The sequence below is a fragment of the Chionomys nivalis genome, chromosome 18, assembly GCF_950005125.1.
Source record: "Chionomys nivalis chromosome 18, mChiNiv1.1, whole genome shotgun sequence".
In the NCBI taxonomy this organism is placed as follows: Eukaryota; Metazoa; Chordata; class Mammalia; order Rodentia; family Cricetidae; genus Chionomys; species Chionomys nivalis.
Genome location: NC_080103.1, coordinates 10,610,957 through 10,752,582, shown reverse-complemented (window position 1 = coordinate 10,752,582; position 141,626 = coordinate 10,610,957). Strand labels below are relative to the sequence as shown.

The following is a 141,626-nucleotide window of genomic DNA, read 5'->3' as shown; positions in this document are numbered from 1 at the left end:
CATCATTCAGGAATCTCTGTCCCCTGCCCAGGACTCACTGCGCTTTCCCCAGAGCCGTTTATTTCTTGATGTGTGACTCAGAGACTGAAGGCCATCTTCCCTGTGCCTCTCTCTGCTCTCCCTGTGCTCTCCATCCTGTCTCCCAAGCAGCCTGTTCAGTCGTGTCAGCATGGCTGTGGGTGAACCACACAGACACTGAACGAATGCCTCAAGGGCAGTTGGCGTTGCCACAACACAGGTGACATCACAGAATTCCAGGCTCTCCAGGATACAGTAGAATGTCCAGGTGGGGGACTGCTGACGTCATATGATACAGCTATTAACCCCTGCTAATTACTTCTCCCAAAAGTGACCTGAAGCTAAGGTGCCATTTCCAAGAGCCTCTCTGGGCCACAGGGGAAGGCGTTAGGCACATCTTCTTCCTAAAGCCAGAAATCTAGCCCTCTGCTTCTCACGTTTTATGTGAGAAGTTGAAAGCTCACTACCCAATCACTGCCCAGGGGTGTTTTTTTCCCTTCTTAAGATCCACACTCAAGTAACGTGAGAAACAAAGGATGCTTAGAAATGAGGTCAGGACAAAGGGAGGAGAACAGATGAGATCTCTGAGAAGACGCATAGGAAGTGATGAAAATTTCACTCAAAGTGTCACTAAAACTCAAGTTATGAAGTTGTTAATGAAGATGTGAGGAGCTCTTGACAGGTCTACCTGGAACCACTGAGCCCAGGTGAGCTTTCAGGTATTGAAAGCAAACAGTCGTGGACAGGGTATGATGACCCCAACCTTGAATCAATAGACTGAGGAAAGAGTAGTGGCAACCAGAGGTCAGTGTGCACCATCTAGAGGAGCCATTAGTGATGGAGACACAAGTGCGTGCACATACACACCCACACACACACCCACAAACACATAAATAGGAAAACCGGCACACAATCACACAATTCCGGTGCAGATCATGATGTAGATCACTGCTATGCTGTGTCAACCAGCAAACAAAAGCCAAATTCCTTGGTCTGCAACCACCTGTTCCAATTCCCATGCTCTTCAATAGGTGGCGCTGCTATCTTTGTGAGAGCTTGAGAACAACAGGCAAAAGAAGAGACTTAGAGTTGTTACACAACACAGGTGTTTTATTTTTATTTTTTTTTTTTAAAGATTTATTTATTATGTGTACAACATTCCTTCCATGTGTGCCTGAATGCCAGAAGGGGGCGCTGGGTCTCATTATAGATGGCTGTGAGCCACCATGTGGTTGCTGGAAATTGAACTCAGGACCTCTGGAAGAGCAGTCAGTGCTCTTAACCACTGAGCCATTTCTCCAGCCCAACACAGGTGTTTTATAGCCATCACCACCTTTCTATGTATCCTGACAGTCCCTGTAAAGAGAAGCCAGTCCATGGTCAGCCTGGAATGCATGATCTCCAGATATGACCTCTGCCACTCTAAGCAACATTGGCACCTGCAGGTACCACTGCATGGACCTTGCTCCTCCCAGACCCTGCATCAATCTCCACAGTGTCCCTATCTGATACGAGTGGCTGTCCAGCTCCTCCCACTTTAGTGGAGTCTCGGGATCTGACCCTGTCTCTTTGGCTCCTCTCATGTCCACTCTGGATGCTCTGTTACCAAACTAGCCCCAGCTGGCCTGTGCCTCACATTCTCCTCACATTGGTCCGACCACATTGTTCCTCGTATTCCTGGCTCCTTCCAGCTGTGTCTGGTTCTTGCAGCGTCCATGCCTTTTCACCTCCACACCTCAAACACACATCGCTACATATGGAATTGTGTGTCAGTCCAGGCCTCAGATATTTCTGAGAAGTTTTCCTGACACTGGAGGACCCAAAGCAATGCCGAGGGCCTGGCTTCATCCATGCCAGTAGTGTTCCATGTGAGAACTTGCAGCCAAAAATGGTGCTGAGCAAATCAGTCCTGTCCAGGCTGCCTAATAACTGTGTGACTGTGGGAACGCGCCTTTGCATGGCACCTCAGGTGGTTAGTGTCATTCACCTCCCTCGTGACCACATTCTCATGGTAGTGACCCAATACCAGACCCTGGGATGCTGGAGAGGAGTTCATTGATTGGAAAGAAGATGTGTGAGACACAAGCCTGTCATTCCTGTGTTGGGGGTAACAGCATAGGAAGATCAGCAGTTCCAGACCAACCTGGACTACAGAAACTCTGGTTCAAAGAAGATAGGCAGACCAGGATGGGAGCTCAATTGATGAGGGGGCTTCCCTAGGAGATATTAAACCCCAAGTTCTATTTCAGCACCATGTAAACATGCCTTGATATCCAGGAAGAAAGGGAGATCAGAGCTTGCAGCTTATCCTTATCTGCAGGGTGAGATGGAGGCCAGCCTGTGCTACATGGGAGCTGTTGGAAGAGAGAAAACTGGATTTTCAGGGCACAGGCAGGGAGACCCCAGGCAGAGAGATCTGCCTTGAGAGATGGAGAGATGGGTGACAGGGTTGGTGGCAGATGATAATTAGGGTGGCCTTGCACAATCTTGGAGGGGTGCTGTCTCCAGGGTACCTTATCCCCCAGATGGCCAGAGTGGTCTCAGGAAGGAAGAACCAAGTGATCTGAGCCCTGTCGTGGGGTTAGGGGAGGCTCCACAGGGACCTTCTCTGCATGTTCAATTGGGAGAGACAGAAGGCCAGAGAGAACTTCAGGACTTGTTGGCAGTATCTCAGAACCACTGCATGGAGAACTCACCGTGTGTCTTCTTGGGCACCAGTTATGGATGTTGGGTGGTCGTAAGTGGCTACAATCCAGATGGACTGAAGGAGCAAGGATCGAATTTTCTGGTTCTGGAGGTCCAAAGTTTCAAATCCTCGACACCACCTTCTTCAGATTCTTCAGAAGAAGGTTCTTTCCTGTCTCTTCGAGAACCTGGGACTTCGATGACATGGCTCAGGTCCCATGGGGACAGGGAGGACACACGAAGGGAGGGCAGGACATAGAAAACAAGCTTCCCACTTACTGTGTTATTACTAAGACAAATACCAGATAGCAACATTCACCTGCATCATGCTGACACGACCAAAGCCAGGGTTAGGGGTCTTGGTCAAAGATGGTGCTTACTATGCCCTGGGGCTTACGGTGATTGACAGTGAAGGCGATTTTCTGAGTCCACCTGAGACAGCATAATTGACAGAGAAGTTTCCAAGCTGCAAACTGTACCAATAGTGTTTGAGTTCCTCCATGTCAGCGGGACTCTAACTCGGGAGACCTGAGTCTGTGTCAAGACATTTGCTAGGGTGCTGGCAGAACTGGTTGTCAACCTGTAGAAAAATGAAAATAGATCCATATCTATCACCATGTACAAAACTCAAGTCCAAATGGATTAAAGACCTCAATATCAGTTGAACATACTGAAGCTGATAGAAGAGAAAGTAGGAAGTACCCTACAACACATGGGCACAGGAGACCCCTTCCTACATATAACCCCAGCAGCACAGACATTAAAGGCAACATTGAATAAATGGGACCTCCTGAAACTGAGAAGCTTCTGTAAAGCAAAGGGCACTGTCACTAAGACAAAAAGGCAATCCACTGACTGGGAGAAGATCTTCACCAACCCCGCAACAGACAAAGGTCTGATCTCCAAAATATATAAAGAACTCAAGAAACTAGACGTTAAAATGCTAATTAACCCAATTAAAAAATGGGGCACTGAACTGAACAGAGAATTCTCAACAGAAGAAGGTCAAATGGCCAAAAGACACTTAAGGTCATGCTCAACCTCCTTAACGATCAGGGAAATGCAAATCAAAACAACTTTGAGATACCATCTTACACCTGTCAGAACGGCTAAAATCAAAAACACCAAATATAGCCTTTGCTGGAGAGGATGTGGAGTAAGGGGTACCCTCATCCATTGCTGGTGGGAATGCAAACTTGTGCAACCACTATGGAAAGCAGTGTGGCGGTTTCTCAGGATATTTGGGATCAACCTACCCCAGGACCCAGCAATACCACGCTTGAGAATATACTCAAGAGATGCCCTATCATACAACAAAAGTATATGTTCAACTATGTTCATAGCAGCATTGTTTGTAATAGCCAGAACCTGGAAACAACCTAGATGCCCTTCAATTGGAAGAATGGATGAAGAAAGTATGGAATATGTACATATTAGAGTACTACTCAGCAGTAAAAAACAATGACTTCTTGAATTTTGCATACAAATGGACGGAAATAGAAAACACTATCCTGAGTGAGGTAAGCCAGACCCAAAAAGAGGGACATGGGATGTACTCACTCATAATAGGTTTCTAGCCATAAATAAAGGACATTGAGACTACAATTCGTGATCCTAGAGAAGCTAAATAAGAAGGTGAACCCAAAGAAAAACATATAGTTATCCTCCTGGATATTAACCTTCATCAGGCGATGAAAGGAGACAGAGACAGAGACCCACATTGGAGCACCGGACTGAAATCCCAAGGCCCAAATGAGGAGCAGTAGGAGAGAGAGCACGAGCAAGGAACTCAGGACCGCGAGGGGTACACCCACACACTGAGGCAATGGGGATGCTCTATCGGGAACTCACCAAGGCCAGCTGGACTGGGTCTGAAAAAGCATGGGATAAAACCGGACTCGCTGAACATCACGGACAATGAGGGCTGCTGAGAAGTCAAGAACAACGGCACTGGGTTTTTTTTTTTTTTTTTAAATATTTATTTATTATGTATACAATATTCTGTGTATATGCCTACAGGCCAGAAGAGGGCACCAGACTCCATTACAGATGGTTGTGAGCCACCATGTGGTTGCTGGGAATTGAACTCAGGACCTTTGGAAGAGCAGGCAATGCTCTTAACCTCTGAGCCATCTCTCCAGCCCCGGCACTGGGTTTTGATCCTACTGCACGTACTGGCTTTGTGGGAGCCTAGGCAGTTTGGATGCTCACCTTACTAGACATGGAAGGAGGTGGGAGATCCTTGGACTTCCCACAAGGCAGGGAACCCTGACTGCTCTTCGACCGGCTGAGGGAGGGGGAATTGGTAGGGGAGGGGGGCAAATGGGAGTTGGTGGCGGAGAGGAGGAAGAAATCTTTAATAAATAAAATAAAAGACATTAGCTAGGTGTAGGTTTATGGTGGCAAAAAGCAGCACACCAGACAGGAAGGACAATGATTGCTTTGACTGGGATTTGAACAGAAGTTGTTGCGGCCACAATGCAGAGTACTAACCACTATACAATCACAACGAGCCATGTGCCTGATGTTGGGTGCTCACCAGAGTCTCTGTCAAATTCTGTCCTGTTCAGACTGGGAGGCTTCCTTCTGACTGGCCTGTCCTGCAGAAGTGATTTCTCCAACGGCTATGCATTGTGAGCTGCACCGAGTAAATGCATCTGAGCCTTGGATAGGTGGTGAGGGCAGTCACTGAGAAGTCCGTGGTCGATGCCACTCTTGAAGGTGCAGTATTTTCCCCAAGCACGTGATAGCCCTCGACGGCTCTTCTCTCCATGGTGGCTGGGGTGCCTGGGGACGAGGTGAACTGCTCTGGGTTCTTTCTGGAGAGCTGGGGAGCAAACCAGTCGACCTGCACCTTCCGCAGATGCTACTCACCTGCAGAGGCCAAAACAGTCACTGCAGTCCCTGGACTCCTTACAAACACGACAGCGGCTGACCGTTTATTGGATTTATTTTGGTCTTTCCACACCAAGTGGTTTTTGAAATAACTTGGTTCTATGGTTTTTTATTATGAATTACATTTTGGTCATTCAGCTGTATGGATATCTTCAGCCAATGGTGTAAAGTTTACCTGTTTTGTTAAATTCTGGTTCATTCTTGTGCTTTTGTGACTTGTCCATAATTTTCCTTTATTAAGAAAAGATTCCCACTCTCCCCTTCTCCTAATAAACCAGATATCAGGTGGAGGTTGTCCACAGGGGGCCCCTCTCTTCCCACACTGAATAAAAATTGGTTTTGTTATTTGCCCTGCTGTCTGTGCTATCTGGAAAGAGTAAGGGTTTCTTACCCCAAAAGAGGATCCATAACTAACTAGACCACATTATGGCCATGTTAAAGGCCTCCCATCTCCCCAGAGCTATAGGAATTATTCACTGCCGGTCTCATCAGACTCCATCATCTCTAAGGGAAATAACCGAGCTGACCAAGCTGCCAGGGCAGCAGCCTTCCATGTGGCTGTGGAAGAGAACAGAGAAATCCATACATCGAGAGCCTTGTAAAATGCCGTGGTGGAGACATGCTGTAGGCAGGTTCTAGGGAAGCTGGAGTCCTCTGCTGTAGGGCCGCCCTCTTGCTGCCTGACATCTCTGACTTCCTATTGGCCGGAGATAGGGGTCTGCCGGTACACAAACCAGCGACAAGGCTGTTAGTGCAGGGAGGTCAGCAGCCCTTGGCTATTTGTGGGTTAGAGAAAATTCAAGATGATTTGTCTCTGGTCCTGCAACACTCCACCCAGCTCTCAGCAAGAAAGAAAATCCATCAGGCCAAAGGGACAAATGGGATGGGTGTGATGGCTCCCTTGGGCGCCGGTTGGGGGCGCGGTATATGCAAATGAGGGTCGCGCAGGGATGCTGCATTTGCAGCCTTTGTGGAAAGGCTAGGGATTTCCAGTGCAGCATGGAAGGGAGCGGTGATCTGCGGGTGGCAGCGGAGCGCAGGAATCAGGTGTGCGACCAGGGACGTCCTGAAGTCTGCGCGGCCAAGTGACCATGTATTCAGAGCACAGGGCCGGTGGGGCTGAGTCATGGCAATGGAAAGTAAAGCACACTCACCCAGCTAAGTGAGCGCTGTCAACACGTCTTAGGTTTATTCAGGCGAGGGTGACCGAATTGCACTAGTGTTGTGCTGGCCCCTGTGATTTCCCCAAATTCGGGAAACTTGATTGCATAATTTTTATTAATTTGCGACTGCATTTGTGGTCTCGGCTTCTGCCATTTTCACATATTTGGTTCCCTTCGTTCCTTTCTTTTTCTTTCTTATATGTTTCTTTTTCTGTCTTCCTTTTAAAAAAAAAGTCTATATTTTTGCCCATCCTTGTCAAGAAAACAAAAACATCGGCCATAGAATTGGCATCTTTAGGAAATTATGTCCTGGGTTAGTGAGAACATCCCTTCAGGTCTGGAGTTTTTGTCTTAAAGTTCAGGAGCACTTGTAGGAAACTATGTCCCAAATTTTGGTTTGAGACTCCAGAATTTCCTTAATTCGTTCCTGCACTTAACCTGCACCAGACCCGGGCTCTGGACCAGCACACCCCTAGCTGAAAGACAGAAGCCTCTGGTAGAAAGCCATTCTACTGATTCATTCAAAACAAAACAAAACACCCCTCGTCATTTTATTATCTTCCTAACATAAACTGGCTTCCAACTGCACCAGCTCAGTTCAAAGAAATCTCTAGGAAATGCCCTGGGGCATCCCTGGGCTCCACCTGCTCTGGTCTCCGCGGTTCACAGCTCCCATCCCACCACAGGCCACCCTCGCCCCCGTTGATCCCTCTCCACTCCGGGTCTAGTTCGACCATCTCCCTCCCGTCCGGACTCCCTGGGCACTGGAACCGCAGTCGCCGACTTTCCCACACGTGTCCCGCTGAGGTTCCAGCACACATCTGGAATGACCAAACTTCGCGCGTCCATTCTCGGGGTCTACAAAGGACTGGACCCTAAAGCGGACTTTGGCTCCTTCCCGGAGTCCGGATGGGCGCCGGGAACGCGCGTCTGCCAGCGTGGAGTCCACGGAGGCCACGAACCCCGGGTGACGGCCAGGTCTCAGCGTCCTTGAGTCTCCAGGTTAAAAACTTTCGTGGGAGCTGGGGAAGCTTCGGCGGGACACTCGGGACGCCGGGCCTGTTGACTTTGAGGCCTCCTGCTCTGGATGCTCCGTCATGGATCTGTGGGTATCCCAGGTGTGGCCGCCGCAGTGACGCCTGGATCACCAAGGCGACCCGACAGAGGTCTGTGCACCGTCTCTGTGGCGCAATCGGTTAGCGCGTTCGGCTGTTAACCGAAAGGTTGGTGGTTCAAGCCCACCTAGGGACGATGGCCTTTAGGCTTTTAACAAACAACTTTCCGTGTTTACAGCCACTTGTGTGCTGACTTGACAACTGGAGAGTGCACACTCCTACATTCTTCTCAGAATTTACAAAACCCATGCAGAACCTTAGCTCCTGTATTTAAGGCATTCATTACCTTGCCTGTCACATGCTGTCTGGCAGGGAAATCAGCAAAGTCAATTTGTATATTTTTTTGATGGAAAGAGGTGCGGTGGGGAGGGGGACACCTGTGTACAACCACCTTCTATTGTCGTTGGTTTACTTGGGGGATGGGTACTGTGAGAATCCTTTCTTAATAAAGGAAAATTATGAATAGCAAGTCACCAAAGCGCAGGAAACGGACCAGGTTTTAATAAAACGGGTAAACTTTACACCACTAAGTTGAACTGGAAAATACACTGTGCTGACTAGAATAAAACAGCATACTTTTCCAATTGTCCAAAAATATTTTTTTGGAAGAATATCAATGTCTGAGTCAGATATTCCTGGCCTTGGTTAGATACCAGGTGAATGTGAGCAACCTGTAAAACTCTATGTCTGCCCTCTAGTGGAGCCGACACAACACTGCAGGGAAGGCTCTGATTATCCCTACAGCCCAGAACCTGTATTTTATTATTAAAAAGTTTTATTTTTCTAAATAAATTGAACCTATTTATGTATCTTCACCAGCAGCTGGGGCGTGCCTGCCCTTTGTGTTTCTGGTGGAAATTACTTGGGCTCTGTGCTCTGAAACCAGCTTAGTAAATGAGCCCTTTAATAAGCAGCTCCTGAAGGGCTGCCCTGGCCAAGGATCCCTGAACCTTCAGTCTCTCAGGGACCACAGCTGGAGTAAAAAGCTTACAGTTAGGGACTTCCTTACAGAGTTTGTCATATGGAGCCTTGTCGAACAGGACTAGATTGCTGAGCTTGCCCTGAACTTTGCCTCTGGACCACTCCTTCCCTTTGGCCTTGCCACCAGACTTATTTACTGGGCCTGTGTCCTTTTTGGCCGACTCTCTGTCTTCTTTCTTCTCTTTGTCACCCCTGGGCGGTGTGACAGAGCTCGGAGAGTGGGAAGGACAGTGCGGCCTCCCTAAGATATCGGGAAAAACTCAGAGGTAGGCAAGAGAAATATATAGCTCACCAGACTTATTTTGTCATCCCACAAAGAAACAAAGAACACTTTTCATTTTGTTCTTCACACACACCCCGCTTTTTACCTGGTATTTCTCTAGAAAATTGGTATTGGAAGAATTCCAGCTCAAAGGCCCAGAAATTATATTCAACAAAATTATAGAAGAAAACTTTCCCAACCTAAAAAAGGAAATTCCTATGAAGGTACAAGAAGCTTACGAATACCAAATATACTGGATCAAAAAACAAAAAACAAAAAAAAATCCCCTCACAATAAAATATTCAAAACACAAAACATACAGAATAAAGAAAGAATATTAAGAGCTGCAAATGAAAAAGGTCAAGTAACATATAAAGGTAAACCTAGCAAAATTACACCTGACTTCTCTATGGAGAACTTGAAAGCCAGAAGGTCCTGGATAGATGTGCTGCAGACACTAAGAGACCATGGATGCAAGCCTAGAATACTATACCCAGCACAGCTTTCTTTAACCATCAATGGAGAAAACAATCTATTTCAGGACAAAAATAGATTTAAGCAATACGTATCCACAAACCCAACCTTACAGAAAGTACTAGAAGGTAAACCTCAACACAAGGAAGCCAACAATACCCACTATATGACAGACATCTGATAACCCTCCACCAAAACAACGCAAAGAAGGGAAACACACAAACACTACCACCAAAATGAAAAAAATAAATAAATAACTGGGGTTAACAACCACTGGTCATTAATATCACCTAATATCAATGGACTCTATTCACCTATAAAAAGGCACAGGTTAACAGAATGGATACAAAAACAGGATCCAACATTCTGCTGTTTACAAGAAACACATCTCAACCTCAAAGACAGACACTACCTCAGGGTAAAGGGCTGGGAAAAGGTTTTCCTATCAAACAGAACTAAGAAACAAGCGGGTGTGGCTATCCTAATATCTAACAAAATTGATTTCACACTAAAATCAATCAGAAGAGATGAAGAAGGACACTTTAAACTCATAAGAGGAACAATTCATCAAGATGAAGTTGCAATCCTGAATATCTATGCCCCTAATATAAAAGCACCCACATATGCAAAAGAACTAGAACTCAAATCACACATCAAACCCCACACACTAATAGTAGGAGATTTCAACACTCCTCTCTCACCAATGGACAGGTCAACCAGACAGAAACTTAACAGAGAAATAAGAGAACTAATAGATGTAATGAATCAAATGGACTTTAACAGACAACTATAGAACATTCCACCCAAACAGGAAATATACCTTCTTCTCAGCACCTTGTGGAACCTTCTCAAAAATTGATCACATACTTAGTAACAAAGCAAACATCCACAGATACAAAGAAATTGTAGTAACCACCTGTGTCTTATCGGATCACCATGGAGTAAAGTTAGAATTTAACAACAATACCACACCCAGAAAGCCTACAAACTTGTGAAAAGTGAACAGTCAACTACTGAACCACCAATGGGTCCAGGAAAAAATTAAGAAAGAAATTAAAGTTTTCTTTGAATTCAATGAAAAAAAAAAGGCACAACATACCCAAATCTCTGGGACAGTATGGAAGCAGTGCTAAGAAGGAAGTTCATAGCACTAGATGCCCATATAAAGAAAATGGAGAAGGCTCACATTAGAGACCTAACAGCACACCTGAAAGATCTAGAAAAAAAAAAGGCAGACTTACCCAAAAAGAGTAGAAGACTGGAAGTAATCAAACTGAGGGCTGAAATCAACTAAATAGAAACACAGAAAAGAATCCAAAGAATCAATGAAACAAAGAGCTGGTTTTTTTTTTTTTTGAGAAAATCAACAAAATAGACAAACCCTTATCCAAACTAGTCAAAAGGCAGAGAGAACATGCAAATTAACAAGATCAGAAACGCAAAGGGTGATATAACAACAGACACTGAGGAAATTCACAGAATTATTAGGTCTTACTACAAAAGCCTAAAAGCCAGAAAATTGGAAAATACGAAAGAAATGGATTTTTTTTCAATAAATATGATATACCAAAATTAAATCAAGATCTTGTGAATAATTTAAATAGCCCTGTAAGTCGCGAGGAAATAGAAGCTGTCATCAAAACCCTCACCCCCCCAAAAAGCCCAGGGCCAGATGGTTTTAGTGCAGAATTCTACCAGAACTTCCAAGAAGAGCTAATACCTATATTCCTTAATGTGTTCTACATAATAGAAACGGAGGAGCCATTGTCAAACTCTTCTTATGAAGCTACAGTTACCTTGATACCAAAACCACACACTCAAACAAGAAAGAGAATTACAGACCAATCAACTCATGAACATCAATGAAAAAATTCTCAATAAAATACTGGCAAACCGAATCCAAGAACACATCAAAAAATTATCCATTATGATCAAGTAGGCTTCATCCCAGAGATGCACGGCTGGTTCAACATACAGAAATCTATCAGTGTAATCCATTATATAAATAAATTGAAAGAAAAAAAAATATGATCATTTCATTACATGCCAAAAAAGCATTTGATACAATTCAACACCTTTTATGATAAAGGTCTTGAAGAGATTAGGGATACAAGGATCATATAAAATAATAATAAATATAATAAAACAATATACAGCAAGCCAACAGCTAACATCAAATTAATGGAGAGAAACTCTAGGGATTTCACTAAAATCAGGAACAAGACAATGCTGTCCACTCTCTCCATATCTGTTCAACATAGTGCTTGAAGTTCTAGCAATAGCAAGAAGACAACATAAGGGGATCAAGGGGATTGGAATTGGAAAGGAAAAAGTCAAACTTTCATTATTTGCAGATGATATGATAGTGTACATAAGTGACCCCAAAAACTCTACCAGAAAACTGCTACAGCTCATAAATGCCTTCAGTGATGTGACAGGATACAAGATCAACTCAAAAAAAAAAAAAAAACCAGTAGCCCTCCTATACACAAAGGATAAAGAAACGGAGAGGGAAATCAGAGAAACATGACCTTTCACGATAGCCACAAATAGCATGACGTATCTTTGGGTAACACTAACCAAAAAAATGAAAGATCTATTTGACAGGAACTTTAAGTCTTTGAAGAAAGAAATTGAAGAGGATACCAGAAAATGGAAAGATCTCCCATGCTCCTGGATTGGTAGGATCAAATAGTAAAAAAATGGCAATTCTACCAAAGGCAATCTATAGATTCAATGCAATCCCCATCACAATCCCAACAAAATTCTTCACAGACCTTGAGGTAACAATAACCAACTTTATATAGAAAAACAAAAAACCCAGGATAGCCAAAACAATGCTATAGAATAAAGGAACTTCCAGAGGCATTGCCATCCCTGACATCAAACTCTATTATAGAGCAACAGTAATGAAAACAGCTTGCTATTGGCATAACAAAACAGACAAATTGACCAATGGAATCAAATTGAATACCTGGTTATTAATCCACAAACCTATGAATATCTTATTTTTGACAAAGAAGCTAAAAATTATACAATGGAAAAAAAGAAAGCATCTTTAACAAATGGTGCTGGAATAAATGGATTTCAACTTGTAGAAGAATGAAAATAGATCCATACCTATCCCCATGCACAAAACTCAAGTCCAAATGGATTAAAGACCTAAATGTAAATCAGACCACACTGAACCTGACAGAAGAGAAAATGGGAATCGTCTACAATACGTGGGCACAGGACACCACTTCCTACATATAAGCCCAGTAGCACAGTCAATAAGCAACAATGAATAAATGGGACCTCCTAAAACTGAGAAGCTTCTATAAAGCAAAGGACACTGTCATTAAGACAAAAAGGCAACCTACGGAATGGGAGAAGATCTTCACCAACCCCATATCAGACAAAGGTCTGATCACCAAAATATATAAAGAACTCAAAAAACTAGACATTAAAATTCTAAATAACCCAATTACTGAACTGAATGGAGAATTCTCAACAGAAGAATTTCAAATGGCCAAAAGACTCTTCAGGACATATTCAACTTCCTTAACTATCAGGGAAATACAAATCAAAACAACTTACACCTGTCAGAATGGCTAAAATCAAAAACACCAATGATAGCCTATGCTGGAGAGGATGTGGAGTAAGGAGAACACTCATCCATTGCTGGTGGGAATGCAAACTTGTGCAACCACTTTGGAAATCAGTGTGGCAGATTTTCAGAATGTTGGGAGTCAACCTACCTCAGGATCCAGCAATACCACTCTTGGGAATATATACCCAAGAGATGCCCAATCATACTACAAAAGAATTTGTTCAACTATGTTTATAGCAGCATTAATTGTAATAGCCAGAACCTGGAAACAACCTAGATGCCCCTCAATGGAATAATGGATTCAGAAAGTGTGGCACATCTACACATTAGAATACTACTCAGTGGTTTAAAAAAATGATATCTTGAATTTTGCATGCAAATGGATGGAAATAGAAAACACTATCCTGAGTGAGAATACCCAGGCACAATAATATGAATATGGTATGTACTCACTCTTTAGTGGATTCTAGCCATAAACAAAGGACATAGAGCCTATAGTTCACGATCCCAGAAAAGCTAAGTAATAAGGTGAACCTCCAAAAAAAAAATATATATATATATAGATAGATCCTCCTTGAAATTGGAAGCAGACAAGATTGCCAGACAGAAGTTGGGAGCATGGGGATGTAGGTGGGTGGGGGGAAGGGAGAAAGGGGGAGAGAGAAGGGAGAAGGGGAGGATTGTGGAGAGCTTGGAGAAGGGGGAGGGTTGAGATGGAGGAAGGAAGGATATGTGAGCAGGGAAGGAGATATCTTAATTGAGGGAGCCATTTTGGGGTTGGCAAGAGGCTTGGTCTGGAGAGGTCCCCAGGAGTCCATGGGGATGACCCCAGCTAGGATCCTGGGCAGTGGAGAAGAGGGTGCCTGAACTGGCATTGTCTTATAGGCAGACTGATGACTATCTTAATATCACCATAGAACCTTCGTCCAGAGACCAATGGAGATAGAGACAGAGACCCACATCGGCGCACTGAACTGAGCTCCCAAGTTGAGGAGTGGAAGGAGGGAGAACATGAACAAGGAAGTCATGACCACGAGGAGTTGGTCCACCCACTGAGACAGTGAGCTAATGGGAGCTCAACATTTCCAGCTGGACTGGGACTGAACGAGCATGGGATCAAACTGGACCCTCTAAATGTGGCTGACAAATGGTCAGAATGAGAAGCCAATGATAATGGCACTGGGATTTGCCTCTCCTGCATGGACTGGCTTTTTGGGATCCTATTCTATTTGGATGCAGACCTTCCGAAGCCTGATGGAGGGAGAAGGGCCTTGGAATTCTCACAGGGCAGGGTGCCTTGCCCTGTCTTAAAACTAGAGGGATAGAGGGGAAGGGACTGAAAATTTTGATTGGTATTATTTATAAAGTAATAAAAAAAAAGTTGTTACTAGGAAATAGTGAAAACAAACAGAAAATAGGTATTGGCTTTTAGAAATTATTCCTTAGGAAATTAGGTACTGTGTTAATGAGAAAACTCTGAAAGATTTGAAATTTGGAATTTTCTTCCTGAAAGCCAGAGTACTTTTTGGCAACTGTCAAAATCTAGGTTGGTACTCCACTCCAGTCTTTCCCCCCTTGGTTCCTGCACTTAACATGCACCAGACCCCGACTAGGGAACAGCACATCCCTTCTCAAAGCGTGTTTTAAATTCAGTATTCACTAAATGAATTACCCCAATTGATACTTTTTAGACAGCAGTTCTTGTCCTCCTTTTCTTTCCTTCTTTCTCTCTCTCTCTCTCTCTCTTTTTTTTTTTTTTTTTTTTTTTTTTTTTTTTTTTTTTTGATTGAGGCTGGCTCACTTGCTGCCTGACTTCTCTGACTTCGTGTTGATAGAAGATAGGGGTTTGTCGCTACACAGGAAAACCAGCGACAAGGCTAAGGGGGTGAGCAGCCATCGACTATTTGGAAATTGGAGATAATTCAAGATGATTTGTCTCTGATCCTGCAACACTCCATCCAGCTCTCCTTAAGCAAGAAAGTTCACCAAGCAAAGGGGCAAAAAGGATGCCAGTGACGTCACCCCTTAGAGCTGGTTGGAGGCGTGGTCTATGTAGATGAGGGGCGCGCAGGGACTGTCGCATCACCACCATTTGAGGAAACACGCTGGATTTCCAGGGCGGCATGGAAGGATGCGCTGGTCCGCGGGGAGCATCGAGTCGAAGGAATGGGGTGCGCGTCCAAGAAGGTCCTTGAGTCTGTGCGGCGAAGTGACCGTGTGTTCAGAGTGCAGGGCCGGCAGAGCTGAGTCTGGGCTGTAGGACAGTACAGCATACTTACCTGGCAGGGGAGATACCATGATCACGTAGGTGGTTTTCCCAGGACGAGGCTCATCCATTGCACTTGGGGTGTGTTGACCCCTGCGATTTCCCCAAATGTGGGAAACTCGACTGCATAATTTTTGTTAGTGGGGGACTGCGTTCGCGCTCTCCCCTGGTATTTCCTTTTTAAAAGGTAGACAGCTTCTTTCTACTGCGTTGTTTTTTCCTCTCTTTCTCGCTATCTTAACTTCTATATCTGTGTTCAATCCTTCCAGGAAAACTTAAAGCCTCGGTATCATTTAAGATATGTTTTGGAGTTCTTTTTGAAGTCTGGAATTTTTGTCTTAAAAGTCCGGGAACAGGTCTCCACGGTGCATAGTCTCCAATCCGACCCCCATGCCACCCTCGCCCCTGTCCATCCTTCTCCACTCCATGTCATGTCAAGTTCTTCCATCTCCCTCTTGTCTGGACTCCCTAAGCACTGGCACCGCCTTGCCGTCTTTCTCACAATCGTCCAGACAAGGCTGCACACACCTGGGGTGACCACCCCCTCGCGCGTCCCTGCTCGGGTCTGCAAAAAACCTAACCCTAAAGCTCACTTGGGCTCTTTCGTGGAGTCCTGATGGGCTGGGAAGCCGACTCTGCCAGTGTGGAGTCCAGGGAGGCCCCGACCCCCGGGTGGCCTCGGGGTCCAAGCATCCTAGAGGCGCCTGCATCCCTATGTTCTAGTTTTTTGGGTGAGGGAGGGTACTCTGACCACTATTGAAAGAGAAAAGCAGACATCAACCAACCCAGGCATAAAACCGTTGACCTACAAAATGTCATGTCTACAAAATATGAAGAACAGAAAGGTGGCATAAATCTTTGGGAATAGCCAACCAGTGTCTGAATTGACTTAAGTCCCACTCTACAAGTAGGAACTCACACCAAACACTTGCTTGAGTAACTAAGAATCAGAGTAGATGATAGATAGATAGATAGATAGATAGATAGATAGATAGATAATAGAGAGATAGATAGATAGATAGATAGATAATAGAGAGATAGATAGATAGATAGATAATAGAGAGATAGAGAGAGAGAGAGATAGATAATAGAGAGATAGATAGATAGATAATAGAGAGATAGAGAGAGAGAGATAGATAATAGAGAGATAGAGAGAGAGAGAGAGAGAGAGATATAGATAGATAGATAGATAGATAGCCCAGTAGTAGCCCAAAGACGAAGTGTAAAACCTAAAAAAAAAAAAGTAGTATTTGCTTTTAACTTAGGTCTCTGGACTATCTGCTACTATCTACCTATATCTATCCAGACATTGAACTTCAATCTTAATGGAAACACCTTTACCATTTTTTTCCTGCACAATATGTAAAATTACACACATCACATCCATATATGTGGGCCTCGTGGTAGTTTGGTGCCTGTGGAGATCAGAAAAAGGAGGACCCCCAGGATCTGGAGTTAAATAGGTGTGAGCCTCCATGTGGGTGATGGGAATCGGACCTGGATCCTCTGCAAAGCAGTCAGTGCTCTTAACCAAAAACCTAACTCTTTACCTGTTTATTATGAAGGCTCTTTCCCCTCTGTGTAGCGCTGGCTGTCCTGTTGACTCACTATGTAGACCAGGCTGGCCTGGAACTTAGAGATCTGCCTGCCTCTGTCTCCTGAGTGAAAGATGTACATCCAGAGGACACTGAAGAATATAAATGTTTTTACGGCAGTGGAGGGCAACTCTAAAAATAGCTGAAAGTTTATTTGTGTATTTATCACAATTGAAATAATTGTGTGTGAGACAGGGCCTTGCTATGTTGCCCAGGCTAGTACCAATTTCCTGCCCCTGCAGCCATCACATTTTGTGTGCTGGGCTGACCTGCCCGCAGTCCCACAATCAGACTCATTTTCAAGGAGCACCTGGGGTGTATGGTGAAGCAAACATCACACAAGACAGACTTGACACTCATGGGGGCCATGAGAACCCCATTTCTTCTGCAGGGACTGAACACCCACTAAAAGGTAAAGTTTCAACTCAAGACCCTCAAGACTAAGTTCTTAGGGGCTGGAGAGATGACTCAGTGGCTAAGAGCATTGCCTGCTCTTCCAAAGGTCCTGAGTTCAATTTTCATCAACCACATGGTGGCTCACAACCATCTGTAAAGAGGTCGGGTGCCCTCTTCCGGCCTGCAGACATGCATACAGACAGAATATTGTATACATAATAAATAAATAAATAAATATTTTTTTTTAAAAAAAAAAAGACTAAGTTCTTAGCACACAAGAGACTTATTTACCCCAGAGGAACAGAGGGCAGAAAGTAAGAATGAGATATAGGAGATAGGGGATGAGGGGGAAGGGACGGGAACAAAGGAAGGGGACAGGGAGATTTTTCTGGAGACACAAAGACCTGATTCTTGATACAGACGAGACAGACTTGGCATATAGGGAAATGATGATTTATGAAGGTAAAATGGGAACCCCTATGTTAGGATGAGGTCTTTAATTTTAATTGGACAGATTGATTTGATGAGCCAACAGGGGCTTGGATGACTGGACTTCAATAATTGATTGCTGGACCTTGGTGGGTGGTCAGGCTCAGAAGGAGGAAAAGGTCATGTAAGGGAATAGACCTTTTGGGGTTTTCTCCAACACTGGGAATGGAAACCTCACACACACTGGACTAACACTCTACCTCTGAGCTATAGCCCCAGGACAGACCCTGCACTAGCGAGGCTGAGGCAAGGGGTGTAGAAGTTCAGACCAGCAGGGCTACTCATCAAGACCATGTCTCACATGAAGACATAATAAAGAACACACAAATTCAGAGGAAGGCAGAGATGGAGACTGGTGGGATGTGACCTGAGACTCAGGCATCCACGTCCCAGATCCTGGAAGAGGCAGGAAGGAGCCTCTACTTGGACCCTCTGAAGAAAACCGTCTCCAGGATTGGGACTTTAAGTTTCCAGAACCAGAAAATTCCATCCCTGCTGCTTTAAGTGATGTGGATTGTAGCCACTTACGACAACCCAGAACCCACTTCTAGGTGCCCAGGAAGGTACACGGTGTGTTCTACATGCAGTGGTTCTGGGATTCTACCAACAAGTCCTGAAGGTCACTGTGGCTTTCTGTCACATGGTGAGAAGGTCCCTGTGGAGCCTCCCCTAACCCCACAACAGGGCTCAGATCATTTCGTTCTTCCTTCCTGAGACCACTCTCACCATCTGGGGGGTTAGGTACCCTGGAGACAGCACCCCTCCAAGACCGTGCTGGGCCACCCTAATTGTCAACTGCCACAAATTCGGTCACCCATCTGTACATCTCTAAAGGCAGATCTCTCTGTCTGGGGTCTCCCTGCCTGTGCCCTGAAAATCCAGTTTTCTCTCTTCCAATAGCTCCCATGTAGCCCAGGCTGGCCTCCATCTCACCCTGCAGCTAAGGATAAGCTGCAAGCTCTGATCTCCCTTTCTTCCTGGATGTCAAGGCATGTTTACATGGTGCTGAAATGGAGCTTGGGGTTTAATGTTTCATAGGGAAGCCCTCCACCAACTGAGCTGCCATCCTGGTCTGCCTGTCTTCTTTGAACCAGAGTTTCTGTAGTCCAGGTTGGTCTGGAACTCCTGATCTTCCTATGCTGTTACCCCCAACACTGGAATGACAGGCTTGTGTCTCACACATCTTCCTTCCGATCAATGAACTCCTCTCCAGCATCCCAGGGTCTGGTATTGGGTCACTACCATGAGAATGTGGTCACGAAGGAGGTGACTGACACTAACCACCTGAGGAGCCATGCAAAGGTGCGTACCCACGGTCACACATTTATTAGGCAGTGTGTGATTATGTGCTGGTTTTCCTGTTTACGTGTGTGTGTGTGTGTGTGTGTGTGTGTGTGTGTGTGCTTGTGTCTCCATCATAACGACTCCTCTAGATGGTGCACACTGACCTCTGGGTGGACTATTTCCTCCTCAGTCTATTGATTCAAGGTTGGGGCCATCATACTCTTTCTATGACTGTTTGCTTTCAATATCTGAAGCTCACCTGGGCTCAGTGGTTCCAGGTAGACCTGCCAAGAGCTACTCACATCCTCACTACCAACCTCATAGCTTGAGTGACCTCTAGTGACATTCTGAGTGAAATTTTCATCACTTCCTATGCGTCTTCTCTTTGTTTTGAACCCTCCAATCTCTAAAAGTCTGAGGATCTGCACCAGTGCTTGTTCACTTCAGAGATCTCATCTGTTCTCCTCCCTTTATCCTGACCTCATTTCTAAGCATCCTTTGTTTCTCACGTTACTTGAGTATGGATCTTAAGGAGGGAAAAAACCATCCCTGGACAGTGGTTGGGAAGTGAGCTTTCAACTTCTCACATAAAACGAGAGAAGCAGAGGGCTAGAATTCTGGCTTTAGGAAGACAATGTGCTTAATGCCTTCCCCGGTGGCCCCAGAGAGGCTCTTTAAATGACACCTTAGTTTCAGGTCACTTTTGGGTGAAGTAGTTAGCAGGGGTTAATAGCTGTATCATATGACGTCAGCAGTCCCCCACCTGGACATTCTACTGTATCCTGGAGAGCCTGGAATTCTGTGATGTCACCTGTGTTGTGGCAATGCCAACTGCCCTTGAGGCATTCGTTCAGTGCCTGTGTGGTTCACCCACAGCCACGCTGACACGACTGAACAGGCTGCTTGGGAGACAGGATGGAGAGCGCAGGGAGAGCAGAGAGAGGCACAGGGAAGATGGGCTTCAGTCTCTGAGTCACACATCAAGAAATAAACGGCTCTGGGGAAAGCGCAGTGAGTCCTGGGCAGGGGACAGAGATTCCTGAAGGATGAAGGCTTCAGTTGATCCTTTCAGGAGTGGGACTCAGGAGGTGGGAGTTTCTGGGAAGCGATGGTTCTCTTCTGCTTTTCTGAGTTACTAAAGAGCACATCCAGAGTGGAGGATTTCTGATGGTGTGTGTTGGCAGAGAGCCAGGGATGGTCAAGGCTTCAACTGCTGTGCTGAGGGCCCTCTGCTTTCCCTTGGCCTCGGCGTGGGAAGCACAGAGGGACCACAGTGGTTCCCGTCCAGCCTTGCCCTTCACCGTCACTGGATTTCTTCTCCTTGTGTGTCACTAAAAAGAGGGAGAGTAACGTCCCCCAGACAAGCTCCCAAATAAATCGCACACAGAGGCTTCTTTCTTTTGAATGCCTGCCCTTAGCTTGGCGTGTTTCTTCTCAGCTCTTCATGACTTAAATTATCCCGACGACCTTTTGCCTCTGGGCTTTTATCTTTCTCTTCTGTAAATCTTACACTCACTCTTACTCCATGGCTGCTGAGTGAGTTGGTGAATGGTCACCTGAGTCCTCCTCTCTTGTTCTTGGGGTGCTCCTTATTCTCCTCTCGAAGTTCACATTCTCCGTCTACTCTCTGCCTGCTGGTGCCTCCTATCCCTGCTTCTGTCTCGCTATAGGCCGTCCATCTCTTTATTAGGACCATCAGGTGTTTTGATAGGCACAGTAACACAGCTTCACAAAGTTAAACAAATGCAGCATAAATAAAGTCCCACACCTGAAAAAGAATATTTCCCAACATTGATGGACATATCTAGCAACGGTGATTGGGAATGGAGACATGCGTCATGGGTCCCAACTTGAGGATAGTTGTTCTGCTCTTTGGGGTCTTCAGTGGGTTCCATGCATTCCCTCTTCCTCAGGCCTCTTTTAGAAACTCAACATGGTCTCTCATGGCCCTGTACCATCTCACTGTACAAATTCACTGATGTTTGTCTACCTACAGGGAGTACTGGAAAGGCACGGACCTCAGCCTCCCTCACTGAGTAGGAGCAGCAGATGAACAAGGTCGATGAACTGACCCTTCAGCTTCAGATGATGACCAATGAAAGGAATGAACTTCGTGCAGTCCTGGCCAGTTATACCAACAACAATGTGAACAACAGGTAGCCATTATGTCCAGATCTCTGGTGACTGTCTTGACCCTCCTGTGTCAACCCCAGCATTCCCCATGTCACTTGAGGCTGCACCTCCAAGGTGTCCTCCTGCCCAAAGTGCTTTTCCTGAGTGCATCTGAGAGGCAGAACTGAAGCCTGGGTAGGAGTGAGATGGGGATGCAGGCTGTTCTGCTTCCTCCCAATGAAAAGCAGAGCCTGTGGCCTGAGTCACATTCTATGGATGGGGCAGCAGTGTGTGAGCTCACAACACGCATTTCAAAGAGGCCTGGACAGGTGTTGGCTTGTGGGAGTTTCTGGGTGCTGAGTTCACTGGGAGTCTTTGTATTTGACTGGGGGATTTCTAGCTGGTTGCTCTGGAAGCTGGTCCTGGTACTATTGTTCTATCTCAGTGTGTGACTTGAAGGCCTTGATCTCATCCTGGCACCTCTCTGCCCTTGTTCGTTGTACTCTGAAATAATGCGACCTACCTGCATGTCTCTGGCATCCTACTTGTGTATGGGTTTATGTGTGTGAAGGGCTAATGGGCCCAAACTTTGCCAATATGGCAGTGGCAGATTTTACTCTTTTCACTTCCCTCTCCCTTGGTAAACATTAAATTGAATTCCTAAAATTTGTCCCCAAGGTTCATACCCTTATATGACCACTGATTCATTCCTGAAACCAAACACCAATACCCAGCATTTAAAATTCATTATTTGGCTATTCTGGCTTAGCTGTCCAATCAGCTCTCACCAACTCATCCTAGCACAGACTTCCCCTATTCTCCTTAAAAACCCACAGTTGAAAAAACACCCATTGCTTGTGCTCAGCTATTGCCTGATACAGAGGAAGCCCCCCCCCGAATTCCGTGATTGCTCTTATGAGTCAATAAATCTCCTTTGTGCTGTGGTGTCTGGGTGTGTTCTGGACTGTCTCTGAGGGGTTCCCTTACAGTGTGTGTGTGTCACCCAGACCCTGTGAGTCAGAGATTGGTAGCGGGGCTGAGGATTTGTTGTCTCAGAGTGTCAGGTGATATAAGTGCTGAGGCCCTGGAGTCCCACTTTGAGCATCCCTGCCCTCATTCTTTGTGCTCACCTTGGTGTCCGAATGGAATTCCCTGGGGAGTTTATAAAGTCATTGTGCTGTACGGTCTCCTCCATGGAAATCCTGATTATGAGTTCTGGGCATCCTTGTGACAATAGAACACAGAATATACATTTTTTTTCTGAAGACAAGAGAAATTTCATCAGAGTTTTCAGGTAGGCCCAGACACATACCACAGACTCCTGTGACATCTTAAAACAAGCTAGTTTGTTCCTCCAGGCCTACCTGTAGCCCTGTCTGTCACCCTCTTGACACTCTGCCTTTCTGGCCCTGGAGCAGCTTAGCAAGGCTAATAACATCAACAAGTCCTAGTACCAAGGACTCAGGATGTGACACCCAGTGGACTGGGAATATCCAAGACACAGCCTTAGTTCCTGGGTTCATGAGGGTCTGATGACTGTGTTCATGGGGTTCTTTGTTTCTCGGCCCATGCTCTACCACAGGCTGAATGCTGAGCTTGAGGAGCTGAATGTGGATCATCAGAAGGAGATGTCAGAGCTAGAGAATTTCCCCAAGGAAATTAATGAGGCCTCTTCCAAGTGCAAGGAGCTGACTGAGACAAACTCCTACAGGTGAGTGTCTGATTGGATGGGACCCGCACTGGGGAAGGACAGCTGCTGCACTTGTTTCTCTTTGAACGAAAGTGAGGGCTGTGCTTCTAGCTTGTTTACCCTGTACTTGTCCTCCCAGACTGATTTCTCCCAAGGGCAAGGAGTCTGAGAGCCCCTCCCAACGTTGTCCCGTGAGCTTCCAGAGCTTCATGATAGAAAACATGGTTTGCACCATGAATGGTGTCTGGGACTCAGACAGGGGCTTACAGAGCCTGTTGCTATGGGACACAGATGTGGAATGTATTCCTCTTGGGTCCTCTGTCCTCTCAGAACATGTTTGTTCTATACCTGATGATGTTCTCCCATTACCATGATCAGTGTAGGACCGGTGTGTGTTAGGGTGCAGAATCCTGTTCTCAGAGGTACATCACCTTGTGATACTGGCATGGCTAATGTGGGCTGCAGTCTGGGGCTGTCTGAGGACATGTGACCTTGCAAGGAAGGTGGTATTAGTAGGTATGAGTGGCAGATGGAGGTGGACTGGAGGTCATCATTGTTTGTGATGGTTAAGCACCCTCCACAGCCGGCTTCTAAGGGAAAGGACACAGATGAAGGAAAAAGTGGCCATGTTGAGAGAGGACAACAGAAAGCTGCAGCAGGAGCAGATCTTCCTGCAAGAGTCCTGTGAGGAGACAAAGAGGCTTTGTGAAGAGGCCCTTAAGAAGATCTGTGACCTCTTGACAAAGCAGCAGCAGGTAAGCTGAGGCAGCAGGATCAAACTGCCCACCTATCTAACCGCACACACACATATGTACACTGTCATGTAGCCGTCCACTCAGTTACCCAGCTGACCACCTCCATTCCATCTAAGAGTTCATTTCTGGGATCCTTCACAAGTCTTCCTGGAGAGTTCACCTCTTGGAAGACACAAGCTGACTGGAAAACAAACCATCCCGCTCTGGTAGAAGCTGCAGTTCTTTGAGGGAGATTGGTAAATCACATATCACACTCCTACATGTCAGTACGGTAGGAAAGGTTCTATGCTGGGAGTCACTTAGGGAGACTCACAGAACTTTGAGTGAGTTAGTGAGTGAGGACAAGGGCCTGTGGATCATTTGCTTGCTTGAACACAATATTTTTGTTCTGCTTAAGCTACCAGGCCAGAGCCCTTTGGATCTCCTGTCTCCTCACAGATAGAGCTTCCTATCTTTTTCTGTCTCGTCATATGCTAACTGGGTTGTTTGGTAAGGAAGAGAAAGGACTTAGTGTTTTCTATCAATTTTTACAGATTTTTACTACTTTGGAATTAATGAGTTTTGTAATAAAAAAAATTCAATCCCCAGAGCTTTTTTGAAAGTAAAAGGAGACTTTTTTTTTTCACCGAACTAAGGTAACCGCCCAGGAAATGTCTGGTTCGTCTCACTGGCCTCACAACACAGAACCTGCAGTCCGACTCTTTGCTGACATTGTGATGCTCACTCTGTCATGTGCATGGTTATGTCTTAGCACAGATCCCTCATAGCTGTGCAGAGTGCTGATTCCAGAACAACACTGTGCTGACCTCACTGGGCTCCCACTGACTGACATGGGGCTATTTTCTTATTATATGCCCTGTGTTATGGTCCAAAGTTGTTGGGTCATGACCATGGGTCAGTCTCCTTCTCTAGTGCTATCAAGGTCTTCTCTGGAGGAGCCTGGGTAAGGTTCCTTAGGAAACTGGAATGGGTCAGCTTAGAGCTATCGGGAGGCTTCATGTGCAGCCTCTTCCTTTGGGACTTGGTCATTTGTGGTCAAGTTCAGGTGTGCAGAGGTTTTCACACCTGAATGATCAGTAAGTCTTGAGATGAAGAACTTTCCTGGAAGGGGAAAGAAGTTCAGACGAGGGCAGAAACCTGACTGAGTCTAAGAGCACTGAGAGACAGCACTGAGGACCGCTGCCTCCCCCTGCAGCAGGAAAGTGCTGCAACACTCTAGTCTTCTCCTCTGCTTTTCTGGGTTCAGGAGGTGTGTGTGTGTGTTGTGTGTGTGTGTGTGCGTGTGTTGCGTTTTTTATGTGTCTTTGTGGGTTTCAGAATATGTGTTTGAGACAATATATGTATGTTCACTTATGGAATGATGGACAACTTTAAGGATGATGGAGACCAGTGTTAATAGAAAATACTGTTCCTGCTGTGGTTTAGCATTAATTTTCATCAGCCATAAAGCACACGGTGCTGCCAATCTTTTGGCATGTCCACACAGCCACCTAGAACAAAGGACCACAATACTGAACAAACTAAAAGATTTTCAGGTTTTTGTAGAGGCATAAATATTCATCTGCAAAGAAAACCTTTGCAGATAACCAAGGTAATGCAGGACATGGAGGTGAGAAAGAGGCTGCTGAGGCAAATCAAGGTGCCTGAGAGCAGGAAAGCCCGGTTGAGGATGTGTGTCCTTCTGTGCTCTGGGTGAAAGGTGACTGCCCACTAACGATTTCTGCATCCTGTTTTGTTCTCCTCATCAATGCCTATGGCCATTTTCCTTTCACATTTGTCCAATCTTGATTCAGTTAATTTGTCCCTGGATCTTGGCCTGCATTTTATCATTTAAGAGATGCTGAACTGCAGAGGTGTCTCCCCCAGCAGAAGTCCCATAAGCATGCTGAGCTGTGAGAACAGGCTGTCTACTGCAGCCCACTCAGGTTCCTCATCGTCTAAAGCACTCACTCACTGCATGTTGTGTCTGCAGCACTCAGAAGCTGCTCCCATTCCAAGCTTCTGTACACTGTTAAAGTTGGCCTGATGGGGGTTGGCAGAAATGAGGACCCTCAGTTACTGCTAGTGGTGTAAAATGGTGTAACCCTGTGAGAAACTATGTATAATTTTTCAGAACTTGGATTGCAGTCCCCAGATGACCCTGTGATCCCAGAAGGAGAAGTAAGGGTCTACAGAGAATCTAGGGGACACCCGGGTTATAAAGCATTCCTCAGAGCACCGCCAAACCAGAAAATATTCAAATGCCCTTCATTGATGAGTAAACATTCAATGAAGTCAAGCCCTTCATGGAATACTGTTAAGCATGAAGCAAGAATGCACTCATTAGGCCATGAGTCAGCCTTCTTCTCTTACTTAGACAAATTCCTGACAGAATCATCTTACTGGATGCAAAGATTTATTTGAATTCTTGTTTTAGAGATTTTCTGGTTTTCTTGAACTCCTTTGGCCGAAAATGAGGTAACCTGTGATTTAGAGTGTTCCTGTTGGAGGAAGCTGCTCTATTTGGAGCCATGGGGAAGACTAAGTGAGAGGAAGGGGCTGGTCCACCATCAGGCAGTGGTCCTGGACCACGGAACTAAGCCTTTAGTACAGACTGGAAAACTTGTTTGCAAGCTTAGATAACTGATCAAGGAACCCTGGCACCCACCATTTTGTGGCCTGGGTGCACAAGGCAAGCACTACGTTGACTGCTCTGCCCACTGTGTTCTTCTCCCAGGGACCAGGTGGGCATGTGGTGCATAGACACACAGGCAGGCAAAACACACACACATATAAAGTAGAAATAGAAAGAAAACTTATCAAAACAGAGACAAAGTACACAATCCTCACCACATCACCACATCCCTGTGCATGGGTTGGAATACGGGGGAAGAGGGTGTGGGCTAATGAAAGTTAACTCTCTTCTTTATAGGATCCCAGGTGATCTCTTCTTTCATTGCTGTTAGTTAGGAACTACACATGAGGATGCAATGCAGTGTGCTTGTATGTGAGCATCCATGCACATGATTGTGTGTTTGTGTGTGTTTGTGTACATGCATGCACACATGTGTACATGGGTGCAGACAACCTTGCCCTAAGAACACAATCTTCTGATGAATAGGAACATCAAAGATTGGAGAAACACCTTCGATTCCTAAGGAAGCAGAAGGAACTGGTTACCCAACTAAGGGACTTGGCAGGAAAGCTGCAGCATCACTTCACTGCGTCCCAGACGAGGTAGGAGCACGGACTGACAGAAGCAGTTGTAGGCTACTGGATCCTCTGTTTCGGGGTCTCGACCTGTTTGGGTTTTACTTTGTTTTGCAAGGCTTCCACCCATATCCAGGAAAAAAAAATACCTCAGAATATTGATTTGGCTAAAAACCAGGAACTTTTGTCCAGGAAACCATATGCTAGGTTATTAGTCTTCTGGGCATTGTGTCCCTTCTTCTCCTGTGAGAAGTGGGAGGTCAATTGTGAAGGACAGTGTGTCCTCTACCACTTTATTTTCCTTCAGGAACGTCACATTTAGAGATAAGTTTCTAATCTTCTTGCTAACTTGGATTCTGCACACTCCTGCTGATTGCAGGCTCTCTGCAGGGTTCATCAGTTTCCTGTGAGAAAATTTACTCTGGCCATAAACAGATTAGGAGTTGACAAATTAACCCCATGCAGGTTCTGGGCTGTAGGGATAATCAGAGCCTTCTCTGCAGTGTTGTGTAGCCTCCACTAGAGGGCAGTCATAGAGTTTTACAGGTTGCTCACATTAACCTGGTATCTAATTAAAGCCAGGAATATCTTTACTGAACTGTGACTCAGATATTGATATTTCTCCAAAATAATGTTTTTGGACTGTTGAAAAAATGCTGTTTTTTTTTCAAGTCCAGCACAGTGTATTTTGCAGTTCAACTAATAGCATTTTTTAAACATTGAGAAAAAATCCAGCCCAGGGTTGCTCTGACACTTTTCCCTTGGGGAAGCAGACAGTGAGCTCAGCTGAAAGGTGATGAAGAGTTGTCTGGCTGGTGAGAGCTCAGAAGTTGACATGGCAGGGCCCCACCAGGCCTCTGTCCCAGCTGCCTTCCTGCTCTAGGTCTGAACATCTCCAGCACGAACTGGAACAGACCACAGCCCAGGAGTAGAGCCTCCTGCAGATGGAGCTGCTGCAGCAGGAGCGCTATGTGCCAGGCAAGTGAGCCACCACGGAGCCCCATTCCCACCAACCAGGGGATTCACGGTGTGGGTTTCCTTCCTTGACTTTTCTTTACTAGGGGTGAAAAGACCCTGATTTTGTTCTTGCCTGTGCCCCAGAGAGACTGTTTATACTTCTTCTCTGATAGCACCTCGTAAGAGAACTGAGAAGCCTGAAGGAAACCAGAGACACCTTGAAGGCATGACATTCTACACTCCAGGATCCAGGCCTCCTCTGAAAAAGCCATGTCCCTTTCTGCAGTGAGCACAACATTGAGGCAAATATCAATCAATCATTAGAGGATCCAGCCACAATCTGATCCACCTCTGTTGGCTCACGGTTTCCAGAGAAAAGACTGCATCAGAAATAAGCTTGAGATTCAGAGGACACCCCACAAATACTCAGAAGCCAAACATCCATCACCAAGTGGCCCTAGTGTGGGCAAAACAACATGGAGGGAGATACTTGGGTGAGCAAGAGTCATTCTGTCAGCTACTGTCAAGGGCTTTGGCAGCTGACTTCATATGTGATGTGGAATCTGACAAGGAAGACCCTGTCACACTGCTATCCAGACAGACCACACCCAAAAGCCCAAGATTCTCTCTCTAGTGCAGGGCTGACGCTGACCCCTTATCACGCTCAAGTGTTGGTGATGAATATTCCCTACAGAGACTAATGTACTTCCTTGTGTCTCGTGTTTTTGATATTCTTTTTCTAAAGAATATTCCAAGGGAAAGTGGGAATTTTAATTTTGTTTGTTGGTTGTTTTGTTATGTTTTAGATTGTTTTGTTTTGGTTTGGTTTATATCTCGGGATATCTGTGCATTAGGTTTTTGGTTTTCTTCATTTTAGTGTAAGTTTTTGTTATATTTTGTTATTTCTTTTATTATTTTCATTGTTTTAGTAGTTTGCTAAGGCTATATACTGTCTGTAATGACCTCCGTTTTGAAGCACCCATAGAATACAATGAATGTTTTATGAATAAAAAGCAGTTTTCAACTTTTCACTCTTAAGACTCTTTTTAGTCAGATGAGCTGTGACACTCCTGTAAACCCACAACTCATAGGCATGCATCTGTATCAGCAATTTCCAGGCAATTTGGAATACACAATGATTTTCCCACCATGGTCTTACACAGGCAGATGGCACCTTGGATATGGATACAGAGGGCATGGCCTGCTCCTTGTATTCCCACTGGTCTACAGAAAATTAGAGCCGGGCGGTGGTGGCGCACGCCTTTAATCCCAGGACTCGGGAGGCAGAGGCAGGCGGATCTCTGTGAGTTCGAGGCCAGCCTGGTCTACAAAGGGAGTTCTAGGACAGGCTCCAAAGCTACAGAGAAACCCTGTCTCGAAAAACCAAAAAAAAAAAAAAAAAAAGAAAGAAAGAAAAGAAAATTAGACATATTGCATTCTTGAGGTCATATATTTCCCTACCATTAAAATGTGGTACACACACTGTACAACATGTTCATGACATCATCATGCAGAGCAAACTGAAGGGAAACACAACTAACTGTAGCCGGAAGCTTTTCTGTGTTCTGCCCGGTCCATGACTGCTTATAAAGTATACTCTGAGGCTTAATATTAATTACAATTATTGGGCCAATGACTCAGATTATTACTAGCTAGTTCTTACTTTAACCCATTTCTATTAATGTGTGTATTGCCACATGGCTATAATTTACCACTAATTCTCTGACATCCCACTCCTCTGGTGGCTACATGACATCTCCTGGACTCTGCCTTCCTTCTCTCTGTATCTCTGTTAGGATTTGCGTAGCTATATTCTGCCTGACCTTTGGCCAAATTAGCCTCTTTATTAACAAATGCTAGTAAAACATATTCACAACATACAAGGGGCATCCGACATCACACAACTACATTGTTCCTGGCCTCTCAGGAAATGAGAACATTCAACAAAGGAATGTACAAAAGAAATCAGGAAATGCAAAGCAATCTGCCTCTGGTTTTCTTGAAATGTGAGTGATCTGCAAAAATGATAACCGCCCAGTAGAAATAATGTCCTCCATGACATGGTGGGTCGTTTTGTGGTGCTTTTATTTCTACTTGTGGGTGTTTTGCCACCACATACATGCAACTCCCTTAGTGACCAGATGAGTGCACGGGATTCCACCTAGAAAGCACATTAAAGGGGTTTGTTTGCTGTCATGTGTGTCTTCTGAGACAGCCAAAAGAGCTCTTAATGCATGAGCCATCTCTCCAGTCCCTGCACTTGACTTTGTCCTCCCAGTCCTATGTGCTCTATTAGTGGATTGGATCAGCTCCAACCAAAGACAGAAGTTTCTTGAGACCTGTAGGGACAGGTCCATGAAGCAGGCATGCTAATTGTCTTAGGCTGCCACACCTCCATGCAGGGCTCACATGGGTTCCGAACCCAGCCCGAGCATCGCTGACTGTGTGATTGGAATGGATTTCTTCACCTCTTATCTAGGTTGACAATGCAGGTTAGGACTGTGTAATCCAATGCAGAATTTGAGAAGACTCTATTGTGGGTAGAGAGGTGGGGTAAGGAATCCCTCTTGATAGTCTAAGTAAGCAATATTATGAGGAGACTTATGACTAGCTGGAGTAAAAGGAGCCTGTATCAGGGGCCACATACCTCCTGTGGAGAGTGTTTCTGTGCAAGAATATAAAAAAGGAGATAGATAGATAGATAGATAGATAGATAGATAGATAGATAGATAGATAGATAGATAGATGATAGCCCAGTAGTAGGTACCCAGAGACATAGGGCAAAATATTTTTTTTTAATAAACCAGTAGTGTTTGGTTTTATACTAGGTCTCTGGGCTGTCTACTACTGGGCTATCTACTATCTATCTAACTATCTATCTGAAAGACCTCTGGAGCAGGGAGACTCTCAAGTCTTGGGATAACACGACCCACCAGGAACTCACGAGAGACCATCCTTGCTGCAATCACACGAGGTTTATTGACAGGACAGGAACCAGTGCACTGGAACCAAAACTCATTTCCCATGCAGAGGTAGAGGGTTTGACCCCGAGTAGCTGGGAGAAGGAGTATTTAAGGGAAGAAACCATCCAAAGGGGGTAGGGAGGGCATCAATGGAAAATTGTAAAAATACCAGTGATCGTTGAAAAATTCTGAAAATACCAGTGATAATCACAAGGGGGTAACTTCCTGTTTCTCAAGACTATAATCTAACTTTATCTTCACTGAAACGGTTAATATAGATTTTTGATTCTTCTCTCCCTGCCTAGATTTTTGGCTCTATTTTTTCTGCTAGAGGGGTCTGAATTTATCCAGGTCTTTCATATCTTTTTATTTCTCTATCATATATATATGTGTGTGTGTTTGTGTGTGTGTGTGTGTATAATATCTACGCTGGTTCTTGGCTACACAAGCAAGTGTTGTGTGTGGGCTCCTTCTAGTGGAGTGGCCTTAAGTCAACTCAGACACTGGTTTGCTATTCCCACAAGTTCTGTGCCACCATTGTCCTTCATATTTTGTAGGCAGGACATTTTGTAGGTCAATGGTTTTGTGACTGGGTTGGCTGGCGTCTGCTTTTCTTTTTCTATAGAAACTAGAAGGTAGGGATGCAGGCTTCCTGTATGACTCAGCTTGACTTCCCCATGTTCCATGTGTGGATGTTACCTCAGCAATGAAACCCGCTGGTAATTTCTGGAGAGCAGCCCTGTGTCTTAGCAGCAGCCTGGGTGGTTTGGAGATTTCCATGGGGCACCCATGGCCAACATCTGAATTGAATGCAGCCCAGTCCTACCCCTGGAATCCTTGCCTGGTGAAGGAGACGGCCAGCTGAGACTCCATTACTAGGAGCCATCACTAGTAATAAGGGGGGGAGGACACATAAAGGGAGGGCAGGGCGTATAAAACAAGCTTTCCCACTAATGTGTTATTACTAAGACAAATACCAGAGAGGAACATTCAGACCCTGCATCTTGCTGACACGACCAAAACCAGGGGTGGGGATGTTGCTCAAAGATGGTGCTTACTATGCCCTGGGCCTAGGGTGACTGACAGTGAAGGAGATTTTGTGGGTCCACCTGAGACAACGTGATTGACAGTGAAGACTCCAAGCTGCAAACTGTACTAATAGTGTTTGAGTTCCTCCATGTCCGCAGGACTTGAACTCGGGAGACTGGAGTCTGTGTCAAGACATTAGCTAGGCTTGGGTGCATGGGAGCAAGAAAGCAGCATCCCAGACGGGAAGGACGATAATTGTCGTGATTCAGATTCGAAACGAGGTTGCTGTGGCCACAACGCTGAGTACTAACCACTATACTGTCATGTCGAGCCACTTGCTGGACGGTAGGTGCTCAGCGTGAACCGGTTTCCGAGGCTTCCTTTGAACCTGTCTGTCCTGCAGAAGTGATTTCTCCAATACCGCTGCTTTGCGAGCAGCATGAAGTGCAGGCGTCCGTGTCTCGGTCGGGTGGTGAGGGCAGTCGTTGTGAAGTCGGTGGGCCGATGCCACTCTTGCAGGTGCGGTATTTCCCCCAAGCACCTGAGAGCCCCCCATCGCCCTCCTCTCCGCGATGGCTGAGCACCTGGGGGACGTGGGGTGCGAACTGCTCTGGGATCCTTCCTAAGAGCTGGGGAGCAAACCAGCGGTCCAGAGCCTTCCATAGAGGCTGCTCACCTGCAGAGGCCAAAACCGACACTACCAGTCCCTAGACTCCTTACCATACACGGCCGGGCCCGCCCGTTTCTGTGGTGTATTTTGGTGTTTCCACAACACATGGTTTTCCAAAGAAGTCGGTTCCAGGGTATTGTGATTAGGAATTACTTTGCGGTCGCCCTTGTCATATGCGTATCTTTAGCCGGTGGTGTAAAGTTTACCCGTTTTATTTAAATCTGATCCGTTTCCTGTGCCTTGGTGACTTGCTGTTCATAGTTTTCCTTTCTTAAGAATGATTCCCACTCTACCCATTCCCAAATAAACCAAAGACAGTAGGATTAGGTTGTACACAGATGTCCCCCTCCTCACTGCATCTCCCCCCATCAAAAAAAAAAATACAAATTGACTTTGCTGTTTTCCCTGCCAGACACCAGGCTATAAATAGATAACGTGTGACAGGCTATTTATTTAAGTACAGGATCTAGGGTTTTTCGTGGGCTTTGTAAATTTTTGAGAAGAATGTAGGAGTGTGCACTTTACAGTTGGCAAGTCAGCACACAAATGTCTGTAAGTATGGAAAGTTGTTTGTTAAAAGCCTAAAGGCTATCGTCCCTGGGTGGGCTTGAACCACCAACCTTTCGGTTAACAGCCGAACGCGCTAACCGATTGCGCCACAGAGACGGTGCACAAAGCTCTGTGCTTTCTCCTTGATGTTCCAGGTTTCACCGCAGGGGCCACACCTGGAATACCCACAGGTCCACGGCCGAGCATCCGGAGCGAGGCCTCAAAGTCAACAGGATGGGTGCCCCTAGTGCCCCGCGGACGCTTCCCGAGCCCGCGCGAACGTTATGAACCCGGAGATTCCGGAACGCTGGGACTCCTCCGCCACCCAGGGGTCGGGGCTTCCGGGGACTCCACGCTGGCGGACTCGCGGTCCGGGCGCCCATCAGTACCCAGCGAAGGAGCCCAAATGCCCTTTAGGGTCCGGTCCCTTGCAGACCCCGAGCACGGACGCGCGTGGGGCTGGTCACCCCAGGTGTGTGCTGGAACCTCAGTGGGACACGCGTGGGAAAGGCGGCGAGTGCGGTGCCAGTGCCCAGGGAGTCTGGACGGGAGGGAGATGGACGAACTTGACCCGGAGTGAAGAGAGAACGACGGGCACGAGGGTGGCCTGGGGGTGGCATTGGGGGCTGTGAACCGCGGGGACCAGAGGAAGCGAAGCCCGTTGGAGCCCCAGGGCATATCCGAGAGAAAGGTGCTTTTGAACAGATCTGATGAAGTTGAAAGCCAACTTATGTTAGGAAGATAATAAAATGACGAGGGGTGTTTTGTTTTGTTTTGAATGAATCAGAAGAAGGGCTTTCTACCAGCTGCTTCTGTCTTTCAGCTAGGGGTGTGCTGGTCCCGAGCCCGGGTCTGGTGCAGGTTAAGTGCAGGAACGAATTAAGGAGTCTAGAGTTCTCACTAAACCAGGACATAATTTTCTAAAGATGTCTTTTTTTTTTTTTTTTGACAAGGATGGGCAAAAATACAGGCATTAAAAAAAGAAAGACAGAAAAACAAACACATAAGAAAGAAAAAGAACGGATGGTAACAAATATGAGAAAATGGCATAAACCGAGACCACAAACGCAGTCGCAAATTAATAAAAATTATGCAGTCGAGTTTCCCGAATTTGGGGAAATCACAGGGGCCAGCACAGCACTAGGGCAATTCGGTCACCCTCGCCTGAATAAACCAAAGACGGGTTGAGGGTGCTCACTTAGCTGGGTGAGTGTGCATTACTTCCCGTGGCCATGATTCAACCCCACCGGCCCTGTGCTTGAATACACGGTTACTTGGCCGCGCAGACTCCAGGACGTCCCGGGACGCGCACCTACTGCCTGGGCCCCGCTGCTACCCGCGGATCCGCGCTCCCTTCCACGCCGCACAGAAACTTTCTCGCGTGGCAGCCCCTGCGCGACGTTCATTACATAGACCGCACCCCCAACCAACACCCAGGGATGACATCAGACCCATCCCATTCCCCCCTTTGGCTTGGTGAACTTTCTTCCTTGCTGAGAGCTGGAGGAGTGTTGCAGGACCAGAGACAAATCATCTTGTTAATGGCTGTTCACCGCCATGCACTAAACAAACAGCCTTGTCGCTGGTTTGTGTACCGGCAGACCCCTATCTTCTGCCAATAGGAAGTCCGAGAAGTCAGGCAGCAAGAGGGCCGGCCCTACAGCAGAGGTCTCCAGCTTCGCTGGAACCTGCCTACCTCATGTCTCCACCACTGCATTTTACAAGGCTCTTGATGTATGGATTTCTCTGTTCCTTCTACAGAAACACCATGAAACTGACACTATGTTGGGACATGGTATCCGGTGTAACCCGAGTCTGTGCTCCTGGTCCAGGGGATCCACTCTGCCCTCTCTCGGCCTCTTCAGGCTCCTGCATGTGTGTCGTGAACACATGTACAATCAGGCACAAACACATATACACAAAATAAATAAGTACTCTTTTCTGTGTTGTGTATGTGGGGGAGGGGCAGGTGTGTGAGAGCCATGACTCGCATGTGGAGGCCAGCGGACAGTTTGTGGCAGTCGGATCTCTTTCTGCCATGCCTGCTCCGCGGATCAAGCTCTTGGATGGTCAGGCCTGATGGCGAGTGTCCTTGCCCTTGCCTATAAGCCATCTCTCTGTCCCTTTAAAACCTCTCCCTTTCTGTCCTTCTCTGCCTCTCTGCATTCCCCCTCAAGCCCTCAAGGGTCTGTCTACATAGTGATGGCAATAAGGGCTTTGTGCCACTCTAATTTCCTGATTTACTTGCATCAGTGTGGAATGTAGGGGCTCCAGATATCACTGCTCCCCATACAATGTGAGGAAGGACTCAACTGATTCTTTTTATAAATTGAAGTGTCTTGCTTTGTGGATATTTGTTGTTAATCTCTTCCATAAAAAAATGCAAGCTCAGCCGGGCGGTGGTGGCGCATGCCTTTAATCCCAGCACTCGGGAGGCAGAAGCAGGCGGATCTCTGTGAGTTCGAGACCAGCCTGGTCTACAAGAGCTAGTTCCAGGACAGGCTCCAAGGCCACAGAGAAACCCTGTCTCGAAAAACCAAAAAAAAAAAAAAAAAAAAAAAAAAAACACGCAAGCTCTTTGCCAATAAATGAATAAATGTTCATTTGTTGCCCATAATTTGTCAATTTCATCATTATTAAAAGATACTACTATTTCTGTTGGATCTATTCCTGTTAATTGACAAAGTCTCAATTTTTATTTTAGAATCAATTCAGAAACCTTTTCTACATATGTCTTTCATATTTTGATTCTTTCTTATTTGTGAGGCTAAAATATCCATGCCAGAATATTTTCTCTCCACATAAGAATTCCGGTAGGAGAATGGGTAAAAGGTAGAATAACTAGGATACGATCGAATTCTGGATCCAAACCATCCACATGTGCATTTTGTAGTTCTTTTCTCTACAAGAGCCAATTCTCTGTCAATTTCAGCTGATAATTTTCTTGAACTGTTTAAGTCCTTGTCACTTTGTAAGGTTTGAAGTAAATTACTTAGGGAAATATATGACCTCAGGGATGCAATATGTCTAATTTTCTGTAGACTAGTGGGAATACAAGGAGCAGGCCATGCCGTCTGTATCCATATCCAAGGTGCCATCTGCCTGTGTAGACCATGGCGGGAAAATCATTGTGTATTCCAAATTGCCTGGAAATTGCTGATATTGATCCACACCTGTGAGTTGTGGGTTTACAGGAGTGTGACAGCTCACCTGACTAAAATGAGTCTTAAGAGTGAAAAGTTGAAAACTGTTTTTTATTCATAAAACATTCATTGTATTCTATAGGCGCTCCAAAACGGAGGTCATTACAGTGTAGAGCCTTAGCAAACTATTAAAACAATGGAAATAATAAAAGGAATAACAAAATATAACAAAAACTTACACTAAAATGAAGAAAACCAAAAAATTAATGCTTAGATATCCCGAGATATAAACCAAACCAAAACAAAACAATCTAAAACATAACAAAAACAACCAAACAAACAAAATTAAAATTCCCACTTTCCCTTGGAATATTCTTTAAGAAAAAGCAAATCAATAACATGAGATACGAGGAAGTACATTAGTCTCTGTAGGGAACATTCATCACCAACACTTGAGCGTGATAAGGGGTCAGCGTCAGCCCTGCACTAGAGAGAGAATCTTGGGCTTTTGGGTGTGGTCTGTCTGGATAGCAGTGTGACAAGGTCTTCCTTGTCAGATTCCACATCACATATGTAGTCAGCTGCCAAAGCCCTTGACAGTAGCTGACAGAATGACTCTAGTTCACCCAAGTATCTCCCTCCATGTTGTTTTGCCCACACTGGGGCCACTTGGTGATGGATGTTCGGCTTCTGAGTAATTTGTGGGGTGTCCTCTGAATCTCAAGCTTGTTTCTGATGCAGTCTTTTCTCTGGACATTGTGAACCAACAGAGGTGGATCAGATTGTGGCTGGATCCTCTAATGATTGATTGATATTTGCCTCAATGTTGTGCTCACTGCAGAAAGGGACATGGATTTTTCAGAGGAGGCCTGGATCCTGGAGTGTAGAATGTCATGCCTTCAAGGTGTCTCGGGTTTCCTTCAGGCTTCTCAGTTCTCTTACGAGGTGCTGTCAGAGAAGAAATAGCAACAGTCTCTCTGGGGCACAGGCAAGAAAGAAATCAGGGCCTATTCACGGATAGTAAAGAAAAGTCAAGGAAGAAAACCCACACCGTGAATCCCCTGGTTGGTGGGAATGGGGCTCCGTGGTGGCTCACTTGCCTGGCACATAGCGCTCCTGCTGCAGCAGCTCCATCTGCAGGAGGCTCTCCTCCTGGGCTGTGGTCTGTTCCAGTTCATGCTGGAGATGTTCAGACCTGGAGGAGGAAGGCAGCTGGGACAGAGGTCTGGTGGAGCCCTGCCATGTCAGTTTTTGACCCCCACCAGCTAGAAAATCTATTGCCTTTTAGCTGAGCTAATTGACTGCTTCCCTAAGGGAAAAAGTCGGAGTGACTCTGGGATAGATTTTATTTTCTACGTTTAAAAAATGCTATAAGTTGAACTGGAAAATACACTGTGCTGTACTTGAAAAAAACAGCATTTTTTTCAATAGCCCAAAAATTATTTTGGAGAAATATCAATATCTGAGTCACAGTTCAGTAAAGATATTCCTGGCCTGAATTAGACACCAGGTGAATGTGAGCAACCTGTAAAACTCTATGACTGCCCTCTAGTGGAGGCTACACAGCACTGCAGAGAAGGCTCTGATTATCCCTACAGCCCAGAACCTGCATGGGGTTAATTTGTCAACTCCTAATGTGTTTATGGCCAGAGTAAATCTTTTCACAGGAAACTGATGAACCCTGTAGAGAGCCTGCAATCAGCAGGAGTGTGCAGCATACAAGTTAGCAAGAAGAATAGAAACTTATCTCTAAATGTGACGTTCCTGAAGGAAAATAAACTGGCAGACGACACACTTTCCTTCACAATTGACCTCCCGCTTCTCACAAGAGAAGATGGGACTCAATCCCCAGAAGAATAATAACCAAGCATATGGTTTCCTGGACAAAACTTTCTGGTGATTAGCCAAATCATATTCTAATTTTTTACCAGGATGTGGATGTGAGCCTTGCCAAATAGACTAAAACCAAAACAGGTCAGAGACCATGAAACAGAGGATCCACTAGCCTACAACTGCTTCTGTCAGTCCGTGCTCCTACCTCGTCTGGGACTCCGTGAAGTGATGCTGCAGCTTTCCTGCCAAGTCCCTTTGCTGGGTAACCAGTTCCTTACGCTTCAGCAGGAATTGAAGGTGTTCCTCCAGTCTTTGATGTTCCTATTAATCAGAGGATTGTGTTCTTAGGTCAGGGATGTCTGCGCACACATACACATGTGTGCATGCATGTACACAAATACAAACAAATGCGCTTACACAATCCTTATCATCACAAGTACATGGATACACACATACAAGCACACTGCATTGCATCCTCATGTGTAGTTCCTAGCTAACACTAATGGAAGAAGAGATCACCTGGGATCCTATAAAGAAGAGAGTTAACTTTTATTAGCCCACACCCTCTCCCCCCGTATTCTAAACCAGGCACAGGGATGTGGTGATGTGGTGAGGATTCTGTGCTTTGCTTTATTTTGATGAGTTTACATTCTATTTCTACTTTATAAGTGTGGGGGTTTTGCCTGCCTGTGTGTCTATGCACCACATGCCTGCCTGGTCCCTGGGAGAACACAGTGGGCAGAGCAGTCAATGTAATGCTTGCCTTGTACACCCTGGCCACAAATGATGGGTGCCAGGCTTCCTTGATCAGTTATCTAAGCTAGCATAGCATGTTTTCGAGTCTGTACATTAATGACTTAGTTCCGTGGTCCAGGACCACTGCCTGATGGTGGACCAGCCCTTTCCTCTCACTCAGTGCTTCCCCGTGGCTCCAAAGACAGCAGCTTCCTCCAAGAGGAGTTCTCTAAACCACAGGTCACATCATTTTGGGCCCAATGAGTTCAAGAAATGAGTTCAGAAAACCAGAAAATCTCTCCAACCAGGATTCAAATAAATCTTTGCATCCAGTAAGATGACTATGTCAGGAATTTGTCTAAGTAACAGAAGAAGGCTGATGCATGGCCTAATGAGTGCATTATTGCTTCATGTTAAACAATATTCCATGAAGGACTTGACTTCATTGAATGTTTACTCATCAATGAAGTGCATTTGAATATTTGGTGCTCTGACAAATGCTTCTATAACCCGGGTGTCCCCTAGATTCTCTGGACTGCAATCCATGTTTCTGAAAAATTATACATAGCTCAGCATGGCTATGGGACTTAGGCTGTGGTGGGGGGGGCACCTCTGCAGTTCAGAATCTCTTAAATGATAAAATCCATGCTGAGCTGTGAGAACAGGCTGTCTAGTGAAGCCCACTTAGGCTCATCATCGTCTAAAGCACTCACTGCATGTTGTGTCTGCAGTGCTCAGAAGCTGCTCCCATTCCAAGCTTCTGTACACTGAGTTAAAGTTGGCCTGATGGGGGTTGGCAGAAATGAGGACCCTCAGTTACTACTAGTGATGTAAAACCGTGGAGCCCTGTGAGAAACTATGTATAATTTTTTGAGAAGACCATGACAGCACTAGAGAATGAGACTGACCCATGGTCATGACCCAACAACTTTGGATCACGACACTGGGCATATAATATGAAAATAGTCGGAAGGAGCCCAGTGAGGTCAGCACAGTGTTGTTCTGAAATCAGCACTCTGCACAACTATGAGGGGGATCTGTACTAAGACATAACCATGCGCATGACAGAGTGAGCATCACAATGTCAGCAAAGACATGGACTACAGGTTCTGTGTTGTGAGGCCAATGAGACAAACCAGACATTTCCTGGGAGGTTACCTTAGTTCAGTGAAAGGAAAGAAGTCTACTTTTTACTTTCAAAATAGCTCTGGGGATTAAATTTTTTATTATAAAACTCATTAATTCCAAAGTAGTAAAAATGTTTAAAAATTGAGAGAAAACACCTAGTCCTTTCTCTTTCTTACTAAACAAAGCAGTTAGCATAAGATGAGACAGAAAAAGATAAGAATCTCTACCTGTGAGGAGACAGGAGATCCAAAGAGCTCTGGCCTGGGTAGCTTAAGCAAAACAAAAATATTCTGTTCTAGCAAACAAATGATCCACAGGCCCTGGTCCTCACTCACTCACTCACTCACTCACTCAAAGCTCTGTGATTCTCCCTATGTGGCTCCCAACATAGAACCCTTCCTACCGTACTGACATGTAGGTGTGTGATATGTGATTTACTAATCTCCCTCAAAGACCTGCAGCTTCTACCAGAGCAGGAGGGTTTGTTTGCCAGTCATTTTGTGTCTTCCAAAAGGGGAACTCTCCAGAAAGACTTGTGAAGGATCCCGGAAATGAACTCTTAGATGGAATGGAGGTGGTCAGCTGGGTAACTGAGTGGACGGTTACATGACAGTGTACATGTGTGTGTGTGTGCGGTTAGATAGGTGGGCAACTTGCCCCTGCTGCCTCAGCTTACCTGCTGCTGCTTTGTCAAGAGGTCACAGATCTTCTCAAGGGCCTCCTCACACAGCCTCTTTGTCTCCTCACAGGACTCTTGCAGGAAGATCTGCTCCTGCTGCAGCTTTCTGTTGTCCTCTCTCAACATGGCCATTTTTTCCTTCATCTGTGTCCTTTCCCTCAGAAGCCGGCTGTGGAGGGTGCTTAACCATCACAAACAATGATGAGCTCCAGTCCACCTCCATCTGCCACTCATACCTACTAATATCACCTTCCCTGCAAGGTCCCATGTCCTCAGACAGCCCAGACTGCAGCCCACATTAGCCATGCCAGTATCACCCAGGTGATGTACCTCTGAGAACAGGATTCTGCACCCAAACACACACGGGTCCTACACTGATTATGGTATTGGGAGAACATCAACAGGTATAGAGCAAACATGGTCTGAGGGAGGACAGAGAACCCAAGAGGAATACATTCCACATCTGTGTCCATTAGCAACAGGCTCTGGAAGTCCCTCTCAGAGTCCCAAAGTCCATCCATGGTGCAAGCCATGTTTTCTATCTAGAAGCTCTGGAAGCTGACAGGGCAATGTTGGGATCAGACTCCTTGCATTGTGAGGACAAGTACAAGGTAAACAAGCAAGAAGCACAGCCCTCACTTTGGTTCAAAGAGAAATAAGTGCAGCAGATCTCCTTTCAATGTGTGGGGTCCCATCCAATCAGACACTCACCAGTAGGAGTTGGTCTCAGTCAGCTCCTTGCAATTGGAAGAAGCCTCACTAATTTCCTTGAGAAATTTCTCCAGCTCTGATATCTTCTGATGATCCATTTTCATTTCCTCAAGCTCAGAATTCAGCCTGTGGTAGAATATGGGCCCAGGAACACAGAAGCCCATGAAAACATGAATTAAGGCTGTGTCTCAGATTATGCTAATGCACTGGCTGTCACATCCTGTGTCCCAGGGACTAGGACCTGTTGATGTTATTAGACTTGCTGAGCTACCCCAGTGGCAGAAAGGCAGAGCATCACGAGGGAGACAGACAGAGCTACATGAGCTTCTTCAGTAGGCCTGGAGGAACGAACTAGCTCTTTTAAGATGTCCCAGAATTCTGTGCTATGTGTTTGGGCCTACCTGAAATCTGTGATGTCATGTCTTCTGTCTTCAGAATAAAAACGTTTATTCTGTGTTCCTGTTATCACAATGATGTCCTGAACTCATAATCAGGATTTCCATGGAGGAGACCGTACAGCACAATGACTTTATAAACTCCTCAGGGAATTCCATTCGGTCACCAAGGCGAGCACAAAGAATGAGGGCAGGGATGCTCAAAGTGGGACTCCAGGGCCTCAGCACTTATATCACCTGACACTCTGAGACAACAAATCCTCAGTCCTGCTACCAATCTCTGAGTCACAGGATCTGGATGACACACACACACATGAACACACACTATAAGGGAACCCCTCAGACAGTACAGAACACACCCAGACACCACAGCACAAAGCAGACAAGTGTATCAGGCAAGTGCTAAGTGGAAGCAATGGGTTTTATTGTTCACCGGTGGGTTTTACGGAGACAAGGGGAAGTCTGTGCTAGGATGAGTTGGTGAGAGCTGATTGGACAGCTAAGCCAGAATAGCCAAATAATGAATTTTAATTTCTGGACCTTGGTGTTTGGTTTCAGGAATGAGTCAAATAAGGGTATGAACCTTGGCGACAAATTTTAGGAATTCAATTTTATGTTTTACCAAGGGAAAGGGAAGTGAAAAGGGCAAAACCCACCACGGCAAAATTGGCAATGTCTGGGCCTGTTAGCTTTTCACTCACATAAACCCATACACAAGTAGGATGCCAGAGACATGTAGGTAGGTCGCACTATTTCAGAGTACAGGGAAGAAGGGCAGAGACGTGCAGGGTTGAGATCCAGGTCTTCAGGTCACACATTGAGAAAAACCAAGTGAGACCAGACGCTGCTCCAAAAGCAACCAGCAAGAAATCCTCCAGTAAAATACAAAGACTCCCGTGAATTCAGCACCCAAGATCTCCCACAAGCCAACACCTGTCAAGGCATCTTGGAAATGCGTGTTGTGAGTTCACACACTGCTGCCCCATCCATAGAATGTGACTCAGGACACAGGCTTTGCTTTTCATTGTGAGGAAGCAGAACAGCCTGCATCCCCATCTCACTCCTACCCAGGCTTCAGTTCTGCCTCTCAGATGCACTCAGGAAAAGCACTTTGGGCAGGAGGACACCTTGGAGGTGCAGCCTCAAGTGACATGAGGAATGCTGGGGTTGACACAGGAGGGTCAAGACAGTCACCAGAGATCTGGACATAATGACTACCTGTTGTTCACATCAGTGTTGGTATAATTGGCCAGGACTGCACGAAGTTCATTCCTTTCATTGGTCATCATCTGAAGCTGAAGGGTCAGTTCATCAACCTTGTTCATCTGCTGCTCCTGCTCAGTGAGGGAGGCTGAGGTCCGTGCCTTTCCAGTACTCCCTGTAGGTAGATAAACATCAGTGAACTTGTACAGTTAGATGGTATAGGGCCATGAGAGACCATGTTGAGTCCCCAGAAGAAGCCTGAGGAAGAAGGAATGCATGGAGCCCACTGAAGTCCCCAAAGAGCAGAACAGCTATCCTCAAGTTGGGCCCCTCACCATTGCTCGATATGTCCATCAATGCTGGAAAATAATATTTTCAGGTATATAACTTTTCTTTATGCTGCATTAGTTTAACTCTGTGAAGCTATGTTACTGTGCTTTTCTAAAATACCTGATGGTCCTAATAAGGAGATAAACAGCCAATAGCGAGACAGGAGCAGAAATAGGTGGGACTAGCAGGCAGAGAGTATAATTAGAAGGTGAACTCTGAGAGGAGAATAAGGATGAGCCCAAGAACAACAGGGGAGGACTCCAGAAGTCAGCCGCCAACTCACTCAGCAGCCATGGAGTAAGAGTGAAAGTTAGAGTTACAGAAGAGAAAGATAAAAGCCCAGAGGCAAAAGGTCGTCGGGATAATTTAAGTCATGAAGAGCTGAGAAGAAACACGCCAAGCTAAGGGCAGGCATTCAAAAGAAAGAAGAAGTCTCTGTGTGTGATTTATTGGGAGCTTGTCTGGAGGACGTTACTCTCTCTCTTTATAGTGACACACAAGAAGAAGAAATCCAGTGACGGTGAAGGGCAGGGCTGGACAGGAACCACTGTGGTCCCTCTGTGCAGAGGCAGAGGGAAAGCAGAGGGCCCTCAGCACAGCAGTTGAAGCCTTGACCATCCCTGGCTCTCTGCCAAACACACCATCAGAAATCCTTGACTCTGGGTCTGTTCTTTAGTAACTCAGAAAAGCAGAAGAGGACCATCGCTTCCCAGAAACTCCCACCTCCTGAGTCCCACTCCTGAAAGGATCAACTGAAGCCTTCATCCTTCAGGAATCTCTGTCCCCTGCCCAGGACTCACTGCGCTTTCCCCAGAGCCATTTATTTCTTGATGTGTGACTCAGAGACTGAAGCCCATCTTCCCTGTGCCTCTCTCTGCTCTCCCTGCGCTCTCCATCCTGTCTCCCAAGCAGCCTGTTCAGTCGTGTCAGCATGGCTGTGGGTGAACCACACAGGCACTGAACGAATGCCTCAAGGGCAGTTGGCATTGCCACAACACAGGTGACATCACAGAATTCCAGGCTCTCCAGGATACAGTAGAATGTCCAGGTGGGGGACTGCTGACGTCATATGATACAGCTATGAACCCCTGCTAACTACTTCACCCAAAAGTGACCTGAACCTAAGGTGCCATTTAAAGAGCCTCTCTGGGGCCACCGGGGAAGCCTTTATGCACATTGTCTTCCTAAATCCAGAAATCTAGCCCTCTGCTTCTCACGTTTTATGTGAGAAGTTGAAAGCTCACTTCCCAACCACTGCCCAGGGATGGGTTTTTTTCTCCTTAAGATCCACACTCAAGTAACGTGAGAAACAAACGATGCTTAGAAATGAGGTCAGGATAAAGGGAGTAGAACAGATGAGATCTCTGAAGTGAACAAGCACTGGTGCAGATCCTTAGACTTTTAGAGATTGGAGGGTTCAAACATAGACCAGACGCTATGAGGTTGGTAGTGAAGATGTGACTACCTCTTGGCAGGTCTACCTTGAACCACTGAGCCCAGGTGAGCCTTAAGATATTGAAAGCAAATAGTCATAGAAAGAGTATGATGGCCCCAACATTCAATCAATAGACTGAGGAGAGAGGAGTGTCGACCAGAGGTCAATGTGCACCATCTAGAGGAGTCGTTAGCTATGCGGACGCAAGCACACACACACACGTAAATAGGAAAACCGGCACATTAACACAAATATGTAAATAGAAAACCAGCACACAATCACACAGTTCCAGTACAGAACATGATGTAGATCACTGCTATGCTGTGTCAACCAGCAAAGAAAAGCCAAATTCCTTTTCTGGAGCCACGTGTTCCAGTTCCCATGCTCTTCCATAGGTGGCACTGCTAACTTTGGTACAAGATACATTAGGAGATCATGTGAAGGGCAGGCAAGGGGAGAGACTCAAGAGTTGTTGCACCATACAGGTGTTTTATAGCCATCACCACCTTTCTACGTATCCTGACAGTCCCTGTAAAGAGAAGCCAGTCCATGGTCAGCCTGGAATGCATGATCTCCAGATATGACCTCTGCCACTGTTGACACCTGCAGGTACCACTGCATGGGACCTTGCCCCTCCCAGACCCTCCATCAATCTCCACAGTGTCCCTATCTGATACTAGTGGCTGTCCAGCTCCTTCCCACTTTTGTGGAGTCTCAGGATCTGACCCTCTTTGGCTCCTCTTCTGTCCACTCTGGATGCTCTGTTACCAAACTAGCCCCAGCTGGCCTGTGGCTCACTTTCCCCTCACACTGGTCCAACCACAATGTTCCTCATATTCCTGGATCCTTCCTGCTGTGTCTGGTTCTTGCAGCTTCCATGCTTTTCCACTTCCACACCTCAAACGCACATCGTTACATATGGATTTGTGGGTCACTCCAGTCCTCAGATATTTCTGACAATCCTTCTTTGCTGTAGCAGATGGTTTTCCTGACACTGGAGGACCCAGAGCAATGCCGAGGGCCTGGCTTCATCCATGCCATTAGTGTTCCATGCAAGAATTTGCAGCCAAAAATGGTCTGAGTAAATCAGTCCTGTCCAGGCTGCCTAATAATTGTGTGACCGTGGGAATGCACCTTTGCATGGCACCTCAGGTGGTAGTGTCATTCACCTCCCTCGTGACCACATTCTCATGACAGTGACCCAATACCAGACCCTGGGATGCTGGAGAGGTGTTCATTGATCGGGAGAAAGATGTGTGAGACACAAGCCTGTCATCCAGTGTTGGGGGTAACAGCATAGGAAGATCAGGAGTTCCAGACCAACCTGGACTACAGAAACTCTGGTTCAAAGAAGACAGACAGACCAATGGGAGCTCAGGTGGTGGAGAGCTTCCCTAGGAGACATTAAACCCCAAGCTCCATTACAGCACCATGTAAACCTGCCTTGACATCCAGGAAGAAAGGGAGATCAGAGCTTTCAGCTTATCCTTAGCTGCAGGGTGAGATGGAGTCCAGCCTGGGCTACATGGGAGCTATTGGAAGAGAGAAAACTGGATTTTCAGGGCACAGGCAGGGAGACCCCAGGCAGAGAGATCTGCCTTGAGAGATGGAGAAATGGGTGACAGAGTTGGTGGCAGGTGATAATTATGGTGGCCCGGCACAGTCTTGGAGGGGTGCTGTCTCCAGGGTACCTTATCCCCCAGATGGCAAGAGTGGTCTCAGGAAGGAAGAACGAAATGATCTGAGCCCTATTGTGGAGTTAGGAGAGGCTCCACAAGGACCTTCTCACCATGTTCATCTGGGAGAGGCAGAAGGCCACAGTGACCTTCAGGACTTGTTAGTAGAATCCCAGAACCACTGCATATAGAACACACCATGTACCTTCCTGGGCACCTAGAAGTGGGTGGTGGGTTGTTGTAAGTAGCTACGATACACATCACTTAAAGCAACAGGGATGGAATTTTCTGGTTCTGGAAACTGAAAGTCCCAAATCCTGGAGACTGCTTTCTTCAGAGGGTCCAAGTGGAGGCTCCTTCCTGCCTCTTCCAGGATCTAGGACGTGGATGGTCTGAGTCTCAGGTCACATCCCACCAGTCTCCATCTCTGCCTTCCTCTGAATTTGTGTGTTCTTTATTATGTCTTCATGTGAGACATGGTCTTGATGAGTAGCCCTGCTGGTCTGAACTTCTAATCGCCTGCCTCAGCCTCGCTAGTGCAGGGTCAGTCCTGGGGCTATAGCTCAGAGGCAGAGTGTTAGTCCAGTGTGTGTGAGATACTGAGTTCTATTGCCCTCTGTGGTCTTTCCTCCTTCTGAGCCTGACCACCCACCAAGGTCCAGCAATCAAAGTCTTGAAGTCCAGTCATCCAAAGCCCCAGTTGACTCATCAAATCCACCTGCCCAATTAAAATTAAAGACCTCATCCTAACATAGGGGTTCCCATTTTACCTTCATAAATCATCATTTCCCTATATGCCAAGTCTGTCTCGTCTGTATCAAGAATCAGTTCTTTGTGTCTCCAGAAAAATATCCCTGTCCCCTTCCCTTGTTCCTGTTCCTTCTCCCTCATCCCCTATCTCCTATATCTCATTCTTACTTCCTGCCCTCTGTTCCTCTGGGGTAAATAAGTCTCTTGTGTGCTAAGAACTTGGTATTGGGGTGTCGTGATTTGAACCTTTACCTTTCAGTGGGTGTTCAGACCCTGTAGAAGAAATGGGGTTCTCATGGCCCCATTAGTGTCAAGTCTGTCTTGTGTGATGTTTGCTTCACCATACACCCCAGGTGCTCCTTGAGAATGAGTCTGATTGTAGGACTGGGGGCAGGTCAGCCCAGCACACAAAATGTGATGGCTGCAGGGGCAGGAAATTGGTACTAGCCTGGGCTACATAGCAAGACCCTGTCTCACACACAGTTATTTCAATTGTGATAAACACACAATTAAAATCAGCTATTTTTAGAGGCACCCTTCACTACTATAAAAACATTTATGTTCATCAGAGTCCTGGGGATATACATCTTTTACTCAGGAGACAGAGGCAGGCAAATCTCTAAGTTCTAGGCCAGCCTGGTCTGCATAGTGAGTTACGGGTTAGCCAGGGCTATACAGAGGGGGAAAAAAGCCTTCATATTAAACAGCTAAAGAGATAGGTTTTTGGTTAAGAGCACTGGCTGCTCTTGCAGAGGATCCAGATTCGATTCCCATCACCTACATGGAGGCTCACACCTCTCTAACTCCAGATCCTGGGGGTCCTCCTCCCTTTTCTGATCTCCTCAGGCACCAAACTACCATGAAGATTACATACATGCTATGTCATGTGTGTGTGTGTGTTCATATTGTGTCAGAAAAAAATAGTAAAGTTTCCATTAAGGCTGAAGACTTAAGTTCAATAACCAAACAGTACTGGTTCATTAAAAAAAAAAAGGTTTTACCCTAGGTGCCTGGACTATCTACTTCTGGGTTAACTACTACCTATCTATCATTTATCTATCTATCTATCTATCTATCTATCTATCTATATCTATCTATCTATCTATCTATCTATCTATCTATCTACTTTGGTTCTTGGCTACACAAGCAAGTGTTGGGTGTGGATTTTCTTGTGGAGTGGCCTTAAGTCAGTTCAGACACTGGTTTGCTATCCCGCAAGTTCTGTGCTACCATTGTTCTTCATATTTTGTAGGCAGGACAGTTTGTAGGTCAAGGGTTTTGTGACTGGGTTGGTTGATGTCTGCTTTTCTCTTTGAATAGCACTCAGAGTACCCTCCCTCACCCAAGAGACTAGAAGGTAGGGATGCAGGCTTCCTGTATGACCCAGATGACTTCCCCATGTTCCATGTGTGGATGTTACCTCAGCAATGGGTCCTGTTGCAATTTCTGGAGAGCAGCCCTGTGTCTTAGCAGCAACCTGGGTGGTTTGGAGATTTCCATGGGGCACCCTTTGCCAACAACTGAATTGAATGCAGCCCAGTCCTACCCCTGGAATCTTTGCCTGGTGAAGAAGACGGCCAGCTGAGACTCCATTACTAGGAGCCATCACTAGTAATGGGGGGAGGACACATAAAGGGGAGGGCAGGACATAGAAAACAAGATTTCCCACTTACGTGTTATTACTAAGACAAAATACCAGATAGAAACATTCAGACCCTGCATCATACTGACACGACCAAAACCAGGTGTAGGGGTGTTGTTGCTCATAGACGGTGCTTACTATGCCCTGGGCCTAGGGTGACTGACAGTGAAGGCGATTTTGTGAGTCCACCTGAGACAACGTGATTGACAGAGAAGAATGCAAGCTGCAAACTGTACTAATATTGTTTGAGTTCCTCCATGTCCGCGGGACCTGAACTTGGGAGGCTGGAGTCTATGTCAAGACATTAGCTAGGCATGGGGTGCAAGGGACAAGAAAGCAGCATGCCAGATGGGAAGGATGATAATTGCTGTGTCTCGGATTCGAACCGAGGTTGCTGCGGCCATAATGCAGAGTACTAACCACTATAGTATCGCAATGAGCCTCGTGCCTGATGGTGGGTGCTCACCAGAGTCTCAGTCAAGTTCAGATTGGCTCATGCCGGGTGGCTTCCTTTAGACCAGCCTGTCCTGCAGAAGTGATTTCTCCAACGCCTATGCACTGTGAGCAGTACCGAGTGCAAGCATCTGTGCTTTGGTTGGATGGATAGGGCAGTCACTAACTGAGAAGTCCATGGGTCGATGCCACTCTTGCAGGTGCAGTATTTCCCCCAAGCACATGGAAGCCCTCCATCGCTCTTCTCTCCATGGGGGCTGGGGTACCTGGGTAGGGCTCGCACTGCTCTGTGGTCCTTCTGAAGAACTGCGGAGCAAACCAGTGGCCCTGAGCCTTCCTTCCGTCGATGCTGCTTACCTGCATCTCTTGGATTTATTTTGGTATTCCCACACCAAATGGTTTTTTAAATAATTTGGTTCTAGGGTTTTGTGTTTACAAATTACATTTTGGTTGCCCTGTGATATGCATATCTTTAGCCAGTGGTGTAAAGTTTACCCGTTTTTTCCTGTGCTTTGGTGACTTGCTGTCCATAATCATTTTTTTTTATTATTAAGAAAGGAGTCCCATTCTCTCCATTCCCAAATAAACCAGACAGCAGGTGGAGGTTGTCCATAGGGGTCCCCTCTCTTCCCACACCAAATAAAAATTGGCTTTGTTATTTTCCCTGCATACTCTGCTATCTAGAAAGAGCAAGGGCTTCTTACAATAAAAGGAGGATCCATAAGTAACTAGGCTACATTATGGCCATGTTAAAGGCCTCCCATCTCCACAGAGCTATAGGAATTATTCACTGCCGGTCTCATCAGAATCTAGTCATCTCTAAGGGATCAGACTCCATCATCTCTAAGGGAAATAACCAAGCTGACCAAGCAGCCAAGGCAGCAGCCTTCCAGGCCCAGACTTACCTCAGTCACCTCAGGGGGTTCATACAGTATGGCCCACATTCTTACAGTCCCCAACTGACACATGGCCAATTCTGTCCAACCTACAATCAACTCTTCCTCCAAATAGGCAGACTCTGTCTCACTTTGTCAAGGCTCATCTCCAATCCACCTGGAAGACTTAGAGTTCTTAAAAACTATCACTGTGTCTTATAAAATCCGTCAAAGGTCAGATTCCAAGTCCAAGTATGGTAGCTTCCCTTTTCCCACCCTCCAGGTCAGGGGTTCCCTTCTAGGGACTGACTGGCAGCTTGATTCTACTCATATGCCCACAGTCAGATGGATTAAATATCTCTTGGTTTTGTTAGATACCATGTCTGAGTGGATTGAAGTGTTTCCTGCCACTAACAAGAGGGTCCAGACAGCTTTTGATGTTCTTCTCCAGGAAAATAGTCCCCAGTTTGGAATCCAAACCTCTCTTCAGTCAGATAATGGTCCAGAGTTTACCTCCCAGATATCTCAAACTTTATCTAAGGCTCTTAACATTCCCTGGCATTCTCATATTCCATACTGTAAGCCCATGTTTCTACATGGTATGGTGACCAGAATCCCAGACCACAGTCTGCAGCTGCAGCACAGGAGGTGGTCACCTCCCCAACAAAGGGTCAGGATGTGCTAATGTTGTTCTGCTCCTTCTTTGTAATGTGGAGGATGCCTGGGATAGAGATGCTAATTTGACCTATGTGACAGAGCTGGCATCAGTGCAGGAAGATAGGGAGACAAAATGGGCATAGAAAGGTGTGGTCAAAGGTGGGGACGAGACCAGAGACATTCGCCTGGTTACCTCGGAAACAGAATGCCAATGAATTTCCCCCTCAGTTTATGTTCTGGTATATAAGGCTCTTTGGAGAATAAATGCAGAGGAATTTTCAGGATGTGAACTCGGGATTTCATGAGGGATCCCTGAGAATCTCCCTCCCGATAAAGCCATGTGAGTTGTGCCTTTATTGCCATGCCTCTCCTCAGGTCCAGGAAAAATAATTTAGGCTCTGGGCTGGCACCAGACCCTGACATAATGGCGCCTGTATGTGAGACTGATTGGTGAACCCCAAAAAACATGGAAGAAGTGACCAGACGTACAGAGGAGACCGTGAGAAACCCACGAGAAAAAAATCGCACCACAGGTGCATATGTGAGTAATGTGCACTCAGAAATAAAGAATAGAATTTCAAGAAGTATAGAGAAGTGGGAAGTTTAAATCAGGAGTAAACATTTGTAAATAATAAGTTTCATGTATGGGATAAGGAAAGAGTATTCAGTTAGATATGTTGATAGTTAAAGGGAGTTAAAATGGAGCAGAAACAGAGGCAGAGAGATTTAGAGCCTGTAAGCATGCTAGCCGCAGAAATGCAACTTTTATCGCTAGCTAAACAGGTAGGAGAAGTAAAGGAACTATGGCATTTGGCCCAAGAATCGCCTAGGTTACTGCTGAGATTGAGGCGCCAGGCGCCGGCGGCACACAGTAGCCAGCTGAATCTAACCCACCTGCGGGAGTAAGTTTAGGGAACAAATTTTACCCCACACAGTCGGTAGCCCAGAGTCGTCTAATAGAACAATGGAGAGGGTTCAGGAATTCTCCTAATTTTACAATTACAAGTTAAAATAAAGAAAAATAGTTTAGGGTTGGAGAGATGGCTCAGAGGTTAAGAGGTCCTGAGTTCAATTCCCAGGGACCACATGTTGGCTCACAACCATCTGTGCTGAGATCTGGTGCCCTCCTCTGGCCTGCGGGCATACATCGAGGCAGAATGTTGTATATATAATAAATAAATAAATCTTTTTTAAAAAAAGTTTAAAATCGGTATGGCTATACGCACCAGAGCTTGTGATGGCATGCTGGCAGACGGAGGGAGCCTGTGTCCTGCCCCCTGCCATGTGGCCTGGCTTCATCAGGGAGCTGAAAGGCAGGTTTGAAAAAGTAGCCTCAGAGAGCTGCAGCTTCAGGACAATTAAAAATAAACAAGCAGGTTAAATATGCTTCTTTTTCCAGTTCACAATTTTGCTTCTTTGTCAAAAATCTGCTGTTTGTAGGCATGTGGATTCATATCCAAGGTGAATTGATACCAGTTCTTTTGATCCTCATATCTTTTCAATGTGTTTTCAGTACTGTGGCTCTGTAATGAAGTTTAAAACCATGGATTGTGATGCATTCAGAAGTTCCTTGATTTACAGGATTTATAAGATTGTTTAGGCTATCCTGAGTATTTTTTTCTTACAAAGTTGAAGATTGTTCTTTTGAGGTCTGGGAAGAATTTTGCTATAATTTTAATGGGCATTGCATTGAATCTGTAGATTTCAGTAAGATTGCCATTTTTGCTGTGTTGGTTCTACCTTTACAAGAGAATAGGAGATCTTTCTATTTTCTGATGTCTAAAATTTCTTCTTGAAAGATTTAAAGTTCTTATCGTGTAGAATTTTCTACTTGGTTGGTTAAAGCTACTCCAAGATATTTTATGGTATTTATGGCTATTGTAAAGGATGATGCCTCTCATTTATCATATTGTAGAAGAGGTGCATTTTGGGCAGTTTTCAAATTCTGTCTATGACAAAGTAATTTTGTTATGAACATAGTTTGGCACATGTCCTTATTGGTTGAGCATCTTTGTTGCATAGGTGCAAAACTGGTATTGCTGAGTTTTAAGGTAGATAGTTGCCTAATTTTCTGAAAAATCACCATACTAGTATCCAAAGTGGCTGTGCCAGTTTGCACTTCCACCAGCAATGGAGGAGTTTGTTTTTTTTTTTCCTTTACCGCACATTCTCTTAAGCATAAATTGTCAACAGTGTTTCTAATCTTGGCAATTCCTACAGGGATAAGATGGAATCTCAGAGTTTTGATTTGCATCTCTCTAATGGTTAAGGATGTTATACTTGAGCATTTTTAAGTGTCTTTCAGACATTTTAAGATTCATCTGTTGAGAATTTTTGGTTTAGGTCTGTATCATATATTTTTATTGGGGACTCTGGGGAACCCCCCCCCAACCTTCCATCTTGGGACCTTCCTCCCTCAATCACCAGGATCTCAAATTTTATCACCAGGAGAAAAAATTTTCTAAACATAATCTTCTGCATTGCTAGCATCTTGTCGGGTCCAAAGTGCCAGTCAGCCAGTTCCACAAAGACCAGAAAACCCTGAAGTAACCAGCTACACCAAGACGTGGTCAAGCATCCCAACTGTCTGACACCCACACATCAGCAGAAAGCAGTCTTGTTAGACGCGATGCCCCATTCCTGCCCATCTGTTACCTTTAACCTCCCAATTTTCATAATAAATATAAGGGTGAAATGTTATCATTTCTATCACCCATAGTTCTGCCAAAATGTCTAGCCACCCCAAGCACTGGCACTTCTGGGTTCCAGAGCCAGGCATGCGCCATCAAGTGTTGTGACAACGTACATAGCCATCCAGGGCCTCAAACACTGTGTGATCTTGATCTGCCCTGCAGAAGCTACAGCTATGTAAGCCAAGTCCCTATGCACACGTGCTAGGCAGTTTCAAAACTGGACTCGTCCACTCCATGTTTTCTTCTCAGCACCAGCTCTCCCCAGGCCTGTCTTTTCCTCTCTCTAATAAACATCCTTCCTGTCTACACATTCATGGCTGTAGGATGCTTCAGATGTCATGTCTGTGGTTTCCATGCCTCACATCTTGCTGCCCGACTTTTAACAACAGAGATGAAACAGGGCCAAGGAAAAGGATCTCAGGCCCAGAGCTGAGCCCAAGCAATGGCATTCACCTTGGGGAGCAACACATTCCCGGGCCATAAGGACCTACCAGCACCTACCCAAACCCTCAGAGAAACCCCAGACATTGTACGGCTGTGGTTTCAAGCCCACAACACGAAGAGAGAATGGCCCCTGTTGAGTTTATTGTTAGAGCTTGGAAACAGAGGTGATCTCTGTCCATTGCTAACTGTCCTGAGAGCGTCTGTTAGCTTGACAAGTTCAATTTTCTTTTATTTGGCTTCCTTAATGGTTAACAAATCTGCAGATGAAAAAATATGGTTGTCATTCTGTCTACTTGCCTTATTCCCCGGCAAAAATCACAGACAAGATCTAGACTATAAAGCAGACTGGTAGGAGCGCTGGCTTCACACGGTGTCCCAAATATTAAAGAACACTTGAGGCTGAAACGTGGAGTCTGAGGACTCAGTGGAAGAAATGTTTTTGTAGTATGTGTCGTCATTACTAGTGTGGGTGCGGCCGTTCCTGTTCGAGAGTTGACATCAACAACTTTTCAGATAAATACGTTCTCTTGTAGTGGGAGCGAAGCACATTTGTCTAGATGTTTTCTCATCACAAACATGGATGTGGTCCCTGTATTTATTATCACCAGTATTACTGTTGGAAGTCAGGCATGGTGCTACTCATCTCTTACCAGCATTTGTGGTGGCGAGGCAGGCGGATCTCTGTGAGTTCAAGGCCAGCCTGATCTACAAGAGCTAGTTCTAGGACAGGCTCGGAAGCTACAAAGAAATCCTGTCTCCGGGAGGAAAAAAGAATAAGAAAAAAAGGAAAAAAATGAGGGTATTACTGAAATTTTGTTTGGGGGGAAAAATTACTGATGCCAGGAAGTAGTCGTACAGGCCTTTAATCCCAGCACTCGGGAGGCAGAAGCAGGAGAATCTCTGAGTTCGAGGCCAGCCTGGTCTACAGAGAGTTTCAGGACAGCCGAGGCTACACAGAGAAACCCTGTCTTAAAACAATAAAACAAAAATTTTTTAAATTGACTGTTTAGACAAAAATAATAACAATAAATTGTGGGGTCTACAAACTTGGAAGAAGCAAACTTCACGGTAAGAACCGTGTAAGCGCCGGGAAGGAAGAGCAGTCCTTGAGCACAGGCTGTGGGAAAGTAAAAGGTGGTGCTGTAAACCTTAAAGCAAAATTTCAAAATTTATCACGGCCAATGAGTCAATAAAATAGCGAAAATGTCATGAGGGTAAACCCACACAGGGAGGAAGGAGAAGCAAACTAAAAGCAGGACCCGTCGCGAGAGGGGCGTGATGTTTGCAGGTACGTGGTGCGCATGAGCCTCAGCGTCTGCATCTCTTTGGAAACAGTAGAGATTTCTCACGACGCGGGAAGAAAAGCCGAGCTGTAGGTGGCCGATAGACTTAGAGCATAAATGTGCGTCCGAGAAAGCTAGCACACACATGCGGAGAAGTGACTGCGTGTTCAGAGCACAGGGTGGGTGGGGCTGAGTCGGGGCTGCGGAGGGGGAAAGCAGAAGAGACACCATGATCAGGTGCATGGGCTTTCCCAGGCTGAGGCTCACCCATTGCACTTGGGGTGTGCTGACCTCTGTGTTTTCGCTCCCAAGTGCGGGGAAACTGGACTGCATAATTTGTGGCAGTAGGGAACTGTGTTCGCGCTCTCCCCTGGTTTTTCTTGTAGTTAAAAAGAGGTGGTCTGATTTTGTTTACGAGAGGGGAGCCTGATGATTTAACTACAGCACTGCTCGACATGTGTTCTCTTGTGGATGCGCTTCTCTTTGCTTTCTTTTCCTTGTGGTCATCTTAATCCGAGATCCATCTAACGTTCTGTGTGGGTGTATGTTTGATGTGTACAAAAAGCGAAAGCAATCCTAACGTCCCCAAAAGACGGTAAAGATGTTTCTGGCACTGGCAAGTGCCTGCTTTTGTTTGTCTTTTCTGGTCTGCAACGCTTGAAATGAGAATGTAATAAAACAAACCAACAAAGGTTTTGTTTTTGAAGCTTTTGTGTATGAATATTTTGCCTACTTTGTACATGAACTACTTCTCAGTTGTAACACTGGTACCGTAGAGGTCGGAAGAGAATCCTTATGTTGGTGCATGGAGTCTAACCCAGGTTTGTTGAAAGAATGCTGAGTGAATCCTGGTGGGAACTGTAAGTTTTAACGAAGTGTGTAGTTGGCGTTACAATAGTCCCAGGGCTCTGTGGTTTGTGTCTTCTAACCTATTTTTTTTTCTAAGTCTACGTTTAGGATACTATTTAGTTGCTGTCCTCTACAAAACTGTCATCAGAAAGGATGGTTGCAGTGAGAGACATTCCAGCTCTGAGACTTCTATTTGGCTTCATGAACTGAAGTTCAGGGATGCTGAGAAAAACCAGGACAGGATCCACAGACATGAAAAGCCTTCCAAACTGTTCCGCTATTTCAGCTTTTGTTGTTGTTTGTTTGTTTGTTTGTTTGTTTTGGGGTGGTGGTGGGGAAATTGGTTTTTGTTTTTGTTTTTTGCCTTTTTAGGGACAGGGTTCCTAGAGATGAAAGGCTTTTTGTTGTGGTTTTTAAGACAAGGTCTCACTCTTCAGTTTTTCCTGGCCTGGAGCTCACTATGTAGGTAAGGATGATCTCGAACTCACAGAGATTCTCCTGTCTCCGCTGACTTTAAATTTCCTGAATGCTTTCCAGGACAGGCTCCAAAACCACAGAGAAACCCTGTCTCAAAAAAAACAAATTTCCTGAATGCTGAAACTAAAGGTGTGTGCCACCACATCCAGCTTCACAGTCCATTTTAACCCCAATAAACTTTCTGGCTGTCTTGCAGCCAGGCATTACCCTATAACTCAGTTACAATATAGAGCAGATAGGCAGAAGCCTCTGGGATAGTACTCTTCCCTGAGCAAAAATGTTTGCAAACCTTCTGTCTGCCCGTCCTATTCTCTTTTTCCTGCCCAGAATATCAGTGTGAAGTCATCTTTTGCTATGAGAATAAAAACCTCAGGCTAAGGTGTCTGAACGTAAACAGGAAGACTCTGTTTAATTACAGCTGTGGTAGCGATATTCGATATTCACAAATTTGTGCCGGTACTCATTGACAAATGAGAGTACTTACCTGTTTGAGCCACTGCTAGCTAGGTTCACTGTTAACATTTCCAAAATTAGTCTGAAAGGATAGAGTACTGGTCCATTCTCTGCTCGCACAGAAAAATTGCATGGGTGGCAGGCAGAAGAGGAGAAAAAGAACAAGCTGCATTGGCCGGGAATCGAACCCGGGTCTCCCGCGTGGGAGGCGAGAATTCTACCATTGAACCACCAATGCATCCTTAAGAAGGCTTTGTGACAGCACATTGAGAAAAGGTAAGAGAAACCACGTGTCTCAGTGAATTTTTACTGAAAACAGCTATGTAAACCGTTTCCTCATGACTTTTTGAATTTTCCAGTCCTGGCGAGGATCACATGTCCTCCTACATGCTAGACTGTGATAAATCTGGGCCAGATTTGCCACTCAAGGACTTTCGGGGCATGACTTTCAGCTCATTAGAAAGGAAATGCTAATTCCGGTTCCAAACTCGTGGCTCTGAAAAGCCTCCCTTTAAGTTTGCCAGTGCCCAAGCCATGCTCAGTTCAGATGTCGTGGAAACACACTGGACGTAGATCCTGGAGACAATTCTATACCACACCTTATCCGTGTGAACAGACGGAGGAACAGACGGAGGAACACCCTTCTCGGGCAGTCCTCACTCTCGGTCCACTGGATCGGACAGGAAGAGGGAGAGGTGTGAACGAAGCCAGCCGTCCCTCAGGTGGTGGTGCTGTTTTATTTGCTGGGCACACGGCATCCTAATGTACAACAGCTGCTCTTCTCGGACGCTACCAAAGTGGCCAGCGTGTGACAGAAGTAGTCAAGTGGTTGAGCACCATTTGTGTGGAAATACGTACCATTCTTAGTTCTTAAGCTGCTATTGATTCTTTGTGGATTTCACACCGTGCATCCTGATCCCACCCATTTCCCTATACCATTCTTAAAACTGCCCAGGAGATGGACAAAAGCAAAAGAAGAGCCCTTTGATGACTGTGTGGCTATTGCGTGGCTATTGTAAAGCTCAAAGTGGGGCTCCCTTAGAGAAGCCTGCACCTATGCCCTCTGGTATGTCTCGCCTTCTTTCCAGAGTGCCTCTTTCTTTCTTTTGACCTTGAGCTTAAAATCTTTATTTAAAACGTCCTTTAATAAACCTCAATTCGGAACTGGCAAGATGGCTCAGCAGGTAAGGTCTCTTGCTACAGGCCTGGTGACCTGAACTTGACCCTGAGATCCTCCAAGGTTTTCTGACCTTCACACCTGCAACAGAACTTGTGCCCCACCCTGAACCCCAGAACAATGGTACTTGTGCCCTACCCCGAGCACCAGAATAAATGTTTAAAAAAATTAAAGGAACCCCAATTGTACTTTATAGTGACTAGCTACACTGAAGTTCTTTTCTGCCGCAAAGCCAACGATCGGATTTTCACCTGATGGAGGTCCTTAGAGATAAAGGGACCCTGTAGAGTGCTGCGGGCTCCAGCATAGAACTGTGCCTGCCCTTGTCGCCACTGACAAGGACACAGTGAAGTCAGGCAGGATGCTGATCATATATCTAGGCGGTCCAAAGTCTGCTCACTGCCCAGTATTCTCCCCTGTGTTGACCATGGTCATGAAGAAACGCTGTATAGAAATTTATGGCTGGTGGATATGACCAGTGAGCAGTTTACCCAAGATAATTTTATCATGTAAAGGTTTTAAGAACCACTGCATAAACAGTGCCTGACTAGCTCAGTTAGTAAAGCGTGAGACTCTTAAATCTCAGGGTTGTGTGTTTGAGCCCTACACTGGCTGCATAGCAATATTTTGTGGGCTGGAGAGATGGTTCATTCTTCCAGAGGTCCTTCAGTCCCCAGCAACCACACGGTGACTCACAACCATCTCTTGTGGGATCTGATTCTCCCTTCAGGAGCACATGAAGATAGAGCACTCATATACACAATAATACATACATAAATACATAAATCTTAAAAAAAAAAAAAAAGAATACCTCACCAGTCAGCCATATTGTTGCACGCCTTTAATCCCAGCACTTGGGAGGCAGAGGCAGGTGATTCTCTGAGTTTGAGGCCAGCTTGGTCTACAGAGAGAGTTCCAGGACAGCCAAGGCTACACAGAGAAACCATGTGTGGAAAACAAAAAGCAACAACAAAAAAGATGACGGCCTTCTCTTCGGGATGTGCTCGAGGCCATGGGACTGAGCAGGGACACATCCCTGAAGATGTGCATTCACAAAGAATGCTTTGTAGTTTGAAGGAGGTTGTTCAAGACGACCTGATAAAGAAGGGCTTCTCCATCTGGCTGATCCAATGGGCATCTTTTCTCACAAGTCTTTAGTGGTTAATCTTCAGGCTGTAAATATGGCCCAAATATTTTATTACCAGGATCTGGGAGGGCATCAATATTATATATTTTAAAAAATTAAAATTGTATGTGTATGTGGTGTTTTATCTGCATGTGTGTCTGTGTACCATGTACATGTCTAGTACCCAGTGAGGTCACAAGGGGACGTCAGATATCCTGGGGTTGTTATTGAACCTGGGTCCTCTGACTCATTTCTCCAGTACCCCATTACCATATTTTAATAAAGATTTCTGTACCTGTCCTAAATTAATTATGTGTTGATCATTATTTGGGTTTGTTGGAGCTATTATGGTCAGAGGTTAGAAAGGGCCAACGGTTGCCGGGCAGTGGTGGTGGCAGGCCTTTATTACCAGCACTCGGGAGGCAGAGACAATCAGATCTCTGTGAGTTCGAGGCCAGCTACTACAGAGTGAGTTCTAGGACAGAGTCTGTCTCAAAAAACAAAACAAAAACGAAGGAAGGAAGGAAGGAAGGAAGGAAGGAAGGAAGGAAGGAAGGAAGGAAGGAAGGAAACAAGCCAACAGTAAAGCCTCTCACAGGGCTGAAGTATGAGGAGACCTTATGAATAATTCTAGTTCTTTGTGCAGAACAGCTTTTCCTAACTAGGATGTTGTGGAGGTGAGGATTTATCTCTGACATTTCTCTTCCTACATCCTTGCATTCCACAGTTAGGGACACCAATGTCAATAAGACCAAACTGTCACGAAAAGTCCTGATGTTTGGATTGTGTCTCTCCAGTGACAGCACCTGAACTTCTAAAAGGATCAAAGTCAGTTTTCTCTTAACATTATGGATTCTTTGGGGACTTGTCAAAAATTTCTATTTCCCTCAGAAACATTAAGCCCCTTTCCTCCTTAACCTACCCAACCAAATGCTTATGTTGTTGTTGTTTGAGATACATTTTATATACCACAAAACTCTTGTGGAGTGTGTACGGAAGTGCCATTTAATTTATTCATAGGCTACGACCTTCAAAGTTATCTGCTGCAAGAACGTGATCTGGACAGGAGCCATTCCCAGCCACCAGCCACTGTAATCTATTTTCTGTATGTATTTTTCTATCTGCATTTCTTTTGGGTAGTAAGTCTAGCTAGCTAAGCTCCTGTGTGTGCATTTCATATACGTGAGATTGTACATGTGACACTTTTTATGACAGATTTCTTTTTGGGGGGGGTTGTTTTGTTTTGTTTTTGTTTGTTTGTTTGTTTTGTTTTTCGAGACAGGGTTTCTCTGTGGTTTTGGAGCCTGTCCTGGAACTAGCTCTTGTAGACCAGGCTGGTCTCGAACTCACAGAGATCTGCCTGCCTCTGCCTCCTGAGTGCTGAGATTAAAGGCGTGCGCCACCACCGCCCGGCATGATAGATTTCTTTTACAAAGATTGATGCTATCAAGATTCCTAGTGGAAATGCCAGAGGCGTATAATCACTGCCTTGTGTTCCTATGACTGAATCATATTCCTTTGTATAAGTTTACCCTGATGCCTGTGCCCTCGTCTGCTGATGGGTAGGTGTGTGTGGCTCCTGGGACTGGCACTGTACATGCTTTAGTGTGGAAATCTAGCTTCAGCTCTCTTGGCTGTGTGTGCTTAGGAGTGGATTGCTGACCTCTGGGCCCAATGTCTAGGGGTCTCTCTTGGGAACTGCCAAGCTGACTCCAGCTGCAGCTGCACCGCATTGTCCACAGCAATGCATGTCTATCTTATCACCACCTCTACTTCTTTTCTCCTCCTTTTCTCCGTCCTCCCCTTTCTCCTCCACTTCTTCCTCTCCTCCCTTCTTCTTCATCTTTATATAGGGTCTCTTTATTCAGGAGACCTGAACTCACTCTAGAGAAGAGGACAGCGCTGAACTTCTGGTCTTCCTGCCTCCATCTCCCAAGTGTGGTGGCATTTCAATTGTATTTTAATAAATAAAGGCTGTCTGAAGATCTGAGAGTAAAACAGTTCCACTGGTCAGCCTTACAGACCAGGTTATGGTAACACACACCTTTAATCTCAGAAGCCACAATGACACGCACCTTTAATCCCAATAGCCACAAGGACACGCACCTTTAATCTCAGTGGTGCACGCCTTTAATCCCAGCCCTAGAGAGGAATAGAAAATGGAAGGAGACAGCTCTCAGACACACAGTCTCATTCTGAGATCCCGGGAGGCAGGGTCGCCATTTCAGACTGAGGTCGAGATAATAGCCAGTGGCTGGCTGTTTTACTTTTGGATCTTCAGGTTGAACCCCAATTTTTGACCCTGAGCTTTTACTAATCGTGCTTCACCCTAAGTGCTGGCATAGCAAGTGTACAGCACCTCACCGGCAGCTCTGTGGAAAACGGACACACGTTTCCTACATTCTAGGTAGGCAGGTAGGTCCCTTACCATCTGACCTACATCTTATCCTTCTTACCACTTACCATACGCTTTGATTGTTTAAAAAACTCAATACTCCTACTAGTTATAAAATAGTATCTGGTGTTCACTTTCAATGCCAAGTGGCTAATGATATTGAATATCTTTCAAAACATGAACTTGTTGGCCAGTTGTATACTTTCTGTATATCTGCAAAATGTTTTATCTCTTATAAATTGACTGTCTTTTAGTTGCTGAACTGTAATCAGTTTTAGTGATTTTTTTTTAAAAGAGAACTTTTTTTATATATATATATATTTATTTATTTATTCTGTCTGTGTGTGTCTGAAGGCCAGAAGAGGGCGCCAGACCTCTTTACAGATGGTTGTGAGCCACCATGTGGTTGCTGGGAATTGAACTCAGGACCTTTGGAAGAGCAGGCAATGCTCTTAACCACTGAGCCATCTCTCCAGCCCAGTTTTAGTGATTTTGAGGATATAAGGGTTTTTTTTTTTTGAGAATACAAGTTCTTTACCCAATGCATAAATTACAACTATATTCTCTCCTTACCAAGAGATCTTTTTCTTGAATTCACTTAAATATTTTATTTCTACATACAGCAGGGATGATATTTTGGATGCAGGGTTTGAGTGTGTCAAACCCAATGAATTCAGGTCACTCCAGAGACTCAGTGGGAAAGATACTCAACACCATTATTGATCCGGATCTGCCTAAAATGGGGTGTCATGAGGAGCCGGTGATGGCTCCACTGCTTTGTTTCAGTGGTAACTTCTGAAGAAAAAACAAACCCTGGGCCAAGAGAGGTGGCTGAGAGGATAAGGGCCCTTGCTGTTCTTTCAGACGACCTGAGTTGGGTTCCCAGTGCCCACATTGGGTGGCCACAGCTGCCTGTTAACTCCAGCTCCAGAGAATCTGATGTCCTTTTCTGGCCTCCATGGATGGCTGCACACATATATACCACCTGTGACGGCTCTATTCTTGGTTGTCAACCTGACTACATCTGGAACTAACTAAAACCCAAAATGACTGAGCACACCTGTAAGGGACTTTTTCTCAATTAAGCATTTGAAAGATCTTAGAGGTGGGAAGATAAACCTTTAATCCAGATTGGGAGGATTCACCTTGATTCTGGACCACACCTTCTGCTGGCAGTCCACTTAAGGACTGGAAAGAAGGAAGCTCTTTCTCTTTGCCTGAGTTGTCTTGCTTTCCCTGGCAAGTCCATTCCTCCACTGGCATTAGAGCCTCCTTCTCCAGTACTCCACTGTGTACTGAAGACCAGCTGTTGCCTTTAAACCCAGCACTAGGGAGGCAGGAGCAGGCGGATCTCTGTGAGTTCAAGGCCAGCCTGGTCTACAGAGCTAGTTCCAGGACAGACTCCAAAGCCACAGAGAAACCCTGTCTCAAAAAACCAAAAAAAAAAAAAAAAAAAAAAGCCAAAAAAAAAGCCAAAAAAAAAAAAAAAAAAGACCAGCTGTGACATCTAGCCTCATGAACTGAACAACTAACTACTGGATTTTTGGACCTTCCGTTTGTAGGTAGCCACTGTTGGATTAGCTGGGCCACAGCCTGTAAGCCATTCTACTGAATTCCATCATATATATAATTAATTAAAATTAATCATTCTTTAAAAAATAAGCAAGCAGCCGGACGGTGGTGGCGCACGCCTTTAATCCCAGCACTCGGGAGGCAGAGGCAGGCGGATCTCTGGGAGTTCGAGGCCAGCCTGGTCTACAAGAGCTAGTTCTGGGACTGGCACCAAAGCTACAGAGAAACCCTGTCTCGAAAAACCAAAAAAAAAAAAAATAAGCAAGCAAACAAAAACACCTGTGTGTTAGAACACGGTCCATGAATGAAGTTGCGTGAGAATTCTGAGTGCTTGTGGGGAAACTCAAGAAAACAGGACAAGAGTCTTGTGACCTCAGAACGCCAAAGCACAGGGTCCTTCTTGGCATGTGCTTTTGTGCGCTTCTCAGGTGTAGGAAATAGGAGTGGGTTCGCTTCAGATTACCCATTGCCATTCACTGTTATTATTCATCCCTGCACAGCATGTCCTTGTGACTGTATACAGTTGGAACTCATAAACGTTGCTCATATGACCTTGCTTGACCCACAGAGTATAAATTGTCTGATGCGCTAAATAAGATTGACTATTGCATCAAACTTTAGTGTGCCTCATTTACAGACTCCATTTTCCCAGATCCCACGGCTTCTAAAGCCGTCGCTGTGAAACCAAACAGGGGCCACATTGCTGTTAAGAAGCCACATTGTTATACATTGCTATTAAGTCCCCATACCTTACAAGTATAAGTTTCTGTTTCCTAAGCCTGACATATCCCGTAGATCATGGTTTTCAACCTGCATTGAACTTGTGACCTCGTGACCTAGATCCACCTCTTTGCCTGGTAAACTCCTCAACCTGTGATATATGACTGTGCCTTTGCCTTATGAAACTGTGTCTTCCCAGACACCTTGATGCCTGCCCTCCCGCACGATGGATTCTGGCTCTTACTTTTATTGCCTCATTTCTAACCACCAACAGCTGTTTTCTATCCCACTTCTCTACCCCACAGGCCCCCTTGTGCCCTGAGCCCCTCCCTCTTCTGTCCAGGTGCTAAAGGCCAAATTGTCTCACAGCTGTAGTCAATCAACCTTAACCCGTCGCCATAAAAGGGACCTCAAAAGCCAGTGAGGGGTCGCTCTCTGAAACCCCGACTTAGGGGGAGGCAGTCATCTGGCCGTCCCTTTAGCGCTTTGAAAAACAGCTTGCTTTAATTAGAATGCTGTGGAAATGGTTTTGGTTTTTTTTCCTGCAGATCCAGCATAACACCTGTGGAAGGCTGCTGGGTTCGACTGTAAAGCGGTTCCCGTAGGCTCAAGTGTCTGAATACTTGGTTCCCAGCTAGTAACACTGTCTTGGAAGGCTCTGTTTGACCTTTGGGAATGGGAGGCATTCAGGAACAAGTAGGTCACTAGAGATCAGCTTTGACACTAGATAGCCTGAGCCTACTTCCTCTCTGCATTCTGCTTCCTGATTTGTACTCAGTATAATGGGGCATCTCAGGCACCATTCTGCCCTCACCTTTATTACGAATTGTGTCCCCTTGTACTGTAAATCCAAGAGAACCCTTCCTCTCTTAATTTTCCTAATGTCAGGTGTTTGGTCAAAGCAACAAGGAAAATAACCAATTCGAGGAATAATAGAGAAGGTTGTCAGCATGCTAATTCTGCTTGTACGGTGAGAACATGCATCCCCACATCCAACACAAACAAAAGCAAGTCATAAAGAAAACAGAAGAGCACTGGGCATGGCTTACACCTTTAATCCTAGCATTTAGGAAGCAGATCTCCAAGAGTTCAAGGTCAGCCAGGACTAGGGCTATGTAGAGAGACCTTGTCCCCAAAAAAAAGGAGAAAAGAAAAAGGAAAAAGATGAGGAACAAATGTCTGGGACCATCAAATTTCCCCTTTCTGTTGGACAAGCTGTTTGCAGGAGCGAGGTGGGCTGCCTTCAGTCAGTCTTCTCTGGGCCTGTGCAAACCCCAAGGACTCAGTTATCATCAACTGGAAAGCAACCATGGAATATCAGGCAGGCCAAGGCCCAGGGAGCCATTTCCATCAGTGAAACAGAATCAGACATGTCCTGGTGTTAGCATTAGGAGACAGGACTTTCAGTTATTATGCATGAATTCCATAGGCCCAGATCTTCAAAAGGAGATTCAGAATGTGTAAAATCAACCAAGTGAGATAGCAGAGATTAAAAGTAAGATGTTAGAGAAGGCAGCTTCCTTAGAGGGATTAGTAGCAAGTTACACATCGCAGAACACCCGATCAGGGAAATATATCCTTGAGCAATTGAGAATGTCCAATCTGGGGCTGGAGATGGCTCAGGGGTTAAGGCCACTGACTGTTCTTCCAAAGGACCCACGTTCAATTCCCAGCACCCACACAGTCACCCGTAACTCTTACTCCAGTCTCGGGGTCTGGTGCCTTCTTCCGGCCTCCTAGGGCATCAGGCACACATGGGTTGTGCGTTTATATATGTTGGCAAAACCCTATACGTATATAAAAAAACTTAAAAATGTAAAAAGAAAATATTCAAACTGAGATTTAAGGACAAAAAAAGACTTGAGGAACTCAATCCAGGAGTCATTGTGCAGAATAAGCCCCAGACAGGCTGTAGTCAGCTCCAGGGAAAACAGTGTTGAACATGCACAGGAACAGAGAGGAAGCACATGTCAGATTTCTTTCTGCAATTCCCAAGACTCCATCTGACGGCATGTAAAAGAGGACACAGCAAGGAAAACCTATGCTATAACATAATCTTTTATGTTATAATCTTTTTGTACACTGCGAAGATGTGTCTTTGCCAAGGTGCCTTCTGATTGCTTTAATAAAGAGCTAGGCAGGAAGAAGTGGGGGGGGGGTGGGCAGAGAGAAGGAAAGAGAGATAGGAAGAGGTTAGGTGGGACTTCCAGCTAGAGAGAGAAAGAGGAGATGAACTTAGGCTCTGGAGAGACATCAGAGGACATGGAGAGGAAACAGGAGGTACAAGATGGACGAGAGGTAAGAAGTCACAGGGCAGTTGTAAGCTAATTTAAGTTCTAAGAGCTAGTGGGACAAGCCTGAGCTATAGGCTAAGCTCTCATAATGAATAAGACCATGTCATTATTTGGGAGCTGGCTAGCAGAACAGAAAAAGACATTAAAATAATATTTATCTTCTAAAAATTGATAAAAAAAAATTCAGGCATAGACCTGAAATCCCAACAATGGAAAAACTGAAGCAGGAAGATGGGGAGTTCAAGGCCATGTTCTACACATAGGGAACTGAGGCCAGCCTGGGCTACATATGGTGCTACTTTAAAAAATAAGTCATCTAAAGAAGGGCACTTCCGGAGATGCTGAAATATTTCACTGAGAGATGACGCACTGCTTAAGTTGGAAAGGGAAGAATGTCATTTAAACATGGTCCGTGGAAAACAAAAGGATGTCAGACAACACTATAGCAAGTACTAAAAGAGTTTTAGAAAATACACCTCCAAAGGAGAGAAAAAATTAATGAATGTTTTAAAAAGTAAAATATATAAACACTAAAATAGGGCAACTGGGCTCCCCCACCCCCAGAAAAACTAAGATCAGGCCGGGCGGTGGTGGTGCACGCCGTTAATCCCAGCACTCGGGAGGCAGAGGCAGGCGGATCTCTGGGAGTTCGAGGCCAGCCTGGTCTACAAGAGCTAGTTCCAGGACAGGCTCCAAAGCCACAGAGAAACCCTGTCTCGAAAAACCAAAAAAAAAGAAAAGAAAAGAAAAGAAAAGAAAAACTAAGATCATTGGTCAAAGACATGGGGACAAGAAGGGAACCAAAGCTCATGTCAGAACCAAATTAATTCAAATTGACACAGAAAAAAGGCAACGGAAAAAAAAATGCCTCTATGGTGAAAAACTCCGAGACTACCGGTGACTGTTTTGTTATTTCTTTTTTTTTTTTTTTTTTTTGGTTTTTCGAGACAGGGTTTCTCTGTGGTTTTGGAGCCTGTCCTGGAACTAGCTCTTGTAGACCAGGCTGATCTCAAACTCACAGAGATCCGCCTGCCTCTGCCTCCCAAGTGCTGGGATTAAAGGCGTGCGCCACCACCGCCCGGCCCTGTTTTGTTATTTCAAAGAGTCTGTGTACAGCGGGTTTCCTCGTTGGCTCTTTGAAAGGATCCCAGGGAATGACTTTTAACTTTTATTTTTCATTTGACTATCCCGTTGTTCTTTTGAGTAGGGTCTTACTGTGTACCTCTGGCTGAACTCACTATGTAGGCCAGGCTGGTCATAGCTTCTCGAAGTGCACCAGACACAGCAAAGACTTGGAAGGCAATGAAAGTGTCTTGCGAACAGAAGCACAAAAAGAAAAATGAAAGTAGCGAAGGATCGAACTTTTTACCTTCATCTCATCACACACCCTCACTAGCCAACTGAACCACAGAAGAAAACAAGAGTATCTTCTCTCATTGCAGCAAGAGGAAGTCTCTAGCTCGATGCTAGCCGCAGCCACAGCCTTCTGTGTCACTAGAAACAGATCCATCCGCGCCCCGCTCGCTTCCGGCAGAGCAGCGGGTAGTCGACTTACCAAGAAGGTATCCCGGGAGAAGCAGACGCCCGGATCAGTGCTAGGCGGAACTGAACTAAGGCTTGGACAATTGTGCGAGCGCCGGTGACGTCTGTGTCGTTCGGTGTGTGGCTCGCCGTGATCGTATAGTGGTTAGTACTCTGCGTTGTGGCCGCAGCAACCTCGGTTCGAATCCGAGTCACGGCACTATCGTCCTTCTGCCCGGCGATCTTTTGCTCCAGCTCTGAGCTCGTCCCTGCCAATCCTCTCCTCTGTTCAGCAGAACACAAACACCAGGAACTGCTCTCTCTCAAGCCCTGGGATGGGCGACGACACTCCCCCCTCTCCACTTCCTCCACTCCTTTACCAGCAGGTGGCAACCTTACGCTAGGGCCAGCAGGCACTCACAGCCTCACAGATGTTCCTAGCTTCACCTCCAAGATCTGATATTCAGGCAGATTTCCAAATTCAGCTCCGTTTTTTGTATTTATATTTTCTTAGGTGCTATTTAGCATACATTTGTATATCAACGTATCACCATCTCCTTGAAGTACTTTATCAGTAAAATTTAAGGTTTGGTCTGTGACACATCAAATTCAGCTGGGTGATATTAGGACTCAAACCCAGGACCTTGTACATGCTAGGCAAGCCCTGTACTACCTTAAACCCACAGCCTCAAATTCATGTTTATGTACAGTGTTCTACAGAAATACAGTTGATGACGTTTTGTTCTCCACCGTGGACACTGTGTTAAGTTGTTCTGACGCCATGTATTAACGCTATTTTCTTTCCCTCTCTGAACTACTTCAGCTGAAACCTAATTGATTAAATAACTACGAATTGATTTCAAATCTCATTATTGGTGCTTTATGTATTTGTGCCTCCTGTTGCTACTACCCGTTGTCTAGTCTGACGTGGCTTTCACTAACTCTAAAGTCAAGTAGTTTGTCCGTTTCCTCCAACGACACACCACTGGGCATAGCAACCACACTCCCGAGCAGGCCTGTGTTCAGGAATAGTTGTCCAGCAAAAAATGAATTTCTCATTTGTTTTGTGGACTTTTTGTTTTGTTTTGGCATCTTTTGTCTTATTGTGGTTTTGTTTATCTGTTTTTATTTTCAGTGTTTTGTTTTGAAGAATGTGAGAGGGAAAGGGCGTGAACGTGAGTGCTTGGGAGGATTCGGGAGGAGTCATGGGAGGGAAAAACAATAAAAATATATTGTATGCAAAAAATTGTGCCATTATGTCTGCCTATATTTCATCTTCTTTTTTTTTTTTTTTTTTTTTTTTTTTTTTGGTTTTTCGAGACAGGGTTTCTCTGTGGTTTTTTGGAGCCTGTCCTGGAACTAGCTCTTGTAGACCAGGCTGGCCTCGAACTCCCAGAGATCCGCCTGCCTCTGCCTCCCGAGTGCTGGGATTAAAGGCGTGCGCCACCACCGCCCAGCCTTCATCTTCTTATATAGTTCAAAATATTCTGGGATCTTACCCTTCACAGTCATTGTGAGTACATGCCTTCCAATACGGGCTGGTTGTCCCCTGTGGCCAAAAACTCCAGTAGGCCAGGCAGGGACTGGAGAATTAATATTTTCAGGTGTGTGACTTTTGTTTATACTGCATTTGGTTAACTTTGTGAAGCTGTGGTTCTTTGCCTGTCTAAAACACCTGATGGTCTAATAAAGAGATGAATGTAAGGGTGATCTGGCTGTGACATCTGTCACCCCCTTGATCGCCAGGGTTGATTTGGCTGATCTGGATGGCTAGGCAGGTTGTCCCCTTCCTCCCTCACCGCTCCATGTCCCTCCAGAAGCTGCACCCAGTCAAAGAGGACGACCTTCCCTGAATAGAGGAGGACCGGTCTTCAATCAAGGGTACATGAGTAGCTGCGCTCCCCTGCTAGAACCTCCAAACAAGCTCTCTAGAGATGAACGGCCAATAGCGAGGCAGAAGCAAGGATCGACAGGGCTGGCAGGCAGAGGGAATAAATAGGAGAAATCTGGAAGAAAAGGAGCAACGAGAGAACAAGGGAAAGAGGACATCAGGCCAGCTATACAGCCAGCCATCCAGCCACGGAGTAAGAGTGTAAGTAAGATACACAGAAGTAAGAAAAGGAAATAGCACAGAGGCAAAAGGTAGTCAGAATAATTTAAGAAAAAAGTCAAGCTAACGCCGGCATTCATAACTCAGAATAAGCCTGTGTATGTGTGATTTATTTAGGAGCTGGGTGGCGGGTCCCCCAAGAGTAGAACATCCACAACATGGAACACACTTACAGACCAATATATGATGCTGTATTGGTGAATCCTAAGTTGGAATGGAGAGCCGAAGATGTTGGAGATGCCGGGGTTGTAGGCCTACCTCCAGCAAGGACAGGCACAAAGCTCTGGATCAACCCAGCAGCCTGTAGCAGCTCAGATTCCCACCCTGCTGTCATATAAATCTGCTTGCTTTTCTGCCTTTTTGCTCCTCTCTCTGTCCCCCCTCCCCAGTAGGCCTTGGTAGGGTGATCCCCAATAGATCTGCTTTTCTACCCACAGAGTAGTCCAATTGGGTAGTTTCTCTGTCCAGTCAATTACACTCATTTGCACCCTTTTGGAATGGGGATATTTATGGTTTGCCATTGTATATTGAAAGTGTGTAACTTGAGATTTTGATTTCATGGTGAAGAATCCAAGAATAAGAATATAGAAATATAGGTCCCACAAGTAAAAATGTAGAAATACAGAAGTATAAAGTTGTAAGCCCAGAAGAACGGCAGCGGGCTGTTAGCAGCTTTTTCAGCAGCTTAAGGATTAATTGTTAACAGTGGGGGTACTTTGCTTTACAACCCATAGCTCTGCAAGGCTGAAGCAGCCCTCTGCAAACCGAGGGTCAGCTTTTAGATAAATAACCCTGGCCACTCATGACCAACAATTGATGTGAGCTGAGTTAGCCTTAAAAGGATGTGGTGTATGTGACTTTTTGGTTATACACTGTCCCTGCTCTGTAAAACTGGCAGCATCGGGGGAGGGCAGGGAGAACAACGACTAAAGACAAACGCTCCTGTAACTAAAATCCCTGCTGATGGAACTAGTAAAAAAGGGCAATTTGTATCTGAGTTTTACCTCAAAATTGTAAAAATTTCTTGTTGCTTCTTGTTATGAAAAGGGGAGTCCGGAAACACCCCATGACCACAGCCATCTCTGGCTGTGGCCTCAGCTAGCTGGTAAGCTTTTGTGCCCCATGGAGATTTTTTTTTTAATTTTATTTTTTTCCTGGAATAAAGTCTGTCCCCATCTTTGCACTACCCCTATGGGCCCAACAATAGTTAAGAATTGTCTTGAGTCTCAAAAGTGACTGAGCTGCTGTACGGTGCTGGAACTGTTGAGACTACGGGACTCTTGAAGGTGAATTGCACTTTGCTCTATGAAATGACTCTGATGGAGGAGGAGCAGAATGTTCCGGCGTGAATGTAAAATATCCGCTCCAGGCTCTCGGGATGGAGCACATGTTCCCCTGTTAAGGGGCTATCCAGAGAGCTTGTCTTTCTCCGCCCACCAAGATGTGGATACGCACAGTGCAAGGGCTGAGCTACTGTAGCTGCCCTGCCTTCTCCCCTGCAATGCTCTGAAACAAACAAGAGTAAACCTCTCTTCCCTTAGGGTGCTTTGCCGAGTCCTTGTCACTTCAGTGAGGAAAGTGAGTGGTGCAAGCAGAGATACAGGGAGGAGACATAAGCTAGACTCTGCAAGCTGAAATTAGGGCCTGAGTCTGGACACCTGATTTTGGAAGACACTGATGGGCACATGCAGACAGGACAGTCACTGGAAGCAGCAGATAAATGAAGGACATTTTACAGTTTTCATTTACATGCGATTCTCTTTTTTTTTCTATTTTTGTAAATATGGTGACCCCAATATGTGCCAAACATTTGGTTTTGTTTGTTTGTTTTTATGTTTTCCAAGGCAGGGTTTCTCTGTGTGATCCCTGTTATCCTGGAACTTATTCTGTAGACCAGGCTGGCCTCAACTCATTGATCCACCTGCCTCTGTCTCCTGAGAGCTGGGATTACAACATGGGTCACCATACTTGTCAAGTTAAATACATTTTTGCAATAAACTGTTGTGTCCTCAATTTTAGATAAAAGAGCTCTTAGAAGCAGTAGAGCTGCAAAGTAAAAATCTTCATCATGGCACCGGGCCTAGGCACTCCCCACTGGAAGAAGGGGGGAGTGGCAGCAATATTGGGATACACACACAATTGATGGGGGAATACAGAGATGCAGGGGTCAACCATAGGTCAGCCAATCAGGACGGACAGAATATCCACAACATCACAAAAGCAGAACTGCCTGTTTACAGAAGAGTTTAGCGAACATCAGCCAACTGGAGTAGGCTGCATGTTTATAAGCTTAAGATTAGGACAAACTTGGTATCATTCCTTAATCATCATTGTGACAGGTTTTACAACCTCATGCATTTTAACCACCTCTAAGGACTTTACAAGTCCATGTTTCTGTTGTGGGATATCTGTACACTGTGTGAAGGTGTATTGCTGTGGTCGATGTAAGAAAGAGCTGAATGGCCAGTCGGGCAGTGGTGAAGCGTGTTTTAATCCTTGCACTCGAAAGGCTAAGGCAGGCGGATCTCTGTGAGTTCGAGGTCAGCCTGGTCTACAGAGCAAGCGCCAGAGACAGGCTCCAAAGCTACACAGAGAAACCTTGTCGGAAGACAAACAAACAAAACAATCAAACAAACAAAAGAAAGAAAGAGCTGAATGGCCAATAGCTAGGCAGGAGAGGATAGGAGGATTTCCCAGGAGAGAGAGGAAGAGGAATCTAGGCAACTGGATTTCACCAAAGACTCTTAAAAAGTTGGACATATGGTACAGATCAGAGGTAACCAAGCCACGTGGAAGAGTGCAGACTAAAAGAAACAGGTTAAGCTGGGCGGTGGTGGTACTCGCCTTGAATCCCAGCACTCCAGAGGCAGAGGCAGGTGGATCTCTGTGAGTTCGAGACCAGCCTGGTCTACAGAGCTAGTTCCAGGACAGGCTCCAAAGCCACAGAGAAACCCTGTCTTGAAAAACCAAAAAAAAAAAAAAAAAAAAAAAAAAAAAAAGAGCTAGTGGGACAAGTCTAAGCTAATAGCCAGGCTTTTCATAATTGTTAATAAGTCTTCATGTAGTTACTTGTGGGATGCTGAACCTGATGAGAAAGTATAACTACATGTTTTCCCTAAAGCAAATGTTTTCACATGTGTTTTTTTGTTTTGTTTTGTTTTGTTTTGTTTTTTTGGTCTGCTGGTACGCACCAAAACCAGCGACAAGACTGTGAGGCCATAGCGGCGGGCAACCATCGGCTATTTGGAAATTGGAGATAATTCAAGATGATTTGTCTCTGATCCTGCAACACTCCATCCAGCTCTCCGCTAGCAAGAAAGTTCACCAAGCCAACAGGGCAAAGGAGAGGAGTGTGATGTCACCCCTGGATGCCGGTTGGAGGCGGGGTATATGCAGATGAGGGGCGCGCAGGGACTGTCGCGTCCGCAAACTCTGCAGAAACGCGAGGGATTTCCAGTGCGGCGTGGAAGTCACCGCGGGTTCACGAGTAGCAGCGGGGCCCAGGAATGGGGTGCGCGTCCGGGGAAGTCCTGAAGTATGCACGGCAAAATGACCGTGTGTTCAGAGCGCAGGGCCGGTGGGGCTGAGTCTGGGCTGCAGGACAGCAAAGCATACTTACCTGGCAGGGGAGATACCATAATCATGTAGGTGGTTTTTCCAGGGCGAGGCTCACCCATTGCACTTGGGGTGTGTTGACCCCTGCGATTTCCCCAAACGCGGGAAACTCGACTGCATAATTTTTGTTAGTGGGGGACTGCGTTCGCGCTCTCCCCTGGTATGATTGTAAGAAATCATAAGAAACCAGACCCTGACTCGGGAACAGCACATCCCTTCTCAAAGCGTGTTTAAATTACCCCTAATTGATACCGTTGTTAGGAAGCAATTCTCCTTTTTTTTTTTTTTTTTGTCCCTCCTCAGGTGTTTCTACTGTTACACACACACACACCCTCATCCTAGTGGAATATCGTCTTCCCAACACGCTCCAGTCTCTTAATAGTCACGGATCAAGTTCGTCCACCTCTCTCCGGTCCGGACTTTCTGAGCACGGGCACCACACTCGACGCCTTTCCCACGCGGGCCCCGATGAGGCTCCAGCACACACCTGGGGTGACCAGCCCCTCTCGCGTCCGTGCTCGAGGTCTACAAAGGACCGGACCCTAAAGCGCACTTGGGCTCCTTCCCCGACCCCCGGGTGGCGACGGGGTCACAACGTTCGCGCGAGGTTGGGGAGCGGGGCATCCAGGTGCCCATCCTGTTGGCTTTGAGTCTCCCTGCTCCAGATGCTCGGCTGCAGGCGGGCTTCCCAGGTGTGGCCGCCGCGGTGACGCCTGACTCACCAAGGAGACAGGGCATTCGTTTGTGCACCGTCTCTGTGGCGCAATCGGTTAGCGCGTTCGGCTGTTAACCGAAAGGTTGGTGGTTCAAGCCTACCCAGGGACGATGGCCCTTGGGCTTTTAACAATCCAAATACACAGGTTAGTCGCTTGTGTGCGAGCATACTGATTGTCAGTTTGAAAGTGAACGCTACTGCTGCTTTCTCAATAAGCCTCCGAAAATCCCTCACTTAAGTGCCAGCCACACGTTTTTTACGGCCTGGCCCTCTGGCAGGGAAAACAACAAAGCTAATTTTTATTTGGGGCGGGAAGGGTGAGACCTGTGGACAACCCCTACCTGCTGTCTTTAGTTTACTTGGGGACGGGTAGAGTGGGAATCCTTTCTTAATAAAGGAAAACTATGGAAAACAAGTCACCAAAGCACAGGAAACGGACCAGATTTTAATAAAACAGGTAAAGTACACCCCTGGCTAAAGATTTGCAGACGACAAGGGCGATCTCAACTTAATTCCTAATCACAAACCCTAGAACCGATTTCTTTCGAAAACCATGTGGTGTGGAAACACCAAAATAAACCACAGAAACGGGCAGGCCCGGCCATGTTTGGTAAGGAATCCGGGAACTGGCGGTGGCGGGTTTGGCCTCTGTAGGCGGGCAGCGTCTAGGAAGGCTCTGGACCTCTGGTTTGCTCCCTAGCTCTTCGGAAGGACCCCAGGACAGTTCGCCCCCTACCCGGGTACCCCAGTCGCCGCGGAGAGGAGGGCGATGGAGGGCTATCAGGTGCTGGAGGGAAATACTGCACCTGCAAGAGTGGCATCGACCCGCCGACTTCACAGTTAGCGACTGCCCTCCCTCACCACCCAACCCTGTGGGCTATGTGATTTCTATATTATGTGTACGGGTGTTTTGCCTGGGTGTGTAGTGTACTGATTATATGCCAAGTGCCTGCAGAGGCCAGAAGAGGGCTATGGATTTCTTGGAACTGGAGTCGTGGCCTTTTGTGGGACAGCGTGTAGATGCTGGAGAATAAAGCTGGGTCCCTGCAGACAGCAACTGCTCCTAACAGCTGAGCCACGTCACTAGCTCCCAATACAGTAGTTTTAAATTTTCTTTCAACAAAATTGCATTTTTAAATGTACCAAATATTAATAGCATGGATAGCAATGAGAGGTTAGTCCTGTCAAATATCAAGACTTGTATGTTTGTGGGCTTAACTAAATACAATTCCCCTTTCTCCCCTCCCTTACTATATAACTGTCCATAATCTTAACACTAACCAATAAAATCCTAATAAACTGTTCCAACGCTATAGAATCATATCCACGAGCTTTTTAATGTGTCTGAAATTTCCATCACTTAGCGTTATGGCAAATGCCTAGCCACCCCAAGCGTAGGCACTTCCGGGATCCACGGCCACGCACGCATCATCAAACATTCTGGCAACTTACATAGCCACCCAGGACCCTCTAGCCCTGTTTGATGATCATCTGCTCCTGTCAAAGCTACAGCAACAAACGCTATGATCCTATGCGCATGCGCCGGCAATGTCTAACCACTGGACACGCCCACTCCACGTTTTCTTCTCAGCATCAGCTCTCCCCAGGCCTGCGCACGTGTCTTTCTCTTTCTCTCTCTAATAAACTCTTTAAGTGGGCTCACTTGTATGTCTTGTGATCCGTTCTTGCTACCGGTAATTTTACCTTTGTGGTGTGTATGTTCATCATTGGATGAGTATTTCAGCTGAATAATTTTAACCTTCTTTGCACCTGAAGCTACAGATAAATTCTTGTTCCAAAAACATTGAAGAAGAGAACGTGCATGTATGACGTCATGATAAACGATATGATCATCTGTAATGTTGTGTTATGTCTGCACGTGGGCTAAAAAAGTTTTAAGGGGGTCAGGCAGGGTGGCACCAAGCTCTTATTGCCATCACTATGTAGACAGACCCTGTCTGGGGCGGGGGTGGGGGCTTGAGGGGGAATGCAGAGAGGCAGAGAAGGACAGAAAGGGAGAGATTTTAAAGAGACAGAGAGAGGGCTTATAGGCAAGGGCAAGGACACTCGCCATCAGGCCTGACCATCCAAGAGCTTGATCCGCGGAGCAGGCATGGCAGAAAGAGATCCGACTGCCACAAACTGTCCGCTGGCCTCCACATGCGAGTCATGGCTCTCACACACCTGCCCCTCCCCCACATACACAACACAGAAAAGAGTACTTATTTATTTTGTGTATGTGTGTTTGTGCCTGGTTGTATGTGTGTGCACGACAGACATGCAGGAGGCCGAGAGAGGGCAGAGTGGATCCCCTGGACCAGGAGCACAGACTCGGGTCACCCCAAATACCATGTCCAGACTTAGTGTCAGTTTCATGGTGTTTCTGTAGAAGAGAACAGAGAAATCCATACATCAAGAGCCTTGTAAAATGCAGTGGTGGAGATATGAGGTGGGCAGGTTCCAGCGAAGCTGGAGACCTCTGCTGTAGGGCCGGCCCTCTTGCTGCCTGACTTCTCTGACTTCGTGTTGATGGAAGATAGGGGTCTGTCGCTACACAGGAAAACCAGCGACAAGGCCACGGCGGTGAGCAGCCATCGACTATTTGGGAATTGGAGATAATTCAAGATGATTTGTCTCTGATCCTGCAACACTCCATCCAGCTCTCCGCAAGCAAAAAAATTTACTAAGCAAACGGGAAAAGAGGATGGGTGTGATGTCACCCCTGGGTGCCGGTTGGAGGCGTGTTCTATGCAGATGAGGGGCGCGCAGGGGCTGTCCTGTCCGCAAACTCTGCGGGAACACGCTGGATTTCCAGCGCGGCGTGGAAGGTTGCACTGACCAGCGGAGAGCATCGAGTAGAAGAAACGGGGTGCGCGTCCAATAAGGTCCTGGAGTATGCGCGGCGAAGTGACCGTGTGTTGAGAGTGCAGGGCCGGTGGGGCTGAGTCTGGGCTGCAGAACAGCAAAGCATACTTACCTGGCAGGGGAGATACCATGATCACGTAGGTGGTTTTCCCAGGGCGAGGCTCACCCATTGCACTTGGGGTGTGTTGACCCCTGCGATTTCCCCAAATGCGGGAAACTCGACTGCGTAATTTTTGTTAGTGGGGGACTGCGTTCGCGCTCTCCCCTGATACCTCTTGTCATAAAAACAGACAACTGTTTTTTTTTTCTTACAGCTTTGATTTTCCTTTTGGTCTCTTTTTATTCTCTTTTATGTTTCTAAATATGTGGTCGAAACTGCCAAGTTAAATTAAGCCTTAGAAGTGAAATCTTTAGGAAGTAGGTCTCTATACTCATGAGAACATTTCTTCAATTCTGAACTGTTTGTCTTAAAGTCCAGGAGCAATTGTACTTGAGACTCCAGACTCTCCTTAATTCTTTTCTGCTCTTAACCTGCACCAGACCCGGGCTCGGGACCAGCACACCCTTAACTGAAAGACAGAAATCGTTGCTAGGAAGTCATTCTTCTGATTCATACAAAACACCTAACATAAATTGCTTTCAAACTGCATCAGCTCAGTTCAAACGCACTGTTCTCTCGGGCGTGTCCTAGGGCTCCACCTGGCTTCTCCACCGGTCTCCACGGTGCGTATCCCCCAATCCCACCCCCAGGCCACCCTCGCCCCCTTCGGTCCCTCTCCACTCCGGGTCAAGTTCGTCCATCTCCCTCCCGTCCGGACTCCCTGGGCACTGGCACTGCACTCGCCGCCTTTCCCACGCCGTCCACGCGGAGGCTTCAGCACACACCCGGGGTGACCAGCTGTCGGGCGTCCGTGCTCGAGGTTTGCAAAGGACCGAACCCTGAGGCTCACTTGGGCTCCTTCACGGAGTCCTGATGGGCGCCCAGAACGCGACTCTGCCAGCATGGAGTCCTAGGCGGCCCCGATCCCCGGGTAGCTGCGAGGTCCCAGCGTCCCGGAGGCGCCGGGTTCATAACGTTCGCGCGAGCTTGGGAAGCGGCCATGGGGCCGGCAGGGAGCCCGGCAGGTTGGCTTCGAGGTCTCCTGTTCCGGATGCTCGGCCGCGACACGGTGGATATCCCAGGTGTGCCCGCCACTGTGACGCCTGACTCGCCAAGGAGAGGCGGCTTTGTCATGTCAAAGTCTCTGTGGAGCAATGCGTTAGTGCATTATGCTGTTAACCGGGAGGTTGGTCGTTGAAGCCCACTCAGGGACTACGATCTTTAGGCGTTTAACAAACAGCTTTCTAAATTTACAGTCCCTTGTGTGCTAACTTGGCAATGGAAACACTCCTACTTCTCTGAAATACCGGAAGCCCACTAAATAAGAAAAAAAAAAGCCCTATGGACTTAAGATACTTAAGGCCTTACCTTTCTGTCACACGCTATTTATAGCCTGTACTGAGACAGGGTAAACAATAAAGCCAATTTTTATTTTGGAGGGGAGAGGGGGAAGACGACACCTGTGGACAACCCCCACCTGCTGTCTTTGGTTTATTTTGGGATTGGTAGAGTGGGAATCTTTCTTAATAAAAGAAAATTATGAAAAACAAGTCACTAAAGCACAGAAAACAGACCAGATTTTAATAAAACGGGTAAACTTTACACCACCGGCTAACGATACGCATATGACAAGGGCGACGACAACGTAATTCGTAATCACGAACCCTAGAACCAATTTATTCCTAAAGCCAAGCCATGTTTAGTAAGGAGTCCAGGGACTGGCAGTGATGGTTTTTGGCCTCTGTAGGCGGGCGGAGTCTACGGAAGGCTCTAGACTGCTGGTTTGCTCCCCAGCTCTTAGGAAGGACCACAGAGCAGTGCGTGCCTTCCCCAGGTGCCCCAGCCACCGCGGAGAGGAGGGCGATGGAGGGCTCTCAGGTGCTGGAGGGAAATACTGCACCTGCAAGAGTGGCATCGACCCACCGACTTCACAGTTAGCGACTGCCCTCACCACCCAACCGAGGCACCGACGCGTGCGTGCTCTCTGTGCCGCTCCCAACCTCAATGGCTTTGGAAAAAATCACTTCTGCAGGACAGGTCGGCTGAAGGAAGCCTCGGAAACCGGTCTGCGCCGGGCTGAGCTTGACTGAGGCTCAAGTGAACACCTACCATAGTCAGGCGCGTGGCTGGCCGTGATCGTATAGTGGTTAGTACTCTGCGTTGTGGCCGCAGCAACCTCGGTTCGAATCCGAGTCACGGCAGTTGTTGTCCTTCCTGTCTGGAATGCTGCTTTTTTTGCTCCATGCACCCCATGCCTAGCTAATGTCTTGACACAGACTCCAGTCTCCCTAGTTCAAGTCCCGCGGACATGGAGGAACTCAAAATAGTATTATTACAGTTTGCTCTCTCTCTCAGGCAGACTCACAAAATTGCCTTCACTGTCAATCACCCTAAGACCGAGGGCATGTTAGGATAAGGTCTTTAATTTTAATTGGGCAGGTAGATTTGGTGAGCAAAAGGGGGCTTAGGATGACGGGAGTTTAATAATTGATTGCTAGACCTTGGTGGGTGGTCAGCTTCAGAAGGAGGAAAGGACCACATAAGGGAATAGACCTTTTGGGGTTTTCGCCAACACTGGGAATGGAAACCAAGACCTCACACACACTGGACTAACACTCTACCTCTGAGCTATAGCCCCAGGACTGACCCTGCACTAGCGAGGCTGAGGCAAGGGGTGTAGAAGTTCAGACCAGCAGGGCTACTCATCAAGACCATGTCTCACATGAAGACATAATAAAGAACACACAAATTCAGAGGAAGGCAGAGATGGAGACTGGTGGGATGTGACCTTAGACTCAGGCATCCACGTCCCAGATCCTGGAAGAGGCAGGAAGGAGCCTCCACTTGGACTCTCTGAAAAAAGCAGTCTCTAGGATTTGGGACTTTGGGTCACTAGAACCAGAAAATTCCATCCCTGCTGCTTTAAGTCATGTGTATTGTAGCCACTTATGACAACCCAACACCCACTTTCAGGTGCCCAGGAAGGTAGACATTTATTAATTAGAGCTTCACCATCTGAAATAACACAGATCACTTGACAGACTCATCCGTCCTAAGTTGCAAGTACCATGTTTTGGTGGAGAACATCCCGAGATCTGGAGAACAAGCAATTCAGGCTGACCACGGACTAGCTTCCCTTACAAGGACTGTCAGGATACGTAGAATGGTGGTGATGGCTATAAAACACCTGTAAGGTGCAACAACTCTGAGTCTCTCCCCTTGCCTGCCCTTCCCATGCTCACTCAAAGCTAGCAGCGCCACCTATGGAAGAGCATGGGAATTGGAATAGGTGGCTCCAGACCAAGGAACTTGACTTTTGTTTGCTGGTTGACACAGCATAGCAGGGATCTACAGCATGTTTTGCGCCATAATTGTGTGATTGTATGTATGTGTGTGAGTGAGTGTGTGTGTGCTTGTGTCTCCATGGCTAACGACTCCTCTAGATGGTGCACACTGACCTCTGGGTGGCACTATTTCCTCCTCAGTGTATTGATTCAAGGTTGGTGCCATCATACTCTTTCTATGACTGTTTGCTTTCAATATCTGAAGCTCACCTGGGCTCAGTGGTTCCAGGTAGACCTGCCAAGAGCTACTCACATCTTCACTAACAACCTCATATCTTGAGTTGTGAGGGCCAGCCATGATAATCTAAGTCTGTGCAGAAAGGACGATCTTTACTTCTTCCAACCATTATCACCTGGGACTCTGGCCATCGATAAATTTAAATGGAGTCTGGAGTCTCAATAGTTTACCCTGAGACAATGCCTGGCAGGCCGAGATTACCCAACCCCCACCCAAGAGCAGATCATTCAAAGGAAATTCCTGGCATTCCAAGCACTGTAGATAGAAACACCTGCCAGCACTTCACCAGGACACCCCTAGACAAATGTCAGCCAATCGGGAGTCCTGAACCTCAGAGACCCCCTCACCCCCAGCCTTAACTACTATAAAAACCCAATTCTAATTGAGCTCGGGGCTCTCAAATATTCCAATATGTTGGACATGCAGAGAGACCGAGTTTGCAAACTTGATTAAAATAAAGGCTTTTTGCTTTTACATACGGGACTCAGTCTCCTTTGTTGGCTTTTGGGGGGACCCTCGGATTTGGGCATAACAGAGTGAGCTCTAGTGACATTCTGAGTGAAATTTTCATCACTTCCTATGCGTCTTCTCTATGTTTGAACCCTCCAATCTCTAAAAGTCTGAGGATCTGCACCAGTGCTTGTTCACTTCAGAGATCTCATCTGTTCTCCTCCCTTTATCCTGACCTCATTTCTAAGCATCCTTTGTTTCTCACGTTACTTGAGTGTGGATCTTAAGGAGGGAAAAGCCATCCCTGGGCAGTGGTTGGGTAGTAAGCTTTCAACTTCTCACATAAACGTGAGAAGCAGAGGGCTAGATTTCTGGCTTTAGGAAGACAATGTGACTAACGGCTTCCCCTGTGGCCCCAGAGAGGCTCTTGGAAATGGCACCTTAGTTTCAGGTCACTTTTGGGTGAAGTAGTTAGCAGGGGTTAATAGCTGTATCATATGACATCAGCAGTCCCCCACCTGGACATTCTACTGTATCCTGGAGAGCCTGGAATTCTGTGATGTCACCTGTGTTGTGGCAACGCCAACTGCCCTTGAGGCATTCGTTCAGTGCCTGTGTGGTTCACCCACAGCCATGCTGACACGACTGAACAGGCTGCTTGGGAGACAGGATGGAGAGCGCAGGGAGAGCAGAGAGAGGCACAGGGAAGATGGGCTTCAGTCTCTGAGTCACACATCAAGAAATAAACGGCTCTGGGGAAAGCGCAGTGAGTCCTGGGCAGGGGATAGAGATTCCTGAAGAGAGACCCCTACTCTTTGGGGTCTTCAGTGGGTTCCATGCATTCCCTCTTCCTCAGGCCTCTTTTAGGGACTTAACATGGTTTCTCATGGCCCTGTACCATCTAACTGTACAAATTCACTGATGTTTGTCTACCTACAGGGAATACTGGAAAGGCACGGACCTCAGCCTCCCTCACTGAGCAGGAGCAGCAGATGAACAAGGTTGATGAACTGACCCTTCAGCTTCAGATGATGACCAATGAAAGGAATGAACTTCGTGCAGTCCTGGCCACTTATACCAACAGTGATGTGAACAACAGGTAGTCATTATATCCAGTTCTCTGGTGACTGTCTTGACCCTCCTGTGTCAACCCCAGCATTCCTCATGTTACTTGAGGCTGCACCTCCAAGGTGTCCTCCTGCCCAAAGTGCTTTTCCTGAGTGCATCTGAGAGGCAGAACTGAAGCCTGGGTAGGAGTGAGATGGGGGTGCAGGCTGTTCTGCTTCCTCCTAATGAAAAGCAGAACCTGTGGTTTGAGTCACATTCTATGGATGGGGCAGCAGTGTGTGAGCTCACAACACAAAATTCAAAGAAGCCCTGACAGTTGTTGGCTTGTGAGAGATGCTGGGCGCTGAGTTCAAGGGAGTCTTTGTATTTGACTGGGGGATTTCTTGCTGGTTGCTCTGGGAGCAGGGCCTGGGCCAACTTGGTTTATCTCAATGTGTGACCTGAAGGCCTGGATCTCATCCCTGCACCTCTCTGACCTTCTTCCTTGTACTCTGAAATAATGCGACCTACCTACATGTCTCTGGCATCCTACTTGTGTATGGGTTTATGTGTGTGAAGGGCTAATAGGCCCAAACATTGCCAATATGGCAGTGGCAGATTTTACCCTTTTCACTTCCCTCTCCCTTGATAAAACATAAAATTGACTTCCTAAAATTAGTCCCCAAGATTCATACCCTTATTTTGCCACTGACTCATTCCTGAAGTCAAACACCAAGGTCCAGCAGTTAAAATTCATTATTTGGCTATTCTGGCTTAGCTGTCCAATCAGGTCTCACCAACTCATCCTAGCACAGACTTCTCCTTATCTCCTTAAAACCCACTGCTGAAAAAAACACCCATTGCTTGCTCTCAGATCTTGCCTGATTCAGAGGCAGCCCTCCAATTCCATGTTTGCTCTTCTGAGTCAATAAATCTCCTTTGTGCTGTGGTGTCTGAGTAGGTTCTGTACTGTATCTGAGGGGTTCCCTTACAGTGTGTGTGTGTCATCCATATCCTGTGAGTCAGAGATTGGTAGCAGGGCTGAGGATTTGTCTGTCTCAGCGTCTCAGGTGATATAGTGCTGAGGCCCTGGAGTCCCACTTTGAGCATCCCTGCCCTCATTCTTTGTGCTCGCCTTGGTGACTGAATGGAATTCCCTGGGGAGTTTATAAAGTCATTGTGCTGTACAGTCTCCTCCATGGAAATCCTGATTATGAGTTCTTGGCATCATTGTTAAAACGGGAACATAAAGTAAACATTTCTTTTCTGAAGACAGGAGACACGACATCAGAGTTTTAAGTTAGGCCCAGACCCATAGCACAAACTTCTGGGACATCTTAAAAAGAGCTAGTCTGAGCCAGGCGGTGGTGGCACGGTGGCGCACGCCTTTAATCCCAGCACTTGGGAGGCAGAGGCAGGCGGATCTCTGTGAGTTCGAGACCAGCCTGGTCTACAAGAGCTAGTTCCAGGACAGGCTCCAAAGCCACAGAGAAACCCTGTCTCGAAAAACCAAAAAAAAAAAAAAAAAAAAAAGAGCTAGTCTGTTCCTCCAGGCCTACGAGGAAGCTCATGTAGCCCTGTCTGTCTCCCTCCTGATGCTCTGCCTTTCTGGCCCTGGGGCAGCTTAGCAAGTCTAATAACATCAACAGGTCCTAGCACCTGGGATTCAGGACATGACAGCCAGTGGACTAGGATAATTCAAACACAGCCTTAATTTACATATTAATGGGGTTCTGATGACCGTGTTCATGGGGTTCTTTGTTCCTGGTCCCATGCTCTACCACAGGCTGAATTCTGAGCTTGAGGAGCTGAAAATGGATCATCAGAAGGAGACGTCAGAGCTGGAGAAATTCCCCAAGGAAATTAGCGAGGCCTCTTCCAGGTGCAAGGAGCTGACTGAGACCAACTCCTACAGGTGAGTGTCTGATTGGATGGGACCCGCACTGGGGAAGGAGAGCTGCTGCACTTGTTTCTCTTTGAACCAAAGTGGGGGCTGTGCTTCTAGCTTGTTTACCCTGTACTTGTCCTCCCAGACTGATTTCTCCCAAGTGCAAGGAGTCTGAGAGCCCCTCCCAACATTGTCCTGTGAGCTTCCAGAGCTTCATGATAGAAAACATGGTTTGCACCATGGATGGACTCTGGGACTCTAACAGGGTCTTACAGAGCCTGTTGCTATGGGACACAGATGTGGAATGATTTCCTCTTGGGTCCTCTGTCCTCCCTCAGACCATGTTTGTTCTATACCTGATGATGGTCTCCTAATACCACGATCAGTGTAGGACCGGTGTGTGTTGGGGTGCAGAATCCTGCTTTCAGAGGTACATCATCTTTGTGACACTGGCCTGGCTAACGTGGGCTGCAGTCTGGGGCTGTCTGAGGACATGGGACCTTGCAGGGATGGTGGTATTAGTAGGTAGGAGTAGCAGATGGAGGTGGACTGGAGGTCATCATTGTTTGTGATGGTTAAGCACCCTCCACAGTCGGCTTCTGAGGGAAAGGACAGAGATGAAGGAAACAGTGGCCATGTTGAGAGAGGACAACAGAAAGCTGCAGCAGGAGCAGATCTTCCTGCAAGAGTCCTGTGAGGAGACAAAGAGGCTCTGTGAGGAGGCCCTTGAGAAGATCTGTGACCTCTTGACAAAGCAGCAGCAGGTAAGCTGAGGCAGCAGGAGCAAGCTGCCCACCTATCTAACCGCACACACACATGTACACCGTCATGTAACCATCCACTCAGTTACCCAGCTGACCACCTCCATTCCATCTAAGAGTTCATTTCTGGGATCCTTCACAAGCCTTTCTGGGGAGTTCACCTCTTGGAAGTAACAACCTGACTAGAAAACAAACCATCCTGCTCTGGTAGAAGCTACAGTCCATTGAGGGAGATTAGTAAATCACATATCACACACCTACATGTCAGTAACGGTAGGAAGGGTTATATGTTGGGAGCCACAAAGGGAGACTCACAGAGCTTTGAGTGAGTGAGTGAGTGTGTGAATGCGGACAAGGGCCTGGGGATCATTTGCTTGCTAGAACAGAATGTTTTTGTTCTGCTTAAGCCAGCAAGCCAGAGCTCTTTGGATCTCCTGTCTCCTTACAGGTAGAGATTCCTATCTTTGTCTGTCTCATCTTATTGCTAACTGGTTTGTTTTGTAAGGAAGACAAAGGACTATTTTGGAATTAATGTGTTTTGTAATAGAAAATCCAAACCCCAGAGCTATTTTGAAAATAAAAAGTAGATCTTTCCTTTCACCGAACTAAGGTAACCTCCCAGGAAATGTCTGGTTTGTCTCATTGGCTTCACAATACAGAACCTGCAGTCCATGTCTTTGCTGACATTGTGATGCTCACTCTATCATGCGCATGGTTATGTCTTATTACAGATCCCCCTCATAGTTGTACAGAGTGCTGCATTTCAGAAAAGCACTGTGGTGACCTCCACTAGGCTCCTACTGACTGATCTGAGGCTATTTTCATATTATATGACCTGTGTTATGGTCCAAAGTTGTTGGGTCATGACCATTGGTCAGTCTCATTCTCTAGTGCTATCAAGGTCTTCTCTGGGGGAGCCTGGGTAAGGTTCCTTAGGAAACTGGAATGGGTCATCTTAGAGCTATTGGGAGGCTTCATGTACAGCCTCTTCCTTTGGGACTTGGTCATTTGTGGTCAAGCTCAGGTGTGCAGAGGTTTTCACACCTGTATGATCAGTAAGTCTTTTTTTTTTTTTATTTTCGAGACAGAGTTTCTCCGTAGCTTTTTGGTTCCTGTCCTGGAACTAGCTCTTGTAGATCAGTGAGTCTTGATATGAAGGACTTTCCTGGAAGGGGAAAGAAGTTCAGACTAGGGCAGAAGCCTGACTGAGTCTAAGAGGACTGAGAGACAGCACTGAGGACCGCTGCCTCCCCTGCAGCAGGAAAGTGCTGCAACACTCTGGTCTTCTCCTCTGCGTTTCTGGGTTCAGGAAGTGTGTGTGCATGTGTTGTGTTTTTTATGTATCTTTGTGGGTTTCAGAATATGTGTTTGAAACTGGGCAGTGGTGGCGCACGCCTTTAATCCCAGCACTTGGGAGGCAGAAGCAGGCAGATCTCTGTGAGTTTGAGACCAGCCTGGTCTACAAGAGCTAGTTCCAGGACAGGCTCCAAAACCACAGAGAAACCCTGTCTCGAAAAAGCAAAAAAAAAAAAAAAAGAATTCGTTTTTGAGCCTCTATATGTGTGTCCACTCATGGAATGATGGACATCTTTAAGCATGACAGAGACCAGTGTTAATAATAGAAAGTACTGTTCCTGCTCTGGTTAGCATCAGCTTGCATCAGTCACAGAGCACATGGAGCTCCCATCTTTTGGCATGTCCACACAGCTACCTAGAACAAAGGACCACAAAACTGATACAAGCTAAAAGTTTTTCAGATGTTTGTAGAGACATAAATATTCATCTGCAAAGAAATCCTTTGCAGAAAACCAAGTAAATGCAGGACATGGAGGTGAGAAAGAGGCTGCTGAGGCAAATCAAGGTGCCTGAGAGCAGGAAAGCCCAGTTGAGGATGTGTGTCCTTCTGTGCTCTGGGTGAAAGGTGACTGCCCACTAACGACTTCTGTATCCTGTTTTGTTCTCCTCATCATTGCCTGCTGACATTTTCCTTTCACCTTTGTCTAATCTTGGCTCAGTTAACCTTGCCCTTCTATCTTGGCCTGGATTTTATCATTTAAGAGATGCTGAACTACAGAGGTGTCTCCCCCAGCAGAAGTCCCATAGCCATGCTGAGCTGTGAGAACAGGCTGTCTACTGCAGCCCACATAGGCTCATCATCGTCTAAAGCACTCACTGCATGTTGTGTCTGCAGCACTGAAAAGCTGCTTTCATTCCAAGCTTCTTTACACTGAGATAAAGTTGGCCTGATGGGGGCTGGGAGAAATGAGGACCCTCAGATATTGCTAGGATGGAAAATTGTGTGAGAAGCCCTGTGAGAAGCTGTGTATAATTTTTCAGAAACTTGAATTGCAGTCTCTAAATGATGCAGTAATCCCAAAATGAGAATTAAGGGTCACAGAGAATCTAGGGGACACCCGGATTATAGAAGTATTCCTCAGAGCAACCCAAACCAGAAAATATTCAAATGCCCTTCATTGATGAGTAAAAATTCACTGAAGTCAAGCCCTTCATGGAATATTGTTAAGCATGAAGTAATACACCTACCCATTTGGCCATGAGTCAGTCAGCCTTCTGTTACTCAGAGAAATTCCTGACATAATCATCTTACTGGGCAGAAAGGTTTATTATGACTCCTGGTTGTAGAGATTTTCTGGTTTTCTGAGCTCATTGCTCGAACTCATCAGGCCGGATATGAGGTAACTTATGGTTTAGAGAGTTCCTGTTGGAGGAAGCTGCCCTCCTTGGAGCCACAGAGAAGCACTGAGTGAGAGGAAGGGGCTGGTCCACCATCAGGCAGTGGTCCTGGACCATGGAACTAAGCCTTTAGTACAGACTGGAAAACTTGTATGCAAGCTTAGATAACTGATCAAGGAACCCTGGGATCCACCATTTGTGGCCTGGGTGCACAAGGCAAGCACTACATTGACTGCTCTGCCCACTGTGTTCTTCTCCCAGGGACCAGGCGGGCATGTGGTGCATAGACACAGGCAGGCAAAACCCCCACACATATAAAGTAGAAATAGAATGAAAACTCATCAAAACAGAGCAAAAGTACACAATCCTCATCACATCACCACATCCCTGTGCCTGGGTTGGAATTCGGGGTAAGGAGGTGTGGGCTAATGAAAGTTAACTCTCTTCTTTATAGGATCCCGGGTGATCTCTTCTTCCATTAGTGTTAGCTAGGAACTACACATGAGGATGCAATGCAGTGTGCTTGTATGTGAGCATCCATGCACATGATTGTGTGTGTGTTTGTTTGAGTTTGTGTACATGCAAGCACACATGTGTACGTGGGTGCAGATAACCCTGCCCTAAGAACACAATCTTCTGATGAATAGGAACATCAAAGACTGGAGAAACACCTTCGATTCCTAAGGAAGCAGAAGGAACTGGTTACCCAGCTAAGGGACTCGGCAGGAAAGCTGCAGCATCACTTCACGGAGTCCCAGACGAGGTAGGAGCACGGACTGACAGAAGCAGTTGTAGGCTAGTGGATCCTCTGTTTTGGGGTCTCTGACCTCTTTGGATTTTAGTCTATTTGGCAAGGCTCACACCCACATCCAGGGAAAGAATACCTCAGAGTATCAAGTTGGCTAATCACCAGGAACTTTTGTCCAGGAAACAATATGTTTGGTTTTGGTCTTCTGGGGTTTGTGTCCCTTTCTTCTCCTGTGAGAAGCGAGAGGTCAATTGTGAAGGACAGTGTTTCCTCTGCCAGTTTATTTTCCTTCAGGAACATCACATTTAGAGATAAGTTTCTAGTCTTTGATTGATTTGAATGCAGCTCACCCCTGTTGGATGCAGGCTCTCTGCAGGGTTCATCAGTTTCCTGTGAGAAGATTTACTCTAGCCATAAACAGACTAGAGGTTGACAAATGAGCCCCATGCACCTTCTGGGCTGTAGGGATAATCAGAGCCTTCTCTGCAGTGTTGTGTCGGCTCCACTAGAGGAGACGTAGTTTTACAGGTTGCTCACATTCACCTGGGATCCAATCAAAGCCAGGAATATCTGACTCAGACATTGATACTCCTCCATAATAAAGTTTTTGGACTATTGGAAAAATATGTTGTTAACAGTGTATTTTCCAGTTCAACTTATAGCAGTTTTTAAATGTTGAGAAAAAATCCAGCCCAGGATTTTCCCTTGGGGAAGCAGGGAATAAGCTCAGCTAAAAGGTGATGCTGGGTTGTCTAGCTGGTGGGAGCTCAGAAGTTGACATGGCAGGGCCCCACCAGGCCTGTGTCCCAGCTGCCTTCCTCCTCCAGGTCTGAACATCTCCAGCATGAACTGAAACAGATCACAGCCCAGGAGGAGAGCCTCCTGCAGATGGAGCTGCTGCAGCAGGAGCGCTATGTGCCAGGCAAGTGAGCCACCATGGAGCCCCATTCCCACCAACCAGGGGTTCACAGTGTGGGTTTTCTTCCTTGACTTTTCTTTACTAGGGGTGACTAGCCCTGATTTTGTTCTTTTTTTTTTTTAAGATTTATTTATTTATTATGTATGTAGTGTTCTGCCTGCATGTGTACCTGCACCCCAGAAGAGGGTGCCAGATCTCATTATAGATGGTTATGAGCCACCATATGGTTGCTGGGAATTGAACTCAGGACCTGTGGAAAAACAGTCAGTGCTCTTAACCTCTGAGCCAGCTCTCCAGCCCCCCCCCCCCGATTTTGTTCTTGCCTGTGCCCCAGAGAGACTGTTTCTATGTCTGATTTCCATTTCTTTTCTGGCAGCACCTCATAAGAGAATTGAGAAGCCTGGAGGAAACCAGAGACACCTTGAAGGCATGACATTCTACACTCCAGGATCCAGGCCTTCTCTGAAAAAGCCATGTCCCTTTCTGCTGTGAGCACAACATTGAGGCAAATATCAACCAATCATCAGAGGATTCAGCCACAATCTGATCAACCGCTGTTGGCTCACAATTTCCAGAGAAAAGACTGCATCAGAAATAAGCTTGAGATTCAGAGGACACTCCACAAATTACTCAAAAGCCGAACATCCATCACCAAGTGGCAAAACAACATGGAGGGAGAATCTTGGGTGAGCAAGAGTCATTCTGTCAGCTACTGTCACGGGCTTTGGCAGCTGATTTCATATGTGATGTGGAATCTGACAAGGAAGACTCTGTCACACTGTTATCCAGACAGACCACACCCAAAAGCCCAAGATTCTCTCTCTAATGCAGAGCTGACACTGACCCCACATCACACACAAGTTTTGCTGATGATAATTCACTACAGAGACTAATCCACTTCTTCATGGCTCATGTTATTGATGTGCTTTTTCTTAATATTCCAAGGGAAAGTGGGAAATTTAATTAATTTTTTTGGTTGGTTGTTTTTGTTATGTTTTAGATTGTTTTGGTTTGGTTTTATTCATATCTTGGGATATCTGTGCATTAGTTTTTTGGTTTTCTTCATTTTAGTGTAAATTTTTATTTCTTTTATTATTTCCATTGTTTTAATAGTTTGCTAAGGCTATACACCGTTTCTAATGACCGCTGTTTTGAAGCCCCCATTGAATAAAATGAATGTTTTATGAATAAAAAGCTATTTCCAACTTTTCACTTTTTTTTTTCATTTTGTTACTTTTTTATTATGTATATACACACCAGAAGAGGGCACCAGATCTCATTACAGATGGTTGTGAGCCATCATGTGGTTGCTGGGAATTGAACTCAGGACCTCTGGAAGAACAGTCAGTGCTCTTAACATCTGAGCTATCGCTCCAGCCCCCAACTTTTCACTCTTAAGAGTCATCTTTAGTCAGGTGAGCTGTCACACTCCTGTAAACACACAACTCACAGGCGTGGATCTGTATCAGCAAGTTCCAGGCAACTTGGGCTGCACGGTGATTTCCCAGCCATGATCGACACAGGCAGATGGCACCTTGGATATGGATACGGATGGCATGGCCTGCTCCGTGTATACCCACTAGTCTACAGAAAAACTAGACATATTGCATCCTCAGGGTCATGTATTTAGCTTCAGTAGAATGTGGTACACACACTGTACAACATGCTCATGACATCATTACGCAGAGCAAACTAAAGGGAAACACAACTAACTGTAGCTGGAAGCTTTTCTGTGTTCTGCCCGGTCCTGTGAATGCTTATACATAATTACTCTGAAGCTTAATATTAAATATAATTGTTTTGCTAATGACTCAGGCTTATTACTCACTAGTTCCTACTTTACATAACCCATTTCTATAAGCTGTATATTGCCACATGGCTATGATTTACCACTAATTCTCTGACATCCCATTCATCCTCTGGCTTCATGACATCTCCTGGACTCTGCCTTCCTTCTCTCTGTATCTCTGTTAGGATTTGTGAAGCTATATTCTGCCTGACTCTTGGCCAAATCAGCCTCCTTATTAACAAATGCTAGTAAAACATATTCACAACATACGAGGGGCATCCGACATCACACAACTACATTGTTCCTGGCCTCTCAGGAAATGAGACCATTCAACAAAGGAATGTACAAAAGAAATCAGGAAATGCAAAGCAATCTGCCTCTGTTGTTCTTGAAAGGCGAGTTATATGCAAAAATGGTAACCACACAGTAGAAATAATGTCCTTCATGACATGTTGGGTCATTTTGTGGTGCCTTATTTCTATTGTGGGTGTTTTGCACACCAAGTACATGCAATTCCCACAGAGGCCAGATGAGGGCAGTGGATTCCACCTGGAAAGCACATTAAAGGGGTTTGTTTGCTGTCATGTGTGTCTTCTTAGCCAAAAGTGCTCTTAATGCATGAGCCATCTCTCCAGTCCCTGCCCTTGAATTTATTCTCCCAGTCCTATGTGCTCTATTAGTGGATTGGATCACCTCCAACCAAAGACAGAAGTTTCTTGAGACCTGTAGGGACAGGTCCATGAAGCAGGCATGCTAATTGTCTTAGGCTGCCACACCTCCGTGCAGGGCTCACATAGGTTCCGGTCCCAGCCCCAGCATCGCTGACTGTGTGATTGGAATGGATTTCTTCACCTTTCATCTAGGTTGACAATGCAGGTTAGGACTGTGTAATCCAATGCAGAATTCGAGAAGAACCTGATAGGGGCTTACCCCTCTTGATAGTCTAACTAAGCAATATTATGAGGATCCTTATGACTAGCTGGAGTAAAAGGAGCCTGTATCAGGGGCCACATACCTCATGTGGAGACTGTTTCTGTGCAAGACTATAAAAAAGGAGAGAGATGGTGCATAGATAGATAGATGATAGATAGATAGATAGATAGATAGATAGATAGATAGATAGATAGATAGATGATAGTTGATAGCCCAATAGTTGAAACCCAGAGACCTATGTCTCTGGGCTGTCTAAAACTGGGCTATCATCTATCTATCTATCTATCTATCTATCTATCCACTATCTACTTTGGTTATTGGTTACCCAGGCATTTTTTGGGTGTGAGTTCCTACTTGTGGAGTGGCCTTAAGTCAGTTCAGACACTGGTTTGCTATCCCACAAGTTCTGTGCCACCATTGTCCTTCATATCTTGTAGGCAGGACATTTTGTAGGTCAAGGGTTTTGTGACTGGGTTGGTTGGCATCTGCTTTTCTCTTTCGATAGCCCACAGAATACCCTCCCTCACCCAATACTAGAACATAGGTTGCAGGCTTCCTCTATGACCCAGCTTGACTTCCCCATGTTCCATGTGTGGATGTTACCTCAGCAATGGACCTGCTGGCAGGTTTTGGAGAGCAGCTCTGTGTCTTAGCAGCAACCTGGGTGGTTTGGAGATTTCCATGGGGCACCCTTTGCCAACAACTAAATTGAATGCAGCCCAGTCCTACCCCTGGAATCCTTGCCTGGTGAAGAAGATGGCCAGTTGAGACTCCATTACCAGGAGCCATCACTAGTAATGGGAGGGGGAGGACACATTAAGGGGAGGGCAGGGCGTATAAAACAAGCTTTCCCACTTAATGTGTTATTACTGAGACAAAATACCAGATAGGAACATTCAGACCCTGCATCATGCTGACAGGACCAAAACCAGAGGTAGGGGTGTTGCTCAAAGATGGTGCCCTGGGTCTTAGGGTGATCGACAGTGAAGGCGATTTCACCTGAGACAGCGTGAATCGGCAAACTGTAATAATAGTGTTTGACTGGGGAGACTGGCTTGGGTACTTGGGGGCAAGAAAGCAGCACATCAGACAGGAAGAACAACAACTGCCGTGAATCGGATTCGAACCGAGTTTGCTGCGGCCACAACGCAGAGTACTAACCACTATACGATCACGGCCAGCCACGCGCCTGACTGTGGTAGGTGTTCGCTTGAGCCTCAGTCAAGCTCAGCCCGGCGCGGACCGGCTTCCGAGGTTTCCTTCAACCGGCCTGTCCTGCAGAAGTGATTTTCCAATGCCACTGAGGTTGGAAGCGGCACAGAGTGCAGGCGTCCGTGCCTCGGTTGGGCAGTCATTAACTGTGAAGTCGGAGGTCGATGCCACTCTTGCAGGTGTAGTATTTCTCTCCAGCACCTGAGAGCCCTCCATCGCCCTCCTCTCCGCGGTGTCTGGGGCACCTGGGGAAAGCTGCTCACTTGCAGAGGCCAAAACCTTTCCTGCCAGTCCCAAGACTCCTTACCAAACACGACCCGGCCTGCCCATTTCTGTGATTTTTTTTTTTTGTGTGTGTGTGTTTCCAAATCGGTTCTAGAATTTTGTGATTACGAATTACGTTGCGGTCGCCTTTGTCATAAGCGTATCTTTAGCCAGTGGTGTAAGGTAGTTTACCTGTTTTATTAAAATCTGGTCTGGTTTCCTGTGCTTTGGTGACTTGTCCGTAATTTTCCTTTATTAAGAAAGGATTCCCACTCTACCCATACCCATAAACCAAAGACAGCAGGAGAGGGTTTTCGCCAAAATAAAAACTGACTTTTTTGTTTTCACTACCAGAGGTCCGGCTTTTCGTGGGCTTCGCGAGTTTGTGTGAGAAGGATGTAAGAGGGTTCATTTTGTTGGCATGTTGTTTGTTAAAAGCCATCGTCCCTGGGTGGGCTTGAACCACCAACCTTTCGGTTAACAGCCGAACGCGCTAACCGATTGCGCCACAGAGACGGTGCTCAATACCACGACGGGTCGCCTTGGTGAGTCAGCTGTCACCGCCGCGCCCACACGTGGGATACTCACCGTGCTGCGGCCGGCCGAGCATCCCGAACAGGAGGCCTGAAGCAAACTGGCCGGGAGCACCGCGTGTCCCACGGCCACTTCCCGAGCTCGCGCGAACGTTATGAACCCGGAGACTCCGGGACGCTGGGACCCCGCCGTCACCCGGGGGTCGTGGCCTCCGTGGACTCCACGCTGGCGGACTAGCGGTCTGGGCGACCATCAGGACTCCGCGAAGGAGCGCAAGTGCGCTTTAGGGTCCGGTACTTTGCAGACCCCAAGCATGGATGCGCGAAGACTGGTCACCTCAGGTGTCTGCTGGAGCCTCAGCGGGACACGTGTTGAAAAGGCGGCGAGTGCGGTGCTAGTGCTCAGGGAGTCCGGACCGGAGTGAGATGGACGAACTTGACCCGGAGTGGAGAGGGACCGACAGTGGCGAGGATGGCCTGGGGGTGGGATTGGGGACTACGCACCGCGGAGACCAGAGGAGGCGGAGCCCGGCGGAGCCCCAGGGCATATCAGAGAGAATGGTTTCTTTGAACTGAGCTGAGCAGGTTGAAGTCAATTTATGTTATGAAGACAATAAAATTATGAGGGGTGTTTTATTTTGTTTTGAATTAACCAGAAGAACTGTTCCTAGCAACGGCTTCTGTCTTTCAGCTAGGGGTGTGCTGGTCCCGAGCCCGGGTCTGGTGCATGTTAAGTGCAGGAACGATAAGGAAATTCTGGAGTCTCAAACCAAAATTTGAAACAGTTTCCTACAGTTGCTCCTGGACTTTAAGACAAAAACTCCAGACAGGGTTTCTCTGTAGCTTTTTTTGGTTCCTGTCCTGGAACTAGCTCTTCTAGACCAGGCTGGCCTCGAACTCAGAGATTCGCCTGCCTCTGCCTCCCGAGTGCTGGGATTAAAGGCGTGCGCCACCACCGCCCGGCAGGACATAATTTCTTAAAGATGTCATTCCTAAGACCAATGTGAGGGGAACGTGAGGCACAGGCCAGCTGGGGCTAGTTTGGTAACAGAGCGTCCAGAGTGGACATAAGAGGAGCCAAAGAGACAGGGTCAGATCCCGAGACTCCACAAAAGTGGGAGGAGCTGGACAGCCACTCGTATCAGATAGGGACACTGTGGGGATTGATGGGGGATCTGGGAGGGGCAAGGTCCCATGCAGTGGTGTCTGCAGGTATCAGCGTTACTTACAGTGGCAGAGGTCAGACCTACGACAAGCAGGTAGGCTCTGGCTGCAGATGGGAGGTATGGCACAGGCCCTGGGAAGCGATGGTCCTCTTCTGCTTTTCTGAGTTACTAAAGAGCAGACTCAGAGTCGAGGATTTCTGATGGTGTGTTTGGCAGAGAGCCAGGGATGGTCAAGGCTTCAACTGCTGTGCTGAGGGCCCTCTGCTTGCTTTCCCTCAGCCTCTGCGTGGGAAGCACAGAGGGACCACAGTGGTTCCCGTCCAGCCCTGCCCTTCACCGTCACTGGATTCTTCTGCTCGTGCGACACTAAAAAGAGGGAGAGTAACGTCCCCCAGACAACGCTGGAGGTTCTCACATTTTACATCACAGCCTCTTGCAGGGCAGGAGCCACCAATTATTGCTGCATGTCAGTGATCCCTAAGGTAGAATCCTGTCCTCTCGCTTGCCAATCATCTCTCTTCTAACTAGAGTGCAGGTACGGGTTATCAATCCTCCTGCAACTGTTTGTTCCCGGTGTCTGAGGGCTCCCCTGGGGATGCCCAGGCCTTAGGTAAATTCAGCCTTAACTACGAACAGTTGGTCATGCCTTTGCTAACATTGTGAGGGCTGGAAAGTATTCTTCTGAATCTTTTGGCAAATTTTTCATTATTACCCACGTGATTTATTATTGTTCTGACAGGACACCCCCAATCCCCCACCACCCCATACAATGTTTCAGTCCCATGCATCTACCCCGATGTGCTTGTTCCCTTCATGGATCTATTTAACTGAGAGGTGATGGTGCACGCCTTTAATCCCAGCACTCTGGAGCTAGAGGTGTATTTCTGAATTCAAGGCCAGCCTGCTCTACAGAGTGAGTTCCAGGACAGTCAGGGCTACAAAAAGAAACCCTGTCTCAAAAAAAAAAAAAAACAAAAAAACCCAAAACAGAATGTATATTTAAAGTAGCATGGGTTGTCCTTCATCAAGAGCAGAAGTCTGTATGTACACTGTTTCTCCTGGGTCTTGAGCTGACGGAGGAAACTCCACATTCCAGCACCGGACAGAAGAGGGCGACATTACTCAAATAGAAGACAGAGAAAGATATAGGGGTGACTCTGTAGCTCAAGGGTGAACAAAGTACTTAGCATGCTCCAGGCCTTTTGATGAATGCACAGTGTGCTGGTAAGCTGGTAAACGCACACACGCGCGCACGCGCGCACACACACACTCCCTCACACCCCACAAAACAGAAAGGATATCAAATGAAGGCGTGATAAGTACACCAACACAAACGGAGTTCAAACGCTTGAAAGTAACATGACATTTTTTGAGAATTAAGGAGGATGGTCCATATATTCATGCTACTATCAAGAAATAAGACTTAGGTTAGGCATGGTGGCACAGGCTTTTCGTTCCACCGTTTGGGAGGCAGAAGCAAGTGGATCTCCGTTGAGTCTGAGTCCAGCCTGAACTACTTGCAAGTCCATCAGGGCTAAATAGTGAGACCCTGTATTAAGGAAGGTGGAGAGAGGAAGAGGGAAATGAGGGAAGTCGGTCATGAACAGGTCAGTAGTCACTAATGGTCTTGCTGTAGTAAAGTAACTAAAAGTAACCTGACCTGGGTGTGAATAACGTTTGTCAAAAACAAGGCAGCAGTATAATAGAATGCAGACACAGGTCTGTTCGAAAGCGTTCAGTATCGTTCCGTTTAATTGGGAAGACCCCCCCGGGGGGGGCAATTCTAGAAACAGTCTGTTGTGAGCTGCACAAACGCAGTGATCCCAGAATCGCGCAGGTGAGCTTGTAGCAAAATATCGCTGGGCAGAAGGACGATAGTGCCGTGACTCGGATTCGAACCGAGGTTGCTGCGGCCACAACGCAGAGTACTAACCACTATACGATCACGGCGTGCCACGCGCCCGGCGATGGTTGCCCCATTGGCGCTGGTGCTGTTGACCAAGCCTCTGTCCCATTCAGCCTGGTTCTGCCCTGCTCTCTGTGTTTGTTCTCGACGAGTGCTGGGTAGGGGCAAGCTGTCCGCCCCCTTGGGATACATACAGTTCTGCCCGATCGGTCTCTGCTGGTTTCCGAGGCTTCGCTGTCCTAAACAGAAGTGACTTCTCCCCGCTGCATTGGGAGCGGCACCGAGTGCACGTGTCTGTCGGTGCCTTAGTTGCCTGGTGCGGACAGATGCTAACTGTAAAATCAATGCAGAGTTCAGGTGGACCCCATACTCCAGTGCAGGGAAAAGGCAAGAATTGAAGGTAATCCTCAAGAGTCTGGGGTACTGTCAGGAAAGAGAAAGGAGGGGGGAGGAAGAGGAGGAGACGGAAGCAGCAGCCACCAAAAAGACCAGGGTGAGGGTGGGGGCGGCTGAAGCCATTAGGATGGCAAACTAATTATAATTATCTTCAGAGCCTCCGTGCTGGAGAGTTTTGTGTCAATGACACGAGCTGTAGTCATCTGAGAGGAAGGAACCTCAATTAAGGAAAGGAAATGCTTCCGTAAGATTGGGCTGTAGCCTGTAGGGCATTTTCTTAGTTCATGATTGATGGGGAAGAGCTCAGACCATTGTGGGTGGTGCCACCCCGGGGCTGGAGGTCCTGGGTTCTATAAGAAAGCACACAGAGCAAGCCAGTAAGCAGCTCCCCTCCAAGTAAGCAACTCCCCTCCAGTAAGCAGCTCCTGCCTCCAAGTTCCTGTTCTGAGGAGAACCTGTCCCGGAGTCCTTCAAATGAAGGACCACGATGTGGGTGTATAAGTCAAACAAACCCTTCCCCCCACAAACTGCTTGGGTCATTGTGTTTCATCAGAGCCACAGAAACTGTGACTAAAATACGCTCATTGGAAAAGTGGGCCTGGGGAAATCCAAACAGCATCTACCTGAAGCTTCTCTAAGAGTCTGGACCAAGTGGGTGCCGGGTTCTGAGGGACAAGAGGGGGCTTCTCTAGGAGGACACAGCCTTCCCCTGGTCTTAGAGGAAACGACACTAACTTTGAAATGACACTGGCAAAGGAAGGGGGCCACTGTAGCCCAACCCAGAGATCTTGATGGTGGGAATTACTCTCCAATGTCCCGGGGCAAATCTGTAAAATGGAAAAGACTCCAAAGCGGAAAGATACTGAGTTGGGAGTTTATGGGAATTAAACAATCACTGTTATAGAAACTTTTGTTGTTTCAGAGGTTTCGTTTTCCTCTTGTTTGAAAATGAAAAATTGGAACATCCCATTTTCCCCTCTCTCAATCCCTTTATTTCAACCTCAGCAAAGACAACACTTCTGAGGTCTTCTGAGGCCAAGACCGGGGATTTTGTGTCCCCAAAGTGCTGTTTAAAGACTGGAGGAGAAACCATGGAATAAGAGGCTACTAAAATGATGTTCCCTGACCGGGAATCGAACCCGGGCCGCGGCGGTGAAAGCGCCGAATCCTAGTCACTAGACCACCAGGGATACGGACGACCTACCAAGTTGACCCCCTTGAGGAAACTCCGAAGAGGAAACCTTACCTTTTTTTTTTGTTGTTGTTATTATAAGTTGCATTGTTAAAACTGTGTCCCCCGTGTTTACAACAGTTTTTCACTAAACCTGGGACTGTGAAGGGGTTACAAAGAAAGTGATTAATATAGTCCTCAAGGTTATGTGATTTTTCCCGCCCCACCCCCACCCCTCGCCCACCCCGCCCCTGCCCCGCCCCGCAGAAAGTGGAAAGACCGCAGCAGTAGAGAGTAAGTGGTCACTGCAGTGTCTTCTCCCTTCGCAAGATCCAACTGATGCTGAGGTAGAAATCGTCTGTAGGCGTCCCCTAATCCTCCTCGGCAGACTCTTGCGAGGATGTCTCTTCAGTTTCCTCCTGAGCAGGCTTCTTCTGGACCACTTGCTGTGGCGGGAAAGATTCAGCATGTCTGACCTGGCGGCTTGCTCCATCGCGTCTCGAAACCTTACTTTCTAAGGCGACGCCAGGCACTGTGCCTGCTCCTCCCGTCCCTGGCCATCATCATCGTCTCTCCCATTTACTGCCTGGGTACTGGGTACAGGTCTGCCTCTGAAACCAACAGACAGGGAGCGCATATGGCACCCACTCCACTCCAGCCTTCGCACCAAGTGCGCCCGGATGGCACATCTCTTCCTCTGACCTTCGGCGTCCTGGTGGGGAAGCTGTCGGGAAACGTGGTGAGCGGAGTCCTCCTGGTTCCTGTCGTGGGAACCGGCTCACGGGACGCTCACGCAGGGAGGGGCTCCTTGTCCTTCCCTGTCACCTCCATCACACAGCGGACAGGCACCGAAGTACTCTAGGGTCAGATTGGGCTCGTTCCTCTCACCGTGTTGGTTTCTCTGCGGCTCCAGGCAGCCTGCCCCGCAGCTGTGAGATCTCAGGGTGAGATCCAGGCGAACGAACTTCAGGAGGAAGACCCCCTTGGTTTTCAGACCCCGGACGCCTGTCAGCCTGGAGGCATTTAGGCGGAGGTGAGAGAGGTGGGTTTCTGGATCTCAGGCTGCGGGGACGGCTCCGGCTGCTGAACCTTGGTCCCGGTCTTACAGCGGTGAGCCACGTGGATTCCCCGGATAGTGAGTGGGAAGCTTCGGGTGCAGAACGCCTGTATGTGACCGCAGGTCTGTTACCTCCTTCGCCTCAGCATACTCTCCCTACCTGACTCATTTTCCGGTCTCTTTCTTTCAGTCTTTCAGAAAAAAAAAAAAAAAATCTTGTGACCGCATCTCCTGTTTGCGTTCCCTCGAGTTTCCTTTCAATTTCCTTTCCTTTGTGCTTTTCTGTCTCCCTTCCGTCTCTTTTATAGAACTACTTTTAAGAGAATGAAGAAGAAATGGTGGGGCGTGGTGGCGCACGCCTTTAATGTCATCGGACAAGCCAGGAAGCGGCTCTCTAGTCCTCAATTAGCCTGGTCAGATAATGAGTTCTCGGCCAGCCAGGGTTACACGGTGGCAAACAAAATACCGCTCCGCGGTTCAACACGAACTCAGGATAACAGCCAAGAAGAAACTAAACAAGAATCCAGTGATAACCATTTAGTCTCCCAAAGTGTATGAGTCCCGCGCTCCCCCTCGACCCTTCCCTGGCCCTGGGATCCCGACAACACCCCGAAGACACCGCCCAAAGTCACCTAGCTGCCAGGATCTCCACGCCGACCAGGGCGCGACCGGGACCCCGACAGGACTTGTCGAAGAAAACCACGTGTGTTTTAGGGTCCAGTCCTTCGCAGATCCAGAGTGGTTACACGCGAGAGCCTGCTCTGGGGAGGCGGGGGCTGTGGACTGGAGCCTTGGCACCACTCGGCCTGGGGCGATCGTGGGAAAGGTTGATCAGAGAGGAAGGGTGGGAGGAGGGTGGGGAAGGGAGGAGGGGAAGAAGAGAGGGAACGCTGTGCTAGGATAGAAAACGGCAGGAGCTGGTGGAGTCCAAACCCCAGGCCAGATGACTTCGTTGGCTGGCGAGGCTTCGCGAATGGGTTTCTGTGGGCGCCCAAGGCTAGCGAGAGGAGGGCAGAAGAGCCGGCAGGGGAAGGAGAGACGGAGCACTTTACCTGTCTGAATTTTTAAACTAAGCCGACGATCATTACACTCACACGCTAAGAAAGCTCAAAAACTGCATGTAGTTCATGCTTGCCTAGATGCCCGGATCCGCGAGCTATTGCATAGCTCTTAGTAATTTGCGAGTAACACTGTAACTATTGTACGAATCCGAGACCGGGGAATGGACTTTTTCGGAGAGACTATGGTTTTCTTTTGCTTTCCAATATCCAGTTACTGCAGCATTTGCCTCCGACTACAATGCAAGTCTTGCCTAGGATTCTGAGACAGAAGAACGAAAGGAAACTGCCTGGTACACACCCAAGGCCCAGGCAAGAGAATTTGGTTTTGGCTCAAGGGAGGAGGGGCTGCCTCTCGGTCAGTCTCGCTGCAAAGCGCCTTAATGCCATGATGCGGCCAGACCCATTTTAAAGTTTTGTTTTTGTTTTGTTATCTCGAGCCATATTCGACTTCTAAGTTAGAAGTGAGATCGGAGTTCTCACTCAATGGAGATATTTTAAATAATCTTACTAATACACTAAAATTAAACGCCAAGACACTTCCCAACTATTTTTTTCCTTACAGTGAGTGATTGGAGTATAATTCATACAGATTGCAGGGCACAGATATCTAGAGTTGAGCCTGGTGGATTGTGACAAGACAAACCATCGTCTTCTGGTTCCGATCACTGATTTCCAACAGCCTAGAAAGTCTAAGTCCTTTCTTGTCATCCCAACTCCAAGCCTCGTCACAGTCACCATTCTGACTTCTCTGCCAGGATTAACTTTTCTTACTCTCAAAATCCACGTAAACGCGTATCATAGCTTTTTGTCGGAATGTTTGTGTTTTCAAGGAAACCGCTTGCTTATATGCAGGTACTTGTTGCAGGGGTGAGTGGTTGCGGGGCTGTTGCTTTGATGAGTATTTTTCCAATATATGAATGCGCCACGATTCCACCGCCGCAGGTCCTGAGTCGAGGAGGGGCTTGGAAACAAAGAAATGAACTGTCTGACCACCAGATGGGTTTACACAAGAGACCGGTGGGAAAAGCTCCAGCTGTCTTTATTTATATTTCAAAAACAAGCATGTTTTTCCATACGAACATCTTTAAAACAAGAAAAATCTTTAAATCAAGAAAATGCCTCACGGTTCATCCTAGCACTCTGAAGGCAGAGGAAGGTGAATCTGGGAGCAGTGAGTTCCAGGACAGTTGGGACTACATAGTGAGACCCCTGTCTCCAGTAAGTAAGTAAAAATAAAGAGGAAAGAATGAATGAGAAGCCAGCAGGCCGACAAGTCTTAGGGAAGAACAGAAAGCAGTGGTCTTCCATAGCTTCAGTTCCTGGCGTGGCTTCCCTCAATGAGACCCAGCTTTAAATCAATATGACAAATGACCAGAAGCATAGGCTTGAGTCTGAAAGGCTTAAGCAGGCCTGGGTCAGAGCTTTCCCATCTCATCAGGGAGCTCTTCCTCTTCCTTCTCCCAGTGTGCCAGCTCCCCATGTGTCTTCAGATCTCAGAGGGGCAGAGGCCTGATCCAACAGATCGAGCCTCTCTACACTATGAAGGGAGTTTTCAGAAGCTGGATCCTTCCAATCCCCTTACAACACCCAGCAGGAACAAATTAGACAGCCCGGTCCTGGATTTGCTTCAGCTGTTGTTTAGTGTAGAGAAGAGGGGCTCCGACGGAGGGGGTGGGGGGGGGATGGTGTTCAGGTCCCAAAGACCAAGTGTGGAGTCCAGGAGGGAGAGGGGAAAGACTACACCTCTGTAGTTGTGTTTAGGATTAACTGTGAGACCGTGAGCTGGGGTGTGGCTTGAAATCCAGCGCTTGAGGAAGCTAGCCTTGACCTTGACAGTAGGCACCAGTCCTGTGCCTTAATTAAGGGCCAAAAATTCTGGCCAGGGTTAAAGAATGCTCAATTTAATAAACAGGAACTTTCCTCAAGCCCCCAAGGGAAAGGATACCCTTATCCAAATGCCTGACCTTGGGAAAAGGACTTCTCCTGGGGAGCAGACACTAAATAACCATTTCTAAGTCTTACTATATAGGTCTGTTCCCCTCTAACGCTCCCCAGAGGGAAGGTCCTGATGTCTTACTCTTTCCCATTATTCTGTACCATTCTAATTTCTCTGTATTTATTAACTGAACTCATGCCCTCAATGGCCACATGCCTTTGAGGTAAGAGATGTGTTTTGGCATCAACAAACTTAAACATTCACCTATTTGTTTAGCTTTTTCAGGGTAGCAGGGCTGTTGAGTGTTCAAATAGCACCTTACACATACCAAACACATGTTGTACACTGACATACACACACTTCATGTGCTCCTTTGACAGGTAAAGTTGGTATCGTAAATTTAGCAAATTCAGCATGATTAGGACTTTGAGTTGAAAATAAAGCTAGGACTTCTGTAAGCTAAGATAAAATGACACCAGTAAGCTCTACAAAATTAGGAAATCTAGAAATCACAAAAGAATAGAGCTCAGGCCAGTGTTATCCTAGAGTCTGGACCAAGTGGGTGCCGAGTTCTGAGGGACAAGAGGGGGCTCCTCTAGGACACAGCCTTCCCCTGGTCTTAGAGGAAACGACACTGACTTTGAAATGGCACTGGCAAAGGAAAGGGGCCACGGTAGCCCAACCCAGAGATCTTGATGGTGGGAATTACTCTCCAATGCCCCGGGGCAAATCTGTAAAATGGAAAAGACTCCAAAGCAGACTCCAAAGTTGGGAGTTTGTGGGAATTAAAGAGTCACTGTTCTCGTAACTTTTGTTGTTTCAGAGGTTTCGTTTTCCTCCTGTTTGAAAATGAAAAGCTTGGGACTAGCCCCCCCCCCATTTCCCCTCTCTCAACCCCTTTATTTGAAACTCAGTGAAGTTCCACAAGACTATTGTAATCCTGTTCTGAGCACAGTTTAAAAGGTGAAAGAAAACCGCGGAGAAGAGAAGCTGCTTAAAAGATATTTATTCCCTGACCGGGAATCGAACCCGGGCCGCGGCGGTGAGAGCGCCGAATCCTAGCCACTAGACCACCAGGGATATGGGAGATCTCCTAAGTTGACACCCTTGAGGAAACTCCGAAGAGGAAACCTTACTTTCTAAGGCTGACGTCAGGCACTGTGCCCGCTCCTCCCGTCCCTGGCCATCATCATCGTCTCTCCCATTTACTGCCTGGGTACTGGGTACAGGTCTGCCTCTGAAACCAACAGACAGGGAGCGCATATGGCACCCACTCCACTCCAGCCTTCGCACCAAGTGCGCCCGGATGGCACATCTCTTCCTCTGACCTTCGGCGTCCTGGTGGGGAAGCTGTCGGGAAACGTGGTGAGCGGAGTCCTCCTGGTTCCTGTCGTGGGAACCGGCTCACGGGACGCTCACGCAGGGAGGGGCTCCTTGTCCTTCCCTGTCACCTCCATCACACAGCGGACAGGCACCGAAGTACTCTAGGGTCAGACTGGGCTCGTTCCTCTCACCGTGTTGGTTTCTCTGCGGCTCCAGGCAGCCTGCCCCGCAGCTGTGAGATCTCATGGTGAGATCCAGGCGAACGGACTTCAGGAGGAAGACCCCCTTGGTTTTCAGACCCCGGACGCCTGTCAGCCTGGAGGCATTTAGGCGGAGGTGAGAGAGGTGGGTTTCTGGATCTCAGGCTGCGGGGACGGCTCTGGCTGCAGAAGCTTGGTCCCCGTCTTACAGCGGTGAGCCAGATGGATCCCAGCCGGGAGCAAGTTGCTGTCGGCGTCGCAGTGTTCATTAATCTTCACATTCCTTTCCACTCCCTCGTCTTCCTGCCTCTTCTATCTTTCTCGGTCTCTTTTAGAAAATTGTTCTTTTCTGTTTTTGAGACAGATCTCACTACGTAACCCTGACTGGTCTAGAACGCCCCTTTAGACCAGGTTGGACCTCCAGCTCACCCAGCTCCGCCTTCCTCTGCCTCCCGAGGGTCGTGTCCCCCATCGCGTCCCACAAAGTCGTTTTTTGAGCAACTGTGTCTGTGGGATAGCGAACAAGGTCCTGTTTGGCATGTATGGAAACTGCTAAGGGGTCAGGAGAACAAGCCGACGCTGTCCCTGGTGAATTTGTCGCCAGGAAAGTCTTGTGTTGTACCCAGTGCAACTCTGGCAGCCCGCAAAGCTCCTGTCACAGGTTCGATAGAGCAGGTGCTCTCCAGCAGAAGCGTGCTCCAGGTGCCTGACAATCTTTCCAGACCAGGAGACTGGGGACCCGATGGACCCCGGGCCGGCACCGGAGGAACCCACCCAGGAGGGACCCCCCTTCCTCCTCCTCGCAAGACCGTACCTAGGAACTCCCGCTCTGGCCTGCGGTCCCGACTGTCACGAATGTTTCCCGTTCCACAACGAAGTGGCCACACGTTTGCACAACGCTTGCACCGCTTACATGAGCCGCCGGGCCCCGACGCCCGAACCCAGGGTAATCGAGGCCGCCTATGACAGTGGACCAGTTTGGGTTCCTCGGCGGAGGGGGACCAGGTGAGAACTGTGGCCGCGGGCGTCCTGGAGCTTTTCCAGGGATGAGCGCTTCCAGCAGTGAGAAACTCAGACCCGGTTCTCCCCCTCACATCCGCGGCCTGAATAGCTCTAGCCCTTGGTCCACAGGGATTCCCACCGCTCTGGCTTATGAATAATATCCAATTACACTTTGGGGATGTGGGCAGTGTAAATTATACAGACACTTGGAGAAAAACCACGAACCCAAACAGCCAAATTGAAGCAAGCTTTTTTATTTGTGTAAACGGGCTCTGTCTCCTTAAAGCGGGGTCCAAAAGATCAGCCCTGGACATGGGGAAGATGAGGGTTTTGTTATTGTTTTGTTTTTTGTTTGTTTGTTTTTATATATAGTTCAGGGATAAGGGTTTTTCCAAATGGGGAATTTGTCAGGAAAATAAGCGGCGGGGGTGGGGGCGTGTCACAGAAGTAGAATATAAAAATATAACAAGTTGGTCATAAAAACCTGAAACAAAGGCATGGTTACAAGACGGTCATAACAAGGTGGTCATAACCTCTTGAGACAAAGACATGGTTGTCATTTTCTGGAAAAGGATGTATAGAAACATTTATAATTAAGGTGGTCATAGCGCAATCTTTGAAAAACAGAGATTTAATTATAAATGAAAGGCTGGAAAAGATTCCATTTCTGTGCTGAGCCCTGTTGGGACCTTGAACTACACCCAGCCCCCAGGATAAGCTGAAGGTTGTAGGACCCCTCTTTAGGGGAAGTATTAGCTAACAGAGAAACCTAAGTTACATAAAGTTGCTAACTGCAGCCCAGCTGGGCAATATTTCAAGCAGCCCTGCTGTTGGCACAGGGTCTGCAGATGTCTGGAAGACATAATCAGGAGAGCTGTTCCTATCACCTTAGATACTAGCAGCCTATCAGGAACTAACAGCTGAGCTTTACCTCGCCTGTAGCCAATTGTGATATGGGATAAGTAATTTTGTATTTTGAGACTGTAACCTTATGACTGCTTTGTGGTTCTTGTCTTTATAAGCCTTTTACAATAGTAGACGGGGTCCTTCTCCCTCCATCTGCTGTGTCAGACTGTGAGGCAGAGGACCCGTGCTGGCTTATACTTAATAAGCTTTTGCATTCAGAAATGTGGCTCCATGGTGGTCTTCTTGGGGGTCCTTGGACTCAGGCACAACAATAAACAGGAATGAACCTAGTTTGTCTTTACTATAAAATTGCTTTTAAGCCCAAGATGGGGTCAGGCTGGTTTATCAGTAGTCCCAAGGGAAAGCAATGCCTTGGGGACATTTGTCGGGCTTTAAAGGTCAGGCTGAGAGACATACAAGGTAAGTTCTGGAGCACAAGACTGGAGAAGAGGCTGAAGAAGCAGAGTCCTAATGTTGGCCAGTAATGGTGGTGGCGGCAGCAACAGGGTGGATGAATTTGTGAGCAGTGTGGATGAGGTCAGCAAGATCAGCCAGATGACAGCAGAGTAGATGAGCTCCTTAGAAGTGTTTCCTATTGGTTTACTTATTTATTGGGTTTTCACGTGTCCTGTGGTGCAGTTTGGTCAGAAGGCAACTTTGTGGAGTTAGTTCTTCCATTCCACTTTTTTTTTTTCATTCCAGGGATTGAACAGAGTACCAGCTGTGTGCAACAGGTGCCATTTACCTGCTGAGTAATCTCACTGACCCAAACGTATTTATTAAATATATGGTGACCCCCCCAAAAAAAAGAGTGGAGAAGAATGGCAGGGAAACCAATGTCTGTGAAAACTAAAAAACAAAACAGGTGTTAACTAAGCAAACAAAGCAAAGACAGGGAATCTCCATCTCTGTCCCTCTGTCTCCCTCTGTCTCTTTGTCCCCCCCAAATACAAACACATATGTGCATGCACACGCACACACACGCATTCACGTGCACACATACACACACTCCTGGTCATTCTTGTTGGGTCCAGAGGGGTCACGCAAAGATGAGAACACCACCAAGTCTAATAAACCAGAAGCAAACTTTATTCCAGAAACCAGATCCTAGGAAAACCAGAAGCAAACTTAAAAATAAAAAATTTAAAAAAAAAGGGCTGGAGAGATGGCTCAGAGGTTAAGAGCATTGCCTGCTCTTCCGAAGGTCCTGAGTTCAATTCCCAGCAACCACATGGTGGCTCACAACCATCTGTAACGGAGTCTGGTGCCCTCTTCTGGCCTGCAGGCATATACACAGAATATTGTATACATAATAAATAAATATTTAAAAAAAATTAAAAAAAAACAGCACGGGGTACAGAAGCTTATCAGCTAGCTGAGACCACAGCCAGAGATGGTGTTTGTTAGGCTGTGGCAAAAAGCCCGTTTCTGAACCCACTTTTTATAGTAGGGACACCAAGCATTAGCTCTGAACAAAGGAATTTTTACGATCTTGCCCTGACCCTTGGGCCAGTCAACATAGACCCTAAGGGGGAGTGAGTTTTAACGTCAATGGCAGCTATCATGAAATATGTTTTACAGTAGATTGCAGCAAAAGTCACTAATTGCAAGAAAGCAGATGTCTTTAGCAGTTAGTCAGAAGAGGGACTGCTAGTAATACTAGAAGGCTGATAAATCAGAATGATTGGTTCTTAGGTTGAGAACATAGAAGATAGCATGAAGTTCTTCATACTATCTCAAGGTAAAACTCAGGTTACAGACTGCCATACTTTACAACCTCCATTATGAGAACTCATTAGTCAAACCCGTGTTTCTACCTGGTCCACTGTCTCTCCTGGTACCTCCAGGCAGTGTGTACTGAAACCCCGTGCCTCTCCTTTGGTGATGCCAGTTTCCCATAACAGAGACAGTGCCTGTCTCAGTATCTCTGTCTCCTAAAGGTTAACTCAGTTCACATCTGTTTTTTTAGCAAGGATGGCCAGGACACCACTCTCAATTTGCAGGGAGAAACTCTGGCCTTGTAAATAAAACAGCCAGTTGTAAAATGGAATGACCTAAGCTGACGGAGGCTTCCCAAGCATCTGAGAAAATAGCTCACTGTGAATGAGCTTTGATTTGCTGAGAAAGCTGCTCAGAGTCTGTTCTTATTCTCCTAGACTTATAACTTTATATTTCTTTACTTTTACATTCTTATTTTTAGGATCTACATTTTTATTTTCTTATTCTTGGACTCTTCAATTCTTAGCTACATGGTCATTGCATTCCAGACTTAGCTATGAGACTGTGCCTCAAAACCAAACAAAAACAAAACTAAAGAGAAAAAGTAAGGTGTAAGCGGTTCATCTTGAGTCTGACGCTTTCCTAGTTTGTCTCAACCATGCTCTGAGCACTGAAGAGGAGGAGGTGATGGGTCTATGTATAGGAGAGTTGAATGATGACATAAGATGGATACCATCAGAATTGTTCACATCCATTCTGTCATTATCTTGTGACGTTCTGACAAGAGAAAGGACCGTGTAGAAATTTCTCCAGAGCAGCCGTCTGCAGCCTCAACAGAGGCAGAAAGGTTGGCTGAACTAACAGGTCGTCCCATGAGAGTTGTTGGCTGGTATCATTCACACCCTCACATAACCGTTTGGCCTTCCCATGTTGATGTTCGTACACAAGCCATGTACCAAATGATGGATCAAGGCTTTGTAGGACTTATTTTTTCCTGTTTCATAGAAGAAAAACACAAAGACTGGTCGGGTACTCTACACTTGCTTCCAATCCATACAAGCCCAAAAAAGCTCAGAGTATGAGAGAATTGAAATCCCAATCCATATTGTACCTCATATCACTATTGGGAAGGTATGCCTTGAATCAGCAGTAGAACTGCCAAAGATCCTATGTCAGGAAGAACAGGATGCATATAGAAGGATTCATAGCCTTACACATCTGCACTCAGTAACCAAGATCCATAATGGCCCGGTGTTTACCAAGAATCTGTGCAGTCAGATGTCGGCAGTCAGTGGGCCTCTGCTACAGTGGTTGGAGGACAGACTGGAGCAAACCAGCAGCATTTGCAGGAGTTGTCACAAGAAAAAGAAGAGCTTATGGAAGAGCTGTCTTCCCTAGAATAAAGCAATAGGACAAAAATGTGATAATATTGTTTCTCAGTTTGTGCGCTGAATATGGTTCAAAACTATATACAACTCCTATGTAGGCAGATAATTCAGGAGCACTTTTTATATCCCAACAGATAGTTTTATGTATATAAAAATACAAGATGACTTCCTAAAACTTCTCCAGAGCTTATAGAATCCTCTTGCCTACAGTTGCTGTAAAAGAAAACATGCAGGGTGATTTACAGAATATGAAAGTTATTCTGTAAGGGTTATAAGAGGTACATTAGCAAGGAATATCTGGGAATAAAATGTTTGATAAGTTTTAAAAAAAAGTAAGATAAGCATTATGAGAATCAGAAACAAGTCAACAATCATGGCAAGTTTGCCAATATAAAAAAAAAAATGAAGATTGAAACTGTAATGGTCTGTCCTGTCCCTTTGAGAGACAAGTCCCACCCACTCCCTCCCCTCCCCCTTCCGTTGAGGCAAGCAGATCTTCCACTTCCAGCCTCTCTCTCTGCTCTTTCCTTTTCAGTCCTTCCCTCTCTTCCCTTCCCTTCCATAACCCACTAGATACATAACCCACTTTCTCTGCATGGTGTGCGCGGCTCTCTGCCTGGGACCCACCAATCCTCTTGGCTGCCTGCTGCAGCCACTCGGGGTATGGTGCCATTTAATTTTACCATAACAGAAACTATGTAAACATAACAGTTTCATGGAGAAAAGACAGCTTAGTTTGAGGGTAAAAGGAAGTCAAACAGTAGGGGGCTTGTCAGCAGATACTCAGGAAAAGAAAGAGGCACAAGCACTAAGAAAAATGACCATTGAATAGTTCAAGACTAAGAATATAAAAATGTTTCAGAATAGGAATGTAAAAATAAAGAAATATAAAGCTGTAAGCCTAGGAGAATGAGAGCAGGCTGTCAGCAGCTTTCTCAGCAGCTTAAGGATTAACTATTAACTATGGGTTACTTTGCTTTATGAGCTATACTCATAGCTCTGTCTGCAAACTGAGGGTCAGCTTTTATAGATAACTCCCCGCCCCAGGCCATGATGAGCAACTGTCGTGAGCTAACTTTTAAATGATGGGATGTACATGACTTTTTGGTTGTGCATTGTCCCATGCCCGTCCCTGCTATGCAAAGCAGGCAGTACCAGGGGAGGGGCAGAGCTTAGGTAAACACCACCAGAAAGTGCCAGAGAGAAACAACAAACTAAATACAAACACAGTTTAACTGAAAACCCTGTTAATGAACGTGGTACAAAAAGCAATTTGTATCTGAGTTTTAGCTCAAGATTGGAGAAATTCTTTTGTTCATGCCTAATGCTTGCTCCTTGCTATAAAAAGGGGAGTTTGGAAATCACCCATTGCCACAGCCATACAAGCCCATCTCTGGCTGTGGTCACAGCTATGGCTGATAAGTTTTGTGTGTCCCATGGAGATTTTTTTCTTTTTCTGGGATAAAGTTTGCTCCTGGTTTAACAGACTCAATGGACTGGCCCCCTCCATCATTTCCGTGACCCTCCTGGACCCAACATCATCACCGCAAATTCATGGATTCAGCAAAAACAGTTTTCAGAAATCAAAGGAAAATCAAAGGATTCTTAGAGTTAGGAAAATCAGGGACTCTACCGCTAGCAGTTCTACCCTAAAGGACTGGCTAAAGTGCTCTAAATAGAAAGGGAGTTGTAGCACCCGGACTACTGGACAGTTCGTGAGCCAGGCAAGGGGCTGGAGATTGAAACACATACACACACACACACACACACACACACACAGACACACACAGAGAGAGACAGAGACAAGGGTCATTCTTGAAACAAGAATGCCCACTTTATTGTGCTTCAGGGAAGCAGAGGCCGATTCTTTGTCCTGGAGTCACTCTGTAGACCAGCCTGGCCTTGAACTCACAGAGATCCACTTGCCTCTCCCGAGTGCTGGGATTAAAGGTGCCGGCCACCACCTCCCTGCTGCAAAGCTGTCTTTTAACCTCCATAGCCCTGCTGTGTCCCCCACCCGAACCCCAGTTAGTAAATAAATGCAATAAAATTGTCCATAAAATGAGAGAGAATGGGGGGGGGGAGAGAAGGTAAAAGTACTTGCCCTACAGATCTAGACTTGAACTACATATCCAGGTTAAAAGGCGGCACACGTGTAATCAAAGCACTCCTGCAGCAGGGTGGAGGCATAAAAAGTAGAATCACCCAGAAGCTTTTGGGTCAGTATACCGAGCTTTTTCTTTTGGGTCACCACCCAGCTCCCAAATCAGGACATGGAGACTTTTTATTTGTTATGAATGCTTGATAGCTGGGTGGTGGTGGTGCACACCTTTAATTCCAGCACTCAGGGAGGCCGGGAGGCAGAGTCAAGCTGATCTCTGTGAGTTCAAGGCCAGCCTGATCTACACAAGCTAGTTCCAGAACAGGCTGTCTCGAAAAAACCAAAAAATAAAATAAATAAAAATTAAAAATGAACGCTCCGTCTAGCTTAGCTCTTATTTTGATCTGTTTCTCTTTATCTAGGTTTTGCCTTGGGGCTTTTCACCTTTCTTTCCTTTCTTTCTGTATATCTTACTATCACTGCTCTCAAGGCTGGCTGGCCGTTTGACTTCTAGCCCCAGGCGTCTCCCTCTGTCTCTGTCTCTGTCTCTCTCTGTCTCTCTGTCTCTCTCTCTCATTCTCGTGCTTATTCTCTCTGCTGCCAACCCTTCCTATCCTTTCTCCCACCTAGCTATAGACATTTCCAGTCTGCTTTTTATTAGAACAATAGCCTTAGGCAGGCAAGGTGAAACAGCAACACGACTTTTCAAAATTAAAGAAATGCAGCATAAACAAATGTAACACACCTTTACACAGTTAAAGTAATATTCCACAGCATAAGCAAATGTAACACACCTTTACACAGTTAAAGTAATATTCCACAGCATAAACAAATGTAACACACCTTTACACAGTTAAAGTAATATTCCACAGCATAAACAAATGTAACACACCTTTACACAGTTAAAGTAATATTCCACAGCATAAACAAATGTAACACATCTTTACATGGTCAAATATTCCACAACAGGCCAGCTGGCAACAACAACAGAAGCAAGAGAAATCAGCCTCAAAAAACTGTCCTTCAGCTTCCCCACTTGTCCCTTGGCATGCATGTACTCCTACATCAAACAAATGCACATGCACACTCACATACACACATACCTGCACACGTGTGCTCACACGTGTGAGCGCACACGCATTAAGGGGGATCGTGACTGAGCTTAAAACAATTAGTTGCTGGAGGACCCGGAGGTGCCTTATTTCCACCCAAAATATGCCATGTCTGTGTGCCTGTGCACTGTGGTTCTCGGCTGCACCTCCCCCTGATCTAAGCCCATGACAGCATTGTTCCAGGTCAGCACTGGAGACAGGTGGGATAGCATTGTTCCAGGTCAGTACTGGAGACAGGTGGGGTAGCATTGTCCTAGGTCAGCATTGGAGACAGGTGGGGTAGCATTGTCCTAGGTCAGCATTGGAGACAGGTGGGAGAAAGTTCACTGTGCAGGAACTGTGCTACAGTTGGGAACAGGACAGGGCAGCACCCCTGTGGAAGATACATTTGCAGAACGGGCTCAGATAAAGCATGATATCAGCGTCATCACGTGACAATGGCAATACCCATCCCTCCACTGTCAAACATCTGCAGGAGTCAACAACTGTCTGTCCACTTCCACAGCAGTTTTGTTCACTTAAAACAATTTTCTGGAAGAAGGTGACAGGGAAGGAAAGCAAGGGTGGGGAAATTCAGAGTAGGGCCAGGTGTAGTCTGTACTCTCCACACCCTCCGGAGGCGGAGGCAGGTGATCTTGGTGAGTTTGAGGTCAACCTAGTCTATCAAGTTCTAGGACAGCCAGGACTAAACAAAGAAACCCTGACTCAGAAGAAGAGAAAGGAAAAGGAAGAGGAAGAAGGAGGAGGAAGAAAAAGAGAAGTAAATTCAGAGTAGGTGCTGGTGAGGGGGCTGAGCAGTTACGATCACGTCCTGTCCCTGCAGAGTTCCTCATGAGCAACCAAACCAGACAGCCTACAGCTGTCTGTAACTCCGGGTCCATGGGATCTGACACCCTCTTCTGGCTTCTGTGAGCACATACACATACACAAAAATAAAATCTCAGCCAGGTGCGGTGTCACAGACCTTTAGTCCCAGCATACCGGAGTGGAGGTAGGCAGCCAACCTGTCACATAGGGAGTGCAGGACAGTCAGGGCTACATAGTCAGACCCTGTATCCAACAAAACAAAGCATCTTACAAATTCTATGTTTTTTACATATATATATATTACTTTATAAAGAAATGCAGAGGCAGGCTGGGCGTGGCATGGCGTGGCTTTAGGTCTAGCACTCAGGAAGCAGCAGCCAGCAGATGTCTGTGAATCCCAGTCCTCAAGAAACAATCAAATCAAATCAAAAAAGGAAGAAACACAGGGGCATTCCCTACTCCTGTTGCCCTACTAGGTGCTAGGATCGACCCCAGTAGTGGACTATGAGTGCAGAGGAGCTCAGGGGAAAGCGGAGACAGCTAAGGACTTTCCTTTAGGTCTAGAATCCTCAACTTTCACGTCTTCCAAGTGCCCAAACTAGTCAAAGGAAACCACACTAAGTTTGTGTTTGGAGATCCAGGGGAATGACTGGCTCATAGTAGGTCGCTGTCAGGTGTGATGTTTCCTGCCTCTAATCACATCTCTGCTGCGGTAGAGGCATCGGCGACTTGAGAAAGCCTGGTGAGAAATTTCGAGCTGAGTCGAAAAGAAACTAAATAAAATGGACAGGAACAGTAAAGTCTAAAGCCTGCCCTTGAGCTAGGATATTTCTGTAAACTACCTTTGTGTCAATGAGAAGTGTTATGTACTGTTGACCCTGGAGAGGTGGTGGGAGTGGCTGGTGGCTTGAGATGGTTTCCTCTTAAGTTTTCTGAGGTGTGCTACAGTCAGTTAAAGAAGGTATTAAAACTAGGTGTAGTCGTCCCTGGGTGGGCTTGAACCACCAACCTTTCGGTTAACAGCCGAACGCGCTAACCGATTGCGCCACAGAGACACTGAAGGAAAACGCTTGGGTGGCTGGATGTTGAGTGATGCGTCACCAAGTCCACCACGCCTTGGGGGTGGTCACAGGAGAGAATTCAGTCCTCAATAGCGGGTCGCGGTGCTCGCTGTGGTGCAGCAGTTGGGACGCAGCCCCGTCTGCTTCCCGAGCTCACCCGGATGTCATGAACCCCACATGTCCTGCCCGCACCTTCCGATGCTGGGGTCGGACCGCCACTCGGGAGTCCCGGGGGCCTCATGCTGTCGGGGTGAAGATGCCCCCGTACGTTTTAGGATCGATCGTTCGCAGGCCCCTGGGGCTGGTCATCCCAAGCGTGTGTCTGAGTCACTGCACTGTCCGGGCTTGGGCCTGGGAGGCAAGAGTAAGAAAGGCCATGGGTGGTAAGGAAGGGGAGAACAGGCGCCACGGAACCTGCGTTCAGGTCCTGAGTCAGGAAAGGGGCTCGGCGCGAGAAATACATTGTCCGACCACCAGATGAGTTTCACACAGTGGCTGGCCCCGAGTAACTTTAGCTGTCTTTATTTATACATCAAAACATTAAAGGCGCACGCCTTTAATCCCAGCACTCGGGAGGCAGAGGCAGGCGGATCTCTGTGAGTTCGAGACCAGCCTGGTCTACAAGAGCTAGTTCCAGGACAGGCTCCAAAACCACAGAGAAACCCTGTCTCGAAAAACCAAAAAAAAAAAAAAAAAAAAAAACAAGCATGTTTTTCCACATTAACAAACAAATTTCCCCATCCTCCAACGTTAATCTCCCGCAAAAACCAATGTGTAAACCGGGCTGTTGGTGGTGCACGCCTTTAATCCCAGCAACTGGGAGGCAAAGGCAGGTGGAGTTCGAGGCCAGCCTGGTCTACAAGAGCTAGTGCCGGGACAGACAGGCTCCAAAGCTACAGATTGAGCCCTGTCTCGAAAAACCAAAAGAATATGCGAAATATGTTTTCTTCCAACTTTTACATCAAAACATCTTTAAACCAAAAATTTAGTTAGTTTGGCCGAATATGGAGCCAGGTCCATCCTGTCTTTACAAAACTGGTGATTGACATAGGCACACATTTTCAAGAACAACAATGCCATTCAAAACACATTTATAGAAAACGGGGTGCTCTGCCTCCCATCCTGTCAGCCCTGAATTAGAACAGCTGCTGGGGTCTGCAGTGACAACTGTCACCTCCAGACAAGAACCCGGGGAAGCATCAGCTCCCAAGGAATTTTAGGGGAAGATATTAGAGAAAAACTGAGGTTTCCAGGAATGATCATGTCTGTCCCATTCGTGATTAATAAAATGACACCAGAACCGCCAAGAGAATCATCAATCCTTTTAAGAGAGAACAACGTACAGGCCGCATGGTCCCAGCAGCCTTCTGTGCTGTCCCGAAGTCCATTGGTCCTTGCCGAGAAAGACTGCTCCGGGGACTTTGCCTCATCCGGAGACCCGTTGGACAAACACTCATATACTGGTCTGAAACTAGGCAGTGTGGCTCCCAGCAGTCAGGTGGGAGCCGCCCGGGTCGCACAGCGAGTTACACAGCTATTTGTTCAAGAGATGAATGTGTGTAGCGTTATTGAAAAATGATTTTTTTTTGCAAAGCATGAGTGAATACACTACAATTTAATAATTTTGAATTTATTTATGTTATTTTGAGACAATATCTAGCCATGTAGCTCAGGCTGACCTTGAATTGATTCTGTAGATCAGGCTGGCCTGAAACTCACAGAGATCTGCCTGCTTCTGCCTCCCAAGTACTGGGATTAAAGGTAAATGCCTCCACACTAGGTTTATAATCAATTATTAAAAGTAAGTCAGAAAATAAGAGTCAGCCTTTCCAGTTTGACACATGGTGTTTTAACACGGGCAAGTATGGTCTGATGATGAGCCAGCCTGCCTCCATCTCGTGCCATTGGAAGGAAACCAGCCCCCTTGAGCATATGGCTCTGGCAGGCCTTGCTCTTCTTCCCCATTCCCTCTGCCTTGCTAAAAAACCTTTAGATTACATTCCTAAAGCTAGCCACCAAGGTATGTCTGGTCCCTTATTTGGCCACTTCCTCCCCCTCCTGAGGCTGACTACCAAGGTCCAGCTATCAAAATATTAAAGTCCACCAATCAAAACCCCTATTTGACTCACCTAATTAACATACCCAATTAAAATTAAACTCTTCACCCTGATATGAGCATTCCCTTTTTACCTTTATAAACCACCATTTGCCTGTGAGCCATGTCCATCTCCTGTCTATCCAGAGACAGTCCTTTGTCCCTGGGGGACAAACACTCCTGCTCCCTCTCCCTTGCCCTTTTCTCTCCTTTCCCTTGTTCCCTTCCCTTTTTCTGGAGCAAATAAATCTCTTTTGGGCTGAGAAGTTGGTCTTGGGGCTCCTGAGCCAATACTGGTCTCTTAGAGCCATCTTATAGTAAAGACGAACTAGGTTCATTCCTGTTCGTGATTAACCCTCTGTTTCTCAAGGATTGGGCAATGCCCCACCTTAACAAATGGTTCTGTGCTGTCTGCTCCAGGAAACAGAAGCCATGCCTTTGTTTCAAAACGCTGGAACGGAATGACCATCTTGCAACCTTGTTTCAAGGTTGTTATGAACACCTTGTTAGCTGCTATTTCCTTAATGCCACCTATTTTGCCAGCCAAATCCCCCATTTGTAAACCCCCTGAACTATAAAATCCTTGTCTTCCTCATGTCCAATGCTGACCTCTTGAAGCCCACATTCGAGGGAGGCAGAAGGCATACATAATCAAAAAAGCTTGCTTTAATTAAGTGCATGCTTTAATTCATTTGGCCATGATGATTTAAGTAAGGTGGTCTTTCTCCTCACTTTTTTTGGGAATAACGCTAGCTTGAATGCTTTATGTAAACCTTTAATATAATTGCTTGTGTTTAACTTTGTTTTTTAAAACATTTGTTGTAGGAAACACAAAACCCAAAGGTACGCATGTGTATACATGTATATATATAACAAAAAATAAGAAGCTCCCCCTGCGTCCCAACTCTCCCTCCACTGCTGACCCACTTTTACAGATTATAGGAAGTGGTGGAGGACCACTGTGCTGCTAGGTGACCAAGCAAGGCAGGAACTTCCAAATCTTGCTCTTGGTGTTCCTGGGTCGAGGGGAAAAGGCAAAAGACAAGACTCACACCATTTATCGCAGATGTCAGGCCGATGGGAAAGAGTGGCAATCTGAGACAGATGATGCAGGCTGGAGGAACTCCTTCCCAGCTCTGAGCTGAGGGGGTCTCCATCTTTTTGCAGGTGCAGATGAAATGCAGTAAGACAGTCAGCAGGAAAGATTGGATGGGCGACAATCCATTCCACAACCCAGGAAATGTTAGACAGGGAAAGGTCACAGTGTGTGGGTTCCATGGTGTAATGGTGAGCACTCTGGACTCTGAATCCAGCGATCCGAGTTCAAATCTCGGTGGGACCTTTATGTTTGCCTTGGGAGAAAAGTTTTCTTTCATTTAAATGAGGAGATCCTCGGTTCAGAGTCGGTGAGAGAGGTCAGGACAGAGATGGGGACGGTTACCACTGGCATGCAAAGCTCTTAGGGCGCCCTGGCCTCAGGCTCCGAGTCCTTGGATGCCCAGGTGCAGGTTTTGCTGCGGTTCAGGCAGGAGCAGAGATTGTGGCTGCCTTTCAGCAGTCTGTTTGTATCGTCCTGTATCTTGGTTTACTAACTGTTTTAGGGTAGTTCTGGGAGAAGAGCTGAGCGGCTGTGGCCCGGTGGTCCTCTGGAACCGACCACCCAGGCGTGCGTGAATGGCTTTTGCCTCGGAAGCCTCATCACTTAACCGAGGCTCAGAGGTTTCCATGAGTAGATTCCTTGCTGGCTCCCCTGGCACAGCCTAGGGAGGGAACCCACAAACTCCCAAGTTACCTCTGCAGGCCCAAGAAAAAACAATAATTATCAGAGATGAGATAAATACCAAACAACATGACGACTGCACTCTTGGATAAAAGCATTTCTTAGGGGACGTGTACAAGTGTTCAGGGGACTGATGTTTTCATAATAAGATTTGGACGCATAAACTTGAGAGAAAAAAAATGTATAGTAAATACAAACTCATTCCTTTGTATAGATGTAAGCATTTGAAATTAATCTTTACAGAGACTTATATTGCTGTTTTGGATTCTGGGGTTAGCACCTTAGGTATGACAGGTTTGGGACATACAGGCCCTAAGCATAGCACCTTGGTACATTAATCACGTTAAGCAGAAACTGGAAGTGCACTCGCTCCTCCCCCCACACCCCCTTTCCCCACTCCCAAGCAGGTGCCAAGGCTCCAGTGAGAGGCGCTATTATGTAGCTGTTAAAACCTTTCGTGTTGGAGGGACTTGATTAAGAGATAGGACTTAAACCGGGCGGTGGTGGCACACACCTTTAATCCCAGCACTTGGGAGGCAGAGACAGGTGGATCTCTGTGAGTTCGAGGCCAACCTGGTCTACAAGAGCTAGTTCCAGGACAGGAACCAAAAGCTACAGAGAAACCCTGTCTCAAAAAATTTAAAAAAAAAAAAAAAAAAAAAAAAAACCCAAAGAGATAGGACTTAAAAGGGAAGCAGAACAGCAGGTGTTCTAAGGGGAACTTAAGACAGGGTGTTAAAAGGCAGTGAAGGAAGGAATCCCTGCAAGGAAGTTCAAGGGTAAACCGCTCATTCGCTTCAGGAAGTCCCTGAAACTGACCAGGTTCACGAGGGCCCTCCCTCCACAAGCATCCAGCCAGGCTGTAAGGTCTGCAGAGAGACACTCTCAAACCACCTGAGCTGCCGGCAGGCTCCTGCACTCCAGGTTCCCCACTTTTGTGAACTGTCATCCTTGCCGTGATGGCCTTTTGGGTTGCCGCTGTCTTTTGAGCAGTTTCTGCTTCTGTAAGCAACCCCAGTGAAGTCCACTGCTTCCCCTGTGGTCTTGGTGGTGTCCCTGCTTTGTTTTACTCTCCGTCCCCTGACTGAGATGAGTAGGTTTACTCTGTGGGTGATGGAGTCACACAGCAAGGACCTGAAAACAGGAACACAGGAGGGAGCAGCCAGCCTGGTTGTTTCCCTGAGTGTTAGCTGTGTGTCACAGACCTCTGGCCCTTGTCTGAATCCTCTGGCTCACCTGCTTCCTCCCTGAGATGGAGACCCTTCTGTTGTGATAATGAACTGGGCTCTGGCACTCAGCACTGCCATTTTCACCACTTTAGCCCAGAGCCAACTGAAGGGACCGGTATTTGGCACAGGACACCTCAAGAATAAGTTCTCAGAACAAAGGATAATTATTTGCCCCAGAGGGACAAAGGGCAGGGAATAAGAGATAAAGACAGGGCAGGCTGGAGAGATGGCCCGACTCACTTCTCTCAGCAACCATATGGCAGCTCACAACTGTCTGTAGCTCCAGTTCCAGGGTCTCCTCACACAGACAGACATGCAGACAAAACACCAATGCACATAAAAATAATAATAAAGAAGCCGGGAGATGGTGGCGCATGCCTTTAATCCCAGCACTCGGGAGGCTGTGAGTTTGAGACCAGCCTGGTCTACAGAGCTAGTTCCAGGAGAGGCTCCAAAGCCACAGAGAAACCCTGTCTCGAAAAACCAAAAATAAAATAAAATAAATAATAATAATAATAATAAAGAGACAAAGACAGGAAAAAGGAACAAGGTGGGAGGGGGATGGGATATAATGAGAGCAGACAGACCTGCTGGGGACTTGGGTTCTGGAATTCCCCTAGCCCAGGAATGGCTGCAGAACAGGAAGGACAAGTGTCACAGGGTCTGCCACACGGTTAAGGACTGAGGATGTAACCTAAATGCCATCAGTTTTTATAATGTCTTGTCTCTGACGTCGTGCCTTAAGTAGGAACGTTCCCATTCAACAAGCCCATGCAATAAGTATGCCAGGGGCCAGCCACTGCTGAGGAGCTGTGGGTGCATTCATTCGTTTGTTCCTTACGACAGGTTGATAGGTTTCTGCCAGCACAAATGGCCAGATCAGACCAAATTAAAACCGGATAAATGCAGATTTTATTGGACATTGCTCCTGGGCAGGTTCACCAGTCCCAGAGAATGGCACGAGGGAAGTCGAGTGCCTAGGATAAGGCAGCGAGGTTTTATAGATCATAGGCAAGGGGTGATATGACAGCCAGGAGCTAGGACTGTGCCCAAATATGGTCAAAAGCTAAGCTGCTGGGCGGGTACTTGGGTGGACTGGCTCTGTCAAAAAGGTGGATTCCGTCTACTGCCAGAAATTCAGAACTGGTTTTTGGGGCCATTCCTTTGTTCAGTTTTCTCAGAGTGGGAGGGGTTGGGGAAATAGGGCCGATGAAGTTTCCCAGTTTGTACAGAGGCAAGCAGGTGTTTCAATAGGACAGTGCCATGTCAGCACGCTTCTTTAAATGTTAGAGGAACAAGGAAGAGGAACAAGGAAAGACGGGCCCCAAGAAACGCCTGCACGGGAAGAGATCTGTCCACAGCTAAGAGAATTAAGGAGACGGGGAAGAAGAGGAAGTATGGCTGCCAAGTGTGAGGCAGGGAGGAAGATCCCAAAGGAGCAATCACAGAGATGCAGAGAGAGGAGTGTGGATATTCGCAGAGAACAGGGATCCACACAGGATGGCAGCCGGGATGTTGGAGGAGGGCAGAGGAAAGAGGAAGGGGATGGACAGAAGGGGCGGGTGTCAGTGGGGAGACAGGAAGCCACGGCGCCAGCAGCTGTTGTGTACACAGGCAACAGTGGTCAAAGAGGACAGAGAGACTGCGGGAGAGGGAGGTCAGTAGCGACAGAACAGGTACATCTGACAGGTGACAGCCTGCCCCGTTTTGTTCTCAGCCGTCGGGTGCATATGGTCCTAAGCAATGGGAGAGCAGAGTCCTGTTAGAAGCATGAATTAGGAGTTCAGAGAGCATCTGCTGGGATTTCCAAGTCAGTGTGGACCAGAAAAAAAGAATTTATTAAAAGCACTTCCCAGCTCTATCACAGAGGGTCACAAGAGTCACGTGAGCCATGAGTTCATGTGTAACTTATGAAGCCTACCGTTTTCAACATTTGTATATCCCGCGCCGTCACTGGCCTTTGCTTCACATGCAGCCTGTGGTTAGGAGCTCCCAGTCTTTCTGGCCACTGTCTTCTTTGATGTCTTCATCCTGATTTCTCTCCTCACCTCCCTCCCTTGCCATAGTCTGTGCTGGAACCAGTGACCACCAGTCTAGGCTCTACAGAGACAGGGTGTACAGTGTTTACACTCAGAGAGTGGGGAGCAGACACCAAGAGAAAGAGACTCAGAGTCAGACCCAGAAAATGGGGGCTCTGCCCCCCTTCAAGGTCCAGAAAGCAGGAGACAGAAAACCAGCGATGGAGCGAGAGAGGGGAGGCAAGAGAGTTAAGAGGGTTTGTTGTTCCTGCAGAGAACCTCGGTTTGCAGAGGAAATGGTGACCACAACCTTCTGAAACTCCAAATTTCACGGAGATACCGGCAGGCATGTAATACAGGAACATACATGCAAGAAAAACTCACTTCACATAGGATAAAAGAAGTAAATTTTTTTTTTTTTTTGATTTTTCAAGACAGGGTTTCTCTGTAGCTTTGGTGCCTGTCCTGGAACTTGTAGACCAGGCTGGCCTCGAACTCCCAGAGATCTGCCTGCCTCTGTCTCCCGAGAGAGAGAGAGAGAGAGAGAGAGAGAGAGAGAGAGAGAGAGAGAGAGAGAGAGAGACCTCCTGCTCTCTGGGCTCTCCAAGAGTTGCTGTTGGCGAAGAATTAGGGGAGAGAAGGTCCCCTGCGGGACTGTCCCTTGGCAAAGGAGGCAGAACAGGGTCTGGGGTTAAGGAGGTTTTTGAGGTCCCGGCCAAGAGAGGTTCACCAAATAAGTGTCGATTGTGGGAGAGCCAGGCTGTTCGTGGACGGCACTGTGAAGTGGGAGGCTGGAGGTGTGGGGTGTGAGTGCCGCGAGGTGGACTTATAAGAAAGGTGGAGGCTGCGACTGTGTGGACGTGGTGGGGTGAGTATGTTAGGAGCTTTGAAGAAGTGGAGTGGTAAGGTAGCTGCAGCAGAGCGATGTTTAGCGGGGGGTGACGGAGTCTCAGTTGAGGAGAGAGGACTAGGCTGCTGGGCACCTGGGCTTGAGGACCAAAAGGGACTGGACTCTGCATGGGCCGGGAATCGAACCCGGGCCTCCCGCGTGGCAGGCGAGAATTCTACCACTGAACCACCCATGCCATGGCCTATGGCCGTCACTTGGGCTCCAGGACCAGCTAGCTCCTCTTTTTCCCCTGACACCTAGATGCCGGGCCTTGGCCCCATGGACCAAGCAGGCGAGCGCGAGGGCCACGGACAAGAGAGTCCCGGGACCAGACTGAGGCTCCGCGGCTGAGCCGCGGCTCTCCCCTCTCCGGGACGCCTAGGTCCCACGTCAACCCTGCCTCTCCCTGCTGCCAGCCGAGGAGCTAGCGAGCCAGCGAGCTTGCGAGCCGGCGGTGCGCGCAGCAAGGGTCGGCAGGTGTGCACTGGCGACGGCCACCTGCGCACAGAAGCCTGGACGAGCACAGCCCGAGAGGATGGGCGCGGTGGGCTTCTCCCGCAGGAGCTGGAGGAGCAGGAACGAGCGGAAAAGGGGTGGTGAGCGCGAGGGCCGAGCCAAGAAGTGCGGGTGTCGGGTAGGGATGGATGAGCCTCTTCCCCCCGCACACCCCGCAGGTGGCTAATTTAGCAAGGCATCCAGCACGCGCCGCTGCCGCTGCCCTCCAGTAAGTGTCGGGTGTTGAGAGCAGGGCGCTCCTCCAGGCCCAGGCGTGTGAGAGAAGGTTGCGGGCGTGAGGGGTGTTTGGGCGGCGTCAGAGAGGCGGTGGAAGGAGGCACTCACGGGTCTGGTGGGGTGGGAGCGGGGGGGGGGGGCAAAAAATGCGAGGTTGTCAGGAGTGGGATTCGAACCCACGCCTCCAGGGGAGACTGCGACCTGAACGCAGCGCCTTAGACCGCTCGGCCATCCTGACGACGGGTGTGGGCGCGCGGCGGACCTGTCGTGTCGGGGCGCCCGAGCTGGTGCGGATCTGGGTGCTCAAGCTGCGGGCGTGGAGCGGCGTCCACCAGGTCCACGTCGAGATGCTGCTAGGCGCCAAAGTCGCTCCTTGTCCCGGTCCCGTTTCCCGTTTGGCTCCCCACACCACCCCAGCCCAGGCGGGACCACCCAGGAACGGGACCAGCGTCTCCCGCGGGCATGGGTGGGAGGAGCGTTTGGCCGCGTCGGGGAGACTTTGGGGATGGGTGCGGAGGTCGGCGGTGCTTCGGAGGGAGGGAGGGTGGGCCTTCGAAGCGCGTCGGAGATGGCTGACTGTCTCGGTGGCAGCGGTGCCGTCGTCGTCCTCGTTAGTATAGTGGTGAGTATCCCCGCCTGTCACGCGGGAGACCGGGGTTCGATTCCCCGACGGGGAGACACACTATCCTTTTTAGCCAGACGGGCGGCCCTAGGCCCGTTGGCCATCCTTGCTTGCTTGGCCCCTCGCCCCAATGCCAGGACAGTGGTCCTCTGGCCCAAGAGCCAGGCTCGGGCCGCCCACTGCCAGGCGGGCCCACATGCCTCCCGGCCGTCGGGTCCCTAGCCTGGCGCCTGGCCCAGGGCTCTGACGCCTGGAGACGCGACTTACACACACACATACACACACACACACACACACACACACACCGACGAGGCGGCCGGGCGTGTGTCAGAGCCGGAGGCGTGTGACCCTCGGTGCCTGTGCCAGGCGGCTCTGGGTGGTGACGTGCCCGCTCGGTGTTGTCCCGGCTGCTCCCTGGCTCCTGTGGCCCTCGTTGCGTGAGCTGCCCTGGCCCGGTTGCTGCAGTCAGGAGGCGAGAGCGCCGCTCAGCACAGGCGTGTGCGTGTGAGAAGCGCGGGTGGCATGGGACGGTGAGGAACAACGCGTGCTCGGCGTCGGAGGCCCGGTTGGGGTTGGCGTGGGTGTCGGTGTCGGTGTATTCGTCGGTGTCGGCGTCGGCTTTGACTCTGAGGTTGGGGCAGGGTGGGAAGACCTGGTAGGCGACCGCGACATCGTCGCTGTCCGCTGGCTGGTGGCAGTCCCCGGCGTCCGTCGTGTGTGTGTGTGTGTGTGTGTGTGTGTGTGCGCGTGCGTGCGTGTGTGTATATGTGTGTGTGTGTCGTTGGCGTGTCGGCGTGGCGTTGGTGGTATAGTGGTGAGCATAGCTGCCTTCCAAGCAGTTGACCCGGGTTCGATTCCCGGCCAACGCACAGAACCCTCCTTTTGCCAGGGTTCAGGGCCGACAGTGGCCCTGTCCTCCGGCGCCTCTCCGCCTGTCCCGAGACTGCACTGCGCCGCGGCGGGCCGAACGACCACACAACGGGAGGAGGTTCTAGACCTTTTGAGAGGGTGGCGAGCCGGAGGAGAAGGGCCAGGGCGAGCTGTCTTAGCGGGAAGTGGCGCCCGGCTTGCCGGAGAAGCGACAGAGGGTACCGTGCACCGAGGGGACGGGCAGGGCCAGGGGGCACGGGCAGGCGCCTATCGATCTCATGGGCGCCCAATGCCAGCCGCGTATTGCTGGGCGGGCGTGCGGGCGGCTGGGGCGAGCCGCTGGCAGTCAGCTTGGCAGACTGGCTGAGATTCTGGCTGCTGGCGAGAGGCGCGCACCGTCAGCCTCTGGCCGTAGCTCCCTGGTGGTCTAGTGGTTAGGATTCGGCGCTCTCACCGCCGCGGCCCGGGTTCGATTCCCGGTCAGGGAAGCTTCTCTTCTCCCACCTCTCTTTCTGCAACTCTCCCCCTTCTTGACATCTGTCCAGCCCCCTCATCACCTCTCTTAACTTTTGCCCAACAGCGTCGCCGCCAGTCCCTGCTGCTCCGCTCCACTCGTACGTATGTTCGTACACCCTCACTCCCAACCCAACAGCCTGCAGCCTCACCGGCGCTTTCTACCCGCACACTCACCACCCTTTTCCTTGCTTCCCACTCACGCCCACTGTCTTTTCCTGCACACACCAAATCCTCAGGGCCTGTTCAGCTAAGCTCTGCTGCGGCCCGACACACCCAGCTTACACACCGCCACTATCACACCGACAACACACAAACACCCGACACGCAGCGCTCCCGCGCAAGCTTCCGACCCACTCATGGAGCCCACTGAGTCTCTACCTCACTCTATCGCCTGCTCTTAGGTCTCCAAGAAACAGTCTTGCTTGCCCTACCTGCCACACCTGCATCACACGCTCCCTGGGACCTTTCCTCTGCTCTTCACAACTGAGCGCTGACTTCAAGCAAATGCAGTGATTCGTTCCAGTCTACAGTGTGTGTGTGTGTGTGTGTGTGTGTAAATATGTCTGTCTCTCTGTCTGTCTGTCTATTTCTGTCCTTCTCTGTGTGTATGTGTGTTAGCGTAGGCATGTATATACGTATGTATGTATGCATGCATGCATGCGTATTTTGCAAAACTCCAGGGTCTCTAAGTGATCGTTTATGGTGGCAGTGTTGGTATGTGATCGGGAGGAGAGCGCGTGTCCGTTCGTGGGTTGTGGTGCTCTGTGGGGTGGTGTTGATTCCGTGCTGATAACAGACAGAGTGAATGCGGAAAGCACCTGGTGTGGTTACTAAGCTTCCGCATCGCCGCAGGGCGGAAAGTGCCCGACCCTAGGCCTGATTAAAGCCCCCAGAGCGGCTTGGGGGGAGCTGAGGCCAAGCCTGGCTGTTTTAAGGCCGCTGTTTCCGCGGCTCCTTGTGTGCGCCGGCAAGCGGTGCAGGTACCTGTGTGAGTCGGGAAATTGGAGCGGAACCTCTGCCCACCTAGGTTTTGGGTCTGTTGCCGGGTGGGTCCCCTCGGTCGTGACCCTGTCAGCAGGTCCGGGGCACGGAGACAGATGGTGGTGTGCTTACCGCTGGGTTCAGCTCCGCCTCGATGGGAGGCATAGTCTGTGCCCACCCGGGTGTGTGGGGGAGGGACAGACACGCCTTTTTCCCACCCGACCTCAACCCAGTCCCGCCCTGAAGCCTTCCCAATAGAGGACACGGAGAGACACCCGTGTCGAGCTGGATCTGGAAAGGGTCTGTCCAGCAAGCTGCCGGGCCAGTTGTGTGGCTCCCATGAGACGGCCATGGGAAAAAAAGACACCGGAGAAGCCTACGCTGGCAGGTGTCCGAATGGGGCCGTCACATGCCAAAGGCAAGGATCCACGCTTGCCTCTGTGCTCCCTGGTTTCTCCTCAGCTCGGCCCTTCTGGCTGGAAAGAGGGACTCTGCTTGGAGAAAAGGTCTTTCTAGCATGTGCCTGCCATGAACGATAGAATGATGGCTGTGGGACAGACAGCAGACAGGCGGTAGGGATGGTGGTTGGGGTGCGGGGGCAGAGCCGGGGTGGTTGTGGCCAGGGGCGTGCCATCCTTGGGCACGTGGTCCTGAGGTGTAGGGCAGCAGGCTGAGCAAGCCAGGTGGGAGCACCTCCCCCACTGACAGCTACCTACCGCATCAGGTCCTGCCTCTGCTTTCCTACCGGGGCTGCCCTCTGTGAGGGACTTAGGAGCCCAAGAAACCAACACTTCTCCGCCCAAGCTGCTTTTGGTCGTGGTGTTTGATGGCAACAATCCCAAGCCTGTCTCAGACTGAAATCAGTACCAGGAGTGGGGTATTGCTGGGACAGAGCCGATCCCGTGCTTTCGGGATTAAAAGGAGTTCTTGGGGATGAACAAGAAAGGAATGGTTATTGTTCAAAAAACGCCGGCTTCTGTGCCGAGTTGGGGCAGGGTCAACCGTGCTGCTTGTTTCTGGAGAACTTGACAAAGCCCTGCACTCATCTGGGAGGAGAGACTCTCAGTTGAGCAGATGCCTCCATGAGATGATGAGTGGTCTTTTTTTTTTTCCTTTTTTAAAATTGATATTCAGTGAGCTCTACATTTTTCTCTGCTCTCCTCCCTGCCTCTCCCTTCCCCCCTTCAACCTTCCCCCAAGGTCCCCATGCTCCCAATTTACCCAGGAGATCTTGTCTTTTTCTACTTTCTACTTCCCATATAGATTAGATCTATGTAAGTCTCTCTTAGTGTCCTCATTGTTGTCTAAGGTCTCTGGGATTGTGGTTTGTAGGCTGGCTTTCTTTGCTTTATGTTTAAAAACCACCTATGAGTGAATACATGTGATAATTGTCTTTCTGTGTCTGGGTTACCTCACTCTAAATAACGTTTTCTAGCTCCATCCATTTTCCTGCAAAATTCAAGCTGTCGGGTTTTTTTGTTTGTTTGTTTGTTTTTGTTTTTCCTTTCCGCTGTGTAGTACTCCATGGTGTAAATGTACCACATTTTCCTTACCCATTCTTCGGTCGAGGGGCATTTAGGTTGTGTCCAGGTTCTGGCTATGACAAACAAAGCTGCTATGAACATAGTTGAGCACATGTCCTTGTGGCACGATTGAGCATCTTTTGGACATATACCCAAAAGTGGTATTACTGGGTCTTGTGGAAGGTTGTTTCCTAATTTTCTGAGAAATCGCCACAGTGACATCCAAAGCATTGTACCCACCAGCTTTCATTCCCACCAGCAATGCAGAAGTGTTCTCCTTTCCCCACAACCTCTCCAGCATAAGTTGTCATCAGTGTTTTTGATCTTGGCCATTCTTTCAGGTGTAAGATGGAAACTCAGAGTTGTTTTGATTTGCATTTCTCTGATGACTAAGGATGTTGAGCATTTCCTTAAGTGTCTTTCAGCCATTTTAGATTTTTCTGTTGAGAGTTCTCTGTTTATGTCTTTACTCCATTTTTTATTGGATTATTTGATCTTTTGGTGTCCAATTTCTTGAGTTCTTTGTATATTTTGGAGGTCAGACCTCTGTCTGATGTGGGGTTAGTGAAGATCTTTTCCCATTCTGTAGGCTGTCATTTTGTCTTGTTGACCGTGTCCCTTGCTTTACAGAAGCTTTTCAGTTTCAGGAGGTCCCATTTATTAATTGTTTCTCTCAGTGTCTGTGCTGCTGGGGTTCTATTTAGGAAGTGGTTCCCTGTGCCAATGCATTAAAGTGTACTTCCCACTTTCTCTTCTATAAGGTTCAGTGTGGCCGGCTTCATGTTGAGGTCTTTGATCCATTTGGACTTGAGTTTTGTGCATGGTGATAGATAGGGATTTATCTTCATTTTTGTACATGTTGATATCCAGTTATGCCAGCACCATTTGTTAAATATGCTTTCTTTTTCCATTTGATATTTTTTGCTTCCTTGTCAAAAGATGATGGGTCGAACATGTAGGGTATTGTCTTGATTCACAAGTGGTGTGAGAGGGCACATGAAGGGAAGCAGGTGGGTGGTTGTCTCGCACCGGATAAGAGAGCCAGTAAGCAGCCCTCACGCTAGTCCTCTGCTCCAATTCCTGCCTCTAGGTCTCTCACCCCACCCTGCTTATAAGCCCCAAACTCCAAACCCTTGTCCCCTAATGTCCATGAACTCCAGCCCCACCTTCCCCACCTATCCCCACTTCCACCAGTGTGGCATTAAGAACTCCTAGGAAGAAATAAAACCATCTCACCTCAAGGTTTCTCTAAGTCACACATTTGATCAGAATATGACGTGATCCTGGTCCCTACTGAGAAATAAATGTGCAGGAAACACAGCAGATGGTCCCAGGACCTGCTAGCGGAGATCAGGCTGTCTCTGCTCCTATCCATTTCCAACGCCCCCTTAACCCAACGCCTCCAACCTCAAAACCAGCAGCAGCAGCAGCAGCAGCCACCAGGGTAAAAAACCTCCATCTCCAAGCCACCACGTTAGGTCTCTCTTGCTCTTGCTCGGCTACTTGTTTGAGCTGTGACTGCCAACAAGAGTCAACTGAAGAGCCCCACTTGGTTCTGTTCCTGGGTTCTCTTTAGAAAAAAAAAAAAGCTGCGGTGGTCACGACCACTCCCACTCGCCTTTGTTCAGGATGGTCAAGGACTGACAGGTAGCAGAGGGCAGTCCGTCTCCTGTGGTGAGACAGGCCCTTTCTCTGCCGGTGGGCGGTGGTTGAGTCCGGTGACAGGTGAGTGAACGTTTTCCTTCGTGGTACCCACCGCAGCTGAGCACAAAGAGGATTAGGACCGCAGGAAGAGACACATGGTCCAAGGCTTGGGAGGCCGGAGAAGGTGCGCAACACAGTCTGTGGACACCCTGAGCTCGCTGGAGCAGGCTTTGAGCCTTGCCGGTCAATTGGGCCCGGATAGGGAAGCTCCCTGGACAGACGACTTGCCAACGAGCAGCCTGCAGGAGCCTAGGTCTTAGAAGGCCAGGGGTCAGTGCGGGACCTGCGAGGAAGAGCCATCTTGGCACAGGAGGACCTTCGATGGAGTTGCGCGTGATTGTGCCTCTCTGGCCTGCGCGGAGTCGACTTCCCTGAGTTTGTATCTGTGTGTGTGTTTCTTGTGGGTATGGTTGTTTGTGTGTGGGGGGGGGGGGAGAGCGCTATAGAACAGACATTTCTGGGCCAGACAAGACTACATATATAGTGGCCTTAAAATGAGGAGTCAACTGTGCAGCGTGGTCTCAGATGCCACCGAGGGAAAGAAACAGAAGAACATAGAATCCCTACTAATGAACATGTACTACACGTGAAATTACTCTTTCGCGTCACTGAGCATTTTATCTTAGTAGCACCAAGGTAGAACTAAGCAAGCCCAAGGAACAGCCTTTTCTTGCGTACAGTTGCCGGGGGAGAGCGCGAACGCAGTCCCCCACTAACAGAAATTATGCAGTCGAGCTTCCCGCATTTGGGGAAATCGCAGGGGTCAACACACCCCGAGTGCAATAGGTGAGCCTCGCCCTGGGAAAACCACCTACGTGATCATGGTATCTCCCCTGCCAGGTAAGTATGCTTTTCGTCTTCGCAGCCCCACTCAGCCCTACCGGCTCTGCACTCTTAACACACGGTCACTTAACCGTGCCTGCTCCACAGTCTCCCCGGACGCGTACTCGATTCTTGCGCCCCGCTACCACCCGCGGACCCGCGCTTCTTTTCTTCCACGCCAGTAGAGATCCTAAAGATCGCTCGCGTTTTCGCAGTTGGTGAGGACCCGGCAGCCCATGCGCGACCCTTATTTGCATAAACCCCGCCCACATTCGTGACCTCAAGAAGGAAGTCACCCCTGTCCCCTGCCAACAAACGTACCCGCCACCTGGGAGGTAACGACGTCATCTTGCTGGACTCCTTCTGGTACCTAATCTGTATAGATGACGCCCATCACCGACCCAGGGGAGATGCCATGCCCCTCCTCTACACTCCATTGTCTTGTTGAACTTGTCTGCTTGCAGAGAGCTGGAGTGTTGAAGACCCAGAGACAAATCATCTTGAATTATCTTAAACCCCTAAATAGTCGCCTATGTCAGGCAGTTGGGAGAGAATCTGCAACACATCATCTTAGCCTGCAGAGAAGTGGTTCTCAACGTGTGGGTCGCAACCCCTTAAGGGGTCGCCTACGACCATCGGGAAACAGCGAAAATTACATTGCGATTCCTAACAGTATCAAAATTACAGTTATGAAGTAGTAAGGAAAATAATTGTATGGCTGGAGTCACCACAACATGAGGAACTGTATTAAAGGGTCCCAGCATTAGGAAGGTTGAGACCACTGCTGTAGTGTTATCGCTATTAAAATCTTAACAGGGAGATGGCAAAAGCCACAACATATTAAATGAAACCACGTTGAACTATGGCATGCGTGGCAAGAAATTTCTTGGGAAGAGTGGGCTGGTGTCCACCTTTAATCTCAGCCCTCAGAGGCAGGCAGTTCCCCAGATGAAATGGGGCCAGCCTGGCAATTTTGTTTCCTTTTTAAAACAAAAAGCAAGGTATTCAAAAGTCTGTTGTAACTAACAAATGTACAAACACCAATTGGTGGGGGGGGGGTGAGGGGAAAGAGGGTGCACCAACCAGGGAGTCACCTGCAGACGCATGCTTCTGTTATTTAAGCAAATGAAATCAGGGACCTAATGTGGCTTTCGCTTTTGGTACAGATGAAGCGGCAGGACTCCTGATGTGTGTTGTATAGGGGAATATCACCATCCCCCGCCACCACAACTCCTGATGTGTGTTCTATGGGAAATATCACCATCCCCCTCCACCACGACTCCTGATGTGTGTTGTGTAGGGAAATATCACCATCCCCCGCCACCACCCCGTAGGGGGCAGACCGTGAGCAGCTTATTCCCAAAAGTGGAAAGGCGCTGCCTAGAAACGCATCGAATGGAGGAGTGGCTCCTACAGTCGTCTATAGGGTGCATTCATTTAAATGCAACCAGAATCTTTGGAACTCAAGTACAGGCCCTTAGAACTTTCCTGTAGGATGGGGATATGCACTGTAATTCCTATATCACCCAGTGGACAGGCAGCATGGGCGTCATCTAGTACACTCGTGCAGTCTTTTGATTTGGAGCTACCCAGCGATTAACTAACTGTAGGTGTAACAGGGACTGCACACTAAGGCTTGCTCTCCCAGTCCTTTTCTCTTTGAAATAGGAGCCTGGATGCCGAGACTGGCGGGGGTGGGGTGCCAGGATTGAGACGCAGAGGCTTCTTTTTCAGGTGGAAGAACAGCTACCTTTATTTTGCCCCAGCCTTTCATAACTCTAGTGCTTCTGTGGAAAACCACCGGCCAGAAAGAACAGAAACAACCTTGTCAATTACGGACCACAAAGAAGTTCCACTGTAGGTCAGGGGGAGTGAGGGCAGCTAGATCACAACATATATAATAAGAGGTTTAATAAGAGGCAAGTAAACTGGAAAACCAGGGGAGTTTGAGAATGTGGTTCCCCACTTAAGAATGCCTCGTGAGTCTTTCTAAAGTCGAGGTGTAGAATTAGGGTCCTTTTCCTTTGGTTGTTTCTGTCCTCTGTTCTCTGAAGCTGTGCTGTGGGGGAGACTGAGCTAAATGGGCTTCCGTAGGAACTGCTTGGTTCTGAGACCCTGATCACCTGTCAACCAGGAGCGCTGTAGATGAAGAAGAATGTGGGGCAGTGGTACTAACCAGATCCTGATTCCCACCCCACTCAAGGCAGGGAAGCAAACACTGGCTTTGGATTATTCTCATCAACTGCTGGAAAGGAAAGCAGGCTTCGTGAAGACGGGCGGCTCTCGAGGCAAGGGGGGAATCACTGGAACTATCTGGATTTTCTTCTCTCTGAACAAGCAGCATGGCAGAAATCTAAGAGGTCTCTCTGGCCAGGCTTCCTTGGAGCTTAGTGTAGGACGCCCCAGAAAGCAATTGCGATTGTTGGAGGGCTCCGAAATGCCTGTTAGTTTCTGCTCAAAACATGCAGCATTGCTATCTGCAGGCGGCTGCGCTGTGCACTCCGCTGCACTCTGAGGGATGTAGCAACTTCTTCCTGGTAGAAGCATTCCATGCTGGCTGGCATGGGGTGGGGACTCCTTAAGACATAGGACGCTCTAAAAGGACTGGAAAGGCTTCCAGCTTTCACGAGCCGTCACCCCTTTCCCACACTCCTGTAACACTGACAAAGGCCTTGGTTCACCAAGTTGAACTTGAGTGATATCCTTACTTAGGTCTGATAAACTTCCAGGGAGGCTTTTCAGAGCCACGAATTTGAACTGGAATTAGCATTTCCCGTCTAATGAGCTGAAACTTCAGGGTCGTGACAGGCAGAATTCGAAGGAATTCAGTAGGCCAAGCGCCAAAACTCCTTGAGGGGCAAACCTGGCCCAGACAGATGGGGGAGAGGACTTGGTCTTTTTCATTGCCTAGCGTGTAGGAGGCCATTTCCTCCTCCTCAACACTGGGAAATACACAAGATACTGTATTTACAATTTACTTATGGAGATAATGGGTTGCATTACTGTCTGTCAGTGAAAATGGAAATGGATGGGATGGATTCTTTTGTTTATTGTGCTGTCAAGAGCCGCCAGCAGGGTGCATTGGTGGTTCAGTGGTACAATTCTCGCCTCCCACGCGGGAGACCCGGGTTCGATTCCCGGCCAATGCAGTGCAACATTTTCTTTTTGGCCTATCACCAGGGTGTTTTCTTAGCGCCAGAGAAGCTGTTTGTGGGGTGTGATTTATCACAGCCTAGCATGCAGAAGGACTTGTGTTTCTTTCTTAACACTGGAAAACTCAAAAATTTAAAGGATCCTTGGTTAACGTTGTTTTTCAGTAGAGATTCACTGAAATGCATGGCTTCTCTTACTTTTTCCTAATGTGCTGTTAGAAGGTAGTCTGGAGGTTGCATTGGTGGTTCAATGGTAGAATTCTCGCCTCCCACGCGGGAGACCCGGGTTCGATTCCCGGCCAATGCACTCTGAGTTTTTTCCTTCTGCCTACCACCCACCTACAAGGTTTTCTGGTGTGAGCAGAGAAAACAGGACTAGGACCCAGTTCTATTCTTTCAGACTGTTTTTGGCTGGAAACGTTAACAGCGAATTTGACTAAGTGGCTCAAGCAGGTAAGTAATGTCTTCCGTGTATCAAAGAGTCCAGGCACAAGCTTACAGATACGGAATATCGAATATCACCACCACAGCTGTTTTCATTGTTTTCAAGTTCTTCCTGTTTCAGTTCAGACACCTGAGGTTTTTACTCTCATGGCAGAAGATGACTTCACACCGATATTCTAGGCAGGAAAAAGAGGATAAGACAGGCAGGTAGAAGGCATTCAAACTTTTTTTTTTTTTTTTTTTTTTTTTTTTTTTGGTTTATCGAGACAGGGTTTCTCTGTAACTTTGGAGCCTGTCCTGGAACTCCCTTTGTAGACCAGGCTGGCCTCGAACTCACAGAGATCTGCCTGCCTCTGCCTCCCGAGTGCTGGGATTAAAGGCGTGCGCCACCACCGCCCGGTCAAACATTTTTATTCAGAGGCTTCCGCCTATCTCTTTTAAACCTTAACTGCAAGATACAGGGAAGGGGGTGACTACCAGGTTTGTGGTAGCCTTTAACCCCAGCATTCTGGAGTCAGAGGTAGGAGAATCTCTGTGAGTTCTAAATCAGCCTGATTTAGGCCAACCGGAGCTAAATAGTGCGATCCTATCTCAAAAAACAACCAGAAAGGTTTTCATCCCTAGGGATCCTGTCCTGAGGTTTCGGTGTTACTGAACCGTAGCTTTTAAGTAAGAAGTTTTGAGTAAGGGTTCCAATGTCTCACCAGCGCAAAAATCCTTCTGGGCGAGGACAACAGCTTACTTTATTTAATGCTCTTGCCAAGATTAAATTCCGTCAAGAAATTCTCTAATAAGGAGCGGGAGGAGGGGGCGTTCAGACTAAGAACTGTTCGAAGAATCCAGGTTTGATCCTCAGCAACCACAGAAGATCTCCTCTCTTTCCTGTGGCTCCGGGCGGCGACCCAAACAGCCAGGCGAGCTCATCAAACAAAACCCTTCTGAACTCTTATCAATTATTTTTCTATCAGCTATCTTTCGTGACAAATGATAAGAAGAAAGCCTGAACGCAGCTCCAAATATACTACGAGTTACGCAGCCGACTTCCCCGTTTTTGTGGAAGTCTCAGGAATCAGCACACGCCGACGGCACTGAGTCTCCAGGAAAATCCCCTTCGGGATAACAGTGTTTTCCCCACCGCGTGAGTATTCTGTTTCCACCCCCAGTCCTAACTCACCCCACGAGTCCTGCCTTCTGAACGCACTGACGCTTTGCCCCGCATTCTAGCGGGCCTCCCCGGACGGACACGCTTCTCCTGCGCTTCTCTGTCACCCACCGACCCACGCTCTCTCCCACACCGTGCGAATTTCCTCGCGTTTCCAAAGTGAGTGCGGACACGGCACCGCATGCACCCCTAATTTCCATAGTTCTCACTTCACTCTAACACCACCGACAGCTTCTACTCTCAAGAAAACGCCTCGCTCCTCGTCCGGACCTTTGACATCTTGGGTTCCTGGGTGGGACTCAGCAATTCGGGTGTTAGAGAACACGGTCTTTCAGGTTCCTCATGTGGTAACTGGCTCGAGGGAGCAACTGGCATGCTGGTTCCATTTCTTCTCCGAACATCTCAATCATAACAGGAGATAGTAATCTTAAGATTGCCTGCGTAGATGCTCTGCGGTTGCACATAGGGAAAGAAGAAAGCAAATGGGTTTCAGCAGAAAATAACCTTCCTGGTTTTTAGGCACTAGACACTTTGAGCTTATAGCGACTTAGGAAGATGAAAACTGCAGATTCCTGGATCTAATGCCAAGGGATGTGTGCTTCCTGCTGTGCCCCAATGCACAGCACAGTGGGGGACTGAAGTTAATCGTGGTGTTTCAGGGCCGCAGATGGCTGGGAGCTCATAGGCGTTCCTTTTCTGCTCGCTTCACCGCTACCGAGGGTCTGTCATTTTCTCCTCCTCCCCACACACCCCTTTCTTCCTCCTCTTTCTCTTTCTCCGTCCCCCTTTTCCTCTGTCTCTTCGTTTAGAAAATTGTTTTAAAGTAAACATTACTGATAGGAAAGCAAGCATGTGCCACTCAGGAATCCTTCAAGTGTTAGGGAAAAAAGTTGAGGGGGCCAGGAGAAAAAGCCCCCACTATCCCTCGAGGATTCATCCATGAAACTGAACCTCCACCGTGTGCACTCTGGCTGCCATTAACGTAGATGTGCCACTGTGGTTCCTGGTCCTTCTGCAGCACCATCCTGCTTGATAGTGGGAGAGTATGCCAGAGATTCACAGTGATTCCAGACCCGGCTACAGTCTCTCCAGGGAGGAAGGGAACGAGAAGCAATGTGCAGAGAGCTCAAGCACAGCAGCCTGGTGAGACAGCATTTACACCGGCAAGCCCTTTGTGGATTTCCCTTGTGCTGACCCCTCCCTGCCTCACCCTCCTTTAGAAAGCCTGGGTACTCACGTGAAAATTCCGTAGATTAGAGGAGAAAGACCACTAAAGCAAGTCATGGCCAAATTAATTAGAAGTCTTTTAAAATTTGTGGACACGGGTTGTTTCTCCCTAAAGACAGGGTTCAAGAGTTCAGCACTGGACATGGGGAAGATAAGGGTTTTTATAGTTCAGAAGTAGAGGGTCCCAAACAGGTAGGGTCACAGAAGTTGGTCATAATAACCTCCTGAAACAAAGACATGGTTACAACGTAGCCGTAACAGGTGGTCATAACTTTTTGAAACAAAGGCATGGTTGTCATTTCCTGAAGCAGGCAGCCCAGAACAATTTGTAATTAAGCTTACAAGTGGGGTGTAGTCCCGTCCTAGAGAAATAGGGATAACTGTAAACAGGAATGAACCGAGTTTGTTTTCTGCTCTACAATGGCTCTCAAGCCTAGGATGGAACCAGGCTGGTTCAGCAGCAGCTGTGAAGAGAGGTGGTCCTAAGAAGGAAGATGAAGGAGGAAGAAGAACTGCCCCTGGTCATTTCACAGGCGCTGTCTCCTAAACCCTCTCTCCATGGCTCTTCTGCAGTGTCCAAAAGGCTGGAAATGACCCTTAGTGTGAGTACAGCCAAGCCATAACATAAACCCTACCATGTGCCGGGCGATGGTGGCGCACGCCTTTAATCCCAGCACTCGGGAGGCAGAGGCAGGCGGATCTCTGTGAGTTCGAGACCAGCCTGGTCTACAGAGCTAGTTCCAGGACAGGCTCCAAAGCCACAGAGAAACCCTGTCTCGAAAAAACAAAAAATAAATAAATAAATAAATAAATAAATAAATAAATAAACTCCACTATAGAAATACACATCTGTGGAAGTCACCAAATAACCAGGAGAAAAATCCAGTTTTTTAAAAAAAATTGGAACAGTGTAAGCAACATAGTGCACAAACTAAGTAAGATATGCTCTTTTCCCAAACAATAAAGTGGGGTGTGGTTTGGTGGCCCACACTTATAGGCCAGCACTCCAGAGTCTAAGTCGAAAAATTGAGTTCCGGACCAGTGTGGGATTCACAAAATCTAACATAAAATGTGGCAGTACTAGCACTGTGTGCAGTTGAGTGGTCATGCTGATGTTCTCTGTGCTGGTAACTTCGTTGCTGGTAACATCTGTGCTGATAACATCGTTGCTAGAGCAATCACTTAAAATTCAGGTACCCTGCTACTCTTGGAATGTATCTGTCCACCACCTCATTTTGCAGGTGAAACGGGGGGGGGGCACATGCCTTGGCAAAGAGATAAAGATCTGTTGATCTAGAACTGGGCAGAAGGGCAGCAGTTTCAGGAATTTGTGAGTCTCATAGGTTTAACACTGATATCCCACCAGCAGGGTTAGGTGGCCTGAACCGTAGGAGGGTATCATTTTTCGTGTTTATCCATCTACCACTGATGATTGTGTTTATCTGTCAGACCTGGATAGAGGGGGAAAAAACTGTTTAAAATGACAGTAAGTGTCCCGAGGTAGGTGTGAACTTCGAACATTTCAATTAACCGTCCTCTGCAGGGCTGTACTCGTACAGAGGGTGTGGGTGCCACACACCAGCCAGCACCTCCCGGATGCTACTGGATCCTGCTGTCTCCAGAGGTTCTCAGGGATTTAAGCTGACCTGGTTACAGCCAGGGCACCCAGCAGGACTCGGAGAAGGAGTCCACCTGCTGGGTCCTTCGAAGACCCGGAGCAGGCACAGCGAGGGACTGGCCACCCCAGATGTGGCTGGATGCTCGGCAGCTCTCAGCTCTCAGCTCTCAGCCTGGCCTGCACAGAGAGAACAATGGGTTTCCGTGGGCGCAGAAAGTGACTCAGAAGAGGGCTGAAAAGCAAGGGGACAACCGAGGCGTGAGAAGTGGTCTTGTAGCAGTCGGAAAGCGAAAGGAACCTCTGAGAATTGTTAATGCAGAAATTTAGGAATGAATGATGCTTTAAAAAAACAGCAACAACAAAAAACAACAACAAAGCCACCCGATTCTGGTTGCTTCTGTGGCCTATTGATCTAGAATAGGGTTTGGGGGAGTCAATTTCAGGAGTTTGTGAGGTCACACAATGGTTGTTTTTCTGGGTTGTATGCCCAGGAACATCGTTAGAATCCCAGTCAAAACTGGTGCGTGGTGGTTCACGCCTTAAATTCACGCCTTTAATTCCGGCATTTCGAGAGGCAGAAGCAAGCAAATTATCTGTGAGTTCAAGGCCAGCCTGATCTGCATAGTGAGCTCCAGGACAGCAAGAGCCAAATTGTGAGACTCTGTCTTAAAACAAACAAAAAATTCCATCTATGATCCTGTTACTATCCTTTTCTTCAACTAAAAAAAAAATGTTTAAATTTACACCTATGTATTAGAGGCACATGGGCCTGGAGGCTGGAGGATGACTTTCTTTTCTCTCATAATGTATAAATCTCATTTCTCTTAAAACGGGACCTATTATTTACAGTATCTATTCAACCTAAGCCATTGACTTTTGAGTGGTGATGATTAAACCCAAAGCCTTGTATATCCTCAGTTTCTGCTCTAGTTTAGGGAATACTTCCAGTTCCGACCTTACATTGTAAACCATTGTGGGTTTTTGTTGCTATTGTTGTTGTTGATTTGTTTTTGGGTTTTGTTTTATTTTGTTTTGGTTTGGTTTTTCAAGAAATGATTTCTCTGTGCAGCCCTGGCTGTCCTGGAACTTACTCTGTTGTGCCATGGTCCACAGGACCATACAGTGAAAAGCACAGCTGACGCTCCTCTAGACTCGCTCACAGGAGTATCCCAGTGGAGGAAGCTGATTTACAAAGCTTCGGGAATACTTGTCTTTTAAGTAGTTGCTGTTGTCATTTCTGCAAAACCCTTGTGAAGCCATGGCGCCCCCCCCCCCGCCACTTTCCATAATGGGATTCATTCAAAAACACCTCAGCAGTGTATGAATCATTTATTGAGCATAACTCCTTTCTGTACTGGTAATCAGATGACCTTTTTCCACATTGTGTGAAAGCATTCACTCAGTCAAAGAAACCTTTGTTCTAATAGTCAAATCTACCAAAAGCTACCCCCATCCCCCAATTATCTTTTATGGCAGGACATCCAACAAGGAGAGAAGCCTTGCAAATAGATTGCATAGAACCTCAAAAGATAGGCACTGAAGAGAGACAGAGTCTGCCCTTACTGATAAGCAGGACAGGGTGACCCCGGATTCTCTAACAGCTGACTCTGGAGAGTATAACCCACTGGCCTTTGCTCTACCCTAACAAGCTATCAATATTCTGTACTTACCTTATCTCGGTTTCATTGGATATAAGATCATAGTCTAGGAAATTAACTGTGTATGCCTTCACCCTTAGAGATACAGGAAAGATGCTTGGATCTCTAACCCAGCCCCAGAGAAAGGAATTCCTGTTTACCTGGGTCAGCAGGTGTGAGTACCTCCGCTTAGCCTGGGGCTAAGAATTTACGTAGCCACAGCTTTTCACTTTAACCCAGTGTGAAGAGATTCCCTTTCTTCAGCTAGCATTTGGCAAAAATATCAATAGGGATCAAGTTCCATCCATTTCCCTCCCACAGTGTGCTGATTGCCATGACTACCACAATCACCGTGTTCCCAGCTGTGCAGGAATGGAAGTGTTTTTAGGATGCACAGCGCTACCGCGTTTCTGTTCCCTTCTCTACATTTATTACAAACTAAAGCTTAACTCACCACACAAATGTAGCTATCACAGCCCCTTCCTCTATTCACCCTTGTCAGATATGCCCGGGTGCTTCACAGCCCCGTCCCCTCGGAGATATAAATAGGATACCAAGCACCTGCTTCGTCTGCCTTATCTGATTCTTGGCCCTGTGAAATGCCTGCCTAGTATCCTTGTTATTGTCAAAGAACTGTTAATTGTGTCCATGTGGGTATATGAACTGGAGACCTTGTGGGACCAGAGAACATCAAGAACATTGCTGGAGCATTGGAAGAAGTGGGACATAAACAGAAGACATGTGTGAGCTGATTTGTTCCTTTCCCCTCAGACCCTTTCAGTCAGTTTTCGCTTACTGAACTGTTCCTTCTGGATCCTGAGAGGTTAGGGGCCAGACACCTCAATAAATCTTGATACTATTGACCAGGCTGGCCTTAAACTCAGAGATCCTCCTGTCTCCGCCTCTACAGTGCTGGGATTAAAGTCGTCCTGGCTTTGTTAATATTTTGGACAAATTTCCTAACATCAAACTTTAAGTGAAATCTAATATCTAACTAATTTTGAGGATTTCTAAATAGTCCACAAATGATCTAAAATGTGTTATAATTTCTGTCAGGAGCCATGTCCCCCCCCCCAAAACTATTATAGGGATCACCGCCGTGAGGGGTTTTGCAGAGGGAATCCACTTCCCAATTGTATTAAGAATTGTTTTATTGACAAAGCCTATCCCACACCCAAGTTGTCTGTTAATAGAGAGCTATCTGTTAGCAGAACCCGCCTCACATTCCAAACTATATAGGTGTGTCAACTCGTGACTTCCTGACCAAGGAATTGTGACCTGACCGATTGTAACCTCTTGGCCTACATGACCGGCTTGGACCACGTGGCAAGATCCCGTGCCTCAGCCCCCCAAGCTCCTCATCCAGGGGCTATATAAGCTGTAACCATGACACTAATAAATGGAGGCTTCGACAAATTTGCCTAGCCTCCTTCCTCTTATCAGCCCATGTCTTTCAGGTGGTGCCTCTCTGTGACCCTGGAATAACCGACCAGCCAGGCGGGTTACAGACCCTAGACAGAGTAACCCGTCGAGGCGGTCTACAAATTTCAAAAGGCTTGAATTTTTAATTCCATCACTAAAGGCAGAGACAGGAGGATCTCAGTGAGTTCCAGCCCAGTCAGAGCTACATACTGTCTCAAACAAAAAATGATTCTTTTTCTTTATAAAAATAGTCACTAAAGCCAGGCAGTGGTGGTGCACGCCTTTAATCCCAGCTCTCGGGAGGCAGAGACAGGCAGATCTTTGTGAGTTCGAGGCCAGCCTGGTCTACAAGAGCTAGTTCCAGGACAGGCTCCATAGCTACAGAGAAACCCTGTCTCGAAAAACCAAAAAAAATAAATAAATAAAAATAAAAATAGTCACTAAATAATGCTTACGTGGTATATTTAACTTGTATAGGAAGTGGTATTAGATAAGACACGGTGTGTGGCCTAGTGAAATATTTTGATGGTAGATTAAATCCCTAGCCTGCATGAAACCTTGGGTTCATCTTCAGTACAGAAGAATAAATGGTATTTTACTGTCTTTGGGTTTTACTCGCATACAAACACGTTATTGACCAGGTTCTGTGAACTGCTGTGATCCCTCAGAAACCCACTGCTTCTTGATATAACAGAGTCAGAGTTTATTACCTTCACATAGTGTGTGACACAGAAATAATCTAATTTTCTTGTTAGCTGGACTGTCATGGTAATGGATTCTCACCAGATCTTTAGCCGTGGCCCTGCTATGCCATCTTTTCCACAGAGTTCATTGATTCGTTCAGTTGCTTTCCCAAGCATCTATCAAC

General features: G+C 47.2%; 24 non-coding genes and 1 pseudogene across 24 annotated transcripts; 15 read left to right on the top strand and 10 right to left on the bottom strand.

The window, feature by feature from the left end:
• Positions 1–7,938: 7,938 nt before the first annotated feature.
• Positions 7,939–8,012, top strand: Trnan-guu (transfer RNA asparagine (anticodon GUU)). Its single transcript has one exon. It is a non-coding gene; the product is annotated as a tRNA-Asn (tRNA).
• A 7,444-nt stretch (positions 8,013–15,456) lies between these two features.
• On the top strand, positions 15,457–15,620 carry LOC130890275 (U1 spliceosomal RNA). Its single transcript, XR_009058717.1, has one exon. It is a non-coding gene; the product is annotated as a U1 spliceosomal RNA (small nuclear RNA).
• A 17,552-nt stretch (positions 15,621–33,172) lies between these two features.
• Positions 33,173–33,246, bottom strand: Trnan-guu (transfer RNA asparagine (anticodon GUU)). The gene has a single exon. It is a non-coding gene; the product is annotated as a tRNA-Asn (tRNA).
• A 22,160-nt stretch (positions 33,247–55,406) lies between these two features.
• Positions 55,407–55,567, top strand: LOC130890281 (U1 spliceosomal RNA). The gene has a single exon (XR_009058722.1). It is a non-coding gene; the product is annotated as a U1 spliceosomal RNA (small nuclear RNA).
• Positions 55,568–57,140: 1,573 nt separating this feature from the next.
• On the bottom strand, positions 57,141–57,211 carry Trnag-ccc (transfer RNA glycine (anticodon CCC)). The gene has a single exon. It is a non-coding gene; the product is annotated as a tRNA-Gly (tRNA).
• Positions 57,212–67,926: 10,715 nt separating this feature from the next.
• On the top strand, positions 67,927–67,998 carry Trnah-gug (transfer RNA histidin (anticodon GUG)). The gene has a single exon. It is a non-coding gene; the product is annotated as a tRNA-His (tRNA).
• Positions 67,999–73,499: 5,501 nt separating this feature from the next.
• Positions 73,500–73,663, top strand: LOC130890276 (U1 spliceosomal RNA). Its single transcript, XR_009058718.1, has one exon. It is a non-coding gene; the product is annotated as a U1 spliceosomal RNA (small nuclear RNA).
• A 591-nt stretch (positions 73,664–74,254) lies between these two features.
• Positions 74,255–74,328, top strand: Trnan-guu (transfer RNA asparagine (anticodon GUU)). Its single transcript has one exon. It is a non-coding gene; the product is annotated as a tRNA-Asn (tRNA).
• A 2,859-nt stretch (positions 74,329–77,187) lies between these two features.
• LOC130890273 (U1 spliceosomal RNA) lies at positions 77,188–77,351 on the top strand. The gene has a single exon (XR_009058716.1). It is a non-coding gene; the product is annotated as a U1 spliceosomal RNA (small nuclear RNA).
• A 1,961-nt stretch (positions 77,352–79,312) lies between these two features.
• Trnah-gug (transfer RNA histidin (anticodon GUG)) lies at positions 79,313–79,384 on the top strand. The gene has a single exon. It is a non-coding gene; the product is annotated as a tRNA-His (tRNA).
• Positions 79,385–93,912: 14,528 nt separating this feature from the next.
• Trnan-guu (transfer RNA asparagine (anticodon GUU)) lies at positions 93,913–93,986 on the bottom strand. Its single transcript has one exon. It is a non-coding gene; the product is annotated as a tRNA-Asn (tRNA).
• A 3,061-nt stretch (positions 93,987–97,047) lies between these two features.
• Trnah-gug (transfer RNA histidin (anticodon GUG)) lies at positions 97,048–97,119 on the bottom strand. The gene has a single exon. It is a non-coding gene; the product is annotated as a tRNA-His (tRNA).
• Positions 97,120–98,589: 1,470 nt separating this feature from the next.
• Positions 98,590–98,661, bottom strand: Trnae-uuc (transfer RNA glutamic acid (anticodon UUC)). The gene has a single exon. It is a non-coding gene; the product is annotated as a tRNA-Glu (tRNA).
• A 5,043-nt stretch (positions 98,662–103,704) lies between these two features.
• Trnae-cuc (transfer RNA glutamic acid (anticodon CUC)) lies at positions 103,705–103,776 on the bottom strand. The gene has a single exon. It is a non-coding gene; the product is annotated as a tRNA-Glu (tRNA).
• Positions 103,777–104,961: 1,185 nt separating this feature from the next.
• Positions 104,962–109,330, top strand: LOC130889970 (lys-63-specific deubiquitinase BRCC36-like; annotated as a pseudogene).
• Positions 109,331–114,235: 4,905 nt separating this feature from the next.
• On the bottom strand, positions 114,236–114,309 carry Trnan-guu (transfer RNA asparagine (anticodon GUU)). Its single transcript has one exon. It is a non-coding gene; the product is annotated as a tRNA-Asn (tRNA).
• A 3,371-nt stretch (positions 114,310–117,680) lies between these two features.
• Trnaq-cug (transfer RNA glutamine (anticodon CUG)) lies at positions 117,681–117,752 on the top strand. The gene has a single exon. It is a non-coding gene; the product is annotated as a tRNA-Gln (tRNA).
• A 4,699-nt stretch (positions 117,753–122,451) lies between these two features.
• Trnag-gcc (transfer RNA glycine (anticodon GCC)) lies at positions 122,452–122,522 on the bottom strand. Its single transcript has one exon. It is a non-coding gene; the product is annotated as a tRNA-Gly (tRNA).
• Positions 122,523–123,213: 691 nt separating this feature from the next.
• On the bottom strand, positions 123,214–123,296 carry Trnal-cag (transfer RNA leucine (anticodon CAG)). The gene has a single exon. It is a non-coding gene; the product is annotated as a tRNA-Leu (tRNA).
• Positions 123,297–123,663: 367 nt separating this feature from the next.
• Positions 123,664–123,735, top strand: Trnad-guc (transfer RNA aspartic acid (anticodon GUC)). The gene has a single exon. It is a non-coding gene; the product is annotated as a tRNA-Asp (tRNA).
• Positions 123,736–124,477: 742 nt separating this feature from the next.
• Positions 124,478–124,549, top strand: Trnag-ucc (transfer RNA glycine (anticodon UCC)). Its single transcript has one exon. It is a non-coding gene; the product is annotated as a tRNA-Gly (tRNA).
• A 417-nt stretch (positions 124,550–124,966) lies between these two features.
• Positions 124,967–125,038, top strand: Trnae-cuc (transfer RNA glutamic acid (anticodon CUC)). Its single transcript has one exon. It is a non-coding gene; the product is annotated as a tRNA-Glu (tRNA).
• A 4,920-nt stretch (positions 125,039–129,958) lies between these two features.
• Positions 129,959–130,122, bottom strand: LOC130890277 (U1 spliceosomal RNA). Its single transcript, XR_009058719.1, has one exon. It is a non-coding gene; the product is annotated as a U1 spliceosomal RNA (small nuclear RNA).
• A 3,052-nt stretch (positions 130,123–133,174) lies between these two features.
• Positions 133,175–133,245, top strand: Trnag-ccc (transfer RNA glycine (anticodon CCC)). Its single transcript has one exon. It is a non-coding gene; the product is annotated as a tRNA-Gly (tRNA).
• Positions 133,246–133,484: 239 nt separating this feature from the next.
• Trnag-ccc (transfer RNA glycine (anticodon CCC)) lies at positions 133,485–133,555 on the top strand. The gene has a single exon. It is a non-coding gene; the product is annotated as a tRNA-Gly (tRNA).
• Positions 133,556–141,626: the final 8,071 nt, after the last annotated feature.